Source organism: Xyrauchen texanus, chromosome 2 (genome assembly GCF_025860055.1).
Source record: "Xyrauchen texanus isolate HMW12.3.18 chromosome 2, RBS_HiC_50CHRs, whole genome shotgun sequence".
In the NCBI taxonomy this organism is placed as follows: Eukaryota; Metazoa; Chordata; class Actinopteri; order Cypriniformes; family Catostomidae; genus Xyrauchen; species Xyrauchen texanus.
In genome coordinates this window covers 16040255-16184433 of record NC_068277.1, presented here as the reverse complement: position 1 = coordinate 16184433, position 144179 = coordinate 16040255, and the positions used below count along the sequence as shown (strand labels likewise).

Sequence of the window (144179 nt, the reverse complement as noted above, 5' to 3'; positions counted from 1 at the left end):
TAATTGACAGGCGATGTTTTAAATAGCTTTGCTTACCTGCCCCTGATCCTCCCTGCTCCTAGCTGTAACTTCACATCATAGCCGATGCCATGTCATCATTTTGTTGTTCATGTCACAAAGTTATAATCCAACCAGTGGTGGAAAAATATTCAATAACTAGAAAAGCATGTGGTCCTATTCAAAACAAATTTTCCCAATTTGGGCCTTGATACAGCTTAGCAATGTGAGACTTTAAGCAGCCGTTTCAGCATCAGAACAGCTTCTGGGTGGAAAATATTGACCTAAAATGGTCAAATTAGTTTGGGTTTGGTATATCCATGTTCAGGAAAACAAATGGTTCCAATTATTTCGAATACAGTGTATAACACACCCAGAGCCCAAGTTGTGGCAAAATAGTTTTTGGAGAATCTGTAGTTACCGCCTTTTTCCTTGGTATGGTGCCACGTTTTTGGTAAGTAATACAAAGCAAGAATACAGTAACTGCAAAATAGGGGTAAAATATCAAATTAAATATGAGGATTGATATGTACAAAGAATAAGCTAATATAAAGTAACAAAACAGCCACATGTCCAATAATCTACCTACAACTACTTAGGCTGGATGACAGGATAACTTTAAAGTCATTTTTCTCAGTTCTGCACTCTGCGTAGTTACTGCCTTTTTGCTTTGTAGGGCAGTGCAGTAATGACAGTCGACATGTCAGCAAGATCTCGCTCTCTTCGCTTTCAAATTACACCACTTAAAGCATGATTGCGTCACTCAAGGCCAGCTAGAAGGCCTCGAACGGGACATATCCTAAAGATCACACCCACCAAGAACAAATAAATCAATCTGATTGGCTGATGAATCTGACAATTTGACTTTAGTTGCCCATTAATTTGCGCTGTTAAGAGATTCTGTTGAAATTCTGAAGGCCTGACAGAGTGGAGCTCAAACTCACGCGCTGCTTCAGGCGTGTGATTTGTGATACAGCTGTCACACTTTGCTTGTAAGCATCAAACAAGAGAAGGCTTTGCTGGCCCTGAGAATTCGCCACTGTATGTGTGCTATGCTACATACCGTTCAAGTCAGAAGTTTACATACACTTAGGGTGAAGTCCTTAAAACAAATTTTTTAACCTCTCCACAGATTTCATATTAAAAAAATTATAGTTTTGGCAAATTGTTTAGGACATCTACTTTGCTCAGGAATGAGACACTTCTAGAGAGGAATGTAGTTTGGTGTGAAAAGTGCAAATCAATCCCAGAACAACAGCAAAGGGCCTTGTGAAGATGCTGGAGGAAACAGGTAGACAAGTATCACTATCCACAGTAAAACGAGTCCTATATTGACATAAACTGATTGGCTGCTGAGCAAAGAGGAAAACCACCATAAAAAAAACAGACTATAGTTCGCAAGTGCAAATGGTGACAAAGATCTTTCTTGAGAAATGTCATCTGGTCTAATGAAACAAATTTAACTGTTTGGTCATAATGACCATCATTATACAGGTCCTTCTCAAAAAATTAGCATATTGTGATAAAGGTCAATATTTTCCATAATGTAATGATAAAAATTAAACTTTATATTTTAGATTCATTGCACACCAACTGAAATATTTCAGGTCTTTTATTGTTTTAATACTGATGATTTTGGCATACAGCTCATGAAAACCCAAAATTCCTATCTCAAAAAATTAGCATATTTCATCCGACCAATAAAAGAAGTGTTTTTAATACCCAAAAAAAAAGTCAACCTTCAAATAATTATGTTCAGTTATGCACTCAATACTTGGTCGGGAATCCTTTTGCAGAAATGACTGCTTCAATGCGGCGTGGCATGGAGGCAATCAGCCTGTGGCACTGCTGAAGTGTTATGGAGGCCCAGGATGCTTCGATAGCGGCCTTAAGCTCATCCAGAGTGTTGGGTCTTGCGTCTCTCAACTTTCTCTTCACAATATCCCACAGATTCTCTATGGGGTTCAGGTCAGGAGAGTTGGCAGGCCAATTGAGCACAGTAATACCATGGTCAGTAAACCATTTACCAGTGGTTTTGGCACTGTGAGCAGGTGCCAGGTCGTGCTGAAAAATGAAATCTTCATCTCCATAAAGCTTTTCAGCAGATGGAAGCATGAAGTGCTCCAAAATCTCCTGATAGCTAGCTGCATTGACCCTGCCCTTGATAAAACACAGTGGACCAACACCAGCAGCTGACATGGCACCCCAGACCATCACTGACTGTGGGTACTTGACACTGGACTTCAGGCATTTTGGCATTTCCTTCTCCCCAGTCTTCCTCCAGACTCTGGCACCTTGATTTCCGAATGACATGCAAAATTTGCTTTCATCCGAAAAAAGTACTTTGGACCACTGAGCAACAGTCCAGTGCTGCTTCTCTGTAGCCCAGGTCAGGCGCTTCTGCCGCTGTTTCTGGTTCAAAAGTGGCTTGACCTGGGGAATGCGGGGATGTTTCTACTCCAGACTCAGTCCACTGCTTCCGCAGGTCCCCAAGGTCTGGAATCGGTCCTTCTCCACAATCTTCCTCAGGGTCCGGTCACCTCTTCTCGTTGTGCAGCGTTTTTTGCCACACTTTTTCCTTCCCACAGACTTCCCACTGAGGTGCCTTGATACAGCACTCTGGGAACAGCCTATTTGTTCAGAAATTTCTTTCTGTGTCTTACCCTCTTGCTTGAGGGTGTCAATGATGGCCTTCTGGACAGCAGTCAGGTCGGCAGTCTTACCCATGATTGCGGTTTTGAGTAATGAAACAGGCTGGGAGTTTTTAAAAGCCTCAGGAATCTTTTGCAGGTGTTTAGAGTTAATTAGTTGATTCAGATGATTAGGTTAATAGCTCGTTTAGAGACCCTTTTCATGATATGCTAATTTTTTGAGATAGGAATTTTGGGTTTTCATGAGCTGTATGCCAAAATCATCAGTATTAAAACAATAAAAGACCTGAAATATTTCAGTTGGTGTGCAATGAATCTAAAATATATGAAAGTTTAATTTTTATCATTACATTATGGAAAATAATGTCCTTTATCACAATATGCTAATTTTTAGAGAAGGACCTGTATTTAGAGGAAAAAGGGTGAGGCATGCAAGCTGAAGATCACCATCCCAGCCGTGAAGCATGGGGGTGGCAGCATCATATTGTTGGGGTGCTTTGCTGCAGGAGGGACTGGTGCATTTCACAAAATAGATGGCATCATGAGGAAGGAAAATTATGTGGATATATTGAAGCAAAATTTCAAGACATCAGCCAGGAAGTTAAAACTTGGTAACAAATAGGACTTTCAAATGGACAATGACCCCAAGCATACCTCCAAATTTGTGTCAAAATAAGGACAACAAAGTCAAGGTATTGGAGTGGCCATCACAAAGCCCTGGCAGAACTGAAAAAGCATGTGTGAGCAAAGAGGCCCACAAACCTGACTTAGTTCCACCAGTTCTGTCTGGTGCAATGGGCCATAATTCCAGAAACATATAGTGAGAAGCTTGTGGAAGGCCACCCAAAATGTTAGACCCAAGTTAAACAATTTAAAGACAATGCTTCCACATACTAACAAAGTGGATGTAAACTTCTGACACTGGGAATGTGATTTAAGTAATTAAAGCTGAAATAAATAATTCTCTACTATTATTCTGCCATTTCACATTCTTAAAATAAAGTAGTGATCTTAACTTACCAAAGACAGGAATGTTTTCTAAATTTAAAAATGAGGAATTGTGAAAAACTGAGTTTAAATGTATTTGGCTAAGGTGTATGTAAACTTCTGACTTCAGCTATAAATTAGTGTGTTATCTAATGAGGGTTGTGATGGGCTAGTATACAGTATGTCCTGTATCTTCCTTCAGGGCATCAACATTGAATTAGGGAGACACAACAGATACAATATGAAACAAGTGGGGGATTGGATAAGCCGTAAATAGAGACATCAGTGTGCTTCTGCAGTTCCTTTAGCTTTACTTTATGATATTGTCTTCTAACTGGCAGTGAGGTAAGTGTTATATCATACTGAGATTATGTCAAGCTTATCATGTATTACAGTTGTAGGTAACATTGTATTTTTTATGGATATTCAATTTTTTTTTTTATTCAGTAGTGCTTTGTGCCAGCCTCTAACTCCAACCTAAACATCTATGACAAGTGCCAATGTGGTTTTTAGTTCAAATAGAAAATAGGCAAATACTTTCATATAAATTATTCACATGAATATTTCCATATGCTCTAAATTTGCATCGGCTCATGTAATTTAGTGTGGGAATGACTTGCTGACAGTGTCACTGCTAATTCCCCTCTGCAAAGAGCACAAAATAAATTATGTCATTTATTATTTGCATAATATGCTAACACATGCCATCTTCATGGCTTAAGCTGAGAGCCACAGCTTTCCATTAAGAAATTAGCCTAAGGAAAGTGGCCTTTTATTTGAGTAATGTATTTAAATTATATTTGCTTGGTCAATTTAAATCAACTCAATTTGTTGAGATTAAGGAATCATACATGTATCTGACACAGTCCTCTAAGTAGTTTAATACACAATTATGCTTAACTTTATAGACTTCATGCCGGACAATGAGGAAAGGAGGTCTGATGATGCTGAAAATGTTTTTACAAAAACATTGTGCAGATGTTTTTTTTTAGGTTTTGGACACAATAATCTGATAAATCATAAGACGTGTCCAGATTTTTCCAAGTATAGGACTACATAAAGGCTATTAATAAGAGAGATATATCTTTGCCTTGCATTATGTAGTACATTGATTATTTAATGCTTTTATAATCTGGACTACAATACTGTTTGTGAATCTGGACTGATCTATGGTTTGCTAGCCAGAGGTTCTAAAGGAGGAGGAGGTTCTATCGCCCAAGGCTCGTTCAAGATGTCAGCCATCTATCGGCTATTTCCATCTACAACCATCTATGGTATATAAAATGTCACACTATCTAGGATCCTTTTTACCATAAAGGGCCTGATATACTTCCTTGTTCGTCCTTGTTCTTGGTCCAGAGTCAAAAACAGCTGAATAGATAAGCACCAGTATACTGTTTGCAAACATTCAGTCTCCCGCCACACCTCTGTGGGATCGTTTAGAGAAGTATTTAAATACAGAGTATGCTACATGTAAAAACATTCAAATGTGTTATCAATGACTTTATACTTTGTTCTATGAGTAGAATTCACATGAGGTCAGTAAAAGAAGCTGTTTTAACCACTTGATGAATTGAAGTAATATACAAGCATTAGAACACTTTTAATTTGTCTTGTTTACATTCTGAATTCATAGAGCTACTGCACAAATACACTATGTGCGGCCTTTATAATACAACCTATTAACACTGTTATTGAAATTTATGAAAACACTGTTATTATTGCAAAGATGGATGTATAAAAGAGTGTTAATATGCAGAATACAGACAAAAGAATGATGATATTCTTACTATGTTGCATAACTTACTATGAGCAGATGTGTGTCCACAAAGGGGACAAAAGCAATCCATTGGAATCGGGCAGAGGGAGGAAACAGGACCAACCAGACCACACTGGAACAGGCAGGTGACATTTTACATTTACATTTATGCATTTGGCAGACGCTTTTATCCAAAGCGACTTACAGTGCACTTATTACAGGGACAATCCCCCCGGAGTAACCTGGAGTTAAGTGCCTTGCTCAAGGGCCCAACAGTGGCATCTTGGTGGTGCTGGGGCTTGAACCCCCAACCTTCTGGTCAGTAACCCTGAGCCTCAACCACTGAGCCACCACTGCCCCACGTGACGGGATGACTGAAACACAGAGGAACAATAAACTGGTCTGCACAGAGAACATTACAAGACGAACTGGCACTGGACAGCAAACACGAGGAGACTAAAATAGGGAGAGAAATCAAGAGGGTTAATCCAGGGCAGGTGTTAACAATGAAACAGTAATGAGCAAACAAGGAGGCGGGATGTGACGTCAGACCGAGAAGCACGTGGCATTACAGAAACAATACAGAAATTCTCTCACAAGCAGGCACAACAACCAATTAGCATGAGCGCACATTGCCGAGATAATGAGGTGATATACACTCATGCCAATCCACAAACAAGACACTTGTGTGAGAGTTCAGCCACACGCACACCCTACACCTTACCGAAGTGACTGAACTTCAGGACAAACGTGAAGACAGCTTGCGACCCGGGCGCGTGGCGCAAATGAGAGCAACGCGCGTCCATGGACTTGAGAGACAAGGAGTATGAATGTCTGGGTCCCGACAAAAAAACGGAACTGAACTAGACAGGAAGTCAGGATCCAGTCACCATACTCAAGACATAAAACACAACAGACAGAAGACCACGCAGCAAGGAATAAAACAGAAAATATGCTCTCACACGAGACAGACAGAAGAGTGCGCAGCCAGGAATAAAGCAGGGACCGCACACTCACACAAAGAACAGCATTCTTCCATCTCAGAAATATTGCTAAGATACAACACATCCTCTCTGTTTCTAATGCCGAAAATCTAATTTATGCATTCATGACCTCAAGACTAGATTATTGTAATGCATTACTGGGAGGAAGTCCTGCAGGTTCCATAAATAACCTTCAGTAAGTTAAAAATGCTGCAGCTAGAGTGCTGGCTAGAACCTAGAATCTTAGCCCAATCTTAGCATCGCTACATTGGCTACCTGTTAAATTTTGTATTCATTTTAAAATAATTTTAACTACTTACAAAGCCTTGAATGATCTAGCTCCACAGTACTTATGTGACATTCTATCATGCTATAGTCCATCACGTTCACTAAGATTGCAAAATTCTGGCCTGTCAATAATACCTAGAATATCAAAATCCACAAAAGGTGTTAGATATTTTTCCTATTTGGCCCCTACATTTTGGAATAGACTTCCGATGATGGTTCGGGACTCAGACACACACTCTCAGTTTAAATCTAGACTAAAGACTCATCTTTTCATCCAGGCATACACCTAATTCATCTATCAACTCATAGTTATGCTGCATTAGTTAGGTCTGCCGGAACCAGAAACACATCTCAAAAGTCATAATCCTGTTTTAAATTGAATGGAATCTATGCTAATATTATTCTATTTGTTTCCCTGTCTTCAGTATCCTGTGTCTTATGTATCCTGAGGTTACCAGAGCCTGACACCTTACTGACCTCTGCCTGCATCACCTTGGTCAAAGGATTGACTACAATCATAAAATGGAAAACATAGATAATAAATTAATTGCAACCTTCATCAGCCAAATAACAATAGACATTGCATCTGTTTGCACTTCCACAGTTAATGAAGAATGGAAATTCTAAGACTTTAGTCATTCATCTTACAGTTAATACAAAATATTTTTGTTCAAACGTTGGCCCCTAACACTTACTTAGTTTACTCATTTTAAATATTGACATGTACTACACATAAATAACTAATATTTGCATTATATTCATGCTGTTTAGCAAGAGGGGAACTGGCCCCCACAGTGAGTTTGGTTTCCCCCAAGGTTATTTTTCTCCTTTTAACCATGGAATTTTGTGTTCCTTTCCACTGCCACCTTAAGCGTGCTCACTGAGGGTCTGAATATAAATATATAATTATTTTCTATTATTTATTTTAAGGCACAATTTACAATAAATTAATTGTATTAATATTATATCACAGCTTTTTCTGTTGAAGCATAATTTTCTGTAAAGCTGCTTTGAAATTATGTGTGTTGTGAAAACCTCTGTACAAATAAAAATGACTTGACTCTAAATATATTTACCCAGCACTGTTTATGCTTCTTGAAGGATACTTCAAATTATATGGATTGTAAGGGAGAGGTGTGCTATTATTTTTCAAAGTGATCAGACTTACAATTTTGCCTGGAGGACAATAAAACTGGACAGACATACAGTACATTAAAGGAGGGATTTAAGCCATTTCTAAAACCGGAATTTCCTAGAGGCTTGGGGTGGACTATTCTAACAACCACCTATTAAAGGAATGGTTCACCCAAAATGTAAAATTGTCTCATTTACTCACCCTCAAGCCATTCCAGATGTGTATGACCTTCATTCTTCTTCAGAACACAAACAAAGATTTTTAGAAGAATATCTCAGCTCTTTAGGTCAATACAATGCAAGTGAAATGGCTCTAAAAAGCACATAAAGGCAGCATTAAAATAATCCATAAGACTCCAATTGTTTAATTCATGTCTTCTGAAGTGATCCAATCAGTTTTGGGTTAGAACAGACCAAAAAGTTACTCATTTTTCACTGTAAATCTTGAATCAGCAGTCTCCTTGGCTATCATGATTTCAAGCTCGATTACACATCCTAGTGCCATGAAGAGATCTGTGCATATGTTGTAATCGAGCTTGAAATCATGATAGTGCCTAGAGGTGAGGCAAGGTGTACAGTAAAATTGTAGCATTTTGGTCTGTTCTCACCCAAAACTTATTGGATCACTTCAGAAGACCTGGATTAAACCACTAGAATCTTTTGGATTACTTTTACTCTGCCTTTATGTGCTTTTCAGAGCTTCAAAGTTTTTGTCACCATTCACTTGCATTGTATGGACCTACAGAGCTGAGATATTCTTCTGAAATCTTTGTGTTCTGCAGAAGAAATAAATTCATACACATCTGGTACGACATGAGGGTGAGTAAATGATGAGTGGTATTATTATTATTATTTATTTTATTTTTGTGAACTTTTCCTTTAACCACCAAGAACACTGTATTGTAATGCGCTTAAATCATTTAGAAGACCGTATCAACACCTAGCAACCGCAGAACAATACCCTAGCATTCTTTAGATAATGTAAAATTCGTGTCAAATTTAACTATTATTTAAATATAGTAACTTTATGCTTTATTAGCTGATTACTGAGAAATACATCTGGGCTAAACCTGGTAATATTTCGTATCTTGTTTAGATTTTTCACAATGTAATGTTTACTGTGGCCTCTGCTATGATTACAAGTCCTCTGGAATATTTGGCATTGACAAACGGCAAGCAACAGCAGTCACTTCTGCGTGTCATCTTGCGACGTGGCGTGCACGCCCATCTCGAGTTACAAACAACCCATTGGCCAATAGCAGAGCTTCTAACAATAGCCGATATTTATTAGCGACGACGTGATTGGCTGTGCGTCAAAACACATGCATTCGGGGTTTGGTTGTAGCCTTTGGTGATCCGCCGGGTATGTTTGAAACGAAATCGAAAAGAACTGACTTGTATTCTGATGTCTTGTAATTGTTTCACTTTTAGTTGATACATTGTACAAATTTGTAACGCTTCTCCATGACAACGGAATCGCCTGCAATTGTAACGCGTGATTCTAGCGGTGTTCTACAAAGGAATAAGCTGGATCAAACAGTTCTTTAACTTTATGCCAGTTTAAAACTCTCTCTGCGTTGGGATTGCTTTTCTCTAGGCATGGACGTGTCGGTGTATGTATGTATTGTGTCGCTGTATACGTGTATTGTGTATGGAAAACCCACTATTAGAAAAGAAAGGGTTCACCATGAACCTATATTGAGCAGACAAACACACGAAGATAACCAGAGCTTTCAGTACGATCATGAGGCCTTTCTGGGCAAAGAGGAGGCTACCACATTTGACCAACTCACCCCAGAGGAAAGCAAAGCCAGATTAGGGTAAGATTTGTGTTTGGTTTTATCAAAATACAGGGTTCCAACATTCATGGAATTACTGGAAATATCGAGAATTGTTTGAATGTGATTTTCCGGCCGGAAGGGGCATACAAATCACAAAACGTCACAGAAAAGCCATGCAAATCTCCATGTAAACAAATATTTTTCGAGTTAAACTGCTATCTAATACTACATTTTAGTGACTAGAAATGGCTCAATTTGTACAAAATTATTAATATTATTATTATTGCTACTACTATTATTATAAAAAAAAATAAACTAAATAGTATGCAATCTTGTGCAAAAGTATGCGACCTAATGGCTTTGAAAAAAAAGAGTGAAGTATATTAGGACATTTCTTTCCCAAACCTGCTTTTACAGTTTTAAAGTGAGCCTCTTATTATTGAATGTGTTAATTGCTTATGTACGTGTTCCAGGGTCATTTTTTAACTTTTACAGCAGGTAAAAGTGTCAAGGCTGTGTAGTTTAACGGCGCATTAGATGGAGGGTGTGTGATTGCCTCTTTTTGCTAATGAAGCATGTTTCCAAGCAAATTACAATATAATGAATGCCATGGGTGGCGGATCAGAAGCCTGACTGTCGGTAGTCCTGAATAGATTATGAAAGAGAGCATATACGTGTCAGCTACAGTATATTTAGTTTCTGGAGATCGGATCTTGTCTTGTTTCTGGGCGTAGGCATGAGGCTTGGTGCTTACCCCACATAACTGCGTTTAGAGTGCTCTGAATGGGAGGGCTCACATCACAACGTGGCATCAGGGATACAAATAAGTTTGCTGCTCTCAATTCTCTGGTTTGATTGGTGGGTGAATCTTATGAAACGTGAAAAAAATGGTCAATAACTTGTCCAGGTCATATTTCACACCCACAGGATTATGTTTATTTTTTGTTTGTTTTTATGACAATTAAGCACTCCCTTTATTCCCTCATTTTCTTTACTGTTATGGGGGGGGGGGGGGTTAAATGGAGGGACTATTTACACCCCAAAATTTGCACATTATTGTAGCATTTGTCTGACTTAAATGTTTGATTACATTAAAAGTCATTGCAGTACATACATTTTTATTGTAATAAAATAATGTTTTACAGTGGTAAAAATCATATTAGATTCAGAATTTGGAATAATGATAATTACACATTTTATTATAGGGATGCAGTGATGTAATATGGCCGGTACCGATATTAACATAAAATATTGGCCGATAATTCTGCCACTTCACATTATTTTGTCATCAGTTGACTGTTTTACTTAAGAATGTTTAAAAAATGTATAAAGAGGTACACAAAAGTTTTTACTGTTCTAACAATAAATAATTTCCAATATATATAATTTCCTATATCTCAGAAGTCAAAGTCTGCTGGTTTCAAAGCATTTTGGATTGTTTCCCTCATCATGTAGCTTATAGGTAAGTGCTGTTTTCATAACTTCACGTCCGTTTACGGTGGGGTTTTTCCGCATTAATGTGAGAACAAGAAAGTGTACAAATGAAATATTTCTTGGTCCTAGGAGTGCCAACCCTTCTACATATTGTAATTTCTGATTTGTGCATTTTAATTCAGAGTGTGTTACTAATTAAATATAAATAAATCATAGTTTTTCATATCACCGTTTTCATGCTAATTACCAATATGAAGATGGTTTTCATCTGGTCAATAATTGGCAGATACATATCAGAAGCCAATACAATGATGCATCCCTAATTTTATACAAGGGTGAAATATGTCCTGGATATGTTTGCATGAAATGCACCCTGGTAGGGCTGAAAAGCTAGAAATGTGTTGAGAAGGCTCATTAAGTTTTTCCACTGTCTGCACTTTGAGATCTAGGCTTTAGTTGGCTGTGAAAAGAGGAGCATTTTAAAAACAATTAATGGCTACTAAAACCTACTCTTTCTTTCTATACACTTTGACATTTTTAGGAAAATAGTTGATCGTATTGACAGCAATGGTGATGGATATATCTCTATGGATGAACTCAAGGCCTGGATCAAGAGAGTACAGAAGCGTTACGTCTATGAGAACGTTGCAAAGGTCTGGTCTGACTATGACCTGAACAAAGACAACAAGATCTCATGGGAAGAATATAAGCAAGCAACCTACGGTTACTATCTAGGTGAGTCACAGAACTGTTCCGGACCCATCAGAAGTTTCAATATTGATTAAATATTTGTGAAGGACTTGATCTTGTGTGTTCTAATTGAGATTAAGATTTAACTTTATTGTCATTGTGCAGAGTACAGGTACAGAGCCTTTTACATGTACACGGCTTTTCGCATATCCCAATTAAGCTGGGGTCAGCCATGAAACTGCGCCTCTGGAGCAGATAGGGTCAAGGGCCTTGCTCAAGGGCCCAACAGTGGTATCTTGACGGTTCTGGGGCTTGAACCCCCAACCTTGCCTTAACCGCTGAGCCACCACTGGCCCTTATAAGGACTAACAAGCTTATCAATACATGAGAAGCAACTCAAATTAACTGACTTTGGTACAATGAGACAGACTTCAGCTGTATGACTCAATCTACTGAGTTCTGCAGAAGATTTGCACATTACAAATCATCATTACGTTCTGTGTTCAAGTGTTCTGATGTGACCTCACCTCTTTTCACAGCCAATCCAGAAGAATTTGAAGATACAACTGACCAATTCAGCTTTAAGAAGATGCTTCCACGAGATGAGCGCAGGTTTAAGGCTGCAGATCTAAATGACGACATAGCCGCAGAGCGAGAGGAGTTTACTGCTTTCCTCCACCCAGAGGAGTTTGATCACATGAAGGATATTGTGGTCCTTGTAAGTTTGCTTGTATTTGTACAGAAAATTTCATTTAAACAATAATCTTATCCATCATTTGTGTGTAGAATATTTCACGGCTCTCTGCAATAATTTATTCTGATTGTCAACTGCGCCATCTAGCGGTCTGATTTTTCGAAATGATGAATGCACATCCAGGTATAAGATTTAACCGGTCATCCGGGTATTGCGAGTCATCTCTCTTTTTTCTGTATCATTCAGTGATCTTTACAAGCAAACTAGTGAAATAATTTCAACTCAAATTAATATTTCGTGTCCAGTTAATTATTTATTTATCTGGCAAGTACTGTAGTCATTTAATAAGAAAGATAAAGAGCAGTTATTGCAGTCATTTTCACAATATAAGCACAGAACTGACAAAAACTAGAGGTGGAATTCAGCTTTTTCTGTATACTCCGGTCCGTTTCTTCTCGCATACAGTGTTCATTTTTGCATAGTTTTTTGTTTTGGTCATAGTTTATTTTTTGATGAAAATGTCCTTTAAAATTAGTCAATTATTCGTCATATTTAATTTAATTATTTTTTTTTTTTTTTCAGTTTTTTTTTCAGTTTTTCTCTGATTAATTGGCATAACATTTTTGTCAACGAAAATATCTTTTAACTGATTATGATGTGCAAATTGACAAAAACGTGTGTCAAACTGTAACAGACCAAACTTTAATATTAAAAATTTTCTTAATTTAAACGTATCAATTTAAAACAGATGCTACATGCAAAATACTGTACAACTGCATATAATTACTGTATTGATTTGTAAGCTACTCTTTAAAAGTTAGCCTACTGTATTCTGAATTCTTCATGCTTTAGAGACTGTTATTAATGTTCTGTGTTTATTCAGTTTAGGATATTGCATTACACAAAGTGTTTTTTTTTTTTTTTTACAGAAGCAGCATGTTCACAACGCAAGTTACGTAATTATTACTAGCTCGTAAATTAGTTCAGGTTCACCTGTTCATTGTGTAATGATGTAATATTACATATATGTTGTGGATATAGGAATTAATCTCATATATATTTAGTGTACGTTTAAGTGAGGTAATTAACAGTTTTAAAGTGGTTCATTTTTCCTGTGTTCAGCACGTTCTAATCTAATATCTAATCTTATTCTATAAACCGACATTTCTCTTTTCTGTTTATTTCTTGCATTGCTAATATCTTGAAGTGCTATTTTTTTTCTCATATTTTAGTCAACACTGTGCTTTAATTAAATTGTTTAATTATCAGCATGATGTGCTTTTTTCGTCATCATTGACAAAATCAAAACTGATTTTATTGCCGAGATTAACACTGCTCACAAAGTAATTTCAACCACGATCTGTATTTTATATTAATTTAATTAGTTATTTGGTAAATAGCCATGCAATATGTTAGATGTACAACCTTTCACTATTGCAAAATAAACCCTTCTGCTCCACGTCAGTGTCCTGAACACCCTGTCTGACTGTAGATTACCCCTTGTTTAGAGTATTTCTTTTACAATATTATTTTAGAATATTTAGGCCCTGTAATTTACATAGCATGAATGGGAGATTATATCAACCATAGTAACACTGCTTATTAAGACTAATTAAAGAATTTGAATCTAGAAAATGTGCATGTGTTCTCAAAAAAAAAAAGAAAAAAAAGATCATAGCATTTGTTTTTGTTGCAGTGAAAAGTGTTCTTCAATATTCAAATAGCATACAAAGTTATTACCTTAGCTAATTTAATTCAATTGCAGTTTAAGTTATACTCTTTGCCTTCTGCCAGGAAACCCTGGAGGACATTGACAAGAATGGAGATGGTCATGTAGATGAGGATGAATACATTGGTAGGTTCATCTGTTATTTGGACTATTGTGTATATATACGATAACTAACATGCTGGCATATTTTGAATGTATCTTTCCCAAACAAATGATTTTCCATGTTTCCATGTCCAAATTTGGAATGAGTAATTAGTTTTTTCTCTCTTGAGAAAAGACATATTTAGCTAGTAGACTGTTATTTTAATCCAAGAGGAAAAAGAAAAAGGAGTTCTTTTTGTCTGGCGTAGTCCGAATAGATTTCAAAGGTTTGCATTCATTACCAGAAATTTTCTTTTCTACAAAGCTTTTTAGATTTGATCCAGCAAACAGATATGATTTCCTCCAGAATAAAACTGAGAACACAAGATGCTGTCAGATTTGACTTTGATTGATGGACTTTGGAGGCTTTGTTGTTGATCAAATGAATAAAATAGTTAACCTAAAAAATTAATATTGTACTCTCCTCATGTTATTCCAAACCTGTTGTGGTGATGGGGGTGTGGCCTAGCAACGTCTGTGGAGAGTGATGCCATGAGAGGGGAGAATGGGAAGGATTGACACCTGTGGGAAATGTATCTCGACAGCTGTTTGTGTTTGCAGTGAGAGCTGAGAGGGATATAAATGAGTAGTCCAATCCACCGAGAGAGAGAGAGAGGGAGAGAGAGAGAGAGACACGCACACGCATGCATGCAGCAGAGTGTTCTGTGGGTTTTGTGTTAGCTTGTTGTGTTAGCCGAGAAAGTGTGTAAAATAAAAGACTTGTGTTGAACATTTTCCCGTGCCCTCACTTCCTCCTTGGGAAGAAAATTACAAACCTTACCACATCTATATATTGTGCAAAACTCAATAAAAATTGTTCTTGCTATTTTACAGCAGACATGTTTGCTCACGAAGATGGCGGTCCAGAACCAGACTGGGTAAGGACTGAGAGAGATCAGTTTTCAGATTTTCGAGATCTGAATAAAGATGGGAAGATGGACCTAGAGGAGATTCGCCACTGGATCCTCCCACAAGACTATGACCATGCACAGGCAGAGGCCAGGCATTTGGTGTATGAGTCAGACACAGACAAGGTGAGGACCGACTATCCAAGAACACACATGTACTTGGTATTTCAATAAATAACCTTATTTTGATCCAATCCAAATTATGTAGACAACAAATTTGTATTTTTGTCATATTTTATTCACCAGGACCAGATGCTTACCAAAGAAGAGATTCTTGAGAACTGGAACATGTTTGTAGGCAGCCAGGCCACAAACTATGGCGAAGACCTCACCAGGAACCATGATGAGCTATGAACCCAAGTAAAAGGTGTGGGACTCTACTGGACATTGTGGCCTAATTGGAGCACAGTCATCCTGACCTGAAACACTATGGCATCCATTCCCTCCTTTGGAAAAACAAAAACAGAAGGCATGATACTGATTCGCCTACTGACTGATCTGTTGCAGCTCTACCTCACAGAATGGACATAGAGGAATTATTGCCATTGAGAGTCTGAAATATAGATGGCCATGGTCCTAAGTGCAAACTTAGGATTTCTTCTGTACTCTATGATTCTTTTGTGGGTGGCCAAGAGACAATTCTTGTCTTGACTGAATGAGCTGCTACAGATTTCTTTAGCTTAAGCTGAGCCTTTTAACTTGTGCATTTTCACTTTTTTAAAACATTCATAGGTTGAAGCTTGTACAAGTTGTTCCTGTTTTTTTTTGTTTTTTTCTGGTGTCAATATATTGGAACAATCAAGATATACTAATTCTATTTATTTAGACATTTTATTGAATAACATGTTTTAATACTATAATGCTTTTATTACAGCAAGTCAGTGTTGTTATACAGTTATTAGATGTGTGTGTATATACATTTTCTGATGTTCCCAGTGCTGGACCGTAATGACTCTTATTTGTTTTCACTGTACATATTCTTGAAACACAGCTGCCTCAGATGCTTCTTTTAATTAACTTTTTTATGTCTTTTGGCTTGCATGTGTAGTTTCTTTTGGAGTTTTATCAGACATTAGACAAAAATAAAGGTTGTATTTGGTTGTTGTTTTATGTAAGATGTTTTACCACTCATTCAAGTAGTTTCATCACTTGGCTAATGGTGAGAAATCCTTCATCGTCTTCAAAATCTGTTCATTGCTGTACTTTTGTACATTGCCAAAATATGGATCTGTTTGTCTTCACAAGGGTTTTGATCTTAATCCTGGTGTCAATCCTTTATCTGAACCAATTCTAGTAGTGCCCCTTAAAGGTTCTTATGTAGTGTCATACTTGAGTAACCTAGTCACTTTAAAGATGTCTTTATTAAACGTTCCACTATAACGCAGATGATAAAAACCTTCCTAGTCAATTTTTATGTACTAATACAGTATAATGATAATTTATACTATACTTTTTCACTAAGGTCTTGTTTTTTTTATTTAATCTACAAAGGATTGCATGAATTAATTTATCTTTGTTGTTCATTGTAAGTCTTTTCAATTTCAAAATCCTTTTTTTTTATTATTGTTTTTCTTTTTTTTTTTTTTTTGCTTTGTTAAATGTACTGAATTAAATTCACCATCTTGTGATCAACCTGCTGGAGAAAGAGGAAGGAGGTAAATGTGGATGTTTGATTGTCTGCCAACATAACGCAATAAAACTTTTTAATTCGAGCCAAAATGTTCTTCTATGTGTTACTTTGTAAATAAATCATTCATGGAACTTGTGAAATTTTATAGAAATTTTATTTCTGATTATTTTAGACATTTTACTACAAATCAGTCAGATTTAAGTGTAATGAAGAAGTGAGTTCCCAATTTAAAAGCTGATTTCCAGGCATTTGTTGGTACTTTAGTGCACACTAGAGGTCCTGCATAATTGAGAATGGTGGTTTATGGAAACTACATTGACATTTCTAAACAGAAAATAAGCAGTCAGATCTCTACCAAATTTGTAGGTTCAATTGCCCCATCAGATTGTGTTCATTACAGCTGTTAATCATTGGATTCCATCTAATTAAGTCATTACCCTCTAAAGTTGACCAGACACTGAAGATGTGTGAATCTCGATATCTATTAGGGATTAGTTTGTGCTCCAAGTAACACCTTCTGATGATATGGACCAAGGGCAGTAAGGTGTTTAGAAGCTGGTGAGAAGTTTTCCTGAAAGTTCCCCCCGGCAAGCTGATACAAAACCACTGAAAAGAACACAAAAACACATTCGCTCATTGATTTCGTAGGAAGTGTGCTCTGATGTGTTTTTTTGAAAGGGCAATGTTACATACTTTACTGTTATGTCTATTTATACTCAATATTTCCAACATTGTCACTAAGAGGGTGTAGTTGTGTATGGTGTGTGCATAGCATTTAGTTAAGAAATGCATTGCTATATAATTGTTTTCTCTCACACTCTTGAAGGACTGAGGTGAGAGCATTTTGAGATTTGAAATCAATGTAGGTTGCAAAAGCATTTCTGCAACTATTTTGCCCTCGTTGTTTCTCTGTTTTTTCTATTTGGTGTTTTATTTCTTGCATTAAAGAGAACTGAATCCAACTGGGCACCTAGCACTCCAGGCATAACTGCAGCTCCATCTGTTTACCTCTGGTGAGACTGACTCTATTTGACTTGTTCTCAGGGCTGGAGATACTGTTATGTAAAGCATCCTTACACTGCAAGATAACAGAATGCATTAACAATTTGGTGGAGATACAGTATTTGTCAGAGCAAGTTGGCCAGTTAATATAAGGATTTCTGGTTGAACTGACAGTCATGTTGTTAACTGTGGTTTCTAACCCACTGCCTGAAGGGTAAGTAGATACCATTTACAAATTGCACTGTTTTTTCCCCCATGGCATATTGCAGTTGGCTCAGGTTTGAGCCCTGAGCAGAAATTACCTCTGTTTTCACATGTGACATTTTATGTACACTAAACTGATATTAACAGGGCATGAATCACAATTTAAATGAGTTGAGATTTTGATAATTTTACTTTCAACCTAACCATTCATTAGTTCCAATGTATTAAGATGTCTGTAAATGTTGGAGCTGTTGTGAAGTTGGCAATGCATTTTTCTCAGGATATATAAAAGCTGTGTATTCATGCTTAATGCTCCTTCTATAACACTTTCCTGTCTTTATAAACTGTCCTATTCTTAAAAGTTCATAAAAGACAGGTATATTATATACATATTTAAAATAATGCTAAAGATCAGCTCAAATTTTACATTACACATAACATGTTTTCTTTTTCCGTTTCTTTGATTTCTCTATGCTATTCTGAAATGTATTGCAGGGAATTAATTAAATTGCAGAATTTTTATGTCTATATTACATCTGTCACTTCGTAAAGTAGTGGCTGTCATCTTCTGATCCAATCTATCACATGATGTTAATACAGTAGCTCCAAAGAGTTTTTGGACTCTTAAGCACACTAATCAAATATATTAAATGTCATTGTAGATTATTGGCATTATTAGAAATAAAACGGCAAAAATACACCTTTAAAGGGATAGTTCACGCAAACATGAAAACTCTGTCATTTACTCACACTCATGCAATCTAAGATATGTATGACTTTCTTTCATGTGCTGAACTCAAATTAAGAATTTTAGAAGAATATTTCAGCTCTGTAGATCCATGCAATGCAAGTGAATGGGTACCAAAATATTGAGCTCAAAAAGCACATAAAGGCAGCATGAAGGTCTTCCATGAAGGTCTTCCATAAGACTCCAGTGTTTCAATCCATGCCTTTAGAAGCAATATGATAAATGTGGGTGAGAAACAGATCAATATTTAAGTTGATAATAATAGTTATAATAATATAGTTATTTATAATAATAACTTTTATATTTATATAAAAACATAAAAATCAATATTTTTACTATAAATCTCAATGTTCACTTTCACATTCTTTTGTTTTTGCAGATTCACATTATTCATGCATATCGCCACCTTCTAGGCAGTGAGGAGACTTTATAGGAAAAAAGGACATAAATATTGATCTTCTTCTCACCCACACCTATCATATCACTTTTGAAGATATGGATTTAGCCAGTGGAGCCTTATGGATTACTTTTATGCTGCCTTTATGTCCTTTTGAAGATGTAATGTTTTGGTCACCATTAACTTGCATTGTGAGGACCTACAGAGCTGAGATATTCTTCTAAAAATCTCTGTCTTTTTTTTCAGCAGATGAGAGAAAATGATACACGTCTGGCATGAGGGTGAGTAAATGATGAGGGAATTTTCTTTTTTGGGTGAACTATTCCTTTAAAAGAAAACATTTAGCAAAAAGTACAATGATATAACAATATTTGTTAAAAATTAAGAATTTATTTTTTACACTTTCTGGTTGTCATAAGTTTGTGGAATATGCCCAGAGTGAATGTGATGCAAGCCTACTAAACCTGTGGTTACTCTGCAAGGACACCTGTGTGAACTTGTGGGGAACTTGCATTATACATCCACTAAAAATCACCTTTAGACTGGTTGGTAAAACATAATTGGAAAATTGCCTGTGAAAAGTTAGTTCTGAGAAAAGGTCTTGAATCATTCATATGCAGAAGCTGCTGATCTTCAGATTGCAGCTGTCTTTTTAATATGTTTATATTATGAGCCAGTTATCTCCGGGGAATTCTCTTGCTTTTCCTCTTTGGCAGTTTCCTCTCGAGGTGTTTTACCTTCTCTTATCTCTCTCTGTCTTCTCCTCTGGCCCTTGTCCCTGAGTGACTGCTTTTACATGCCCCATCTGAGTATCTCTCTATACTCCAGCTGCCAGGGGCCCCAGTGTCCCTGTGCCCCCCAGGCATTAAGGCACACAGAAGGGGAGACATCTGAAATATCACAGCCTTTCAGGGCACCAGAGGGCACTGTCACACACACACACACACACACACACACACACACACACACACACACACACACACACACACACACACACACACACACACACACACACACACACACACACACACACATGTTGGGTTTCCATGTTTCCATAGACCCATAATGATTTTTATACTGTACAAACTATACTATATGGCCTATCCCCTAAACCTAATCCTCACAGAAAACTTTTTTATATTTAAAAAAAACAATTTAGTATGATTTATATGCTGTTTTCCTCATGGGTACCGACAAATTGTCCCTACAACGTCAAAAGTTTTGAGTTTTACTATCCTTATGGGTACATTTGGTCCCCACAAATTAATAAATACATGCACACACACACTAAGCCATCCTGTGTGTATTGAGGTATTCCTGCTGCTGTAGATGAAATGTAAAGAAGTTACCTTTGTAAATGACTCCCCATGTATTTGGGATATTAACACTAGACTTTAAATACATTGGATATTTTATAATCTGTATAGATCTAAGCTTCCTGATCTAAATGGAGTTCTTAAAGTTCGGGAGGAGCTTGCTCATCTAATATGAAAATCAACCTGCAGGCTGCAGATTTTATAATCTGCCGCTTACCTCACTCAAGCAACAGTCTTTTCGGCAACCCTCCTCCTACCCATCTCCATCATTAATCTTTTTAAGAGTGCCTGCCCTATAGATTTCTCCATATATTTAGAAGAATTTAGAGCTTAATTCAAGCCTCATCTTCAAGCCCCTTCTTTGCAGACAGCAAGCCACATCCGTTTACCCTTTATCATTCAAGGATTATACGGGCAGGCGAACCTGTGAAGATGACTTTAGTCTAACCCACCAAAGTTCCATGTTAGTTCTTTGACTGCATTAACCTTCCTTTTATAATAAAATTATACATATTTTTTTTTTTTTGCAAGTGAACCTGTATTAATGGACTCTTGGTTGGGTTTTAATGAAGTTTTGTTCATGGTTTTCATGGATGAGGGAATACAAACTGTCCATGTTGGCATCTGCCTCATTTTGCTGAATTTGCATCAAAATATTGTAGAGTTCTATTGAACCCACAAACTTTGGAGTCAACAATAAAAAATATGGGAAGCATTTTCTTCCACCCAGCCATCTACTATCCAACCATTCGCCTATCCATCCTATTCATCCATCCATTTATCCATCTTTCCATTTTCTATAGCTGGATCATCTGTAAGATTGAGGGAATATGATGGCACATGAAGCATTTTCTTCTCCCTTTTCAAATCTTAAAAAGCCTTTTGTGTTATCCTACCTGTGTATTGTATAATATGGTTAGTTGCATTTTAATATTTGCATTTAGTGTTATTTTTTTAATAATGAACCATGAATGTAGAGAATAACAAAACATATTTTCTGAGAGAAAAGTAAACAGTATCAAACCTGAAACAAAGCACTAGCCTGGCTAATTCACTTTTCTTCTTACAAAGGTCCTGTGAATATAAATAAAGAGACAACTAAAATTGGCCTTTTTTCCCCACTCAAATCATTTGTACCCAAAGACTTCTATTAATATTTTATTATTTTTAAAATATTTAAAATAATTTATTAACTATAAATACTTAGGCACATGGTTGGATAATTCACTTTCTTTTCAGTTTCACATTAACGAGCTTCAAGCCAGAATTAAATCTAGAATTGTCTTTTTATTCAGAAATAAAGCCTCCTTCACTTATGCTGCCAAACATACACTGGTAAAAATGACTTTACTACCAATATTGGATTTTGGCGATGTCATTTATAGATCTGCCTCTACCTCCCTTTTGAAAAGGTTGGATGTGGTCTACAACAGTGCCATCCGTTTTGTCACCAATCCCCCTTTTAATACTCACCATTGCGACCTATATGCATTAGTGGGCTGGCCCTCTTTACATACTCGACGACTGACCCACTGGTACCATTTTATATATAAAACAATATTACGCAAAACCCCTCTGTACTTGAACTCTCTCCTTGTTATTGCTCTACCTATCCGTAACCTGTGCTCTAGCAGGTACATCTCCTTAGTAACCCCAAAAGCAAATACTTCTTTCGGCCGTAACTCCTTCCAGTTTGCTGCTGCATCTGACTGGAATGAGTTACAAAAGACTATGAAACTTGACAATACCATCTCTCTCACTTCTTTTAAAAAACGACTATCAGAGTTTCTGCCGATCCATTGCACATGTTGACCTCTTTATTATAAATTAATATTTAATTTATCTCTGCTCTAGTTGCTTTTTTTTTTTTTCTCTCTAGATAACAACTTGATGCCTTTACTATAGATTATATTTCACTAATTGTTTATATACCGACACTGTCTATTTTATTGCCCAGAAAACTTGTATTTTACTTAAAATTTTGTTTCTTGTGTATTTACTGTTTAATTTGTATAATTTCATGTGTAACTATTTGTATGTCTTGCACCTTTGCTTTATCTTGGCCAGGTCGCCGTTTCAATTGAGAACGTGTTCTCTACGTGCTTACCTGGTTAAATAAAGGTAAAATAAAATAAAATAAAAATTCCACACTCTCTATTACATACCCTTCATTTTTAGGCTAAATGAGTGAAACAAGACCTCATCTATCCAGTACCTTTTCGTGCCAAAGCTTCGGGACAAATGTAAAAAAAAGAAAAAGAAAATGAGGGCACAGATGACATTAGGCTGATGAAGGGGTGTGAGGGGAACAAAGCATCTGTACGCTTCAGTGTCATTAAAGACACTGTTAAGAGCTCTGCATCCTGCTCTGCTGCTAATGATCTGTATGCTTTAATACATGCTTTTGCATGCTGCAGTAACTTTCATCATCAGGATTTCAAATGTGACAAAGAACCTCATCATACATGATATATTAGCCGAAATTTCTATGTTCCTCCCGTGTCAGTTTGGAGCACTTCTTGTCATTTTATACGATTGCATGATACAGAAATCTAAACTGATGTGCAGCCTTCATTCATGTATATAGACATGGGTTTTTGAACATGTTATATAAACATTTCAGTTCACACTTCTGTAAAGAAGATGCAGCGACATCAAAAACATTCACACAAGTGAAATACTCACTCTGAACTCAGTGGTGGCACCCTTGTGGTAGATTACAATATCTACTTGGTGAGAAAAGTGTAACTTGAAAGACCCAACTTTTATGTTTTAGTCATGTTTTAGACAGTACACAGTGAGCATGTTTCTATGTCATATATTTATGGTTGAATCCATTGAAATTATATTGGTGATAAATGTAGTCTTCCCCTACACAAAATTGTTAATGTTATTGATTCTCCCTCCTGTGTTTATTTGTAGTCCTGCAGTAACCTTACCCCTCATCCTACCCCTAATGCAACCTTGTCTCAAGGTAGCAGCAAATGATAACAATTTAAGAACTGGTCTCACCCCTCATATCACATCTGAAGATATGGATTTAACCACTGGAGTCATAGGGATTACTTTAATGTGGCCTTTATGTCCCTTTGAAGCTTTGACATGTTGGCACCTATTCACTTGCATTGTGAGGACCTACTGAGCTGAGATATTCTTCTAAAAATCTTTGTTAGTGTTCAGCAGATAAAGAAAGACCTACAAATCTGGGATTTTCATTTTTGGTTGAACTATCCCTTAAGGGCTAATAGGGCAAGAAAATGCAGGGTCCATTGTTTGCATTTATGCACAGGCTTACTTGTTTCTCCCCCGGCAGCATTCGCAGGAAAAGCACATGCAAAAGCATTCAGCTGGAGACATTATAAAAATATGGAGATGGTGCACAAAAGGGTGGTTGCTAGGACGTTGCTAGGGTGTATTGATTAGCAGACCTCTCCTCATCAAGCTGCATGATTTCAGGTTGCAGTCATAATCTTAGCACAAACTGTGCAGGACAAGTCCCGATCCAAAGTTGTATTCTTAAACACTTTAACAGATATTATTTAAAAAGTCTTTCATCTTCCCAAAATGTATAGTAGTGCCTGTGGTGTAGTTTATTAAATTGAATTTGTTGTGTTTGTGTGAGTGCTGGAAAAGAACACAGTACTGTCCTTCAGGAGACCTCTTTGATCTTACCCACTTATAATGAGAAGCAAAGACCAAAGGCTGGTGCTTTATAATTAAAGTGCATTGGATTATCTGTTTCTGAGGCACAGAACACATCACAGGAAAGTTCTGTCAAATATTAAATGGAGCGATCCAAGAACACTCCACTTCAAATGATTGGTCACTGGCCTGAAACTAAAGGGGTTAATCCAAATCCTCACTAAGTTTAACTGGTATCTATGTCCTGCAAGGAAATGTAAGTGGAATGAAAGTCAGGAGGCTTTGAGTAGAAGGCTGGCTTTATGTTCAGATAGTTGTCATGCGTGTGTCTCATTCTTCTTTCTATAGGGCATTAAGCAACTTAATATGGACATTGTAGCCTTGTTAAGCCACGCGTTCGATCATCAGCATAATGTCTGGTTCCCTTTGCGGGTTATTATCAATTAAGACAAGAAAAGTTTGTTTGAAGACCACGAGACCCCAAATCCACATCTAGTCCTCCATTTAGGATATGGCTGTACCACCTCAATGGGCATACTATCTGAGACTATGGACATTATATGTATATTATGTTGAATAGTTTGCACAGAATCAATGAAAGCAGTAGGGTAGCCCTTCTCTGCTTTGTACATTTAAGGGATACAGTTATCAGGTATACATCAATAAAACTGGTTGTCTGATTGTCAAATTCAATTAGATGTGCATTACTGTGAGTAGGACCGCAATGATCAGTCTGCCTCTGGCATAATACCTTAACTCCCACAATGCCCTGAAAAAGCCTTGTTCGTTACACACACACACACACTCTCTCTCTCTCTCCCCTCTCTTTCTTCTCTGTGTCTGGCCTAGATTCATTTGGCTTGCAGAAAGGAAGAGGAGAGGAAGGGAATGCTGTAGGTGTTTGGACTACCCTCTCTCCCATTGCCCTCCCCCTGCTCCTCAGGGAATGAAGCCCCATCTGCTGCTCAGTGTGTCTTGTGAGGAAACAGGAGAAAGGAGGCTGTTTCAGGGCTCTTTGGGGCCGCGATGGAAGTCTCCACTTAAGCAGACAGGAGATGGAACCTTTCCCTAGTTTGTTATAATTTCAGTTCCTATACTTGACTTATCAGGCTTGGGAGACAAATAGTAAGAAAACCCCTTTGCTTCACTTTCTCTCGCTTTGCAATCCACACATACCTTCACCCCTCACATTCTTAGCTAGAATGGTTTAGTGGACAGTGAGGTCTGCAGAATGTAAATGTGGACACATAATAATTTGTTCTGTCAATGTATTGTTTTAATGTACTGCAAGCATGATAGACACTGTTGCTCCTAACACCATTATAACTAATAATAAGAGGAAAATGTGGGCAAGTCTGTCAAAGCTTTTGCTGTTCCTGGCAGTGTATCGCCTCTGCTGCTGTGCATATCTTTCTGAAAGATTACAACAAAGAGTAGATGAAGTTTATTTTTAAGAAGGTCCCTGATCATTTCAGTCTGATTGTAACAGATCAGCGGGACATTTAAGCATGGATTGTTTTATAAATCTGTAAAATAAAATGCAGACATTGTAAAGAGGCTGTTATTAATGGACTGGGTAGTTAAAAAGTTATTGCATTCAACAGCAAAATTGCAGCCTCTGTGTATGAGCATCTAATCGCTGTCACACATGTTTCATGTGAAGAGGGCATTTAAATATTAGTATCAGGAGCAAAAAATGACCATTGAAATTTTATTGGGTTAACCACTGAAAGTGGAAAATGGTCCAAAAAAAAAAAATAAAAAATCCTTTACTAACATTACAAGTGGACCTGAGGGGGAAAAATGAATATAAAATGTTTCATGACAATTTATTTAGGTTCTCTATCAGAAGTGTTTTTAGAGAATGGTGGAAATTCAGCATTCAGACTAAAAATATAAATACTTTTACTTGTGGTGAGAAAAATGGTCTGAGAATATTTTAAAAGTGACACTGGACGTGGTGTGTATAATCCAAAACTTTTTTGATTAACCCTTGGGTGGTCTTAATGATCAAGTTCCTACTTTGAACCTGCTGGGTCAAATTGACCCATTTCTTGAGTTTCAAAAGCATGTAATGAAGGATTTGTTTGTTCTATCTCTCTACATTTGGTCTTAAATCATTCCTCTAGGCAGAAGCAAACAATAGGAAAAATATTTTTTTCTCCATAACCATTATTGCAACGTGAATGAATGAGGAGTTTGAGTGTATATTTTTACTTTTCTACTATGTTACAGTTTTCTCGTAAGCTTTTACGTATATGATCCGGGTGAAATTGTTATTTATTAGGTACTTTTTGTAGCTTTGTTTATAAATATAAAGCAGGGGTCAGCAACCTATCACACGCATGCCAGCATTGGCACACGGAGGGGTAATCACTAGCACGCCAGCAACGGCGAGAGAGGAGTAGAGGATTTTATTTATATAAATTCTGCATCTGTATTCCAGTCTACACCTTGATGTAATCCTTTCTCATGATCACGCAGTGTGTTATCATGAGCGTAATGGGAGGCTAAACGAAAAGTTAAAATGTAACGAGACTGCAGTATACTCAACAGACTCATGCAGCGCGTGCAAACCATTTGCGCATCACAAGCCGGCAGCGCTTCACTTTCGGTTAATTATGTGAGTAATTACGCCCGCATTGCTTCGGTCAAGCTGCGTGGATGATTTCAGTCTTTCTTTTTGCTTTCAGAACACCACTATTAATCCTTTAGATTTCCAACCCAGCATACATACAGGTACACCCTGTTTAAACCATGGTCACGCTCAAAATTACATTAAATGATAAAGAGAAAATACATAAATCCACATCGTGGTGTTCAAAATCTGAGTCTTTTCAAAATGTAAATTAAACCTGGAAATATTGGAAAGACTAGAAAGTTTTAGGATTTTGTAGGTGCGATAACCGAAAAGGGCTAAATAGTTGATCGGCTTGTGATGCATGAATGGCTTGTATGCTTAGCGTGAATCTCATCACACCTTAATAGTGTTTGTCTCCCATTCAGCTGATGAAAACACACTGCGGGATCATGAGGAAGGATTACATCAAGATGTAGATTGGAATGCAGGTGCGAAAAACTTCATATAAATAAAATAGCCTGCTCCTCTCTTGCTGTTGCTTGCATGCTAGTGATTTCCCCTTTGCTGACTTTGAAAAATGTTTGACATAACATAAGAAATATTTAAGATTACACACAATTCCAAGCAAATTTGTGACTTTAACTGTGTTAATTCATTTTGTACAAAAGGACAGGATTTCTTTCAAGACACTTTGTGAAAATACACATGCAGGGTCATGATTATATAATAATCATCATGTTTTGCACAAAATTCTCACTCAAACTGTTATGCTGATAATATAATTTGTAATGAAAAATAAACGATAAATTAGAAAAATGCAAAACAGAAACATTTTCACAAGTTGACTCAAACCAGGAAAGTAAAAAATGGCACTCCATGTCAAAAAGGTTGCTGACCCCTGAATTATACAGTATGAAATTTAACAAAATTACATTGCCAGGTTCAGATCACCTCTGTGGATGATGTCATGAAGTTTCAGAAAGAAAACTTAAAGTTAAGTTGATGTAAATCAGTGTTAATTCTTTAAACGGGTCAAATTGACCCGTATGTCCATCCAAGGGTTAAAGCTTATTATGAGAAAAACAAACTGAAGGTCAACTTACTCTCTATACAAAACGTTATGCTATATCACATTTAGATCAGAATAATCATGGGCAATAAGATTTTTAATGAGTGTAACTATTGACCTCCAGCCTGTCCAGAGTTGCTGCCCCTCACGCGATAGTGATGTTTCAGACAACTGTCTTGGCAATGACTTTGACATTTCTAATTCTGTGCTCTTGGTGATCCAAAGGGCCATGGCTTTGACCAGACATCATTAATCTTTCACAGGGGGGGCTATTTATGGGTCGTATTTAAAAAAAATTATGTGTATTTGATTGGCCAGTTGGTCAGGATGATGATGACGAGATATGCTGTTCATCTCTGCTGTGTAGGGAAGGATGCTGCCCAGTGAGCACTGCTGTAGTATACTGTCAATGATGTGACACTCTTTGTGTGTGTGTGTTCAAATTACATTAAAAAATTATTTCATACATATTGTACAATGACACACTTTTTCTGTGATTAACATGTTTTCACTTTCTGAATTAAAATATTTTTTATATATTTTTTTTGTGGGGATTAAATAAAAAAAATTATAGGTTGTGTGTGTGTGTGTATATATATATATATATATATATATATATATATATATATATATATATATATATATATATATAATATATAATGTGATTCTGTCAAAGTCAGTGTGGATAAGAAAACCATTGCCAACAAAAAATTACACCACAGAGAGGACCCCTGTAGACCCAAATGACTGCATGTCAAGGTCAGTTATTGACCTTTTGATGACATGGCAAGGTTAGTTCACGTTGTCAAAAAATCTAATGTTACAATCCCAAGAAAACATTGTGATATTCAAGATAAATACATGCTTAAACTCTTTTTGAAAATTATTTAGATGTGTTTTGTCACATGTATTCAAGGTGTAAGGGAAATATATTATCACCAGACAGACCTCCACACAGAATCTGCGCACACAGAAATCTCAGCAGTGTTCCAGAGAATTGGAACTTTGCTCCTTACATTTACTTTTATCCAAAGGGACTTACAAATGAGGAACGTGTCCTTTTGTGTTCAATATTATATATTTTGACTAATTTGATTATGCTTTCAGCAACTAATAAGAGTGAAAGTACTCTCTGATCCATTTAACACAATTTAACATTTAAATAGTTTAAATCTCTTTCCCTGAATTTGCAGATTTTTCCCCCAAAACAATTGCAGACAATGTGAAATAAAGTCAGCAAATTCTATCTGGGCCTGGTTATTAACATTTAAGTCATTAAATCAACTTTTAAAAACCAACATGAACACAAAGATTATATTTTGTATTTTTCTATTTTACTTTTATTTCTTTTTTTAAACAACAGATTTTTAAAAGATCTTTTTCCATTATCTCAGATATTATTTTGGTGTGTACATGTGTGTGTCATGGTGAAGCATCTTGTAACATGCCAACAATTTGTACTGAGTTAATGTTTTGCTCTATGTTCGTTTTTTAAGCGATCATCAGGTTCCACATACAGTAGATTTGAATACATTATGTTTTAAGTAGGTAAATTCAAATTTCTTAAAACTGCAACCACAGAAGCTTGTCAGTCTGGTCTAACTCTTGTCTAAGACTTTGTCCTGTTTAGACCAGAAACTAATTTGCACATGACGTGTGAGAATAAAGGAAAGACTAGTTCAGACTCTTTGCCTCACAACTCTGTCTGAAGTAGAAAAACCCTCTCATTAACCAAATAGGTGGGAGTGTTTTAAACACAAAATAGTTCTAAGACATTCCAGTTACCTGATGTAATGTCAGCCAGTTAGCACACACTATAATATATTACTCTAAGGGGTGAAAGAACTACATTTAGGTTTGAACCCCTTGTATTTGATTGCTCGATAAGGAGTTTTGGCTTATTCACAATATCAGGAAGAAAATTAATAAAAATGTTAAAATAAGTGTGTTGAGATGCAGTGCTGTCTAATTATTTCAACTTTAAACAAGCTCTGGAGATGCATTTTAAATGCGTCTTGAACATCTAGCTAAAGTATGCTGGGATGATAGCTGTCACGACGTCCAAGAGGTTGTGGTCAGTTCTTGTGACTTTATCCATAGACTTGGGGGACATTGAATGGGGACCAACATATCACACTCAAAAAAAGGATTTTTGTTGCTTGTTCAGTGTACTTAATTAAAATGAACTAAAGCAATACAGTTCTTTACCATTTTGTTACAACTTGATTTTATTTTGTTATATCTATTTCAATGTGTAAAATGGAAGTTTACTTAATCCGTTTAAATTGGGACTACATTTATACTTTTTGTGGTATTTATGTAATATTGATGAAACTGGGCAGGGTATTTCCATTTCCTAGCATGCTTTGGGGACTGGATAGGGAGCACAAGTTTTGAAATTAATGGTTATTTATGCATATTAAAACAAGATGAGAACAGAAGGAGATTTGTTCATGTTTAATGCTGTTGTATTGGTATTTAAAAAGAGTGTCTTTTATGCTGGAGTTTTGGAGGTTACCATTGTGGTAAAGCAGGGTGCTTGTGTTTAGTTTGAGGATGGACTTTTCTTTTAAGCGTTGTTATTTTTTAGTGAGCCGTAGCTCTATAAGCAGTTGCTATAAAATTGATACTGCAACTGTTTTACAGTCCATACACTTGCTTACCTTTCCGGCAAATACTAATGATTAATTAAAAAACGTTAAAAAAACAGCATAAAAAACATAATTCAATAAACCCCAGTAAACCTAATAAAGTGGAGTTAAAACTGCTATAGTACTAAAGGTGCACTCAGTAACTTTTTTGTTGATGCCATCTTGGTCTTACACTGACACCTACACTCTTAAAAATACAGGTTATTGAATAGTTCTTTGTCAGGGTGTATGGTTCCATGAAGAACCTTTAACATCTGTGGAAACTTCCCATTCCACAAAAGGTTCTTCGTAGTGCCAAAAGGTTTTTTAGACCATAAAAAGGATCTTCACACTAATCTCATATAATGTGAATATTTTTTTGAAACTGGTAGAAAGTTAGTTCACTGCAAATTAATGGTGTTCTTTCAATGAGATGTCTTTGATGAACATTCTTATAATGTTATCAACATTATTCATTAGTGAAACATTATTTAAATATTGCTACATTATATACTACTATATATATATGTTCTTGATTTATCAGTTTTTAACAATTTGTGTTTCTGTTGAATAAATGAACGACACAATTTTAATGCACTGAGATTTATAATATATTTTATTGGTTAGAATATTTTTTAAACGCTTTAATCGTATTTCTTCCAGTCTGACCAAAGTGCCCCTGCTCCAGTACTGCAGACGGATCATGTTCCACTCAAGCACTGGTTCAAAAACTTCACGAAACAGAAGCTGCACTTACTTCTCAGCTTCATGCTAAAAGGCAGTTTCTTGCACCATTTTCCAGCAGTGGTGCTCCCCAACTGCAGAATCTACAGCCCCGCGGCTAAAGAAAACCTATTTTCCCTGAGTTGTGAATGTCTGTTTGCAATCTAAATTGAATGTTGGTGACATAAAAAGACTTTATTCTGAAAAAATGTCAAGTACGTCTTTCAAACGAGTTTGACAACAACACAACAACATCCAGCACGTGTATTCCGATTCACAAACAAGTGCCTCTATGAACCGATTCTCTTTAGTGAATCATAAAAGATGCATCCAGTGTAGTCGAAAATTACTTATGAAGTGGTTCTTTTAATAACTAGTTTAAAAAGACTCACAAACTGACAGACTCCTTTTCCTTATGCCAAGCCGTATTTAAAGATACATATTTGCAACAAGATGTTTATTGTAATATTATTTTATGAAAAAGCAATAATCCAAGTATTGGCAAGAAACATGTAAACGGGATTGAAGAGTTTTGCAATAATCAGAGTAATAGTGTGTATTTACTGTCTTTTATTTTAAACAGAAATACTTGGTTTCACTGGATTAGACATTTATAAATTTGTTTATAAAACATTTCTTAACTAATTTAAGGAAAATACATTATTAAGACAATATGAAAGGTATTGCCCTTTGTCTGCATTGTTCCTTACAATCAAATCAATCTAATATATTTACAGCTCACATGAACAAATGTATCTGGACTATTTTGAGGACAAAAGCAACAATAATCTTCCATTCATCCATATGCTGATGGGGAGCACACTTGATTTTTGGTGACAGGAAGTGCTCACAACTTTTGAAGACCAATGTGAAGAGCATGGCCTGTTATATTTCTGTGAAGCTGACTCACTCTCTGTCTTCAAAAAATTACTTAACACGCATCTTTTCCATGAGCACTGATGCTAGTGGAACTTTGTAGTATGGCACTTTTCATACCACTGTCTCCTTAAGATGATTCACTTAGGTTTTCCTCTTTTGTAAGTTGCTTAAAAGCGTCTGCCAAATGAATAAATGTAAAATGTAAATGTAATATTTATGTAGAGAACAGTTAGTATTCTTTGCTATTTGCTTTACTATTGCCTTGCAGAATGAAAGGTGGTTTTTGAAACCCCTGATCTAAAAACATAAATTGGCATCCCTGTCTATGTCTCACACTACAGTGGAAGAGAGCAAATTCAGTGCCAAGCAAAAAGATAGCTAACATTTTGATTTATGGAAAAACTTGTTGGCTCAAAACTATTAAAATGGCTGAAAGCACGAGTGAGTATTAACAAATCAAAGAACAGATCATATTTTGTCTGTGGTGATTGACCTGATATTGTTATTTATTCTGATTTACAAGGCAACGGGTAACGTAATTTTATAACATATGTGTTTTAGAAGTTTAACATGTTAGCATAGGATGACATGAATATATTTAAGAAATTCACAACTTTCTGCTTTTATTTTTTTCAGCCGTGGCAGCACAGAACATGTTATGTCAATGAACTCTCCAGTACCGCTGAAAGGTACCCTCAATTTCAGATGAGTGCGGACCCACAGCTGAAGCCTTCTACTAAAAAAATGCAAAACTCATTAATTCAAGCCCCATGCACCACCTCAGCCAGATTGTTATACCTTTACAAAAACACCACTGATGTATTTGTAGATTTCCTTTTCCTAAATTAATTTCTGCTTCATTCTTAGTTACTTTTCCCAGGCTGAAAGAGAGGTACTCCTATCTTTACCACACTTTCCAGTATTCACAGATCGGCTGCAAGATTTCATAGCTGAATTAACTAATGAAGATGTGATTGTATTTCTGCAAGGTTTCAGACAGCGTTGATGGTGAAGTTGAGCACAGCATTGCCCAACACATTGGAAGCATTGGCAGGTAGAGTCAAGGAAACTCATTACATTTGTCAACATACAACAAAGTATGTTTTGTCAGTTCCCTTGTCACTGTTGACAGTCTTTGTATGTGGTCTTGGTTTTTAAAAGACACACTTACATTTTTAAGGTTTAAGACGTTTATTGACATGGTATTGTGTTACACCAGATAAAACAAGAAGATATTTTGCCTGAGTGTAAAAATGCTGACCTTTCATCCGTGTTATGATTGTACAATTAACATTCCTAACCATTGCATTGTAAAGAATAATTAGCACCCTCCCCCCCCAAAAAGTTTGACACTTCCATCCCCTTTGAAATTGTTTTACAAATCGACCACTGACGTTAGCCCTCTTTGGCTGATTGAAGACCAGACACGCTGCTGCGTTTTAGTGGTTCTGAATCTCCACTTTTCTCATGTTCATTTTTTTATTATCTTCTAGAGGAAATTAACAGCACCTCCTAGCTAGCATGACTAAAGACAAATGCATACTTTGCTTTTGCACGTTCTGGATAGGACATCGCCCGGCTGACTGCGTTGCCTTTGAGTATACTTTTCTGACCATAAACGAATAGGAACGCGTTCGACGCATGCGAACTATATCGGTTTTGTGACTTTTAGTTCAATCAATGGGCAGCGCATGCGCAGACGATACGCATAGACGACGGCTGTCGGCTGGTCAAGAAAATGTGGTTGGTACGCAAAATTTGCAATTCGCATACTATGCAGTGTAGTTCAGCAAGTATACTACACTGCAGATGGTCTAAAACGCAGCAGCGTGTCTGGTCTTCAATCAGCCAAAGAGGGCTCATGTCAGTGGTCGATTTGTAAAACAATTTCCAAGGGGATGGAAGTGTCAAACCTTTTTTTTTTTTGGGAGGGTGCTAATGCTTATGCGTAGGGATAATTCACAAATAATGCTGTCTGAGAAGAAATATTAGTATATTAGAAATGTTACCTTTGCGTTCAATCTGGTCTCATACATTTTATAAAAAAAAAATTTTATATACATGAAAAAATTTTTATACATGAGGATATAACAACTTAATCTTTAATTTTAAAAAACGTTTCAAACTAATTTTTCTAGGTTTCATTTAATATATATATATATATATATATATATATATATATATATATATATATATATATATAAACTAGTTATGGTTATATATATATATATAAACCATAACTACACTTTCTCAGGGTTACATGACCAGAACAAAATGTGCCGTTTAATAAATTAAATTGTTTTTTTAACTTAAGGTGTCCACTCTTATTTTTATAGTCAACATAAACAACAAATACATGTTGGTCACACCTCATGACTTACATTTTTTGGACAAAAGTATTTTTAAAAATTAATCATATTTTAAAACAATTGTTTCACAGCTTTTTTTAAAATAAAAGATTATTCTGCAGTAGTCGTGCTAACATTTATTATTTAAAAAATGTCAGCTTTTAAGGAGCCTTTTCTCTGTTTCTGGAGACCACATGACATTTTACTTTAAGCCCCAGAAAAAATATCAATATGACTTTGAATTAAAAAAATAAGCTCAAGAGGTTTTCAAGCAAATGTTTAGGATGAATTAAATTATGTATTTTTAGTTTAATAGATCTGGAAATGAGCGTACCGTCATTGACCCTTAAACATGGCCATAATATACACACCTCTTCTTTTATTGTAGTCTATTTTATGATTAATTTTGAGAATAAAATCCATGTTATGATCATGAAAGAAACAGACACATGCATTTGTTTCTACTTCAATAACCGAACTATAATAGAAGTTTGGCCTGTTTCTATTAAGGATGCTTAAACAGTGGTGCAAAAAGTTGTTCTACACACAAATGTTTAATGGGCGAAACCCTGAAAATTGTTTTAATTCAAAAATGTTCATGACCTTCAATTCCCTTCCATTTAAAGAAAGACAAAAGATTTCCAGCCTGGCTCACGTCACCCCACTCTTTCACTCGAATGGTTACCTTTTGTAAAATTGGTGGAACTTCAACCAATAGGGGATGCTGATTGGGAGCTAGTTCACTACAGATATGCGATCAGAGACATGAAGAAACAGCTCGAAATTCCTTTGTGGAATTTATGGTGGTGAAAATAAAGGGTCAGTGTTTCACTAGGGCTTTGTGCACATAGGTGAATATTTGTGTGTGGTCTGAAAAGGGGCATATCAATAAAACTAACTAACAATAATAAAACAACACAAGATTAGAATAAACTAAATTGATACACATGGCACATATAGCATGAGCACTTCCATAAACAATAATCAGCATTCACAGATAAATGCACAAACACAATCCAAATGCACAACTCATTTCCTCCTATAAAGCATCCTTTAACAAACTAATCTAACATGTCAAACATGATATCAATTCAGAACGCCCATACATCAGTTGATCATCAATATATTGAACAACAACAAAGAAACATGCACATAATGTCTATACTGGTATACCTAATTTCTTAACCAGCAGCTGAAATAAGCTTTTAAGTGTATAAATCCATTTACTTGGTTTATATGCATGCACACAAACACAATAAAGTGAAATAAAGAACCAAGTCTGTTTGGTTTGCACTCACTCCATTCTGAGCCATACTCTGCAAAAAACGGATTAATGCCACCTGCAGGAATTGGGTGGAGCTGAGCATCTTTTATCCTACAGCTCTAACAGCATGCTCAAACACTGGGTGACTGCCAGTACAAGCCTCTTATCAGTACAAGTCAATTCATTATTAGCCTTTTTAACAGCTGCCCCCAGATTTCTAATAATTCGGGAGGAAATCTGTACAACAAAAAAGGCCAAAGTCTGCAATTCAATCTGGTATGGCAGGTAACTGTATAATCTTTGCCACTGGTGATATATAGAACTTGTCTCTGACTTTCACTTCAACAGTCCTGATTCGATTCTCCATCCCAGGGAACACTGAGAGAGAGATCTGATCAATGGGTCATAGGGCTCTGGGAAATTGATGGTCAACAATCATAACTGTAGTTCCAAATTTGATGTCTGGTGACTCTAATTGCCATTTGCTGCGAGTCTGAAGACCAGGTAAGTAGAACTTGATGAATCGCCTCCAGAAGTGATCTGCAAAGATTTGGCTGTGACGCCAACGACGTTGACTTAGTAGTTCACTTTGAGGAAGGGATGAATCAGGCCGCCCCATAAGGAGTGAATTAGGGGTAATAGGATCCAGATCAGAAGCATTAGAGGATGTATACCTCAGGGATTTAGAATTGAGGATTCCTTCAATTTCAACAAGTAGAGTGTGGAGATTTTCTTGTATAGGCTGGGTTCCTCAAGTTACCTGTCAGGCATGCTTCAGGGATCGAATTTCTCTCAACATCCACCGAAATGTGGTGCATGAGATGGGTTGAAGTGAAATATGATCTGTTGGCTAGCGAGATGTTCCTGCAATTCTGGATCTCGCGCAGCAAAAGTCTGTTTCAATTCCTTCTCCCCTCCTTTTAAAATTGGTATCCTGATCCGACAAAACCTCAAATGGTTTTCCACATTGTTCTATAAAATGTCTGAGGGCCATAAGGAAGGAGTCTGTATACAGACTTGGTAGAAGGTCAATATACACAGCACAGGTAGTCATGCACTTGAACAAAATACCCCAGCAATTCTCACTTCTTCGACTGATTCTCACTACGTATGGCCCAAAGCAGTCAAAACCAGTTGAATAGATTGAGGGTTTGTAGAGTCGTAGTCTTGCTGGAGGCACATCTGCCATTTTAGGTACCTCTGGGTTCTTACGCAGTCTCTGACATACTGAACAGTCTTTGCACTGATAACGTTGTATTGCTTCCCTACCCTTGGAGTATCCAGTATTTCCTGCAGATTTCTGCTAGCACTCTCTCAGGTGCTGGGTGGAGCAATCTGGTGTCGTAATCCTTAATTAGAAGTGTAGTTACTGGATGGTAGGAATCAAGAAGTGCTCAATGCTAAGAATTTTTTCTACTGGCCCGATTGGGCCACTGCTTCAGATTTTCACTGGTTTCAATACAAAAACTATGACAAATAGCTGTTTTAACATCATGGCTTTAAAAAATATATATCCGAAGATAAATATTTTTTACATATCTTATGTTTTTAATGCAACGTCCCCCAGGGGCCTGGGTATCTCAGCGAGTACAGATGCTGACTTCCATCCCTGGAGGTCTCCTAAGCAACCAAATTGGCCTGGTTGCTAGGGAGGGGAGAGAATAACATGGGGTAACCTATATGGTGCTGGTCTTGTACTGATTGAGTACATGTTCTTTCATCCTTCCAAGGAAGTACCTCCAGTTGCCAGAGTCTTTCAACTTATTTATGCGGGAAAGCAGAGGGTGACAAGATTGTAGTGAACAGGCATTGTTGCTCTGTAAGGCTATGTTGCAGTCCTTGAACCAGTCTGTGCAAAGTCCATCCAAGGACAGGCCTAATCGCCACAGGACCTCCTAGTGGACCCAGGCGAACTGGCTCGATTGGGGTAATTAAGTGAAGGCATTCTGATCCAATGAGCAAAACTGGATGAGCTGCTTCAATTTCTTGGAGGGAAAGTCCCTTAAAGGGTAACTAAACCCTAAACCAACTTTTTTTAGTTAATGATCTGTAAGCATGGGGCTTTATTAGTACTGGTCATTGATTCAAGTAATTTTTTTGACATTTGTGTATAAAGTGTTTTAATTCTACAATATATGGTGTAAAAACGTCTGAGTGCTGTCCTCTTCAGGTTGAACGGTGGCTACTGCAGTTGAATTTTCCTATTGGCTGTTGCGGTACTTCGTGACGTAAGCGGTGACAGCTGACGTAAGCAGGTTCCAGCTCACCATGCCAGATTCATGTACATGTCGTCTTGCGACCATGTGAGGAATAATAATAACATAGAGTCTGACAGCAGCTGTCAATTGATCCGTCACTACGAGTCTCAGGTGCCCCCCCGCTCAGCCCCGCACTCGGTTCGTTCCCTCTATCCCCGCCAGGGTCTGCCCACTTTTCCAGCATTTTCAAATATTTCTAGTGGGTGGAGTCAGACTCTGAGCAGGTGTTTAGTTACCCTTTAAGGTGACGATACCTTTTCCGTAAAGCCTTTACAGGATGACAGAGTACTCCAAGCCCCGACTCTGATGCAGTGAAGTTTCCATTGATTGGATACGCCTTGTTTGGCTGGCAGGCTGGTGAAAGGTTGAAGGAAACAGCCACCCTATGCAGGACCTTTAACTCTTGTCTGACTGTGTATAGGGGAAGGTCCTCTGGCTTACCTTTCAGTCTCAGCTGATTAGCAGCATTGCACAGAAAGATGGTCCTTTTGGAGCCATCATCAAGAATGGCATAAGCATTCATGGATTGATCTCCATTTTTTTAGAATAACTTGGCCTATTTTCAAAAGTACCTATCGACTTCCTAGGGGCTTGTCAGTGAATAGTGTACATCATGAAGTACAAATAATTGATGAATATTACAAGCTTTGCAGCTGATCTTGAGATTGCATTCTTATGATCTATGTCCCCATCCACAGCATCAGCATCTGTTGTGATCCTTAATCCAATTCTCTTTCTGAGAATCTTCTTGCACTTCGATTTCATACTCTAACCAGTCGGAGAAGTCAAGGAGTTTAGGAACATTCAAGGGATAGATAAATCTTCTAAAACTGCTTTGCAGATCATGTGGCAATTTACTAAGAAGCCTTGACACATGAGATCCACATCTTAATTCCACTATACCAGGCTTACCTAGCTGTCTCAACATACCTACCAGGGATCTCACTCTTAATGGATACATTCTGAAGGTTTAAATACCTCCAGTGGTAATGTTTGGTCCATCCATTAATTCCACTATGCGCTGCAATGCTAATTGATGTGGCTGGCCATACTGTTGAGGGCATCCATGGTGCTGGTATAAGGATGACGTAAACTTCTGTATGATTCAGCAATTAGCTGCGCCTCTTCAAGCTTGAGATGTTCAAGCAGGATATGGAATTTAAAGCGTTCTGTAGAAAATGTTTTCTAAAGCAATCTTTAGCCGTGCAAACTCTCTGGGATTTGGATGAATCAGGTTGGGGATGGTAAGAGTAGGTCCATGATATACTCTTTCCTGTTCAGTGGATGGACTTGGTGAGTGGTGGTGCCTTCTACTTCTAGATGACATGTTGTGGCTTTGCTTGGAGGAAGGTTGCCGAGAAGGAGTTCGGATATGGCTTTTCACTACCATTTTGGCCTAATGACTTCCAACACTTCTCCCAGCTGTCGGTCTATCAATCAATGAGCTAGAAGTAACCCTTTGGTGTCTTCCTTGGAGGAAGGGCTTGGAGGACGTAGCTGGGATAAGGCACAGGTTTCTCATGCCATCATCAATAGAAGAAAAAAATACTTTCTTGACTGCCTGAACACTCTGAGCTCTCCAAACTTTCCGATGAGCTACCATCTTGAGATGGATCATGTGGTGCATGGTCAGCATCTGGATTTGAGACAGATTCTGGTGGTCTTGACCTCTGTGGGACTGGTAATGGTTTAGGGCGGTCTAGGGTATTTGATACCAGAAGTGAAGATGGTAACTGATGAACTGCTGATTTTGCCAACTTAGCCATTGCTCTACCTCTGCTATTTTTTTCCCTCCTTTAGCAGCTGAACCATCGTAATCAGGTCTTTGAGGATTTTCATTAAATTAGCATTTTCTTTATGCAGGGCTTCCATATGCTGGTCCCATCTCTCTGTTATATACCACTGTTGTGGACTGTGATAATCACTATGATATACTGCTGCCTGTGTGGTATCCCTCCTGACATCCTCTTCAGCTGATGCAGTACAAGGGGATTTATGGGAATAGCTGGGTGGTGATAAGGGTCTAGGTAGGTTATAACCAGTCAAATCATAATCCTGCAAGTGTGCTGGAAGATAAGATTTCCTCTCGGGATGCACAACAGGAACTTCATCTGATGGCTACATCTCCATAACTACAGAAAACTCTGTTTCCGGCTCAAAGGATCGATGTAAAATTGGTTAAACTTCAACCAATAGGGGATGCTGATTGGGAACTAGTTCACTACAGATGTCAGATCAGAGACATGAAGAAACAGCTTGAAATTCCTTTGGCCCTTTATTTTCACCTCCACGGTATTTCACTAGGGTTTGTGCGTTTCGTTATTAGCCTTTTAACACCTGTAGCTGCCCACATCAAATTCAAGGCTTTGACTCTGACCTTCAGGACAGCCTGAGGAACAGCACCCTCTTCAAGTCACTCCTCCAGGTCTATGTCCTAACTCACTTTCTGTTGTCAATGAACGAGCAGTGCCTGGTAGTCCCGTCGCATAGAGGCACAAAGTCTATGTCACGATAATTCACTTTCTCTGTTTCTCTGTGGTGGAATGAGCTTCCAACCTCCACACGATCTACTGAAACCGTCACAACATTCAAGAACCATCTGAAAACACATCCGTTCCGAGAGCACTTAACCAATCGACACCAAATGAACTTAATATTTAACTAATATATATAATTCTTTCTTCATAGCTTCTATACTAGGCCTCTCAAACCACTTTGAGAACTTGGCAGCACGATACTGCAGATATTAACTTTTGAACGACAAATTGATATGTTCCTCATCTGTAAGTCGCTTTGGATAAAAGCGTCTGCTTAATGACTAAATGTAAATGAGAGATCCTTAGTTTAAGACAGCATTTTAATTATGAGCTGTAGCCCCATCATCATCAGAAATTAGTCAATGTTTTATTTAGAAACATGTGGCTGAATAGTTTAGAAATGTATTTAGCACCCACAGTCTCATTCAAATCATGCATTCACTAAAATAAAATAATTAATAAAAAGTACTCTGGTACTACCATTTGTTTGAAGTATCTTACAGTACCATGATTTTACCATCTGGTACCATCACTAAATGATGGTACTGCTACAGTACTTTTTGTAAGGGCATTTTAACAGAGGACTACTCCGATGTGAAGAATACAAAAATGATTTTGCTGTTTCCCAAAGCTGAACTCTCAATGGTAGACTGAATAACTGCAGAATGGGGTCCCATAGAAGGAAAACACTGCCACTATGTGGCTGAATATTCTCAAAGCACCTAATATGCTACTTTGGAATGTTGGAATCATTGATTCCACATTCTGTATTGCATACATTCCATTGAAATCCTAAGACATATATACGTAGCACTGATTGTGCTTTATCTGTTAGAAGATCTTATGTGAAATAAACACCAAAGCATCTCTGTCAACAAATAGAAAAGATGTTTACTGCAAAATTATCATGATTGCATGTTTGCATTGTGCAGATTGAACACAATATCAACAAGAAACTTCTCAGTCTCTACTTACAGTACAATATCCATCTAATAAAGAGATTTGGAACACTGGAAAATACTAATTAAAAAAGTACAATGTGCATTTTCTCTTTTCTACAATTACCACCCTTGAGTTATAAAACTATGTATCTATAACCTTGTATTGCACAAAAAAGATCAACTGTAAAAGGAGTGTAGTTGGAAATAAGTATAATTAACCAAATGTTTGTCAAAGGCACTTTTCACCAACTGATGACAAAATAAAAAGGAGTGTGAAAACTAAACCACATATAAATATCGTATGTTACACTATGAGTGCAATTTTGTATTCATATGCATTCAACAAAAATAAGTGGCTCCCATTAAATGAGACTGTACAAACTGGTATTATCCTTGAAAAAACAATTTTACAAGTAAAAATAATAAAACATTGAGAAAAAATAAAAGGAATGCATAAAGAGATATCTAAAATAGTAAAGCACTACTGTATTGCACTCTTACATGTGACATTCAGGCACTGCCAATATATACAGTAGATGAATGTTTAAGGCCCAGTGTATGACAACTCTATTCCAAGATGGCTTTAACAATTCCATTTATCTTAGTCACATTTCTTCATCCCTGAATGCAAAAGGCTGACCAGAGATACCTCTGTATAGAGTGTTTATAATATGTAATTATGTCAGGTGCACCTTCCTCAAGCAAGGCCCAGTGGTAATGCCAGAACCATCTCATGATATCTGAACCACCAGCAGGGATGAAATCTATTCACTCAAACAGAATATAATTTGCACTAAAATAAGCAGATCAGCTGCAATCCAATTTTTATAAAGTTCTGAACAATCCCGACGTGTTCCTCGAATGCAACTCCAAAGGTTTTTTTTACACAGAATGTTCTCAGGAGACCAGCCGTTCTCATTCTAATGTCTAGGGAGATGCCCTTCTTCTCCTGGAAGGATTGTGTACACTACAGCTGCTCAGCTCTGTGAACTGTGCCTGAATGAAGAAGATTCAATGATAATATGTAATATAAATTACTAAAATTACAAAGGCAAAGCCTTGATTTCATGATGTGAGAATTGTTTTAAAAGCTGCATTATGTAATTATGTATTGTATGTTTCATCATTTGTCTACCTAAACATACCAACTGACATGACAGCATTTGAGGTCAGTTCAAATGAAGTTTGCATTAAATCATTGAAAGAATTTAAAGCCATGACTAGTCATGTGATCACAACATGGTTGTCACCTTGAGGGGGTGACCCACCTTATTGTAGAAAAACAAAAACAGTTTTTTTTAGGCCACTGGAGTCTCCATCTAATGTTCAACTGAGTGTAAATCTTTTAAAACATATTTGTCAAAAGTGTTACACAGTCAAAAAACTAAATTAAAATAAATTGTAAAAAAAATTGGAACCCTTTGGAATTACCTGCATTTATGTATACATTTGTCAAAATCTGGTTTGATCTTCATCTAATTTAAAATAATGAACAAACACAATCTGTTTAAACTAATAACACAAGTCATTGTATTGTCTTGTACATACTGAATACATCATTCAAACATTCACAGTATAGGTTAGTAAAAGTATGTGAACCCCTGAGCTAATTAAGTCAACAAAAGCTAATTAGAGTCAGGAGTTGGCAAACCTAGCATCCAATTAAATGAAACCAGATTGGAGGTGTGGGTTAGGGCTACTTTGACATAAAAAATTATAATTATATAGTTTTTTTTTATAGATTGATATTCACAAGAATCAACTGCTGACATGGACCATGCCACGAAAAAAAAAGATCTAAGAAGACATATGATCAAGAATTGTTGCTTTGCATGAAGCTGGGATGGGTTACAAAGTTATGTTGAAGAGTTTAAATATTCATCCGTTCACAGTTTGACAAATTGTCTATAAATGAAGACGATTTAGTACTGTGGCTACTCTCCCTAGAAGTTGACTCGAAGGGCACACCGCAGAATGCTCAATAAGGTAAAAAAAAAAGAACCCTAGAGTGACAGCTAAAGACTGAAAGAATCATTGGGACTGGTTAACATCTCTGTTCATGAGTCTACTATAAGGAAAACTCTGAAGAGGCATGGTGTCCATGACAAGACACCACGAAGGAAGCCGCTGCTTTCCAACAAAAAAACATTGCTGCACGCCTCATGTTTGCAAAAGACCACCTGGACACTCCACAAAACTACTGGGAAAGTGTTTTGTGGCCTGATAAAACTAAGTTTGAAATGTTTGAGAAAACATGCAGCAATATGTATGACGAAAAAGGGCACCGCATACCAACATGAAAACATCATCCCAATGGTGAAGTACGGTGGAGGGAGCATCATGATTTGGGGCTGATTCGGGGCCACTACAGAATGGCTTTAAAAAAAGAAAATCCACCTTTTGGAGTTGCCCAGTCAGGGCCCAGACTTTAACCCAAAAGAGATGCTGTGGAATGACCTCAAGAGAGCCGCTCACACCAGAGAGCAGTTCTGTAAGAAAGAATGGTGCAAAATTCCTTCCGAATATCTACCAGAAATGCTTGATTGAGATTATTGCTGTCAAAGCAGGATCGACCAGTTATTAAATCCAAGGGTTCACTTATATTATCCTCAGCACTGTGAATGTTTAAAAGGATGTGTTCAATAAAGACATGAAAGATTATAATTTGTGTTTTGTTAGCTTAAGCACAATGTGTTTGTCTATATACTTGTGACTTTAATGAAGGTGAGATCACATTTTATGGCCAATTAATGCAGAAAGCAGCTAATTCCAAAGGGTTCACATACTTTTTCTTGCCACTGTATAGAAACATCCTTAAGACAAGATTCAGTAAATTTACTAGAGAAGCAAAATGACAAGATATTATAAAACCTGTATTCAGAAGTCTAACATCATTTAGTGAGAACAATCAATTTGACAAAATCTAATTGAAATTGAAAACTTTGTTGTTGTATTTTTACCCCATTGACAAATCGTTTTTTCTTGTTTTAAACATAAAACTCACTATATTTTGTTGAAATATTTCTCTGAAAATCAAGTCTTAATATCTTATGGTAAATGTAAATTGTTTTAGGGATGTTTAGATATTTTACCCGATAAGATCAATTATTTTGATAGAAAAATGTATTTTTTAAGTGGACATCACATAGCCCTCCTTTCTATTATACCACTATGCTCAATTCACAGTAAAGAAAATAGCCCAATGGTCACATCCATACAGAAAACATTACATGATGAGATTTTAGAATCACCCCTGAATTTCGTCCATAAAAACTTTTAGTAAATTATGTAGTTGTTACCATTTGAACATCTGAAGGCACTCTGGAGAGGAAGTCCATAACCTCACTGTTATCAATGGCGTATGGATTCCGTAGTTTCTTTGTGAATTTATGTATACCTAAAAAACAAACATAAAAAAAGACCAAGCACGGATCAATCTCAAACCAATAACACCTTCACTGCACTTGTGTACTACAACATTAAAACCGATGTAAAGTTTCTTCAACTGTGTAATGTTTAACTCATAATTTCAGGAAACAAATACATTTGAAAAGGTAACACAGTTGTTGTGATCTTACCCCATAGTAAAATAATGTAGCGTATTGGAATGAAGTACGTAATGACTGTGGCCATGATGAGAACCAGGAAGGCCAGATTTGTCAGGAAAGGCACTGACCAGTTAAATGTACTGGAGGGTAAAGACAGAGATATTACAGCTTCAACTTTAAAATGAGTTTAAAATGAGCACCCTTGAATGATAGTCTATTTGAGGACATCACCTTGCCAAGAGAGTTCATTCAGTCAAAACACAGGCAAAAAATCTAAGTCTAAATATTCTGACGCTAGCTTTTGGACCAATGGTAATGTGCTAATTTCACGGATAGATGGCACTTCAAAATGACAATACATCCTTTCATTCTTGTCAGTGTCTGAACTCTATCTACTGACTCATGGATTAAAAGGTTCTACTCATGCATGAACCTGGGTTAAATGCTTGCAACAATTATGCAATTTTTACTCAATCTAAAGTTGTTCCAAACCCATATGAGTTTATTCTGTGGAATGTATGTGAAGAGTATGTGGACACCCCATCTAATGAACCGATTTGGCTATTCCAGTAAATTCTGTAAGGACAAATATAAATGTTAAATTAGAAGAGGGTGTCCACATACATTTTGTCATAGTGTAAATCAAGGACCAATGAGGTTTAATCTTATCAATTTCACCACCATATTGGATTCAGCACTGTTTACATAGTTTAGCAATTATTTGATTTGAAGTGAGAGTGAAAAACAACTTAAAGAAGCACTCTTTATTTTTTTTATATGTCGTCTTGGGTTTACACTGACACCTAGGAGCATAGATGAAGCATAATTCAAACCCATTAGTTTTCAGTTACTAATGCCATTCACTACTGACAGTTAGTCATAATTAATTTAAATGCAGTAACTATTGTGTAATAACACCTACCACACAGCGCGGCTATTTGTACCCCATTAGTCTTATTTGAAACAGAAATTTACGACAAACTGCATTGTGAAAGACGCTTCAGTGGCATAGGGCGTAACACTGTGAGATTGTGCCTTTTATGACACTTTTGGGTGCTTAATTAAGCTCCAAAATGAGTCACAGTCTAATGACATTGTATTGAATTCAGCCAACAGGACTATTTAATTATAAATAAATTTGGTTTGGAATGATACAAGGGTGCATAATTGATGACAGAATTTTCATTTATAAGGGGGCACTATTCCTTTAAAGATGACTGTGTATGTAGCTTACAGTAATGGGAGAGGTGAAAATAATAAGCATACTTCTTTATTCTTTCACCGAAGCATGCAATCTGTTCCAGAAGGTTCTGAACCGCAATGACAATATCCTGAACCATGTGGATTTTCTCCATCAGACCTTTCCTTTCAGATTCCTACAACAAGAGATGGTTTAAATCAGAAGGAAAGACCTTGCATATAGAATGTCATACTCATTTTCAGAGATGAAAGAAACTGGTGAGATTTGAAAATAGTACAGGCATGGGATGATTAAGAAAAGAGTATTACACCTTTTCATCCTCATCTTCATCTTCATATAGCTCCATGGTGTCCTGCCAAGGAAAGGTTTTATTTCAGGTTTTAATATCCTTAAATAAACATTATCCACCTTATCTTGTATTTAAAATACCTGTTAGAATTCTGAATACACCACATTCTAGATTATTACAATTTTCAAAAAATTGTAATAACTGTAAAGTCATCAAAACCTAGAATTAATACAAATTAAAGTATGATAATTCTGTTATGACCAAAACACGATGACAGCTCTGCAAACTCTGGTCATTCTCTCAACCAATATTATGAGGTGCCATCTAGTTTAATTTTAAACAGTATTGAAGGAGTTCTTGTGTATGTTGTACACCATTTGGCTTCTTGTCCATCACTCTCCGGTCCAACTCATCACCAACTCAAAAATCTAAATTTTTGTGAGGAATATCCCTTTAAGCATATGCATTTGAATAAAACAAAAGTAGATTTTAAGATCATAAGATACAAAGTCAACGGTCTCAACTTTTGGCTGCTAGTATTTATTAGAATAATGCAAACTATGGCCTGTTCATGCAGTCACGCTTACAGACTTCATCAAACCACTTAAACAATAACCAAATTCCCAACTGTAGCGGTCCACTCTTGTTTTATTCTATTTACTACTATGCAACAAGTTGCTTATCTAAGCTGCTATCAAAATGTGATTTTAACACTAAAGTCACCCACTAGATCTTTGCTGACTCTGTCAGAGGCGATTTGCAGATAATTCCATGCGATGAGCAGAACCATGTAGAGAGGCAGCATGTAGAACTCCCAGTACCACACTGTAATTACAAAGACCTACAGGAAAACACATGGACTTGGGTTTATAAACACTATGAATTTTGGTCTAATGCAGGCTGACAGATCATAGTTAAATAGTCATATAGTATTCTGGTGTATTTGTTGATGAAACAGGATATAAAAGAGAAAATTGGGAATTCATAGGATCATGAAAAGTGGCCATCATATACAGTAACAGAATGGAGCCAGGTGATTGGATGAGAGGGGTTGAAAAAGGAATGTAGATTCATGACATAAGCCAAAAAGGGAAGTTGTTTTAGAGGCAGTGCATGTTATTACATTTTGATAAAAGATTATGAAGACAATTATTTACAATTGTAATAAACATGCAGTTGTGCAGAATAAGACAAAGAATATGCATTAAAAAAGTAAACGGGGCAATTTTTTATTTTGTGTTTCAAGAGTCCAGAAATGAAAATTTTAGGTAAGTTGACACTTATAATGTTTCTATAAAATATCTTTGTTATATGGGGGATGAAACTTCTATGGAACAACTGAATGTAATGAACTTGGCACACATTTGATATTTTTCAAAGTCATATAGTAGTAGTAGTGGCAGCAAGATAACGCTTACCAGAAATGCTATGATACTCCTCTGCACACTTTCCCACTGGAAACAGCTTTTGATAAACTGGTTAACGTGGCACACAGCACGATAAAGGTTCCTCACACGAAGAACGTTCCTGGCAAGAACCTGTTGGTATCACGCTTAGTTAGCAGCAATTACCAGTAAACAACAGCTATTTATTTATGCATTCATTGAAAGTTTTCAGTGCTTAGATTTTATTAAAGATACAGTCAATTGCAGTAGTCATACTATACCATAGGTAAGTGAGTCTTATGGATTACTTTTATGCTGCCTTTATGTGATTTTTGGAGCTTCAAAAGATCTGGCCACCATTTACTTGAATTGTGAGGACCTACAGAGCTAAGATATTCTTCTAAAAACTTCATATGTGTTCAGCAGAAAAAAAAAGGAAGTCATACACATCTGGGATGGCATAAGGGTGAGTAAATTATGAGAAATCTTTTATTTTTGTGTCAACTATCACTTTAATATTCAGATATGTGGCTAGATGGTGCCATTGACCAATCAGAATAGAGTATTCCAGAGAGCCGTGTAATAATATACTATACCACACTATAGCATACTATACTATACTAACACAATCATGGTCTTAAGCTATAACACAACTGAATGTTGTACCTTCTTAGAAAATTTGGCATTGTCCTCAAGAAACTTCTGTTCTCTAGGCGTGAAGGTCCTGATACTTGCTTTGACCTAAAGAGGACATTGTTAATAGAAACCCACAAAACATTTAAGTGTGGATTTGCGACATAAACAACGTATCAAATATTTTACAGATACAAATATTTGATAGGTTTAGATTTTTTTTAGATAGTACATACAATGATGAGCCAAAAACATTATGACCACCTGTTGTAACATGCTGTTGGCCCTCCGTGTTCTGCAAAAACAGCGCGTGTCCTCGCTGCAGACTGTCGTGGATGACGTAGTGGTTTTGGTTTTATGCATCATATTGAGTACATTAATACTTACAGGTGCATCTCAGAAAATTTTAATAATGTGGACAAGTTCATTTTATTCTGTAGTTTCATTCAAAGTGGAATGAAAACTGAAATATTTTGAGCCTTTTATTTTATTTATTTTTTTATCTGATTACGGCTTACAGCTCATGGAAATCAAAGATCCAGTATCTCAAAATATTAAAATAAAGAATTTATAATACAAAAATGTCGACCTTCTGAAAAGTATGATAATTTATACACTAAATACTTGGTCGGGGCTCATTTTGTACGAATTACTGCATCAATGCGCCGTGGCATGGAGGCAATCAGCCTGTGGCACTGCTGAGATGTTATGGAAGCTCAGGTTGCTTTGATAGCGGCCTTCAGCTCGTCTGTATTGTTGGGTCTGGTGTCTCTCATTTTCCTCTTCACAATACCCCATAGATTCTCTTCCTTCAGAAGGTCAACATTTCTGTTTTATAAATTCTTTAATATTTTGAGATACTGGAATTTTGATTTCCATGAGCTTTAAGCCGTAATCATCAAGATTACAACAAAAAAAGGCTTGAAATATTTCACTTTCTGTGTAATGAATCTAGAATATATGAAATGTATCCACAATATTCTAATTTTTTGAGATGCACCTGTAGTATTTAAGACATTTGTTTAATAAAGCTTAGCTTTTAAAAATGGTCATAACCATGGATTTCCTAAATAACCTTGTTTTCCTCTTCACCCACAGAACAAATATATAAATTAAGCAATATACTCCTCACTATAATGTGCTCCTCATATTAACATCTCCTCCACTGTACATAAATGCCATGGGGTGAATTATTTGCATTTGTATATTAACATGTAGTGGTCAAACATACTTGGAAGTATGCAACAGTGAAATTAAAGTGAATCTGGAGCACTTTAAAAATGACAAACTCAGCGCACAGAACCGAATGGAGCACATCTGTTACTCTGAGCATGAGATGGAGTTGTTGAGCACAGAACAGCTTTGAATACACTATAATAATACTTATACACAATACAGACAGGACAGAGCAGTGTACATTAACTTTGATCCGAACAGATTGATTTATCTATTAATTTAATTCAATCGTCATAGCCCTTTGTGGTTAAATAAATCGCACAATGTCATACAGTGATTTTAATTGAATTAATTGTGCAGCCCTAATTTATAAGTGTGTGTGTGTCATATGAATATATACTGTATTAATGAGGATTAAGTACACTACAGTAATAAAACAAAATATTAAAATGTGAATACTCATGCGCATTAAAACATCCACTACGTCACTAAAATCCAATACACACAGGATTAGATCCAATACCTCATCGCGCTACAGTCTGCAGCGAGGAGTACTTGAAAACAGCACCGACCTGCAGAGGCATGGACTCTACAAGACCCCTGAAGGTGTCCTTGTGTATCTGACACCAAGACATTTGCAGAAGATCCTTCAAATCCTGTAAATTGCGAGGTGGAGCTGCCATAGATCGAACTTGTTGATCTAGCACATCCCAAAGATGCTCAATCGTATCTGTGGAATTTGGAGGCCAGTGCAACTCTTCATCATCATATTCCTCAAACCACTCCCAAACAATGTGTGCAGTGGGGCAGGGCGCATTAACCCGCTGAAAGAGGCCACGGCGATCAGGGAATACCATTGGCATGAAGGTGTGCACCTGGTCAGCAACGATGTTTAGGTATGTGGCACAAGCCTTGCCTTTCAGAGATGCTCTGACACAGTGGTCTGGCCATAACAATTTGATTAAGAGAACTGTATCTAATCTATCCAGACCTTTAAAAGTGGCCTTGTAAGGAGATGATCAAACATTATTCTCTTCCCCTGTGAGTGGTCATAATGTTTTGGCTTATTGGTGTATATAGAAAAGACAATTCATCAAGTTATGCTTGATTGGACAAAGTTTTAAGAGTCTGTACTGATCTATATAAGACTTACAGAATTGAAGATAACTTCAAGCTCCAGTAATATGGTTCCTTTAGATAGTCCTCCCAAATTCTCTTTCCTCAGAGGACAAGCAACCTGCTGCCCATTATGTATCTGACGCAGAGAGAAATATATAACAAATAGAAAATACTATGTACATGCCAATTGTACTATGTACAATGTCAATTAAAACATTCTCACATTATTGCTCTCCATTATAAGACTAAAGCAGTGCAATGTAAATGTTCTATACTTACAGAGAGTAAAGGAATGGCCACCTTCCCCAAGAAGTCTGGAGGTTTGTCTCCATCCTCATCAAACACAGTCACTTCCAGAACTTCATGAATGTCCTTTACTGGTCTGTTAATAACAAGACACAGAATAGAAGTCAGCACTATTAATCTTAATATACGGTAAATGTTGATTACGTTGATATTAATGGTAAAAATGTGGTGGTTGTTATGGTGTTACTGACAACGTAAATACTTTATTCCACTCAGGGTTGAGGGTTTTGTATACTGTGTGGGTCTGCAGCCTGTTGTTTCCCAATTCCAAGATGCAAAATGGATCGCTCTTTCCTAATAACACAAAGAAAACCAAGTGAATATGAATGATGACAGACACTCATGGCTGCAATTATTGAAGGGTCTACAGTCTATGTGTAAATAACAAATAAAATCACCATTCAGATCAGCAGCCATGAGGTCAGTGGCCTTGATCACTTTAACCTGAAGAAGACCAACATCTCTCATGTCTTTCAAGGAGTTCTTGAAACCCTGCCAAGATAAAAAGAATATAATTTAAGGAACTATGATATTTAGAAGCACACTTCGTAATGGTATACTACCATACTTGGAATGGTATACTGCTCAAACTAGAAATAAAATTACTGTTCATAGTATACACATTTTCTGCATTCAGAATACCTGACTGACCTACTATGTTTACCAAAATGTGCAGTATACAAACGAAGCACACTACATGGGAACTGTATAACACAATGTATGAATGACGAATATAACAGAAGAGCAATATTGCAATCTAAACATTTACTTTGTAAATTTAATACATTTGCCTAAAGTCAGGAAATAAGAATAAAATAAAAATATATTTAATAATGAAACTATTCTATGTATGTTATAAATGTTCTATAGCATAGTACTGTATATAGCAGTAAAATAGTAGAAGTATGTTAGCATTCCATTCCCTGTTATTGTTTATAGGCAATGGAAGTGAGAGGGGTGTAAACATACGTATTTAACCAACATGTTGTCTCTCTCGTGAGGCTCTTCCAGTGGCGGCACAACGAGATCTGTGATAGAAACTCCATTGCAAGGAGTTGGAGTAACGAGGAACACCACTTTGCCTCGGCTCAGGTCCAGCTCAGGCGTAAACAGAGTGGCCTTGTTCAATGGCAACCCTGACAAGTCCACCTCACACCTGTAACCAGCAAGATATTTGAACAAAGAAACACTTGTTTTGAGTTGACCTTTGGAGTCATTAACAAAACTTTCAAACTCACTGTCCATAACAGTCCTCATATCTTCGTCCCTCTTTCCCCACGACTTCAATCTCCAGAAGACTTGATCCATCAGGGAACTGGTTGAAGTCAAACTTTTCTCTCCACTGTGTGTTGACCTTCTTAACCTGGCTCTGTTAAGATGAAGGCAGAGTTTCAGCCTTAATGTCGTTACTCAATTTTTCACCATTAAAATGCATCATTAGTGGTGTTTGCTAAGGCAATCATCACTATTACTATTGCTCAGCCTTGGGGTTGGGATTTAAATTAATCCTGTATACAACCCTCACTGTTTGAACTATTAATAATAGTTCAAATTGTGTTGCTTGTTGAAAAGAGGTGTTCTATTACTTTTGTAAGGAATCAGACTAAAAATATATTTCAACTTGCAGATGATAAAGTGGGTGAAAAAATAGTTTAATCTTACATTGAAGGAGGATCCTGAATACTATATAGGGATTAGAATATCTTGACTTGGGGGGTGGACTCTTTTGACTTGGGCCAGTATGCAACTCTAGAAAAAACACCTAGACCAGAACATCCTACCAACCACCTGGCAACACCCTAGAAATGTGGCCATGACTTTTGCATGGGCAAGTATCATTCACATTTTCTTTAGAAAATGTACAAAATTTACATCTAGAATGAAGTGAATTCCAAACCAGGTCAGTTGTTAGTTACTACATTGCTAAAGACTTGAACAAATCATACTGATGGTCCTCAGAAAGTACTGCACCTTGCTTTTATATTTCTGATCACCAAGTCTGAAGCGAACAAACACGTCTCCCTGTCCGTCCACTGGTAAATCCCGCCCCTCAACCAGGGTGATGGTGAAGACACCAGTCCACAGCTGACTTTTCTTCAGAGACTCTGCAAGACGTCTGTTATGCTCTGTTGTACTTCCCTGAGAAACAATAAAGAACATCAACATGCAATATCAAGGATAGACAGTCTTGACACTATATTTAATGAAAAAAAAAAAAAAGTGAATTTTCTTCATTCTCTTATTTACATTAATGCACACTGTGCTGTATAGCAATGGAAAAAATGTAATCTGTATTTTGTAATCCAACTACAAAAACAAGAATTTAAATTAGATTACATTATTGGTACATTACGTAAATTGGCACCTCATAATATACACAATGCAATAATCCAAAAGTAATCAGATTATATTACCTTTAGTGTAATATAAAATATTACGTTAAATATACATACAGTATATTCACTCACTTAGTACTTTATTAGGAACACCTGTGCACCTACTTATTTATGTGATTATCCAATCAGCCAATCATTTGGCAGCAGTGCAATGAATAAAATCATATAGATATGGTCAGGAGCTTTAGTTATTGTTCATATCAACACATCAAAAAATCTATCTCAGTGATTTCGACAGTGCCGTGATTGTTGGTGCTGGATGGGTTGGTTTGAATATTTCTGTAACTGCTGATCTCCTGGGATTTTCTGGCACAACAGTCTCAAGAGTTTACACAGAATGGTCCAAAAAAAAAAAAACACTTCCAGATGAAAGAGGTCAACGAAGAATGGCCAGACTGGTACGAGCTGTCAGAAAGGCTACGGTAGCTCAGATAACCACTCTGTACAAATTTTAATGAGCAGAATAACATCTCAGAATGCCCAACATGTCGAACCTTGTGGCAGGCGGGCTACAACAGCAGAAGACCATGTCAGGTTCCACTTCTGTCAGCCAAGAACAGAAAGCGGAGTCTGCAGTGGGCCTACCATCTGTGTACCTCAGCAGAAATCCAGATTCATCAGACCATGCTAGGTTTTCCAGTTGTTAACTGTCCAGTTTTGGTGAGCCTGTGCCTTCTGCAGCCTCAGGTTTCTGTTTTTGGCTGACATAAATGGAAACCAACATGGTCTTCTACTGTTGTAGCCCATTTGCCTCAAGGTTTGACATGTTGTGCATTCTGAGATTCTATTCTGCACACTACACTTGTACAGAGTGGTAATCCAAGTTACCGTAGCCTTTCCATCATCTTCAACCAGACTGGCCATTCTCTGTTGACCTCTCTCATTAATGTCAGCAGTACTGCAATGTCTGGATGTTTTTTGTTTCTGGCACTTCACTTCACCTTTAAAATACAGATTGTGCCCAGATGAACACAAACAGGAAAACAGAAGCAGTCGGTCTCCTTGTTTATGGATTAGTCTGCACTTCATTTATTACAGGAAGTACTTTGATAAATTTGTGAGTGAGCTCTGACATAACTACACAAGAATGAACAAATAATTGGTAAGAGATTAGATGTATAATTGATCTAATCCTTCTCACCGTAAAGCTTTTTCTTTTCTTCTGCAGCAACCTCTTCTCAATGGTAACATAAAATGAAAACATACAGTAAGCAGCATGACATTTATTTAGTAGAGTTAGTATTTGTTAGCTTGCCACAGAAAGTCATTAATTTCTTCAACTTTCTCACATGTTTTTTGTTTATGCCATCTCTCACAGATAAACAGATATCAATTACAATGACACCCATATCATCCTCTAAGCTGTTGGGGTCATCAAGTGGTAGTACCATCTCACTGCTCCTATAGAATAGAAATAATAAAAGCATCAGAAACTGCACTCTTGATTTGATAGAACACAACGATTTCAAATTGACCTACTTTTCAAGTTCTAGTTTACCGAGGACAATTCCGCAGGACCCCATGAAGTCATCCGTTGTCAGATCTCGATCGTAAACCTGAATGAATGGACATGATTGTTTATGTATCAACATCTAGATTAATCATTAGAAGTATTGCATCATATATCATACACTGACCAGCAACAACATTAAATCCACCTGCCTAATATTGTGCAGGTCCCCCTCGTGCTGCCAAAACAGCACCAACACGCATCATGCATTCTGAGATGAAATTCTTCTCACCACAATTGTACAGAGTGGTTATCGGAGTTACCGTAGACTCCGTCAGTTTGAACCAGTCTGGCCATTCTCTGTTGACCTCTCTCATCAACATGGCATTTCCTTCTGCAGAACAGCCACTCACTGGATGTTTGTTTTTGGCACCATTCAGAGTAAATTCTAGAGACTGTTGTTTGTGAAAATCCCAAGAGGTCAGCAGTTACAGAAATACTCAAACCAGCCTGACTGGTCAAAGCTATTCTGAGATGCGGGTTGGCGCCATTTTGGTGGCACGAGGGGGACCCACACAATATTAGGCAGGTGGTTTTAATGTTGTGGCTGGTATAAAGGGTATCACATCACATGTGAAATCTAATACATACAGTATCTAAACTATAAAAAAAATTGTACCTTGATGAAGAGTTTCTGGTCAAGGTTGCGGATTGGGAAAGAGAAGGACTCATTCCATGTAGGGTTGAGATTCTTATAAACCACTTTGCTTTTATATAAAGTCTTCCCATCCAGTTTGAATTTCACATATGGATCACTTGTGCCTAGGGAGATAATGGTTTCTTTAAAGAAATACTTCACATTCAATACAAGTAAATATCTATTGTCAGCATTAGTGGAAAAAATTTTGATTACGACAGAAATGTATTTAAACTCATCCATACACTTACAATTGAAGTAAACATTGCCATGCACTTTGACTGTTTAAAAGCAGAAATGTGAAGCCCTTGCATTAACTCTTTCTTAATTAAAACAATGTGCATTATTTCAGCAGTTGTCTAAATTAAGTCATCTTCTTTATATTATACATGCATTTTTTATGAGCTAATATTATTTGAAAGACTAAACTGAATATATCAACTTTTAGAAATTCGCTTGAAACATTTAAAATGAGAGTAAATTTGTGGTAATCAACATTATACAACAAAATGATAATCGAATGATCTGAACCCAACATTTCTTTTTAATTTAACACCTGCAAATATTTCTGAGCTTCAGTATAGTATAGTCCATGCAGGCATAAATGTGCAAAATAAAGAAATATTCAGATTTGAGATGATTTGAAAATAAAGTACAGTGGACAAAACTGATAGCCCCTTAAGTGAACTCTGAAAACCCTTTATTTAGATGCAAAAGATGTGCTGTAGAGTCAGTCAGTTTAGTCATGTTTGTGGGTTTATCCCTGATGCGGATGTGGTTGGTATTTCAGTGCAGCACCAATGCATGGTGGCAAACCAGCACGCTTCCTGAAAGCGCTTTTATATAAAAAAAAAAAATTAAAAAAAAACTGTTTATATTGGTTTTAACAGATTATGGATTCAAATAAAGGGACTTCAATTAAGATGTATTATTGGGAATATTGGGCCTTACTCATGAAACATGAGCAGAACGAATTTCAGTGTAAATCATTGATGCATCAATTAAATTGTTTTAAGTAAAGAATGTTTTTATACATAAAACATTTTTTAAATGGCTTAGATTTGAAAACTAACCCCATTGCACCAGTAGAGTGCAGCATTTAGTTTTAATTCAAGTCAGAGCAAGTCCTGTCCTCAATTGTTTCCTCATTTGACCATTTGTCAAACAAATATTAAAATGCCACTATAATATTTGAATGATCAACAATAAAACGCGTGTGTGCAAACACTGTCTGTATTACACAAATGTTTAAATGTAAAACCACAAGATGCTTTATTACGTAGAAGACACGCCTATGAAAACAAGCAATAAACAAATGAAAGAGATCTGTAACAGTAACCTCATTCAGTATTTATAACTGTTTCTATTTCTTTTTAAAATCTAAAAACACAAAGATCATTTGACATCAGAGCATGTGGAAGGATTAATTTGAACCAGCTTCCAAACAGGCCAACAATGTGACTGTAGCAGGCCACAAATCATGAAGTACAGTAACAGCAAAATGCTCAGACTCATCAGCAGAAAAAGAGGATGTTCAATGGACAACGTAGCAATGATGCAATACAGACAAAATAAACAGAAAAAACTTTGGACAATTACATTTACCAATGCACAACCTAGTTCCCATCTGCTTATTTCCTGTCTGTCTATTTTAACATGTCTTAAATTAGTCTCTCAAGATTTACGTAAAAGTAAATAGTGCACATTAGAGGATCTAGGTGTGTTTTGCTCTTGTACAGGTGTGGCCACAGACAGGTTTGAATGTGCTGGGAGGAATGTTGGCAAAAGTATGAAAACAATGCACACATTCTGCTGTTACTGCAGTGTTAACTAACACAAGAGTGATCATAGAGTGATAAAGTTAATTTATAGGATAGAAACTCTGGCTTAAGATTGATTTTACAAAAATGTTGTAATTTTATGAAGAAAATGTTTGATGCGTGCCTGTACTAAACTCACCGCAACAATGCTGGGAGGTTCCCAGTCATTTCTAGGGTGTTGATTTGCGGTTACTAAAGCCGGTACAACACCAGCAGACTCTGAATAACTTGATTTGGGTAGGGAGTGCCACACTTAGCAAGTGTTGTTGCTGATCTTGCTTTGGTCGGTGGGCCTGTCACACGCACCAATTAAGAACGGAGGATTCATATCAAATGACTGACTTAGACTTTTCTCAATGCTTAACTATCATGCCCCATTTTCGCAGCCAACCAACCTGAAGCTCGCCGAAATAAGAATAAGAGCACCGTGCAAACACAGACTAATGAACAATCAGTATTTCACGGCAGCGGATGCAGAAGAGGTAGAGGTGAAAGGTTTGGACGAGACCGAATTTAAGGGGTTGCAAACAATATGGCTTGGCAATTCTTGAGCGGTAATCTTAGGGTAAGAACGCACTCATAACCGTTACTTATTACTTGTGTAAACATTTATAAATCTATATTAATAGACAGTTATGTAAGGCACAATGGACAATCACCTTGGACGGGTTTATTTTGCAATAATGACTGGCTGTAAAGGAATATAAGGGAAAGGAGGTGAGAACCGGCTTGACAAAATAAATAATATTTGAATGAAAAACGTATACAAAAGACACAAACATCAAAACACGACGGTCAGCTGCCCGTAAACGATCTCTCTCTGTCGTACCACCACCGCAGTCGGCCTTTATCCCTCTCGGAGGCTTAATTAGCCTGATAAGGGACCGGACCGGGTGTGCAGAATCACCACCCAGCCCCGCCCTCCGCACAGTCACATTGGCTAACTAAACTTCTTACAAAACTACGTATGAAATAACGTAGTAAATATTAGACCTGCCTAATATGCAGTTGGTCATCTGCGTGCCACCAAAACCGCGCTGACCTGCAGAATCATGAACTCTACAAGACCCCTGAAGGTGTCCTGTGGTATCTGGCACCAAGATATTAGCAGCAGATTCTTCAATCCTGTAAATTGCGAGGTGGAACCGCTGTGGATCGAACTTGTTAATCTATCACATCCCATGATGAAGAGCTCAAGGTGTTGACCTGGCGAAACCAAGTGTGAGAGTGTTTACTGAGATTCACAGGGTTTACATTTACATTTATGCATTTGGCAGACGCTTTTATCCAGTTTATCCAGTCCCACAGGTTTACACAGTGGGATCAATGGAACAGGTGATATCTCAGAAGAGAAGCTTCACAAACTTATTTATGCAGACAGTGATGAGCGAGTGAATTGAGTGCAGGTGTGGTCAGTTAGAATAGAGTGATGAGGAGCAGAGCGCTGAGGGAGGTGTGACAATGACAAAGTTTTCACACACACACAAGTTCACTGGAAAAACCGCACGGGCATATCTGATTAATTCAGATAGCAACCTTTAGTTTCTTTCGATGTTCTGAAATCCTCAGGGGTAAAAAGTTCACTGCATACCCTCCAATATTTGAAAGAATGTAGAGGTGTACTGATATCCAGGTTCAGCGTGATAGGCCAGAGCTTCTATCACTCATGATAATGTATAGGGAATCGATGAAAAGTTTATATTTTTCCTGGCATGCATTTTCTTTGGGGTTTCTGAAGGTTGAAGCATCCAGGATACACACATCAAACTATTATTTTGAACAATACACTTCTAAAATACAAATACAACTCTACAACAAAGACAATTAAACCTTTGTACAGCGCTGCTCCTCTTGTAAACAATGACGCACTTCCTACCTCCTCCTTCAGGTGACGCGTGACCTTACCAACGAGCTTACGTAATCCCTCTCATGAGCGTACGTCACAGACATGTACGGAAGCGAACATTTGTAATTAAAACGTATTAAAAGTATTGTTTTCTTTCTAAAAAATAATAAATCGTTTGGGTTCAGAAGAACTTTATTTGTCGACTGGAGTCATGTGAATTATTTTGATGCACCATAAATATGCACTTTGGACAGTCAAAAAATTCACTTGCATTGTCTAAAAAAAATCCTAAAAAAACTTAAATTCTGTTTTAAAACTCGGATACATCTTGGATGGCCTGAGGATGAGTAAATTATCAGCAAAATTAGTGTCTTCACGTTTCCACTGACCCTGGAAGTGTGCACCTTGGCTTGGCGAATACTGAACATTCTAAACGTAATAGATCATTCTGCACAAATTAATGTTTATTTACAGTATGTAGATAATTAGGATGACTACTTAAGAAAAAAAACTTCAAGACTACCACCCCTGGAGTTCGTTAGTTCGAAGCCCTATGCAACCAAATTGGCCCGGTTGCTGGGGGGGTTAGAGTCACATGGGGTAACCTCCTCTTGGTCGCTATAATGTGATTTGCTCTCGGCGGGGCACATGGTGAGTTGTGCCTGGATGCCACGGTGGATGGCGTGAAGCATTGTTACGTGCCATGTTTCCGCAGTAACACTCTCAATGTGATAAGATGGGTTTGGCGGTCTTAGACACGGAGGCAACTGAGATTTGTCCTCTGCCACCCAGATTGAGTCACTACGCCACCACAAGGACTTAAGAGTGCATTGGGAATTGGGTATTCCAAATTGGGGAGACAATAATAAAATGTAATATAAATAAATCACTTTAAATATTTAATTAGCAAGGTCAATTCCAAGTACTTATATTTATGCAAAAAAACTATAAGGAAGTTACAATGGCGAGCGATTGTAGGTGACAATTTAGCACTTCACAAACGTAATGTACCTATAGAAAACGCTATAAAAAGTGAAGATCCATTTTTGTCTAGAAACAAAGGCCAGAACAATGATATGAACATGCTTTCCAGGATGTCAACCTACTAATGTCCTACTTATACAGAGTTGTCTGATTATACTGGTATATTGAGTAAGTATAACAGAGAAATATACACCCTTAACCATGACTCATCTGTGCTATAATCACATGTTTTGGCTGGGCTACAATAGCATCAGCTCAATATTTACCTTAGGAGTTTACATTGATAAATAAGCACCAATATAATGACTATTGATTGTAAATATAATTTTACGATGAGTGTAGATCTTCAGGGTGTGGTGCGTTTATATACAAACATTGACACCTACCACAGCGGTCTCTAATGACCAGTCCACGTCCCTCTTTTAGACATATAGTGAGCAGGTACATTTTCGGAGCTTCCCTCTGATTCTCACTCACTCCAGGTATCTCTGACCCCATATCCACAATCTGATAAAAAATATAATAATAATAATAATTAGGGAACATTTTTCTGCCTTCTTTCTCACAATACAATTCAGATGAGCTTTCGATTGTGCCATTTTAAGACTACATCTGAAAGAAGATGGTGTGAAATTTCAAGCAATGACAGTAGTGTGACATGCTATTCTTAATCTATTTCCAAAAACTTTTATTTATTATACATGAAAATTTTAGGACCTCATATTAACCAAAAGATCACATGAACACACATAGATTGTATATTGTAATATTTATACTATGCATTATAAATTCTGCACGTCTTTGTATTTATTGTAACTTTGTTCATCTTTAAGCAGATGGCAAATGCAACCAAGGTAAGTTCCAGTACCTCACATGTTACTGGTGAATAAAAAGAGATCTTTATTTAGACTATCTGAACTTTTACAAATTCATCGGTCACACCAAGCAGGACAATTTTAAAGGGATAGTTCACCCAAAAATGAAAATTCTCTCATCATTTACTCACCCTCATGATATCCCAGATGTGTATGACTTTCTTTCAATAGCAGAACATAAACAAATATTTTTAGAACAATATTTTAGATTTGTAGGTCCATGCAATTAAAGTAAATGGTGGTCAGAACTTTGAAGGTCCAAAGAAAACACAAAGGCAGCATAAAAGTAATCCATAAGACTCCAGTGGTTAAATCCATATCTTCAGAAGTGAGATTATAGGTGTGGGTGAGAAACAGATCAATATTTAAGTCAATTTTTGCTAGAAATTCTTCTCCCTGCCCAGTAAGTGGCGTATGCATGAAGAATGTGAATCACCAAAAACACAAGAAGAATCTGAAAGTGAAAGTGGAGAGAGACTGAGCAGGGAGGAGAATTTATTGTAAAAATGTACAAAAATATTTATCTGCTTCTCACCCACACCTAAAAAAAAAAAGCTTCTGAAGGTATGTATTTAACCCCTAGTCTTACGGATAACTTTTATGATGCCTTTATGCGCTTTTAGGAGTGTAAAAATGTTGGCACCCATTTGCTTGCATTTTAAGGACCTACAGAGCTTGAGATATTCTTCTAAAAATTATCATTTGTGTTCTGCAGAACAAAGTCAGTCATACACATCTGGAATGGCATGAGGTTGAGTAAATTAGAAATTTAAACACTTTTCATGCTGCAAAAAGGTGATAAAAATATGACACAAAAAAGTGGTGATGATATATAGGACCTGAAATATAAAATGTTGTGTATATATTCAGTGGGGTCTTAAAGTTCACTACTGAAAATGCTTCTTTTTTGCATTTCTACAAATGTACTGTACGTTTTCAGTGATAATTATACAATCAGTATAACAACTGCAGTGAAAAGTTTAATTTAAATCCAGCATGATTTAAAAATTTTGTAGTCTGTATAAAGGAGTTAACATGGTCAGTGAAGCATAATTTAAAAATGTTGTAATCTGTACAAAGGAGTTAACATGGTCAGTGACACAAATTTGCTAATTTGATTCGAGACATAAAATAGTGCACTATCTAAACTCTTGTTTATTTCCAGATTTAAATAAAATATATCTGATTTTCAATGTGGTTTTTGACTACCTACTGTATATCATTTTAAATATACATTTGTAACTGAAGGATGAATAAAATATTAATAAATATGTTATTACCCATCTACCATTGTACTTCATCAAATAGTACGGAGCACCATAAACCATGGAAGAAACTTTCTGTAAGTAACGAAAAATTTTGAAAATTCTGATCTCTGTTCGACAGTGGCATGTCCTGGAAGCAAACCTTGAGCCGTCAATGTCAGATAAGGCAAAAAATGCCATAGAGAACAAAGTGGTCCATTTCAGGGGCATTTGAAGTACTACATCACCTTCATGTGTCCTTCTAAACAGCCCATGATCACATTTAATAGTACACTTGAACGCACACACATCTACAGTATACACAAACACATTTAACGTGTTAAAACTTACATTATTATGCTCACTGTCATGTATGGCAGACGTTTTTGAACCATTTCTGTCGAAGTGCGGCTTCTGCAGTCCAAAAACAATCACAACAAAGATAAGCGTGAATTTATCATTTAGATATGATCAGAGAAGCCAGTAATTCACAAACAATGAGACTGGCACATTTTCTCATGTATCCACATTTTGTCACTTGCAACTGATATGGCCAATAAGCTTTGAACGGTTTATTACACTGGATGGCTGTACTTTGCCATTATTACTTTTAATTTTATGTTACATATTTCTAGAATAGCACTGAAGATCACTGGCCTTAATATCTTTATTAAAAAATTCCTTAGCTTCAGGAAAGAACAAAAAGCCACATGACTAATTACAAAGAACCTGAGGAATTTGACTTTCCACTGCTATGAAACCACAAAATACAAAAACAGCCCTGGTTTTACGTGACTATTCACCTAAGGTGTGGCTAAAAACTTAGTATACAGTTTAACACCCGTTAAGCCTTTAACTAATATAAGTGTTTGCTGTGTACTGTACTCTTTAGTGTAAAATCCTTTTAAGGATACATTTCTTTGACAATTAAAACGTAAGCGGAGAGGTATACAGCTTTCTCTTCTTTCCTGCAAACCCAAAGTTAATCTTCCAATGTGATAAAACTGTTTGAATCACTTTAAATTCTTAGTAGTTTACTCACCCCATAAAGTATATTCAAATATTCACGCACAGCATCCACAAGCAGTACACATTTGACACATCGTAAAATACTCTTCTAAAATAAAAGAGGAAGATCACCAAAGCTAAAGGAAGCAACCTAACATAACAGGTCCTCTAACAAAACTTCCACCTCCACCCAAGTGTGAAAGATCCATATTTGCTTGTTTATTTTTGTGTGATATTTACAGTACTGTACAGGTAGCCCAAGCAATCATTTGCAGTTTAAGCAAATGGAGGAGCACCAGCTTGCTCTAAACATGGACTACCTAATTCTATGGTTTTAGAAATGTCATGACAAGTTTCTGACAAGTTGCTCATGTTCAGAGGAACTGTATTACACAATAGGAGTGATGCTTTGCTATCTTCCCTGGAGGCAAGCAGGCGAAATAGAAGAAAAAAGTGCAAAAATGCAGGCACTATCTACCTAATTTGCATTGTTTGAGTCTAACTTCACATGAATTATTTATTTATTCACATTACAATGCATTAATGTTGAAACTAAGCATGCAGTTGTGACAAATGTGACATTTCTTTCAACTTATGAAATTAAGACATTTGACAACACACAAATGTAAGAATTCAACATAACGGAGGAACTACAATACCTTGCAATACCAAAAGAAAAAGAAATTCAATGCAATACAAAACAGGTTTGTGTAACGCAATCTTCAGAGAAAGTGGCCATAAAAACAACAGAACATATCACTTCCTCTTCAACGGCTTTGATGATTAACCCAACTAAAACCTCAACACAGCACACATTACCTCTGTCAAGCTCTCTGATGGTGGGTCCCTCATCTGCAGCACCTGCTCCGTCTCTTCTGTAGCCTCTGAGAAGTTCTGCTTCTCATACAGGCCATCTGTGACTGAGTCCTGCGACGGCCAACCTGTTGAATCCACCAGCATGGTCAGCGAATCAGCGAGCCCAGTACCGCCCCCTCTCTTAGTCAGTGACAGGTTGAGGGGGGTGGGTGGGCTGCTGTAGCAGGCAGAGGAAGGCCGGACATCAGCTTGCTGCTTGTTGGAGGGACTTTTGAGGGTGGATGTCCGAGTGCACTGCAGGACGTCCAATACAGAATCGCCCATTCGCTGGTCCAGCAAGCGCTCCTCCCTCACGTCTGGCTTGTTGGGGTTTTTGTCACTGCCCACCCTCGAGTATCGAAAGAGTTTGACTTTTTGTCGCAGGGTGCCAATCATCGATTTTTTGTCTTCCATGAGAAGTGCGTATGAGTGTGCGTTTAGGAGAATTTCAAAAGTCGCTCATAAAAGCCTCTCTCTAGAGCTGGCTTGTGGCCAAGGCCTGCAAGGACATTAAGACAGTAAATGAAATACAAAACTTTTGAACACAAAAATGGCAATGGTAAGATGAAAGCAGGCTAAAATCAGCTTAAGTCAACAATTTACTTTCTTAATACATGTTCCTAGTCATGTATTTCCAATAATGATTGTAATGGTCATGTAAATGATTCATCAGTGCACACTACTTTGAAAGAAAAACACAGTGGGGGGAATTCACTAAGAATGAACTCCACCTGGTGAAAGCGCTGTTTATTTACATGTGCTCTTAGTGCTGGATTAGCACCAGATTCATTAAAGGAAATATGCTGATCAGGCAATGGCACAAATGTGCCCACAAAATCAGTGCTGAAGAACTGATAACAAGAACAGGGCTAGTTTAAAGCACTACATAGCAGAGAATGCAGCAGATATTCTGACATTGTACAGCATCACTTTGTTCTCCAGTAAAATGCCAAGAGTTTGCTTGCCAGGTTATAATGATCTTCTACATTATTTGATCATTATTTGATCCATTACTACAGCCATGATTGATAGATAATGTACATTAACTTTTAAAAAAATATTTAAGTTTACTGCCTGCTTTCTTCGGAATAGCACAATGTTTAGCACACTGGGTAAATGGCACGGAATTTTGTAGATGAAGTGCAATCTATGACAAGACTAATTTACATAGAATGGAGGCACTAGTAAATACTATACGCAAAAGTGCCACAACTGTTTAGTAAATTCGCCCCTTTTAAACTTTGTAATCAAAATATTACTTGGTCCGCCTCTGAAAGAACATCATAGCTGATGTCTGAAATTACTTTTTTTTTAGCTGATGTCACCAAGCCCTTATTTATTCCCCCAAATCTCTTCCCTCCAACCACCATTTCGAGACTGCTTTTCACAATCCAATCAAAAAAAGGAGTGGTGGTGGTGTAGTGGGCTATAGCACATGACTGAGAATCAGAAGGTCAGTGGTTTGATCCCCACAGTCACCACCATTGTGTCCTTGAGCAAGGCACTTAACTCCAGGTTGCTCCGGGGGGGATTGTCCCTGTAATAAGTGCACTGAAAGTCGCTTTGGATAAAAGTGTCTGCCAAATGCATAAATGTAAATGTAAATGTAGTCGTGGATTAGGACTTGAGAAAATGTAAACATCCATACCAGCAAAGCACCATTATCATCGGCATTGCATCACATTGTACACTTGTGGAATCAGCTAAAAGGGTTGCTGACACAACCTGTTAATATTTTCACCAGAATGTTTGAATTTGTTTGATGTTAAGACAAATTTAATGGTTAAAAAAAAAAAATATATATAAATTACTGGCTAATTGAAACCTTATTGTGAATCCCATTTCATATTGACTTTAAGGTGGTAGGTGTGTTTTGGAATTTAATACTGGTTTCAAGCTAAGATTGTTTAGGCTGATGCCAAACTGAACTTCTGGGGAACTGGCAATGCTGGTAGACCATCTTAGACCAGCAACAAACCAGCTTCCACATTCCCAAAACCAGCTTGAACACCTTAAGTTGCTATGACTTTTGTCTTTCCAGCAGGGCCTTTGACCAAGATGGCAAACCAGCTCAGTCAGGGCTCTACCAGCTCTGGTAGACTTAACCATCTAAACCAGCCTGGACAAGCTATTTACAGCTTGGGTAAGCATGTTCCAAAACTTTTTTTTTGTACTGTACATATGAAAATCAGTTTATGCGAAACAAGAAGGAACATTTTTCCAGGCTTACATGCACTGGTGTGCAAGTGTAAACAGGTTCAAGTCAATTGAGGCAAGTCTCTTAAAGGGTTAGTTCACCCAAAAATTATCCCACAATCCCATTTACTCACCCTCCAGCCATCCTTGGAGTATATGACTTTCGTATTTCAGACAAACACAATCAGAGTTTATAAAAAAAAAAGATCCTGCCTCTTCCAAGCTTTATAATGGGAGTCTATGATACCTGAAGCCCAAAAAAGCACATCCACCAAAATGTAATCAATACTGCTCCAGGGGGATAATAAATGCCTTCTGAAGCAAAGCGATGCATTTTTGTAAGAAACATATCCATATTTATAACTTTATAAACTATAATCACTGGCATCCAGTAACAGCCGTCCGCGTGTTCACAATATTACTCTGTGTTTGGCTGAAATACGAAAGTCATATACAACTAGGATGGCTTGAGGGTGAGTAAATTATGGGATAATAAATTTTTTTGGGTGAACTAACCTTTTAAGTGTGTTATGACTAGAAGAAAATGTAATGTATACTTTGACATCACCAGACTTCTTTGCATAAATACAGCACAATAAACTGCCTTAAGATACAGTACGTCGGTAGTTGGAGTATTCTAAAACAATGGCCCAGAAACAGAATCATAAATCAGTGGCAAAACATTGGCTGTGCTTAAGTTGATGTATTGAATTTGTGTATTGATTTAAAGAACAAACAAGTTGAGACCCTTTTAAATCTGCAGCATAGCCCCAGGTCTACAATGTCATCTAAGGACTGAACTCTCTCCAAATTCGTGTTTTAATTTGTTTTAAACAGGCCTAAGATATCGTGGGTGTAAATCATAGGTGCTCCTCAAATGTCTTCTGGGTGACTACGTTTATCCCCTTTCTTTGTTTGGCCGAAAAGCCTGGCTTAACAGCTACACACCAAGGCTTTTTTACACACCAGTGCTGATTTGCAAAACACAGACACAAGGATTCAGCTCAGATTATTTTATGGTGTTTGTGAAGGCAAGCATCAATGCTCATTAGGGTTAGGGACTTGAACAAACCCAACCATAGTATTAAACTTTGACATGTAAATCATGCCACACTGTTCTTAAAGAAATTAATGATATGAAGAAAATGTTTGCAATTACTTTTCTAAACAACTGAACATTAAATTTTTACCTGACGAAAGATAAAATACACTGAAAAAGAAAATGTGTTGGTTTAACTTAATTAAATTGTGGACACTGATTGTCACACAATGAAAATATGTTTCTTAGATATGAAATGAACATGTAGGGTCTACTTTGTTTAGCAGAAACCTAAATTAATTGAGTTAAGCTAACTTAAATTTGGTCTGTTCCAATAATTCTATTGAACCTTGCAGTTTGTTGCTAGCTAGCAACAAACACATTAGCATATTATATATATACTTTTTTACTGTAAAACAAGTATGGTGCTGCCGAGAGTTTACAGATCCACAATCAGTCATTTTACTGATGATCCCTCAGTATTTTCTTAATGACAAAAGCAATGCACACACATTCATTTTTCAATTGTAATGTACCCAACCTCGACCTAACCATTAGCTGCAGTCTTGTCCACAATAGTATCCTCCAAAAAAATTAACATGACAGAAACTCCTCTAAATCCCAACATAACAGAACATTAAACACTGAAGGCCCCGATATACATCCGGAGGAGTTCTTCTTCATTCTTCGTTCAGGGGTAAAATAGAAGTTCTAAACATGCAAACATTCAGTATGAGTGTTTTGATTTAGAGTTTTTGGAGACAACTGCGATTTCCAACTGCAGCCAATGGAGTCAATGAAATCAGGATTGTGTCAAAATTCAGGGATGTCCCCAGGGGTGGCCATTAGTGGGCAGTTGGCAGTGCCTTTCCAACTGACAATCAATGGAATTATATAAATCGTCATTCATTTTCCCTCGTAAATAGCTCACTTAATCCACTTCTTACTGCATCTGTTTACTGCTCCATAGTAAATTAAAATTTTTCTACAACAACTGGTCAGTGTCTCCTATCCAAATCATAACCCTAACTTTTAGTGGGACGGGAAAAGCTGACTCTACATTGCTACCATACAGATGATTTAACAAATTGTGCATATATTCGTGCCCGATTCACTTCAATAATTATCTATAAGCCTAGTATGGGGATGTAATAAAATAAAAGAATTCTTAATTTGGACCATTACAGTATGTACTGTACAGTATGATACATGAAATTGTTTTTTATGGAATGTGGTGAAAATTTAAAAACGGAAGCGTTTTGAACTCTATAGTCTCGACCTCAACAGATTTACTAGCAGTGCGTTTAATTAAGATATGTTGGTGTAGTTATTGCTTTGAAAAATATCACTTGTTTACCCGTTCATTTAAGATAATAGAGTTTCTTATTCCATATGTTCTGGCGATGGCCCTGTGAAGAGTGCAGTCTTTATCACACACTAAATGTAGTTTTTGGTTTCACTTTAAGAGTTTTTAAAATATATGACACGAAGACAAAAACTCTAAACTCAATTTTTTTTTTTTTTACATTATTCTAATTTAGAGACATAGTGTAACTTTACCTTAAAATGACTGCTAACAGTGTCATTACCTACTGCTGCTCATATCCAATTTTAAGAGGGAAAATAAAAATAAACAGGCTGGGTCATTTATTTCTTTGTCAAATAGAAACTAGACAAATTGGAATAATCCACATGTCCAAACACTGTCCATTGCATTGATGTAATACTACACAAAACACAGAAAGTTTTCAAATCTGTCACACACCTTTCTCTTTGAGTTTCTTTCTTCATCAAAACTGAATTTAAGATTTTTAGGATTTCATTTCAGGCCTCCTCCTTTAAACAATGGAAGTAAATATAATCAATTTTTTGACGGTCCAAAATGCATATGTAGGGTGCATCAAAATAATCCACACGACTCCAGTCGACAAATAAAGTTCTTCTGAACCCAAACAATACTTATATACTTTTTAACTACAAATGTTCACTTCAGTACATCTATGTACAGAGCATGCTCATGAGAGGGATGATGTAAGCTCTTCGGTAAGATCACTTGTCACCTGGAGGAGGAGGAAACTTTGTCATTGTCACACCTTCCTCAGCACTCCGTTCCTCATCACCCGATTTCGAATTCACTCCACCTGCACTCAATTCACTCGCTCACTGTCTGCATAAATAAGTTTGTGAAGATATCACCTGTACCATTGATCCCACTGTGTAAACCCTGTAAATCCTGTGAATCTCAGTAAACTCTCTCACACTTGGTTTCACTAACTACAAATTGTGTGGCTTGAATTCCTGACAGTCATATAGCCTATATATTTCTGCTAAAGAATAAGTAGATAACGCAACGGCATTGCTCTGAAAAAAAGGATGGTTATTTACTGCAGTATTGTTTTATTATTTGGAAATAATTTATATATTGTTTTGAAAAAGTTTTGAACTGTTTTGGTTTGTGGACGGTACTTGGTCGGTGTAAATTTATCTTGTGAACAATGACACGCTTCCTGCCTCCTCCACATGTGTGACCTAACCAACGAGTTTATCATGAGAGCATGTGACAGAGGTACGGAAGCGAATATTTGTAGTTAAAAAGTATTGTTTTGTTTCTCAAAATAATCAATAGTTTGGGTTCAGAAGAACTTGATTTGTCGATAAAGAACTAAAGAATAGATTCCTGTATTATAGTCAACACAGATTCTAGGATTCTATGAGTCAGTGTTGAGGAATCAACTCTTTTGGAGTCGACTCCCCATCCCTAAAATTCAGAGACCAGTCAAACTGCTGTGGGAGGCATTTAAAGGAGCATTTACATATGAGGACGCTACATGCAAAACCTTACAAAAGTGTTATCAATGACTTTATGCCTCATTCTACGAGTGGAATTCACAAGAGGTCAGTAAAAGCTGTTTTAACCACTCAATGTGATTTAAAGTAATATATATGCAGTACAAAATATTTAATTTGTCTTGCGAACATTTTGAATTCATGGTGCTATTGCGATAACATGTTATACGAGCCATAATATGTGCCGGTTACACTCAGAGTTTTTTTTTTTTTTCTCCCGAATTTGGAATGCCCAATTCCCAATTCGCTCGAAGTCCTCATGGTGTCGTAGTGAATCACCTCATTTCGGGTGGTGGAGGACGAATCCCAGTTGCCTCCGCATCTGAGACAGTCAATCTACACATCTTATCACGTTACCACGAGACATAGCACAAGTGGAGGCTTCACGCTATTCTCCGCAGCATCCACGCACAGGTCACCACGTGCCCCACCCAGAGCGAGAACCACATTTTAGTGAACACAAGGAGGTTACCCCATGTGACTCTACCCTCTCTAGCAACCGGGCTAATTTGGTTGCTTAGGAGACCTGGTTGAAGTCACTCAGCACACCCTGGATTCGATCTCGCGACTCCAGGGGTGGTAGTCAGTGACAATATTCGCTGAGCTACCCAGGCCCTCGCAAAGACAGGTTTATGGCTTTCCCTGCAGATGGCACATCAGTGAATATGCGCTTGAGAGTATTGGAGTAGATTTTATTCCTTTGGTAGACAAATAATAATACAATTCAAAATAGCATGACATGGACTTGTACGCCAGTGTGATCATGTTGAATACTGATTGAAAAACGTAAACAAAGTAAAAGGTGGAACTTCAGGTCACACCTACTGATAATGTGGACCAATTGCAGCAAGGTGTTTAGCAACCAGTTAGAAGTTTTTCTAAAAGTTTGCTCAGACAAGCTGTTAATAACACCGCAAAAAACACCTTTTTGGCCAGATTTGGTTCTAAATTACATCACACCATTCTTTGATTTCATATCAAGTATATCTGGGCCTTAAAACATACCCGTTTCATTTTGCATACAAATACATTAAAATATCACTTAATTTAAAAAATTTACTCTCCCAATCCAGTCCCATGCAAAGCATTGTGGGAACTGGAAATCACCTGTCCCATACATTGATGACACATATTACTCACATAGTCCCAACACAATTGGATTAAGTGAACATAGATATATGGAATGATATTCCGGACATTATTCAAAAGGAATTGCAAATTGTATTTGCAATTGCGTTTTCAATTTGTGGACGCATAAAATGTGACATAATCCAAACGCAATTGCAAATCGCGCATTACCGTTTGCATTTTCATTTAAGCGAACGCACAGTGACTGCCAAATTTCAAATGGAAAAGCAAAGTCCGTTTGCAACTGTGTTTCCCATATCTTACGAGTTTTGGCCCTGTCATATTTAAATAGCAATTTCAATTACCACGTCTGCTTTTTCACTTTCTCAGCGTCGCGTATGTAGCCAGCCAAAACTCAAATGGAATACTATTTTTTTTTTTTATTTTATTGCAATATTAACAAACAGAACAAGACGATACATACAAGAAATATAAACAATCTTTCAAAACAAAAGAGAAATTATGGTTCAGAATACATTAAGAGAGGAAACGTGAAATTTAAATATATTCAACAATAGTCTAAAAAGAAAAGAGAGTAAGAGAAGAAAGAAAAAAAAAGAAGAAGAGGGCACAAAAGAAAAAAACATTAAGAGAGAATATTAAACATGGCACTAATTCTGGATGTTTTCATTGCTTTCTTATTAACAGAAGTTGAAACTGTATTTAAATACATCTTCAATTCTTCTTTGAAAAAGTGGGGTTTACTTTTCATATATTTACATTCATGGATATGAAACTTTCCAATATATAAAAGAAGGTTTATACAAAAACATGCATTAATTAGATTCTTGTCTTTAACATAAAATCCAAAAAGAATGTGTCTATATGATAAAGAAAAGTTACATAAAACCTTTTGGACAATCAGACCATCAATATTGTTCCAGAAAGACCGAGTAAGAAGACATTCCCAAAACAAATGATCAACAGTTTCAGAGGAGGCTTCACAAAAAGAGCAGGAAGTATCAATATCATTTCTAAATTTCTTTAAAAAGTATTTAACTGGATAAAATCTATGAATAATTTTATAGGATATTTCTTTAACTTTATTAGTTAGAAAGAATTTCTGAGGAAGTGACCAAACATATGACCATTTAATATCATCAAAAAGGTTATTCCAATAAGAAATGGAGGAAGGAATTGAAGTAACAGGGTCCAAAAATAATGACCTAATTTTATAATTGGATTTATGTATTGAAAAACAAATAGAACCAACCACAGTAGATTCAGGGCTAGGGGAGAAACAGAAGTCACTGTAGCACTATTATTGTTTCTAAACAGCATACAGATTTCCAAAGAGATGGCCTTGAAAACTATATTAAATTCTTTACTAGATACTGGGAATTGGTATCCTGAAACAAAATCGGAATAATTAAATAAATTACCTTCACTATCAAAGAGCTGGTTTACTAATATCACCCCAATATTGAACCAGTTTTCAAGAAATAAAGATTTCCTCTTATGAAGAATATTACAGTTGTTCCAAATTAAAAAATTGTGTGGCGAGAAATTATGCTTGTAAATAAGTTTCCAAGCCATAAGCATCTGCTGATGATAATTGGAAAGTTTGACAGGAAGTTTACTAATTGAATAATTGCACATTAAAAGAAAATGTATACCTCCTAATTGAGAAAAAATATATCTTGGGATTATACTCCAAACAGAAGATTGATTGTGAAGGAAACGTTTAAGCCAATTAATTTTCAAGGGATTGTTAAGAGAATCAAAATTAATGAAATTTAAGCCACCTTTATTATAAGAATTCAAAATAACTGATTTTCTAATACTCAAATGGAATACTAATTCCCTTAGTATTTCCATTTCCGATGCCTTACACAGAAACCTGTCAATCAGGGACAAGGGTGGGATTATGCTATGGGGCGTGTTTGTCTTGGGAAGTGACGTCACTCACAGTCGACGGTCAAGAGGTGATGCCCTGAACAGACGCCGGTTTATCAAATCAAATCAAATCAAATCAAATCACTTTATTGTCACAGTACCATGTACGCAAGTGCAACAGTGGGTGAAATTCTTGTGTGCAGTTCCGAGCAACATAGCAGTCATGACAGTGACGAGACATATACCAATTACAGTAAACAACATACTTACACAAAACAATTTACAAATCAAATGTACACATACTTACACAACACAATAATTATATACAATGTACAGTAAACAATACACACAATTTACAATACACAATACAATAAGTAGGAGTATATGAAATATATATATATATCTATGAAGTAGTATATTGAGGAGAATATGTTGACAGTCCAGTGTGAGATTATAGATGAATAAAGTGCAGTGCTAATTATTGATCCTGAAAGACTGTGAGTGATGTCACTTCCCAAGACAAACACGCCCCATAGCATAATCCCACCCTTGACCCTGATTGACAGGTTTCCGTGTAAGGCATCGGAAATGGAAATACTAAGGGAATTAGTATTCCATTTGAGTTTTGGCTGGCTACATACGCGACGCTGAGAAAGTGAAAAAGCAGACGTGGTAATTGAAATTGCTATTTAAATATGACAGGGCCAAAACTCGTAAGATATGGGAAACACAGTTGCAAACGGACTTTGCTTTTCCATTTGAAATTTGGCAGTCACTGTGCGTTCGCTTAAACGAAAATGCAAACCGTAATGCGCGATTTGCAATTCCTTTTGAATAATGTCCGGAATATCATTCCATATAGATGGATTTGTCATTATGAAATACATTTGAGACTAATTGCTTAAGAATTGTATTTTTAATAAATTAAATGAGCAAACTAAATTCAAGTTGAGTGAACACCATCCGTTAGAAGACTGAATCCACTTCATAGCAATGCGATCATATCACTTTTGTTGAATATCACTTGGACTTTACACAATGTAATTATGTTCTCAAACATAAATGTATTGAGTTGAATTTAAGTGAACTGGTTTAGTGAACTATTTTCAATAGAGCTGCTGTCCCTTTTTTTTTTCAATGTGGCAGGGAAAATAATCCATTGACATATATTGAAGGCGGGGCCCAAGCCTTATCCAGCAAACAGAATATTATAGACTTGGGGATAGGCTATTTTGACTTGGGCCAGTAAACAATCACTTACCAACCAACCACAACACTCTAACATCCTGGTGGTGAATGTGCAAGTACCAATTTAGCACATTTTCTTATGTCATGTCCACAAAACATACACCACTTTCACACTCAAAACAATTGTGTAAAGGCTTGTGAGTTTTTAGGGAAACCAAATGTCATGAATATGACATCCATGTCATATTCATAAAACAGCCATGACGTTTGTAGTCCAAGAACCAAATATAGAACATGTTTAATGCACAAATGCAGGGAGAAACTATAGAGAGTGTTGAAAAGTAATCCTTTAAGCTGTGTGTGTGTGTGTGTGTGTGCTTTATGGAGAGGAAAAGCTCTGCCAACCACGAACAACAATCTCTGGCAATCTTGCAAATTCTGTTTGCAATTTTTCTTATTTGTTTCTTATTACTTTTAATAACAATAACAATATGTTTTTATTACTATTATTAGTATCATCGTATTTAATAACATTATTATAAAAAAAAATAAAAGTAAATAATTTTTTATATTATTAAATAATTTAGTTTAAAATATGTTTTAATTATTTATTTAAAATTACAATAACAATTGTAATAAAAATAACAATAATAAAAGTTATTGTTGCTATTATTGTTATTTATTTATGATTTAATTATTCATCTTATAAAAATAATAATCATTATTATTATTATTTCAGAAAGGCAATAGCTGCATAATCCTCTTCTGGGTTTTAAAACTGAGAACATGACCTCAAGCTTTTTAGAGGTTTAAAGCTACTGAGTATGAGTTCACATGTCAAAAACTATGCCATGATGGCTTTGCAGCAGAATTTAAAGGGATAGATCACCCCCAAAATGATCTACAACTTGTTTTCAGATTTAACCACTGGAGTCTTATTGATTACATTTATGTTTCCTTAATGGGATTTTTGGGGCTTCAAATCTCTGGCCACCATTCACTTGCATTGTATGGACCTACAGAGCTGAGATATTTTTCAAAATATCTGTGTTTGTGTTCAGCAGAAGAAAGAAAGGCTTACACATCTGGGATGGCATGTGGGTGAGTAAATCATGAGAGAATTATCATTTTTGGGTGTCCTATTCCTTTAAAATTAATTTACACCAAATAACATTTGAAATCAGGATCTTGAAAACAGCATCTCTTGGGGACTACACCAATAACTAACACAATAGCCACATCTACATTAGCTAAATTAAGCGATAGATACAACCACTTACTAAAACTGCATTTAATCATTAACTTTAAAGCAAATAAAGCTGGCAGTAAAGTTAAGGTTAGCACTAACCATTAAGGTGGAGCGGTCCAAATGGCATCCAAGTAGCTTCAATAACACTCTTCCACACTTCCTTCTTCAGCCTTTCCCCCCCCCCTCAAACTATGGCTATAAGTCTTGTTGCAACTTCATTCATTTCGAGTCAGAGTCCATCCCATCAGTACAGGAAGTCCAGAGCCAGATGCAGCTGTCAATACAAAGATGTACAATATATACAAACCCACCAATACATAGACCAGTTTACACCTGAGAATGTTTGGTTTCCTATCCAAGTGTGTTAGACAATTTGTAAATACAAAGAATAACAGTAAAAAAATGCTGCTGACTTTTTGCAAACAAGGCCAGAACCCACAGCCATTTCTCTCATTTACAAATGTTCTGGGTACATATGGTGTACAATTAAAACAAATATTTGTGGAACAGATTGTGGATTCAGTATGCATATTGTGTACATGGTGTATTTTGCAAATAGTATATACACATTCACTTTCAATCAATCAATCTATCTATCTATCTAGCTATCTATCTGTCTGGTTCCCACACATTTTGACCAATGAATTTCCATGATTTTTCCATGGCCATGGGAACCTTGTTCTATTGCTATGTGAAAGGATCAATGACATTACAAAGGGCAAGAAATATTTTTAACCTTTATTATTATTATTATTGATGGTTACTGAGCAACATTCCAGCATCATCTGACTTACTGGTGACACTTGAACAATTGTCAAACATTGTCCCTCCCAATATACAATGGATTGAAACTACATTCACTTTCACAAAGAAGTATGTGTTACTGTCTACAAAGTGACAACCAAAAATACATTGAATGCAACAGTTCTGAAAAATAAAAACCTTCAAGCACATGTATGTGATTTGGTATCTGTCTGTCATATGAAATGCTGTGATGTAGATTATGGAGAGATTAAGGGTAAAACAAAGACTAATTTCCCACCCATTTTCTGTGTCATAAAAGTTAATAAAAATATCGACGCCATGCACATTTTCTTGTGGGACTGACCCAACAGGTAGCTAATCAAACAGTCAATTCATTTGAAAGACACTATTTTAAATAAATCACTTTATCAGGAATTACCAGAAACATTCCTACCTGACGTCCAGTGTTTAAATCATTTTCAAAAAGTACTTTGTGGCGCTCACGTTTTGGACCGAAGAGAAAACACCTCATGTGTACACAGCAGTCTTGCTTGCAATGTACTTCCTACTCCACGAGTGATATGAGTAATGCCGAAAGACCTTAGTGATGAATTATAGCAGAGACTATTCAGTCACTGAAATAGAGCATGTGGGTAGAATGGAATTACTATGAGATAGTAATGTTCATATGGGCGGAACTTAGTGGCCAGGAAGTTATTTTTAATTGGTCTGATAGGATGGGTATGAATAATAATTCTCCTGTTCTCTGTTCTCTGTTCTCTGTTTTTGTTTTGTTTGTTTTTTTTTTTTGTTTGTTTTTGTTTTTTTTGTTTCTTTCTCTAGTTTAGTGACTTTTAAAGTTTATCTGTGTCACTATTCAGGTGTAAAGTATTTTTGAAGCAGCTCATTGGCGGCGTGCAATGATGTGTTACTTTAATACTTTCTGGTCAGGATGGACCAATCACAGTCGTTTGTGATTATTGGGCAGGGTATTTTTAAAGAATAATAATAGAGAGAGAGAGAGAGAGAGAGAGAGAGAGAGAGATTTTAAACCAATTTTAATTTTGATTGTATGTACTAATTAAAAGAGTAAAATAATATTATATAAGTGAATAGACCTCACACATTACACAAAAACGTCCTGATTTTGAATGCGATTCAGTGGAGGATTAGGCTTTCTGAGTCGCTACGAGCCCCCTGGAGGACGACAGTTGTGTCTCATTCTAAATAGTTGTTAGATGGCAATAGCCTATATGCCGCCCAATTATGCGAGGTCGCTTTTTGGCCCACATTAGACAAGGCTGCTGCAATATGGATCAGATAGCAATCCATTATGAGTTTCACATAACAGGCGGCCGCTTTTCATTCTTTTCCATTTGTCAGTTCAGGTTAGCTCATTAACCGACTCTTCATGTTTTCTCTCTGCTGAGCATAAGCCCTGTGTGTCTTGTTCCACAGGAAATAGGAAAAATCTGTTCAAATAAAAAATCAGCACACTGAAGTGGTCTCCAGTAAGAAACTAAATCACTTTATTTGTATTGTTCTTTTATTATTTGATAGTTTGGTAATGGGCTCAACATTAGGCCTACATATTTTACCTTTTTGTAAGACGACAATCTATTTATGACCCCTGGTGGTTGAATGGCAAATATAGTGGTGGTAAATATCTAGTGTAGTAACTTTAAGGTTGCAGGTAGGAATCCTGCAAGGTGCAAATCTTGAATGATCGCTATTGTGCATTGAGCATGTCACATAACCATAGGCTGCTCCAGGGGATTTGCACTTTCAATAAGTACAACGATCAGCCACAACATTAAAACCACCTGCCTAATATCATGCAGGTCCCCCTCGAGCCACCAATACAGCTCTGACCCGTCGAGGCATGGACTCCACAAGACCTCTGAAGGTATTCTGTGGTATCTGGCATCAACACGTAATCAACACGTAAGTAGCGACGTGGGGCCTCCATGAATCTGACTTGTTGGGCCAGCACATCCCATAGATGCTCAATTGGATTGAAATCTGGGGAACTTGAAGGCCATGTCAACACTTGTCATGTTCCTCAAACCATTCCTGAACAATTTTTGCAGTGTGGCAGGGTGCATTATCCTGCTGAAAGAGGCCACTGCAATCAGGGAATACCGTTGCCATGAAAGGATGTATGTGGTCTGCAACAATCATTAGGTAGTTGGTGTGTGTCAAAGTAACATCCACATGAATGCCAGGACCCAAGGTTTCCCAGCTGAACATTGCCCAGAGCATCACACTGCCTCTGCCAGCCAGCCTTCTTCCCATGGTGCATCCTGCTGCCGTCTCTTCCCAAGGTAAACACAGCACATACACCCGGTCGGCCACATGATCTAAAAGAAAATTGTGATGCTCACATACCCATTGTAGGTGCTTTAGGCAGTGGACAGGGGTCAGCATGGGCACTCTGACTGGTCTGCGGCTATGCAGCCCCATACGCATCAAGCTGTGATGCACTGTGTGTTCTGACACCTTTCTATCATGGCCAGCATTACGTTTTTCAAAAATGTTTGCTACAGTAGGTCTTATGTGGGATCGGACCAGACTGGCTAGCCTTCGCTCCCCCCACGCATCAATGAGTCTTGGGCGCCCATGACCCTGTCGCCGGTTCACTGGTTGTCCTTCTTTGAACCATTTTTGGAAGGCACTAACCACTGCAAACTGGGAACACCCCTCTAGACCTGCCATTTTGGAGATGCACAGTGTTATCAATGACTTTATGCCTCATTCTACGAGTGGAATTCACATGAGGTCAGTAAAAGCTGTTTTAACCACTCAATGGTGATTTAAAGTAATATATATGCAGTACAAAATGTTTAATTTGTCTTGCGAACATTTTGAATTCATGGTGCTATTGCGATAACATGTTATACGAGCCATAATAGCCACCCCTTGACAGGTGCCATTGTAACAAGATAATAAATGTTATTCACTTCACCTGTCAGTGGTTTTAATGTTATGGCTGATCAGTGTATATTATTGTATATGTAGCTAATAAAGCATCAGCTTGTAACCTGCACAAGAAGAGACAGTCACAATGTAAGTCAAAAAACTGCTTTTATTAAATAAAGAGCAGGCGAAGGTACAGTAGGGATATTCCAGAGGGAGAAAGGTCGAGGTAAGCGTAGGGTCGAGAGCCGGGGAATCAAAGTGGAGTAAAGGGGGCAAATCCGGGAGAGAGTGGTCAACGAGAGTGGGGAGGTCGAAGCCAGGAAACAGGATCAGAGTAACGGGACTAGTGGGAGCAAAAGACAGGGGAACAAGGGGAGCTGGCAAGCTAAGGGGTAAACGAGATGAGTACTAAACTAGACGAGACTAGCGGGGGGCAAAGAGACGGGAAACTAAATACAATAACCAACCCCCGTGAAACGGATGTGCTGTGGTATTTATAGGGGAAGGTGCAGGTGTAAACAATGAAAGGTGATGAGACGAGTGCAGGTGAAACGAATAAAGGGGTGATTGAGACGAGTGCAGGTGGTCATAATGTTCTGGCCATAGGAGCGTGCATGAGAGCCCGAGGGTGGAGATAGCATACGAGCAGGAGAGCTCGAGGGAGCAAAACGAGCGTGAGAGCTCGGGGGAAGAGATAGCGTATGAGCATGTGAGCTCGAGGGAGCAAAACGAGCGTGAGAGCTCGGGGGAAGAGATAGCGTATGAGCATGTGAGCTCGAGGGAGCAAAACGAGTGTGCGAGCTCGAGGGAGCAAAACGAGGCGGAACGAGCGTGTGAGCTCGAGGGAGCAGAATGAGCGTGTGAGCTCGAGGGAGGGAAGCGAGCGTGTAAGCTCGTGGAGGGAGTGTGTGCGTGCGACGAAAGCGGGGATGGGGCAGAGGAGCGGGGTTCGTGACACAGCTAAAATGACAAATTATTCTATTTGATCTGTTTTCTAAATGTATAAAATGCAATATTGAAAATGTGTTTTTATGTGCTCAAAACTAGATAGGCAGCAGACTTGACTTACACTGGAGGCCAAAAGTTTGGAATAATGTACAGATTTTGCTCTTATGGAAAGAAATTGGTACTTTTATTCACCAAAATGGCATTCAGTTGATCACAATGTATAGTCAGGACATTAATAACGTGAAAATGTCCTATTGCAATTTGATATTTAATATTCAGGTGACATTTCATCTCACGCTTCCTGCAGCATAGATGTGGCTGTCTTGTCGGACACTTCTCACGCACCTTACATTCTAGCTGATCTAACAAAACCTCAATGGGGTTAAGATCCATAACACTCTTTTCCAAATATCTGTTGTCCAATGTCTGTGTTTCTTTGCCCACTCTAACCTTTTCATTTTGTTTTTCGGTTTCAAAAGTGGCTTTTTCTTTGAAATTCTTCCCATAAGGCCTGCACCCCTGAGTCTTCTCTTTACTGTTTTACATGAAACTGGTATTGAGCGGGGAGAATTCAATGAAGCTGTCAGCTGAAGAGTGATTTTCGAGTACCAAATTAGCAATTTATCATGATTACTCAAGGATAAGGTGTTGGAGTGATGGCTGCTGGAAATGGGGCCGGTCTAGGTTTGATCAAATATGTTTTTTTTCAAATAGTGATGGTGCTGTTTACATCAATAAACTATACTTTGTGATCAGTTGAATGCCACGTTGTTGAATTTAGTACTAATTTCCTTCTGAAAGAGTAAAATCTGTTCCAAACTTTTGGCCGCCAATGTATATACTGCATTTTGACAGAAATGGATTAAAAATTATTATGCAAAACATTTCTTGGGGTACATTTACAATATCCATTGATTATTGCAATTAAATTCAGATTTGTCTTTTGCTAAACTTACAAATATTATTATTGTGACATCATATTAACCATAAAAACAGCATAGAAATTCCCTTTGAAAAAGTTTCAAACAATTGAATAATAGAAACCAAAATACTGTTAAAACATTTCCTGTAATGTTTACCAGACTGAAACGAATGAGAAAATGGGGGAACTATGTCAGCTCTACATAATTCTGTGGTTATGAGGGAAAGACCTCAAGCTGTATTCTTTCAGCATCAAACAATTCACATCCTGTTTAATACCCATAAACATTTTTCAACAGAAATGAGTGACCTAGATAATTGTTGCATTAAATAAATAACTCCAAAGCAACTAAACGACAAAGACCATCACAGAGGTTAGTAATATTGTGTTTATTTTCACTCATTATGGCATACAAACAATAAAGGGCTTTGACAATAAGCATCATATAATATGTGCTTCTCAAGTTGCAAAGATTGTACTGGCATCGGTGAAAACAGATTTTATCTGGCATGAGAAAACTTTGAGAACGTTGGCATTAGAAACAGAGCTGCAAAAAAAAAACTGGAATTAGCAGGAAAAAAAAAAATATATATATATATATATATATATATATATATATATAGTACTGAAAAACATCTAATTGGATACATTGGGCTCAATGTTTGCTCTTCATGATCGCATAGCAACCAGTGAATATACAGCCAGTGTTTAAACCCAATTGTACACTATGGTGTGAACACTGTTCCTTTGCAATATTGGGGATATCCCCATCACATTCAGTCTGAATAAAAGATAAAAACACTATAAAACATTTAAATAAGCTAGGTATATTTTAAATGCTTGTGTAACAACAGAACGACAGTATTTACAATATTAACATTGTTTAAATTATACCAGGCATCTAATTCACAAATTAATTTTGATCAAGGAGAAGTGACATTTTTATAGTCTGTTTTTATAAAGGGATTGTGGGATTTAAAGTCAACATAAAGTGAAAACTGACCCTATCATTTCCCCTTATTGTACACATTCCAGATGTTATAATGCATGATTCATAATTTGCATTATTCCATGGAGGAAAAAAAAAATTGTCTTCATAATCTTTCAACAAAATGTAATGACTTGCTCCTAAAACAATGTTCCTTTTGTGGAAGAAGAGAACACAAAAAATGACTTTTTCTGCTTGTTCAATGTAATTAATTAAAACTAAAGCAACACAATTTTAGAACATTTTGTCACAACTTGACGTCATTGAGTTCCATCCATTTAAATTTGTAAAATGTATCAGAAGTGTTTTCTGTACAATGTTGATGGAATAAACCGTGATCACTGGAGCATTAACACTCTTACACTGAATTGCAGAGGATATAGCGAGTCTCACTTAAAATGTATATGGCTTTGATTGAGAAATCTCACAAGATAAAGACAAAAAAATATAAAAAAAATAACACATTTGACTTGCAAAACCTATTATACTGCAAAAAATGCAGCTAAGATATCACCTCCTCCAAAAGTCTCAGACACTTCATTATATAGACTTTTAACCCTATAAAAATGTGAATAATAAAACAATGAGCAAATTAATAGCTCCACACATTCTTTATACTTCATATTTCCTTTTCACGGACACCACTGTGATGTGCCTTCATATTGTTTCCTGCAAAAAGCATCATTCAACTGCAGTGTCTGTATCTGTAACACATGCTGACAGAAACTTGACTTTTTGAGATTTCCTTTGAGCCAGTCATGATCCTAAGTTACACAGCTGTCTGTTCGCATGCGTTTGACTGACGGATTGTCCTGGTCCACAGTCCCTGGTGATGTTTTACTACCTTGTCCTGGGGTAGCGGTGACCGACTGAGAGTCCAACCGTTGGTCTTCTCGGTCGCTACACTCATATGAACTACCAGAAGAGCTGAAGCTCTCTGCAGGAGAATGACCCACTTCATGTTTGGAGTTTGGCGCAGACATGGTGTGGATGGGGGGGTAAATAGACTGAGCAGCATGTTCTCTGGGTGGGGAGATGGGTTCTGATTTGATGCTGATGGAGCTACAGGAGGGGTCATATGCCTGTGTGGCTCTGGAAAGAGAGGTGGCCATCACAACCATGTAATTTGTGTCTTCAAGGGATAGTTCACCCAAAAATGAAAATTCTCTAATCATTTACTCACTCTTAAGCCTTATAAATTCTCCTCCCAGCCCAGTAGGTGTCAATATGCACAAAGAATGCGAAACACCAAAAACAAAAGAAGAAGAATGTCGAATTGAATGTGAAAGTGTAGATTTATAGTGAAAAAGGACTTACACATCGATCTATTCTCATCCACACTTATATAGCTTCTGAATATATGGATTTAACCACTGAAGTCATATGGATTACTTTCACCAAATCAAAATCATGACTTAAGAATTATCATTTTTGGGTGAAATATTCCTTTAAAAGAATATAACATTTCAAAATAAAAATTCTGAGATAATTTACCCACCTCATGGCCATCGGAAACCTATATATTTTTTGTTTCTCCGTGGAACAAAAATGGAGATGTTTAGCAGAATGTCCTGGTTAGAATGTGCTTTGAAAAACCAATTTTTTGGTCTCAAAACGTTTGTATGGTTTTAAATTTGTATTGGAATATAGTGCACAAGTCATATGGACAACTTCTATGGTGCATTTCTGTCCTTTTGGAGCTTGAAAGCATATACCACCATCCACTATGCAAAAGAGCAGCCTGGACATTCTGCTAAATAGCTCGATTTGTGTTTCATGGCAAAAACTTGCAATTTTCGAATGACATGAGGGTGAGTAAGTCGCTTTGGATAAAAGTGTCTGCCAAATGAATAAATGTAAAATGAGTAAACTGATATAAATTTCATTTTAAGGGTGAAATATTCCTCTAATTCTTTAATAATGTAAATGTATAAATATAGAAGGAAATGCATGCTCATTACAGATCATAATATGACATCACTCCTCTATATCTCCTAATTGTCTCACCTCTGATTACTGAACCCTGGCTGACCATGCTTACGATGTTGCCATGAAGGCCCTGATGTGATACCCTCTGGTGAACTAAAGCTGTGTAAGGGACTGCCTGGACTGTTCAATTCATAATCTGTAAGAAATAAAAAAAATAATTATGTTGCCGGCTGAAAAATTGTCAAGTCTATGTGCTGTGTATGTGTGTGTGGTGGGCTACATACCTGTACTGAATGATGAGGTCATTGCTGAGTACACAAGGCCCTGGGGAGGCAGACTGGGGGTTGCTATGGACACCACCGGTGTGGTCAGTGATTGACAGGACTGGGAGTTGTTTATTCTCTGATGTGTAGAAAAATTAAAGAATAAAGGTGAAGTTAGTTTGGTCTGGCATCAAAAGGTCTATCATAATTTGCATAGCCTACACATGCTACTTGGTTTGATATTTTGTTATCCAGTGCAATGACATTAATATATTTTTAAGTGTGACTTGGTCCAAATACTTTTGTTGCCACTGTAGATTTTTAGTTAAATATAGATGTTAAACTGAGCAGTTTATAAAAGCTTTTAGTTTTTGCTTTGGTTGTAATGTGTCATTGAACCACTAGAGGGCCTCACAACATGTGGATGAGATAATTCAGTTATAAATTCAACCTGCATGTTGATCTTTAATAGTTGTACATGTAGAGACTAGGAAACTGAAATAAAAATTATATTCTTAAATTATTTATGACTTAGCTAATGAGTCATTTTTGAAAAGATTTTTGAATAAAACATTATCGAAGTCCCTTACCAAATGCTCCTCTCCTTCCTCTGGCTGCTTGCAAGAAAAAGTTTCAAAACTTAAGTCAGGTATAGCTGCAGGCCGGAGATCTCCAAATGGGGGTAGAATCTTGTAATGAGGGCGGGGTTACTTCAGAAGGGGCGGAGTTACTCCAAAAGCGGCTTGCGCCAACTCCAAAAATGGGCATTACTTCCATTCACGGGTAGGATCAGGGAAAGTGTTAGGTTAGGGGGCCCCTATATCTTTGCTGGCAGTTTGGCGCTCCTGCCCCCTTTTTGGAGCTCTGCCTGCAGCTATATCCTTCTCACTGAAGTGGGTAATTTGTACAACATATTTGTGTAACTATAATTAAGCTATATATATATATATATATATATATATATATATATATATATATATATATATATATATATATATATATATAGTGCATCCAGAAAGTATTCACAGCACTTCACTTTTTCCACATTTTGTTACGTTACAGCCTTATTCCAAAATGGATTAAATTCATTATTTTCCTCATAATTCTACAAACAATAACCCATAATGGCAATGTAAAAGAAGTTTGTTGGAAATCTTTGCAAATGTATTCAAAATTAAAAAAATCACATGTACATAAGTATTCACAGCCTTTGCCATGACACTCAAAATTGAGCTCGTGTGCATCCTGTTTCCACTGAACATCCTTGAGATGTTTCTACAACTTGATTGGAGTCCACCTGTGGTAAATTGAGTTGATTGGACATGATTTGGAAAAGCACACACCTGTCTATATAAGTTCCCACAGTTAACAGTGCATGTCAGAGCACAAACCAAGCCATGAAGTACAAGGAATTGTCTGTAGACATCCAAGACAGGATTGTATCGAGGCACAGATATGGGGAAGGGTACAGAAACATTTCTGCAGCATTGAAGGTCCCAACGAGCACAGTGGCCTCCATAATCCGTGGAGGAAGAAGTTTGGAAGCACCAGGACTCTTCCTAGAGCTGAGTGATTGGGGGAGAAGGGCCTTAGTCAGGAAGGTGACCAAGAACCTGATGGTCACTCTGACAGAGCTCCAGCGTTTCTCTGTGGAGAGACGTGAAACTTCCAGAAGAACAACCATCTCTGCAGCACTCCACCAATCAGGCCTGTATGGTAGAGTGGCCAGACGGAAGCCTCTCCCCAGTAAAAGGAACATGACAACCTGCCTGGAGTTTGCCAAAAGTCACCTGAAGGACTCTCAGACTATGAGAAACATAATTTTCTGGTCTGATGAAACAAAGATTGAAGTCTTTGGCCTGAAGGGCAAGCGTCATGTCTGGAGGAAACCAGGCACCGCTCATCACCTGGCTAATACCGTCCCTACAGTGAAGCATGTTGGTGGCAGCATCATGCTGTGGGGATGTTTTTCAGTGGCAGGAACTGGGAGACTAGTCAGGATCGAGGGAAAGATGAATGCAGCACTGTACAGAGACATCCTTGATGAAATCCTGATCCAGAGCGCTCTGGACCTCAGACTGGGGCGAAGGTTCATCTTCCAACAGGACAATGACCCTAAGCACACAGCCAAGATAACAAAGGAGTGGCTACGGGACAACTCTGTGAATGTCCTTGAGTGGCCCAGCCAGAGCCCAGACTTGAACCCTATTGAACATCTCTGGAGAGATCTGAAAATGACTGTGCACTGACGATCCCCATCCAACCTGATGGAGCTTGAGAGGTCCTGCAACGAAGACTGTGAGAAACTGACCAAAAATAAGTAATTGGTGCCAAAGGTGCTTCAACAAAGTATTAAGCAAAGGCTGTGAATACTTGTGTACATGTGATTTTTTTTGTTTTGTTTTGTTTAAAAATTTTTATAAATTTGCAAAGATTTCAAACAAACTTCTTTCACGTTGTCATTATGGGGTATTGTTTGTAGAATTTTGAGGAAAATAATTAATTGAATCCATTTTGGAATAAGGCTGTAACATAAAACAATGTGGAAAAAGTGAAGCACTGTGAATACTTTCCGGATGCACTATATATATATATTATTATTATTATTATTATATATATATTTTTTTTTTTGCAATACATGTCACTCTTCAACAAAGGACTGTTGCAGACAGGTCAATACTCATTGTCATTGTCTCAGGACTACAGAATGTTTTATTGAAATTGGAGCTCTGTTGGTAATGGTAGACCAGGGAAGCTCTCACCAGTGAAGAAACAATGTCCTGGCATACAGGAGGAATGAGCACTGTCAGATCGGGTTTGCGGCCCACCGTGGACAACGCTTGAGATTTCACAGAAATGACTCTTCCCATTCTGCTTCCTTCAGAACCACCGATAATACCATTGGCTGAATGAGGCACAATAAAGTAGAGATTACCACATGTTTGGAGCTATGAGGGTTTACACTGTGAGCTGTAGTCAAAAAATTCAAACTTTTTGTAACACTAATGATTTTCAAAGAATGAATATTTTTCTTGTGATGTATTTCATTTTAAACAATCTCTTAATGGCACTGTTTACATGGAGCAAACTCGCGATCTGTGCATGTACACTTGCCGTATACAGCCAGGTCTAATGAACATTACATGAGTGTGGTGCCAACATTTTTGCAAAATTAAATTACATGCCTTATTACATGTTTAAAGGTGAATATTAAATGGAGATCTAAATTGGTAAAACGTTCCTCCCTAACATAAAACTTTAACCTAAACCTAACCAATAGTGATCTAAAATTAAATGAGAGGTAGACACAAAACATACATCCTTTCTCTTAACCAAAACCTAAACCTAACCAATAGTGTACAAAAACAAAATGAGAAATGAAAAGCAAATTTTCTGAAGCATCCACGTCATTTCGTGTCACAATTATGACACTGTCATCTCACTTGTCTGCTTGTGTGCTTGACTGGTAGCTAATAACATTATAATACGTGCGTAAATGTAGGTGAGTCTGTAATACAAGTGTTAAAATGTATCGTTTTTTTTAAATGATGCGTAAGAGTAAAAGTGTTTCAATGTCATATCATAGCAGCGTGTGAGTAATAGTGTGAAAAATAAGTGTTTATAAAGTCATTATCAGCCGTTGCAGTCGTGTTTTGTGTGAAAGTAAATAAAACAGTTTATCATTATAGGCATTCCCACCAGGATTTTGCGGCACTTTTGCCAGAATATTTCTGCCCAAAATGACTGAATTTGCTGCAGATTTTCTAAAATTATGCGATGCAATTTGCAGCATTTTTTGGGGTTGTTTTGCCGTGAAAACTCACAAATCGTCATTATATACCTTTGTAATTTTGTTACTTACTTTATAAATGCAATTACATGTAATATATTAGCGCACAATAACTAAATATGCAGTTAACAAGGAAACCTGTAGGTATTGGAAGACGCTTAATTATAATAATTTGTTTTTTGGTAATTAACATTTTTTATTAAATCTTATAATAACAAGAAAAGCAAAACAAACACACAAAAATAAAATAAATATATATATATACACTAAACATTTAAACCCGCCTCCCAAAAAACAATCCTGTGATCACACATAAGTAAATATATACATAAACATACACACACATACATATATATATATATATATATATATACATACATACACATACATATACACACATAATAATCATACTCACTTAAAACTATACCACAGTACTCTCTCCACACCCCACCGAGATGCCCCCAAAATACCATATACCTGCCTGTGATGTATGTGTGCAGCCTGCGGTCTCATGAAAGTTTAGACAAGCATTTTGATAGTGAACACAAAATGTGGAGGAGATGCTTACATTGTTACTATGGAGATCATACAATGACAGATGTGGATTTGGACATGTTGCCTGACTGCTTCAGGCTTTTCAAGCTTTTGTTTTGCCGCTGTCAAACATGAAGGACGGGATTCCCTCCTTCATGTTTAAAATTGTAAATTATATTATTGGTTGAATTTGCAAGAATTCTTGCAATCACAAAATCCTGGTGGGACTGTATAGTCTGTTTTATTGTATAAGTTAACCCGCTATCTTCACAGTAAGTACCTACCCACATGACTGGAATTGACACCATTTGGAAGTGTGACATCTGAGGAACTTGGCAAACCATCTGATCATGAAAAAAATATGAAATCATGAGATTAGAGATTACTCATATCAACAACAACTTCATACTGCAAGGATTGATATGAATTATATAAATGGATAAAACTGAATAATAAGCTGTATAGTACTAAATCAGTTGAGCCAAGACATAAACACTATGAGGGAAATTCACCAAGAATAAACTCTCTGGTTGGTTTTAGCACAATAAGGAATTATGCAAATTAGAAGAAGTAAAACTCAAAAGTACTGTGGTTTACTATGGTGTATGGTAACAAATAGTGGTTCTTTGTACTTTGAACCAGTATATACTGTATAATGATGACTACCAAATTCATATAAGAATTCACATGGTAATGTATGTATATTCTACTCCAAGGTAATTCATATAATCCTATAGTAATACCATGGTAATTTTTGGTACATTTTGTTTGTAAGGATACTAACCCATGACCCCAGTGCAATCAGAGCTTTGGAGGGACAGTATGCTCGCCCCACTGAGGCATGCTGGGATGTCCAGCAAACTGTCCGTACTGTAGGAGAGAGGAGTGGGGTTGGTGACGGGCAAAGTCAAAGGCATAGAGGAACTCTGCTGACCCAAAGCAACCGGCTGGTGGCAAAAGTGAAGTGAGTGAAAGAGAGGAAGAAAAGAGAGATAGTCAAGAAATAGAGATTAAACAGGAGCATCATTTCAAATGTTGCAGAAAAATAAAACTAGACCTTTACATTTAATGAAGAAAATGCAAGTGTTGCTTTCCCATACAAAACTCGCTACTATGATGCTAAGGTGTTCTGGGTGATTTCTAGGATCTTCTGGGTGATTGCTAGCTGGTTGCTTACTGGCCCAAGTCAAAAGAGCTCACCCCTAAGTCAAGATATGGCTTGGATATAATTCTTCAGTAAATGTACATTTATGTTTGTTTGTTTTGGGGGTTTTTGCCCCCCTTTTAATATCTATAAGTTTAAATTAATTTATCTTATTGTTTAGAATTAATAGCACACCTCTGCTCAACAAGCCACCCAATTCCATTGTAAATTAACATTGTGCCACACTATGGCAATGGAACATGAAAACATTTGAGTAATAGGGTTTTAAGGTGAAAAATTTATGCCCAGAAGAAAAGGATGCCTTGCACTTTGTTTACAATTTTATGATTTCTCATCATATTGTCGAACTCTTCGTTAATCTTCTGATATTTCTCCTCTGTGTGAGGGGTGAGGATGTAAGATGTCTCTGGATCTGAACTGTCACAGCCTCTTTGCTCCTTCTTATTCAACACCTGTAGGAAGCAACAAAGAATGAGGGTATGAAAATACAACATTCTTCAGGAATTACATTTCTATAAGCACAGCAAATATAAGGGTAGTCTCCTAGCACTAAAATTAAATGGTGGTTGACACTTTTTTGTTTATTTTTTTTTGTAAAAAGTTATTTGAATGTGTAAGGCAAAGTTTGTAGCTTGGGTACTATAACTGGTCAACACTGCAGAAAACAATTACATTTGATTTTTCTTTCAAATAGTTTGGGACATTGGTACTGTATATAAGCACAGTGTGCCCCCAAAACCTCTCAATAGATTGAAGTAGATTCAATTTTGGCATCAAGACAACTACAAGACACTTTTATACACACTATTGCAAGTCAATTACATTCCTATAATGCAGTTACTATTTGCACTAGGAGTAAAATGCCCCCAGCATTGGCTTGGAGTGTAACGAAGGTATGGATGTGCTTTTCGTGCAGACTAACCGGGTCCGATTCTGCCTTTTGTCCCACTTTTTCCCATCCTGTTTCCTGTCTCCACTATTAATATTTTCTTTTGATACTATTATAAAAATGTATATAAAGGTTGATTTGCTTGCAGCGATTTGGTCACGGTGAAGTTTGGGGAGTTGAGACAAAGGTTTGATCTGGCTATAATTAACCATGGTTTTATTACAATATTATTGCAATAACCGTTGTTTTTTGTTTTTTCGCGGAAGTCCTGTTTAATGAAATTAACCATGGTAGTACTACAGTAATATGGTTTTAATATAGTTAGTATGTTTAGTTTTATGGTTACTATTATTTTACCACAAAATACCATGGTGATGGTTACTGTAGTAAAACCATATTGCATTTTTCTAAGAGAAGGTTAGGTTTAGGGGTAGGGTTTGGTGAAGGGTTTCTATGGGAGGGTTAGGTAAACACTAAATAAATTAACACAATTAGCACACCACAGTGATGCAACTAAAATGTATAAATGGATAAAAGGTGTATAAATAGTATCTGCCACTTTTTGCACCAGGGTGCAAATAGCATCTAATACTGTTTGCACTTAGTACAAAGAAGATGCTTGTAGTTACTATATACACTTCCTCTGCCATCTAGTGATTCTAGTACCCATTACTTTCCAAGACATATCTGATGCCACACCCAAACAATCTCAAAATAACCCCTATGAAGGTATGCATAATGCAGGATATCATAATCAAAATGGTAATAATAGAATATTGTAGAACAGAATATAAGATTCATGTGATATGGTCATGTAATATATTAATGTAATTCTGTAATATGAAGGTATGTTAGCCTGCCACCAGAGCATAAAATATTTAATTCAAAAATGAGTTCTTTATGCACATAAGCGATTTTCATTCATATAAGCAAATGGAAGCAGTGTTCGCCAAGACTGATTTTTGGGGCAAAACCCCAAAAAATCGAATTGCGATTATTTTTTTTAATATATTGTGATTTGAACTGAGATATGATCATTAACATAAAAAAAATTATAATAATTAAGTTACGAGCAAAGATGCACTACTGCCAATAGAAATACTGTTCAAGAAAGGGGGTTCATAAACAAACTAAGCTAGGTGTTAGCGCAGGTGTTGAGGTCACAAATACAATGGTCCGCTTTGGTCCTTTAAAATAGTAAAGGCTCTGAATGCAATCCTTTTCTGAATAAAGGCTTTAAATGCAATAAAGGCCCAAAATTTGATCATTGTTGGTTTTGAAAGATAAATGTTTTTAAGTTCACACAGTACAAGACAAACACTGTGTCTGCATTGCTAGCACTTTGTCTGTTTCAGTCCTCTTTCTTTTTTTTTTTTTTTTTTTGTGCTGTCTCAAAGAAAAGACGAATAGATTTTGAATTACTTTTCATCATTGATGCATCTGTAAAATGACATGACTGTGTCAGCTGGTTAGCAAAAATTAATTACATACAATTATTTACTACCCACCTCAAGTTGAACATCCCTCATTGTGTTTTTATACCAGTTAAATCTTAACACTATCTTTTCTTCAAGAACCCTAACACTGCTCTTTTCCATACAGAAAAATCATTATTAAAATACCATAAAATTATTCCACACAACAAAAAGCTAAAAATCTTGGAATATAGTACACTTGTCATATGGACTACTGTTATGATGTCTTTATGCTGAATCTTTTATAGTGCTTTATAGTATTTGTCCTTTATGAAGCTTGACAGCTCTTGCTAACTTTAAACTGTTATTCTATGGTATAGAGCTTCTTAAAATATCTATTTTTATGTTCCAAGAAAAGGTAATAGTATATGGGTTTTGGACAGCATAAGGGTGATTAAATTAGTGAGTAAAAGTACATTTTCCATTTTTAGGTGAACTACTTTAACCGGCGGCTCATTTTATGAGCACAGACCTGACAAGGATAATATAAAAAAAAAAACTTGTCTATTTTAAAAGAAGACACTTAGGAGATGATGTTTAAATTCATAATTAAAGAAATAAAGAAATCATTTAGATTGATTTTAAATTATTACCCAATAATATTTGCATAAGAATATATGACACTGTCTGCAAAGATTTCAAACAAACTTCTTTCACGTTTTCATTATGGGGTATTGTTTGTAGAATTTTGAGGAAAATAATGAATTTAATCCATTTTGGAATAAGGCTGTAACATAACAAAATGTGGGAAAAGTGAAGTGCTGTGAATACTTTCTGGATGCACTGTATATCGGACAATATTTGGTATCTTTAAATTATCAGTACTGGCCGATAAATGTTACCATTTGATCGACAGCGCAGAGAATCGCCTGCTTGCATGTGAAGGAGCTGTTTGAGATATGTAAATGACCAATCACAATTAGTTTTGTTGTTATGTCCCATTTTAATACAACAATAATTGACAAATTGTGCAACAGTGTCATTTAAATGGTCCAGCATAACTGCTGTAAAGTGCTCATGAGTTTCATTCTCCCTTTCTCATCAACAGTTCCCTGTACTTGGTCTTGTCCAAAGATAAAATCAAATAATGTATCAATAAAACTTCTATCATCTACCATCTGAAAATATGTGGATATCTTGTTTAAAACTATTTAATTCACAATCCTCTTAAAACTTGCACAAATCCAGCCTTGTCTTCCTATAAAATGCTCATATATCTTCCTTTCAAGTGCCTATTATAATAGCCTGGATCAAAACTGTGTTCTTCTGACCCACGAATGTTGCATGATGGTCAGTCTGTGAAATTTCAAGGAGGCGATATAGGTAGTGTGAACATCTTGGTAAGATACGAAACCTTGGTTCCCTGAAAAAAAGGGAATGAGACATTGCATATGAGGAGTACCTTCTCATATGACCTAGTTGAAATCTCTCTACAATAATGGCAATATTCTAATACTGGCTATGGTGTTTGAGCCCCGCCTGTTTTGGTGCGAAGCTGCCTGTTAAAAAAGCAGGTGCACAAAAAGCATTTCCTCAGAATTTCTGACTAAGAACAAGGAGTGCGTCATTAGAACCTCAAGAACTACAAGTCTTGTAGTGCGGCTAGTGTTCGCAATGTCTCGATCACTTCGTCTCAGGGAACAGAGGTTACGTACATAGCCAAGTATATAAATTTGGCCAATGAATAGCAAGCGCTCTCAACAGAGAAGACTTGTGAAGAAAGAGATTTTATGTCTAGGTTGTAAAACCTTGCAAATGTGTTTTGAGAAGACCATCCTACTGCAAAACATATATCTTATAAGGACACACCATTTGTCCATGCCCATGAGTGCCCATGCCTCTAGTTGAGTGTGCTTTAACACCAATTAGGCAAGTCTTACCCTGTGACTCATAAGCCAGGGCAATTGCATCGACAATCCGGTGAGAGAGCCTTTGCTTGGAGATGGACATTCCTTTTGTGTGTCCTCCATAGCATACAAAGAGCTGATCAGACCGTCTGAAATGGCGAGTACGCTCAATGTAGTGCCCACACAGAGCATAACAGATACAATGATTGGTCCTCATCCAAATTAAATGGAAGAGGGAAGAAGGCCTAAAGGTGAAACACCTGCGCTTTGAAGGGTGTGGTTAGGATCTTAGGCACACAGCATTTTCTTGGTTTGACAGTGGCTCTTGACAGTCCGGGGCCAAACACCAGACATGAATTGTCAACTTTTAGTGCATGGAGGTCACCTACCCGTTTTACTGAGGCCAAAGCCACCAGTAGTGCGGTCTTAACAGAGATCATGCTCAAATCATCAAAAGGCTCGAAGGGGGGGTCCTGCATTTAGGACTAAAATTATGTGTCAAGTCGGGACTGTAGCTGGCCGAGGTGGGTTTAATTGTCTTGCTCCCTTAAGGAACTTTATGATTAAATCATGCTTACCAATTGAGGTGCTGGCTTCATGTCTGTGATACACTTATAGATGCCACATACACTTTGAGCATTGACTGGGAGAGTCCTGCATCTAATCACTCTTGAAGAAATATGATAATTTTGTGTATTGGGCAGCGTACTGGGTCTTTGCCCAGGGGCCACACATGCAGATTCCACAGCTCGGGCTGGGGATGACAGATTGTACTTTGCGCCAGATAGAGGAGATCCCTCCTCAGCAGTATTTTCCATGGCGAGCTGTACAGCATCTCTATCATTTCCGGAAACCATGGCTGGTTGGTCCATTGCAGTGCAACTAATAGAAATATGTCCTTGTCCTCTTAGACTCTGCATATTACAGATTGAATCAGGCATACCAGTGGAAATGCATATTTGCATTTCGCAGGCAATTTGTGTGCCATTGCATCTGCTCCCAGCAGGGCTTGGGACTTCGAGTCCCAGAGGGGTATTCTCCACCGAGGCAAATAGATAGATATTTCCCAAATCCTCAGTACAGTTTGAGAATGAAGTCTCCATTCACCCTTTACCCCACAGCCAGCACTGAAGAGGTCTCATGTGTAAGAGACCTAATGGAATGACAGATGCCACCACCATATATCCCAATATGACAATAGAATGGCCTGTACGCGCTCGCACGTGAGGTGCAAGTGCCTGCTCGTGGAGTCTCAAAAAGGAGATTTGTCGCCTAGTTTACATTGAGGCATGGTTTGGGAGGATTTATGGGGCATGATTTCCCTGCCCCATTACTCGCTGGGCAGAGGTGTGCAGCAACCGCCTCCTCCACAGGGGGTAGTTGGGCATAACCGTTTTTTTCCTTGTGATCCACATTAGAGAGTATGGTGTCACGGCACGAGCATGCATAGAGGGATTTAGGCAGTTCGTTATGAACTTCGGGGAAGTATGGGGCAGATTTGTGGGATGTTGCTGCTCTTTCAGAAGACCAGCGCTCATCTCGCACATAGCATATTGGAAAACATGTGGTTCGGAGAGATAGAGGGAGAGGGCTTCTAGAAAAGAGATGATCACTGTCTTGATGGAGGAAATGTTGTTTGTGCACCTGCTTTTATAGCAGGCAGCTTTGCGCCAAAACGGGTGGGCTCAAACGCCATAGCAATATAAGAATATTGGAATTATTGTAGTGAGGTTTCAACTAGATCGTATAAAAAGGTACTCCCCATATGCAATGTCAAGTGTACTAAGTCGTAAGGGAACTAAAAACAAAAAACTGATAGAGCACCTTCAATTTAAAAGAGCTTCATGTGCTTTGTAATAACTGTCATATTCACTGTGCACTGATAGTGTTTCAGTATATGTACAAAATAGTATGTCTTTTTATGAGAATATGCCATTACTGGACTACTGTCTGCACTGTTGTTATATGTTGCCTTCTTCCTAATGTATTACAATTTCTTTATGTGCATCAATCATTTACTAAAATGGGAGGACTAAACACAAACCAGGAGAAATTTAAAACACACACAATTTCAAAGTTCAAGTTTTGTGTGAAACATTTTAGTAAATATAATGCTAAATAAAAGTAAATTCATATTTTAGCCAATCTGTAAATGTATATGTTATTTACTATTATGTTAAATTGTGGGATATTTTAGCACTGTATTGGGCACCCTGCTCTCATTTAGGTATCAAATGGATAGCCACACTGGATATCAGCATCAGCCATTAAAAAACCCATATTGGTCAATCTCTAGTCATTATTTTTGCAATTCCATTTGGTGCCGCAAGTGGCACCAAAATTGTGCACTTCATGTACAATGAAGGGTGGCTGTGGCTCAGGTGGTAGAGTGGGTCGGCTGCTAATTGGAGGGTTGGCGGTTCCCAGCCCACATGACTCCACATGCCGAAGTGTTCTTGGGCAAGACACTGAACCCCAAGTTGCTCCCAATGTCAGGCTAGTGCCTTGCATGTGTATGAGTGTGGGTGTGGGTGTGAATGTGAATGGGTGATTGGGACACAGTATAAAATGCTTTGGTAACCTATAAGTTTAAAGTGCAGACCATTTTACCATTCATCTTTAGATCAGACTGAAAATTTGCTGTAATAAAACATTGTTAGAAGCATAATCCATTATTCTGCTTTTGAACTTTACAACCTGCCTGAATGTGCAGCCACTTACTTCCACTATGTCGGAGTTGGTTCTACTCTCGTGAGGCTCGTTGTATTCTGTGTACTTGAGTAAGACCTTGTCCATGTCCGTGCTGGCATACTGGAAAAGCTTATTAGAGCTGCTGAAGATTATCAGGGCTATTTCACAGTCACACAGAACACTAAGCTCATACGCCTTCTTCATCAGACCAAACTTCCTCTTTGTGAATGTTACCTAAGATACCAAAAAATGGGAAAATATCAGAATGTTTCAAAAAATCTTTCTGATTTTTCAGTATGCAGAGACAACTGTTATTAAGGCATTCATAGGTAAATTTTCTTTAAAACTGTATTAAGTGTTTTGACCAGTAGGGGGTCTGCCATTGGTAAAACTAAGAGATAGTCTGTCTAATGGATTTATTTTCATAGCGCCACAGAAAAACTGCTTACATTTTTCGAGCAAATTAACCTATGAATGCTTTACTAATAGTAGTCTCTGGATAGTAAGCTGAAATAAGGCAAAGCATTTAAGCTATAAGTGCCAATGATGCTAAGTATTGGGTGGGAGGGGCTGAACTCGCACCCTCACTCACAACTCACTCACACACTGCTGACACTAAACAATCTATCCAACCGACTTAACTGAATTATACATGCAGATACTCAAAGGAGACATTTTTTTTTTTTTATATGAAAAAATTACCGACATCCGGACCTCGGTGAATTCATAACTGGTTACGGCCATGGTTACCACATGAAACACGTTTTAGGTTAAAAAAATATTTATTGTATATATAATACAATTTGATGACAATTTTATTTACTCAAAATTCACTAAAATATTTGAAAACAGAAAATGTGCAGTATACATTTAACAAGCTGAATCGACGCAAGAGGAAACTACAACCTCTGTTAATTCAGTCAAGTGGGCACATTTATATTCCATATTTATATAACGTCGTATTTACATGGCACTCCAAGACACTTCAAAGAATACCATGGTATTACTATGGTAGATTTTCAAATATAAGTTTCTGTTCATAAATGTATCAGAAGAACTGATTTTCCACTTTAAAGAATGATACACTTTAGATTTTCCACTGTGTGGCTGGGCCCAGCTGTTAGGGTTGCCAGATCTTCTCATGTTTCCTGCCAATTATCACCCCTCCCTGAGGAATCCCAAGCCTCTATGCACTTCACTGAGGGCCAGGTTCTTACAGCAGTGCATGTAACACTAACTGAGAACAAGCTCTTTTGGTGTTTGTTGTCAATGTCACAGTTTTAAATCAAAGTTTTAAAAGCCTAAACATAGGTTTCAGACTCTTCATTGGGCTGTTGAGGAACGATAAGTGCTTCTTGATAATTGAATAAGAAAATAAGACAGGACAACATAACAATTCATTCAACCATACTGCAGGCAAGTGATTCATGATGTGGACTGAGTTGCTCAAGGCCAAAAGAATGAAAAATGTAAATGGATGAACATTAGGATCCATTAAAACCAGCTCCCCAGAGAAGCCTGCACTACAAAAGTACCCCAAAAAAGTTGCATGGTAATTGAATACCATGTTTTTATTTTTTTACATTGTGTCATGATAATACCATGTTTGTTTAGACATGGTAACATGGTAAGACCTTTAAATATCATGTAAAGACCATGATTTATGAATATAAATCAAATATGATATACATGTATACTGAACTCTCACTGAGCACTTTTTTGGGAACACCTGTACACCTACTTATTCTTGCGATTATTTAATCAGCCAATCGTGTGGCAGCAGTGCAATGCATAAAATCATGCAGATACGGGTCAGGAGCTTCAGTTAATGTTCACATCAACCATCAGAAAAGGGAAAAAATTTGATCTCAGTGATTTAGACCGTGGCATGATTGCATACCTGTCAACATTTGGGTAACAAAATCCGGGAGACCTCTGAGTGGGGGGAGGGGTGGGGGTTGCCGGATGGCAGAGGCAGGCTAAATACATACAAATTGTGCCGTTGTGATTTCATGTGCTGAGTAACATCTTTTTATCAGTTGTGATTTAATGTGCTGAGTAACGTCATTTTATCAGTTGTGATTTAATGTGCAGTGTAACGTCATTTTATCCATTGTGATTTAATGTGCAGTGTAACGTCATTTTATCAGTTGTGATTTAATGTGCAGTGTAACGTCATTTTATCCATTGTGATTTAATGTGCTGAGTAACGTCATTTTATCAGTTGTGATTTAATGTGCTGTGTAACGTCATTTTATCAGTTGTGATTTAATGTGCAGTGTAACGTCATTTTATCCATTGTGATTTAATGTGCTGAGTAACGTCATTTTATCAGTTGTGATTTAATGTGCAGTGTAACGTCATTTTATCCGTTGTGATTTAATGTGCTGAGTAACGTCATTTTATCAGTTGTGATTTAATGTGCAGTGTAACGTCATTTTATCCGTTGTGATTTAATGTGCTGAGTAACGTCATTTTATCAGTTGTGATTTAATGTGCAGTGTAACGTCATTTTATCCATTGTGATTTAATGTGCTGAGTAACGTCATTTTATCAGTTGTGATTTAATGTGCTGTGTAACATCATTTTATCAGTTGTGATTTAATGTGCTGTGTAACGTCATTTTATCCATTGTGATTTAATGTGCTGTGTAACGTCATTTTATCCATTGTGATTTAATGTGCTGAGTAACGTCATTTTATCAGTTGTGATTTAATGTGCTGAGTAACGTCATTTTATCAGTTGTGATTTAATGTGCTGAGTAACGTCATTTTATCAGTTGTGATTTAATGTGCTGAGTAACGTCATTTTATCCATTGTGATTTAATGTGCTGAGTAACGTCATTTTATCAGTTGTGATTTAATGTGCTGTGTAACGTCATTTTATCCGTTGTGATTTAATGTGCTGAGTAACGTCATTTTATCAGATGTGTTTTAATGTGCTGAGTAACGTCATTTTATCAGTTGTGATTTAATGTGCTGAGTAATGTCATTTTATCAGTTGTGATTTAATGTGCAGTGTAACGTCATTTTATCAGTTGTGATTTAATGTGCTGAGTAACGTCATTTTATCAGATGTGTTTTAATGTGCTGAGTAACGTCATTTTATCAGTTGTGATTTAATGTGCTGAGTAACGTCATTTTATCCGTTGTGATTTAATGTGCTGAGTAACGTCATTTTATCAGTTGTGATTTAATGTGCTGAGTATTGTCATTTTATCAGTTGAGATTTAATGTGCTGAGTATTGTCATTTTATCAGTTGTGATTTAATGTGCTGAGTAACGTCATTTTATCTGTTGTGATTTAATGTGCTGAGTAACGTCATTTTATCCGTTGTGATTTAATGTGCTGAGTAACGTCATTTTATCAGTTGTGATTTAATGTGCTGAGTAACGTCATTTTTAAAATCAGTGCGACACACTTGAATGGTATTCATTGTCGGTATTTCTTTGAGATATTAAATTAAATCCTTTAAATTATAAAAATTAAATACCTGCACAGATATCAACAACTCCCATACCTCCCAAACATTGTTATATGAATAATCACATCAATATATTATTCCTCTTGCTGTGCGCTGGGTTGTAGGTTGCCAGATTGAGGTCACAAATGGGTTAAAATTTGTATGATGTGTCGATTGTGTGAGTGGGATGAGTTTCATACAAGATCTGGCAATTGGACAACCTTGGAATAATATATTGATGTGATTATTCATATAACAATGTTTGGGAGGTATGGGAGTTTCCCGGGAGAAATAACAAAACAGGAGGGGAGTGGGAGATGGGTGTGAAATACGGGAGACTCCCGGGGAAAAAGGGAGTGTTGACAGGTATGCATGATTGTTGGTGCCAGATGGCCTGGTTTGAGTATTTCTGTAACTGCTGATTTCCTCGGATTTTCATGCACAACAGTCTCTAGAGTTTACTCAGAATGGTGACAAAAACAAAAAACATCCAGTGAGAGAGGTCAATGGAGAATGGCCAGACTGGTTCGAGCTGACAAATAACTCAGATAACCACTCAGAAAATTGTAGTGAGCAGAATAGCATCTCAACACATCGAACTTTGAGGCGAATGGGCTACAACAGCAGAAGACCATGTCAGGCACTTTATTAGGACCATAGTGTTTCTAATAAAGTGCTCAATAATTGCACATTATAGTACCATGTTACTGTATTACCTTTGAAACTATCCCTATCCTTAAGGCAAAGAAGAAATTCTATACATGTGGCTCGATTTGACCAAGAGGCTTGGCCGGCATTCAAATACAGTAGGAATATGATTCGCCAACAACATCACAGCTACACAAGAACTCCTCATTTTTCCAGAAATATACATATGGTTATCAATGACCATAAACACCATCAAAGTAGATCACTGATTAAAAAAACACTGTGTATTCCAAAAATAATCTGCCAAACAAGAGTCCCAGACAAGATAGGGTTTATGGCCCTGGTTGGTGTTTTAAATTTAGAGCCCAGGACAGACTGGGTAAATTCATGCTTGCCTCTGTGGTTTTGCTTTGAGTGATGGGCAGAGAGAGAGACTGTACAGGCCCTCATACTGACCAAGTCGACTAATGAGAGATGTGGAGCCCTGAGCTGCTCTAATTACTGCGACCACACCACAGAGACTGTAGTCCAGAGAGAGCCCCAAACAACAGCTCCTATGTGCAGCCACATGAGGTGGGTCAGTCTAGTCCCACTACTACAGACCCAGAGTCTGCCCTGTACACTCATTAAACTAGTTTAAGAAAACGGGGAACTCCTGAGAGACCATTTGAACAGGTCAATTATGTTAGGAACGAAGATATAGGGTGTTCCCACTGCTCCAACAGTCTACAAAGCTGAGAGAATCTTTGAAAAGGTCTCTTATACTAGTACAGTTAAATTTTATACGCAAAAGCATTTAAGTGAACATTTTGTACACACAAATTCATTGGTACCATACTGCAAAAAACTACACTAATAGTAATTCATTAGGTGGTAGCCAAAGGCAAACCGATATGGGTTTTTGATGGTCATTAGTGATAGGAATTGTGAGGAATTTATTGATTCTGATTCCTCATAACAATTTCGTTAGCTGAAGCATTCTGAAAGTAATGACTTGTGGTTCATTTATGGTCAAGAACCACTCCAACCAATTCAGTGAGAGAGTAAGTTGCTTCAATTGTGACAAACCAATTCAACTGAGAGTGAAACTAATAACTCATGAGTTCAAGACTGATTTGAGAATCTCATAATTCATAAAAAAAAAAAGATTACCCCAGTAATTCGTTCATCAATCACACTTCACTGGTCATATGCTTGTTTTTGTATGCAACCAGCAAGGACAATGAAATAGAAAGATGTGTTGTCTATTTATTGTATTTGTGTTATCTTGCTTGCCGTATTCAGTTCAGACTGTAAACTCAGATACAACATAACTTATTTTGCAATGGCACTGTAGATTCAGTAGAGCCACTGAATACTGTCAAGTATTTTAGTATGACGTTTTGCCCATATATGCGTAAGACGTTCAAAAACTGCTAATGGAATCAAACATCATGAAATTTGTTTACAGGATTAAATGGTAATAAATGGCTTCATGATTCATGATGTAGGAAAGTGGATAGCTACAGCCTACTGGCAGATTAATATTGTGAAGAACGAGAGTTTAAGAGATTTAATGACTATTGCAATGAAAATGCAACCTATGGGGAGTTCTTTCAATTTGTTAACCTCCCAGTAAGACTTTGAGAAACGTTTAATGTTTCATGAATTGGTACTACATTGTGACTATTTCAATCTTTAAACTGTGGAATCATTGTTAATTTTTTCACAGTTTTTTGTTTTAGTCATATTTTATGTCTTTTGATGAAAATGTCTGAAAATATCTTTTAGTTGACGACGATGTGCAAAATGGACGAAAAAAAGTGTGTCAAAATTTAACAGACCAAACTTTCATCAAATATTCAAACATTTAGGGAAATAATGGATAAACAATTTCTAATTTAAAAATGTATCAAACTGTGATAGGGCGGAGGGCGGTGCCGGGTAGTGATTATACACACCTGGTCCCTTATCAGGCCAATTAAGCCTCCGAGAGGGATAACGGCAGAGGTGCGACGAGTGAGAGATCGTTTATGGACATGTCCGTCGTGTGTGTTTGTCTTTTGTTTAAGTTTATCATTAAAATATTATTTATATTGCCAAGCCGGTTCTCGCCTCCTCCTTTCCATTGAACTGCTTTACACAAACTATACATACCTGTAGCCTACTGTCCTTGTAGTGAAAAACTAAGATCCGAACTTAATAATGAACAGACTGAAGTATTAGCTACTTTATAGAAGTTAGCCTACTGTACTCTGAATTCTTCATGCTTTAGAGACTTATTAATTTTCCGTGAAAGGATATTGCATTGCATGTAGCGTATTTCTTACGAAATTGTATTTACAATGCAAGTTATGCAATGGAAATTATGCATATTCTGACTAGCGCGTCATTTAGTTCAAGTTGATCTGTTCATTTGCTTCACTGTGCAGATGTAAGTAATTACATTACATATATGCTGTGGATATAGGCTACTATAGTGATTAAAATCATGTATTACAAGATGCATTTGAAAGAGGTATTCACTCCGTTTTGAAACAGTTCATTTTGCCTGTTCAACTCACGCATCTCAAGCTGAGAAATTCCAAATTATTAATGGGTTAGAGAATCTATATCTAATATCTTCTTCTATATACAGATTCTATAGCTGTTTCTTCTCCTTTTCATGCCTTGCACTGTTAATATCTTGCAGTATAATTTTTTATCTCTTAATATTTTCGTCAATAGTATCCTTTAATAAAATCTATTAATTATCGTCATGATGCACATTTTTCGTCTCGTCTTCGTTATTGTTGACGAAATCAAAACACCCTTCATCAACGAGCGTTTTCGTCAGTGATTTCATTGAAGAGATTAACACTGTGTGGATCACTGTGGTTGGAAAATGTTAATAAAGCATAATATTTTTACATTGTTTTCTTTCCTAAAATGGAAATAAATGCATTTTGAAATATATCTAATGTAAAATTTCTGCACTTTCGAAATCTGCGATTAATCGCGATTAAATAATTTAATCGACTAACAGCACTAGATGAAATACTGATCTGATGAGTCTGTGCTGGATGGCACAATTGACTGATTCGAATCAAGTATTCCTGAGAGCTGTGTAATAAAATTAAATACTAGTTAATGGGATTTTTAATATTATTGATTTAACATGATATTTGCTCCTCACTTTTAAAAAGAAGTGCTTTATTGTTTGACGAGATTGTCAGTAGATTTTGGCACAGACACACTTTTGTTAATTGGCCAAGCATGCATGATTATTTCCTAAAACCAATAATCTCACAATGGCCAAATATCTGATGATTAATTGGTCTGTCTGATATATCATCTACAACTAGTGGTAGACGACCTGTTCATAGGCCGATATTTGGGTATTGTGAGATTGTCACAAGGTCTTTCGTCTACTTAAATATAGTTAAGCAGATGCCCTTATCTCACCTGTCTGTTTCTCTCATCCATTATGCGGGTTATCTGGATCTTCTTTCGCCCCATTGTCACTTCCTTTTGTTTCTCTGACAAACAAATCCTCTTGATTCTTTAGTGGTTGCAGGAGATTTCGTTTTGGTTTTATTGCAATGTAACAAAACACTCTCTCTTTATTCTTCACCACACCATAACCTGCAAGAGATGTAAGGAGTTGTTGAGCAAGACTCCTTATGAAAATGTATGAAATTTACATAAATATTTGTTTAAATATAATATTATAAACAGACTAGATGGAACAAAAATAAGAGTAAGTGAGGACACAACAACAGCATAATCAAACAAAGATTTTTCAACACATCCATTTTAGAGAGGTCTCTTGTAATCTCATTTTCTGTCTGGTGTACACAGTAGCAGCATTATCCTAAAGCCACTGGATTATAGGGGCAGGAAAAGTCACTGTGTGAATTTCCCAAGTAACACTATTTCTCATTATCATGGATTAAAGCCATCTTATTTCCCATTACAAAATGATACAGCTTCTATTGAATGTAATCCATCTAAATTGTGGAAATTCTACATAAACACATATGTGTGCTATACATTAACTAAAAATCAGGTATTGACATTGAGCTGTAAAATGCCCCAAAAAAACTCTATTTAAGCTCCAACATAATGCCAAAAAAATAAAATAAAACATGCCATGAAATGATAATATCCTTCAAAAATCCATCCAATGGCAGGCCAGACCTTACTTCAATATATACCTGTATCACAGGCTGTCATTTCCTTTCAGAGCAGAACCATACAGATCCAAGAGAAAATCCAAAAATTAAATTGTCTTCCTTTGATTGCAGTTATTCTTGGCTTGGAATGCTTCCCAGATAAAGTAAGACTATAACCAACTATATTTGGAGCTACTTCTAAAGAATTAACATAAAAGTCTATACATGGACCTTAAACGCAGAACTAAAGAAAAGTGTCCCAGAATTCTTGTCTGGTGTCCCCAGTGAAGAAGCAGGTCTTGATGTCTGCCTGTGATAGAAGACAAAGGAACAACACCCTCATTCCTGCACTTTCACACCTTCCTGCTAATCTTCACAGTTACCAGGGCAACCAAGGAGATGCCTTTACATATGATCTATCAACTCTGTCTAAGTATAAAGAAAAGCCTGTTTAAAGAGAGGGCCCAATCTGCCAAGTATGAGATAATTCAGCAACATTTAAACCACTTTTACAATCCTATATGTAGCCTACAACTACTACATACAAACTAACACACTGTATTTCATAGCTCTCTGAAATACTTGATTCTGCAGTAAAATCTGTGATATGTGGTATGTATGTATGACCACAAAAACATATTTGACCGATGTTCCAGGTAACCAATTTTTTACTTAGCTGTACAACATGCTCTCATGGGAAATCGACATGTTGCTTACCAAAGCTCATGTTTCCTGAATCGACCCCATTCTGACGAATTACTGCCAAGGCCATCCCCCATCAGACATTTATGCTTCATTTCAATTGTGATCACCTTTCCCTCATGGACAGCTGATTGCACATTGCACGAACAACCTCCAAGACACAGGTTTTAGTCCCATGGAAACGAGGAAGTACTTAAATTCACTTTAACAATGTTAATCATGATCCAGAGCCTACATTGTCATACTAAATTTACATTTTCAATCCTCTGAGAGTTAGGTTTTGGGTTGGGGTTTGGGGGAAGCATTTCTGTTGACTGTAGTATGTCATTTATTTCAAAATATAACTGGTCACACTTTATAGATGGCCTTATCTACTATGTACTAACATTAAATACATACAAGCCTATGTATTGACTGTGTAACTACATGTTGTTCTGCAAAATTCCCACATTTGCTGCTATTGAGGTTGAGGTATGGGTCGGTTTAGGAGTAAGGGTAGGGTTAGGGTTAGAATTAGAATTAGGGGTTAGAGTTAGGTTTTGGGGTAAGGGTTGGGTTAGGAGTAAAGTTAACAGTGTAACTATACATGTAATTAAATGCAAGTACTTCAAATGTAATAACAATGCAACAACATATATTTACACAATAAGTAAATTATATCAAATGGTTATGTACATAATAGTTAAGCCACCTAATAGAAAGTGGGTCCCTATAACTCGCTTTTGGCACTACTCTGTGGACATTTCACCCGGAAACTGGAGCTCAAATGTTCCCATATGTTTAACAACACTTCCAACTTTGGCCACTGGGGGCTTTTTTAGAATTTCAATCAGTACAGACCGATTTCAGCTGAAGAACTTTCAAACTACTGTTGCTGGATACTAAGTTTACAGTCAGATCAGTTTGTAGCAGTACTAGTTGAATGTCTCTTGAAACAATCTGCAGCCTCTATCTTTCATATAAATATATATTTGAACTCAAATCAATATTATGTGTCCATTTACTTATTTATCAGGTGAGTAGCCTTGTAATAAGCAGGGTAATGTACAGTCAGCCATTTATTAATGCAAAATAATAAATAAAATAAAAATAAACCCTTTCAGGGTGATACCTGTCCTCATCACACTTATTTAGTTTTTTTTTTACGATAACAACCTACTGACTGTACATTTTGCATTATTTTCAATTATCATCCTTGTAGTGTAAAAAATTACATACCATTCAAAAACAAGGGATTCATTTTGCAAATATATGATTTATAGCAACTGTGACGCACAAAAACTATTGCCTACCAGGTTTTGCATCCTTGTAGTTCATATAGTGTCACATTAGTTGTTAAGGAGGGTTTGCATCTAAGGTTAATAAAGCACAAATTGTCTTCAAAACCTGTAATTTTCAGTACATGCTTGCTGTTTTCATATTCAACCTGAAAAATGGTTTAAACCATCTGACAAATAGTCACTGTCCAATGAAAAACAAATATCTCCATGTTTGGAAATGTTCACTTTGTATCATAGATGGAATGCGCCGAATGACCTCTTCCTATTGTTTGAATCGAAATGACCAATAAAAATGTTTAATCAGGCTGTCTGTTTAACAAGTATTATGTAAGATTCTTTATGAGGAAAAATAGTTTTTCCATGTTCTTGAAAAATGTTTTTTTTTGGAGATACACGTTTTTTTATCAGACAGCAATATTTAATATCCTATGAATATCATCCAATTTTTACTGTTTTCTGCCACAGATGTTATCTGTTTGAGGGTTCCAGTAGCTCAACTGGTAGAGAGCAATGCTAGCAAAACCTAGGTCATGGGTTTAATTGTCAGGGAATACACTGACAAACATCCGCTCACTGAGCACTTCATTAGCAACAGTATCCTAATGAATGTCCCGGTCCTAATAAAGTGACCTTCTGCTATTGTAGCCCATCCGCCTCAAAGTTTGACATTTTGTGCATTCTGAGATGCTATTCTGCTCACTACAGTTGTACAGAGTGGGTATCTCAGTTACTGTAGGTCACTGACATTTACATTTATGCATTTGGCAGACGCTTTTATCCAAAGCAACTTACCGTGCACAGGGACAATCCCCCCCGGAGCAACCTGGAGTTAAGTGCCTTGCTCAAGGACACAATGGTGGTGGCTGTGGGGTTCAAACCAACAACCTTCTGATTACCAGTTACGTGGTTTAGACCACTACACTGCACACTTTGGATAAAAGTGTCTGCCAGATGCAAAAATGTAAAGATTTTTGGTGTATGACTGGGAACTATTCCGTTGAAGCTGTAGAGCTGCAATTGAATTAGCATTGAGAATTCTGATTCAATTTAGTTAATCATTCTGTTCAGATGGTTCGTTTCAATATTCCATTCATAGATTAATTTATCTCTCAAGTTTCTCAAGTGTCCCATGTGCAGCATTTCACATCTACTTTTTTAAAATTGAAGTAAAATTATTTCTAAGAGATTTCCATAATTTGCAAATCGGTTTACAGGCATTATTAGAAAGAAGATAAAAAAAAAAAACAACAACAACAAATGGGAAATCACTGAATTGAGCTGAACTGTGTTTGACCCATTTAAATTCTCATAATAAATCTACAAGATGCAGAAGTTCCATGCACTGAACAAAAAACGAATGTTATTTCCAATGAGTTATCCAAATGGATGAATGTTTCCAACACATGGACAGACAGACCAATACAATTCACTCAGAAACACAACTGGCATTGTTGCATAGCGCATAAACATGACATAATTTTGATTATAGCCATGCTCTGGAGCTGAGTGCATGTCTGGCCCACTTACATAAATTATTTAAAAAATATATAATAATAATAATAAAAAAACATGACAATGACACTGTACTCTGTGGTCTTGAGTCTGACTGCCTCTAACCTAGGTTTGTCTGGTAATTAAGTGCTGTGTGATTTTTTTCCACAATAAATGCAGACTGACACAATCAAGTCCATTTTCTGTAAGACTGTTTTGGAAAACATCTGACTTCAGGGGCCTCATATATCTTATTCCTTTGTTGTTATTTAATTTTATTATACACATGTTTTTCCTGTTCAAACAGAGACCTGTATATGTAATACGTTTTTTATTATGATGTAACTGAACTAGATTGTTTCATGCTATTACTGTCAGAAGTACTTATTTTGATTTACAAAATATCAATATATTGAATCTATAATCAAGATTTCATTGTACAATATCCTGGACTGGTTTATTCATTACTCTTGACAACTGCCTGAAAAACATCTGTGAACAATCAGATTTGAGTGGTCAACCACACAAATGAAATACATTTTCAGATGAAATTGCAACCCAACAAACTATTTATTAAATTCATTTATTTGTAACATGGAAATCATTTATTTGTAACATTGAAGAACTTTTTTCTTATTTTACATATGGAAGCAATGTGAGTGGTGACTGCCCAAGCAGAACTTACCAACACAATGCTAGGGTGTTGTGGGTGGTTGCCAGGGCTTTGCTATGCTATACGGATGCTAGGGTGATCTGGGTGGTTGTTTAGGCAGTGCTAGGTGGTTCTTAGGGTGTTCTGACTGGTTGCTAGGTCACAGCCTTTTCCAGAATATTACCTACAAACTCCAGTTTAGAGGTCATGTGTAAACATGACCCTTTTGAAAATACTGGTCAATTTTGCTCTAGCAATTTTCCTTAATGTGAAGTTGTATCATTACCTAAAAATGTCCTTATTGATGTTATGTGTGAGCAGCACATTTGGTACATTTACCAAATGTACAACCTGGTTGCATTTGTGAACAGGGCTAATGTAATTTTGGTTTAGGTCCCTCCTTCAAAGTAAATCAATGGGATATTTTTGCTTGATTTATCCTCTTTTACAAATGGTAAGTATGAATGCTTAGAAAGCATCATTAATAAGATCTTAAGCTTCCCCCACATAAAGTATTTCTACAACTATATCTATTTTTTAGAATAAAAATATTTCTGCCCAAGTCATGCATTCAGCGAATGCATGACTTCCTATTTATGTTACGACTAAAGCACACACAACCAAAGAGCTCCTGCTGAGATCCAGACTTAAGAGCTACTGATGGCTCCCATTGACTCCATCCTGCTGTGTTTGATTCTTATGATATCATAGAGCTCACGCTGAGAACTAATGCACTATAATCTCATGTTTTCTTTGAATTAGTTATAATCAACTTGAAACCACTGTATATTATGGACCTTTTATCAATTCACTGTTTGCATAGAAAACAATTAATGAATCAGCATTGAACAAGCAACATTTTAGGCAAAGACAAATGTAATTAGATGAACCACATTCACATAAGTAAGGCTACATACAAAATAACCTGAACCCACTAAATAAAACAACAGTGAAGACAACAAACCCCCAAACCTCTATAAGACTAATTAATTCTCCTATAAAATATTAAATATCCTATACACAAACCTATTTTTCTTGCACAAATACCAATAATGCTTTTCTTATACCTGCATAAACCTACACAAGCAAATATGTGATCATTTATGTAATTCTACCATTACAGGGTCAAAAGTTACACCAAAGACCCTTAACAAGTCTAGAAGAGGATTGGCTTGATGAATAGGATTAGCAGAAGACTTAGGTAAATGCAATTAGGTCAGGATTCCTCCAGTGATCCTCATTATGGACAAGGTCAAAAGAGTGATCTCCCAGTAAAAAGAACAGCTGTTTTTAAGTCACATATGTGGAGTGAAAGTTCTGTATGAAAGGAACTATGGCTTTCACACTGAAGTGAACCACATTCTAAGATTATCAATCTGACAGTTCTTTATTCAGAAGTTTCAGAAGTTCTAAATTAAAAAAATGTTGGAATTGAATTCCCAGAGCAGTTACAGTAATGAAACAATATGGAGGAATAGAGTTCGTTCGACATGGTCACTATTGTAGAGGTTGAAAAAAAATGTATAAGAGAAAATTATGCTGCTACTCTAATGGTTTATTCTTCAAAAAATCCCAGAATAACAATCCCAGACTTGATTTTATCCCTGGGGAATTGATTGTATGGTCAAATGTAGCCATTCAATGCCAGAGTGAAATACACCACCTCGACATATCCCAGTGGTAATGCTTCATTTTCAAAACTAGTGTTATAGGTATATTACTGCTGAAACCTTTAGTAATGCTGACTGGTGTCATGAAGAATTGATTAACCCCTCTGTCCCCTTAGGTCCCTGAATCAATTTGACTGGCTAAAAGAAGTTGTTTTGGGTATTCTATTCACTGATAGTAAATATTAAAATATAGTTACTACTAATATGTAGTTAATGGCAAATTTTAAGCAAACATGCCGCAAATTCGCCACTGATTAGATTCACATGCCAAAAAAAAAAAAAAGAGGAGAGAGAAAGGGCTAGGTGGAGCGACAGCAAAAGAGAGTAGAGAGAGAAAAAATTGCTCGCCGGTCCCCAGACACATCGTCGCCTAGTCAGCTGCTCCTCCCCGGGCGGACAGGAGTGAGTCCTCCGACCCCTGGCGTATTTAACACCCCTCCGCGTTTTGGCGGCCAGTAGCGAGCCCCTCCACCCCTAGCAGCGGCTCCACCACTCCAGGTGGCCAGCAGCAACTCCTCCGTCCCCCGGCCGCAGCTACTCCTTTGAGCGTATGGCAATGGCGAGGACTCTACGACGGCGCATCCCTCCTCCTTCCCGGCACCAAAGTAACAGGGATAAAATGGGCAAGGAGGAGGCAGAAACCGTCTGAACGGTCAAAGTAATATTTAATTTAAACAAAGAGAGCATGTGGCTCTCTCTCTCTCTCTTGAACTGCTGCATCTGACTGCATTTAATCCGTCTCCTTGGATGATTAGCCTGATTGGCCTCAAATCAATGTAATGAATTGACTGACTGGGTTCTAATATTCAGTATTGCCATGATTTATTAATTTGTAGAGGACTTTATTTGCAGTTTGCTACAAAAAAAAAAAACTGTTTTAGAAGTGAAGCAAGGATTATTTTATTATCTCAAATATTGCCCAATGTTTATGGAAAATCAGATAATCTGAAAGTTGGCTGGATAAGACAATTTGTGCTGACCGTATCTGTCAATTTACATTAATGTGTGATGGACGGCACTGACCTACCCAATATGGCGAATGCACCAACATATCGTGGACCATAGAAAATAAAAATGTTATCTGAATTGTATAGATCTAAAACAGACATCTCAGAGATGTATATGTGCTATCTGGTGGGTAAATGGATATGCTAATACAAAATGTATCCCTGATAGCACACATACATCACCCTGGTGTCTATATAATGTGTGTTTACATCTGGAGGGCATATTTTTTTACATTGTTTGCTCAGAAATGGCTAAATAGCTATTTGGGAATTGGTTAACATTAACCAATAATAGCCCACACGACCTTGGTAACTTAAGCTGAAAAGATAAGTGGTTTTAGAGGTGGAACATTTATTACATTTTGATTGAAGATTATGGGAACAAATGTTTTCTTCTTCTTTGGAATCATGTTCTGTGATTAGTCATGCACAGTTAAACCAGGAGCATGTAGTAAAATTAATAATGCCAATCTTGATTTCCTGTTGACTCTTGGATCGGCTTGTAAACCAAATACTCACAAATGACTGTTAAGAATTATGTTTATTACTTAATTTTAATGCATCAAATTCATGAATTAATGCAACGTATTACTTGTAATTCTAAACTATACTGTATCTTGTTCAGCATGTTAACATAATACGTATAAAGAAGTTCACAAGAGAATTATGTCAAAGTCAATCCTGCACTATACTGAACTGTATTAACTATTGCCAGACAGGCTACTCTCATAAGTAATAAGGCGGAGAGCCATTTGCTGTCAAGTGCTAGAGGCAGAGCGCCAGCCCTCAAGCCCTCAGGTCTGGCCGTGATCACTGAATCTTAACAGAGAGTCTAATAAACCACACTCATGCTCCTTCCTCAAATCTAATGTACAGTTTGATTTGGCAAAGTGTAGACGTTTCCATTTACAGTCCACAAGAGCAAGCTTAATGTGTCTGAAGGAGGGCAAACTGGGAAGGTAATATTTAGAAACAATTATATTTGATTTCTTCATTTATCAAGTATAATTTTTGAAAGATGGTAAATCTACAGTTTCAAACGTGCGAGAGCGGTGGTCAGACAGAAGGCAGCCAGGGGTTTATGGTTCTGTTGTTAGAGCTGATGGCTAGTGGACCCCCACAGCAGTGTGCAATTAATTCCTCTGAAGCAGGGGAACTTAAAAATCCCATAGAGGCCATTTATGAAAGAACTACAGTATGTAAACATGCAGTGGATACTTAAGGTTAAATGTAGAGTTTAAGAAATTTAATGGATTGTTAATGGGTTGTTTAATGGGTTTTAGCTCTATGTGGGTATTTTGCCAATATGTACAGTAAACAGAAAAAACCCCAGAAACATCATGCATTAGTTTGCAATTTACAGTATTGCTACAAGACTATTGAGAGGAAATTTGAATCACAAGAAGTTGGTCTTTTAAAGCTCATGAGACTTAAGTTTTATGTATGCAGTAATGTCTCAGATATTTTTCCTAAAATTCCTTAAGAGACATAAAAAGAGACACAAATGAGACAATTGTTGACATCCAGTAAGAGTGTAGAGCTGTAAAATGTATGTGTATATCATAGCTCAGATAATTTCATCTTGGAAGAATTTGATAAGAAATTTAGTTCATATTGAAACTCTGACTTTTGATTGCCGAGTGGTGTATCATGGCAAATATGAGCACAGATTAGCCACAGACAAAACAGTTTGTTGAGAATTTGTCTTCTGAAACTCTAGAGAAGGTACATGTAAGATTACGGGGGTCTGAAAATCCGAGAAGCATGAGATGCAAGCAAAAGTCTCAATTTGATCTCATTACTGTCTAAGTTAATTTGGCATGTTTCATAACTTTGAGGAACTTGAATAATCTTTGGTTAGGGGTTTAAACATATACAAGAGAACATGGCCAAACTTTAGCTGGACAACATGCTTATGAAAGCAGTGGACTGCTCTCTTCTGACAAATTGTGAATGTTCTGGTGCGCTCCAATGTTATATTTATTATTTCTTCTTATATTCAAAGGTTTATGACTATAAAATATGCACTAAATTGTGAAAGAAGGCCAAGATTGGTACTGTCATCTTTTGACTCACTGTATGAACCCTTATTACTGTGAAATGTGACATCTGAGTGCAGACCACAGTGGGCTATTATGGTCAACTTAACAGGTAAACAAACTGTCATCCAGGAACACGAAAACAGGACTGGTTTAAAAATAATCACAGGATCATGGCAGAGCATGCAATTTATTAAACAAGCCAGACACATCTTTTTGAGGAGCACTTTATGAAATCTAATTAAAAAGTAGATCAAGTCCCAAATATAAATATCAAGAAACAGCAAAAATAGTTCAACCTTAAAGTTGAGTATTGTATAGTTATTCCTCAAATAAAAACTTAAAAGCAACATGTATACTTGTTCAACTTGTGTATGTTTTCTTTTTTTTTTTTTCTTTTGTGATTGTATAGGTTATATAGTTCAATATAATCGTGTACTATTTATGTAACATATAAGTGACAAAACACTTAGATAAACAACAGGACTTAAATAATTATTCCATGTTCAAGACAAGTTAAGCTCAATTAACAGCATTTGTGACATAATGTTGATTACCATAAAAAGTTACAGTGAGGCACTTTTTTTGGAGGGTTTAAAAGCAGAAATGTGAAGCTTATAATTTTATTAAAGCACTTACATTAATTCTTCTTTTAAAACTCATGTATATACCAATTCTTTGGCAACGTCACCACTTAAGTCACACACGGAAGTGGTGGCAGAAAGCGATCGCAAACAGTAAACTTTTAGCGGATTCCATTGTTGAAAAATTATTTTGAGGGTTCTTGTGGGAGGGCTGTGGCTTCAAGCCATCAACAGAGCTGACTGGACTGAAGAGATCATTTCAACTCAATTCTTTGCAGCAAACATATAAAGCGAACATTATTACAGATATTTTATTAACTCATATCATTATAATAATTGTATAGCTAAGAATATTTGTGTATTCATGATGGTTTTGTGTCATACTTTCTTTTAATCATCTAATCTGTCAAATCTAACACAACAGTCTATCTGCTTTCTGCCGCCACTTACTGCGCATGCACTGAATTTTTGTATACAATAGGATTGGTCTATATCTGTGTCCCATATGACACACTATACACTATGCACTTACAAAATGTACTATGCACTCAGCCATGTAGTGTATGTATTTTCAAATTGTAATATCTTCCCAATTGGAATACTTTTTTTTTTTTTTTTACACGGAAGTGTTCGCCGTTTTACAGCTGAGAGAATTGGTGTATCAAACCCAAGCAATGCAAACCTAAGCTAGCAGCACAAGCATTGTGCTGCTAGCTTAAAGCATTATTTACCTTCAGTTCAACACTAATATGTCAATAATATACATATTCACACAGCATGGTAAAGGATTTAACTCAATTTTGTCAATTTTGCAAGGTGCTGTCTTCACAGAATTTTCACTAGTTGTCATATTCTCCAATATTTAAAATTGTTTTGCCAGATCGCTGCTGGTAACTCCTTCTGCTATGCATGCGAATTCCACTCTCCATTTTGATGGTTGAAAAAGTGCATCATCCAGGTACTCGTAGTACACTTCTTTTTGGCACATTTTCAGTGTAAAAATACTACTCGCACTACTTACACTATAAAATTACGTAAAGTAGTGCAGAAGTGTACGGTTTGGGACGCAACTTATTATTTGAGCTGTAAAGTCGTTTGAATAGTCATTTTTACAGACTTTTTAGGGTTTGTTGACATGACATCATCATGGCAATGAAGTTGTAACATTTGCTATAACTTTACACAGAAAAGGTTAGTAAGCGATTTGATCACATTAAAATCATGTTAACAGGCATATAATTTACGTCTTATGACTATACTTTTGAAATAGTATTTTAATGTTTACAGATTGGCTCCATTCCCTAGGTTTTTTCTTTTCTTCTTCATCTTTTTTATTTTAACAAAAGGAGGGGCAAGTTAAAATGTGTTTATGTGATAATTAACATTATGCTACAATAGCTTAACTTGTATTGAACCAGGAATATTCCTTTAAACAAAATACAGCATAAATAAGTGTAGCCATCTGTTTAAAAACCAGTCAAAGTAGACAACTGGCCTGTGATATTGTCAATAATCAGAAAATCCAGCTCACTGACAGAGAAAGATATAAAGAATATTTAGGCTACTTGTTTATTTGTGTCACTGAATATAATACCTAAAGGATATATTATTCGAACTAAAAAATGTAAACAACATTCAATGTTGTGATTTCAAAATAGGGATTACATCACTGACAGAAATAATTAACTAGGCATTTAACGCTGTATCTTTATGACGTCAAACTATTGCGCGTAACTTAAGTGATATTATCAACACTCTAGAAAATATTAACAACAAGTCCAGAAAGAATATAATTCTCGTAAAAGCGTATCACTGTTCAATTAAATGTATTAACACATTGTATTGGAGCAGACCAATTCATCACTTACCTTGATACTTTTCTTTCCGAGTAAATGAAAAACAGAAACGCATATAGCAACGTAAACCTGAAGGAATAGATTTAAAATAACGGGAATGACGTGTTTTCCCGTGTCATTTCTGGGCTCTTAAGTGCGCGCGGCTGAGATATGAGGAGGATCATCCAGCCAGCGCTCACAGCTCCTCCCTCTCATACATCAGTGTCCTTCAAAGACCTTCCAGCCCACTTCACAAATAAACTTATCGATTCTGTCTCTTGTGTCAAGGAGCCACCTGATAGCATGCCATTTTATACAGGCTTAATGCATTCGAGTGTATTCATAATAATAACATAATTATAATAGAAAGATGGTGTTATCATTTAGTTTTATGAGCATGTGAGGAGCCTTTTCAGCAGTATCTGAAATATGGAGGAATTAAATATGGAAAAACTTCCAAATGAAAAATGTAATCTAAAACAGTTCCAGTCCTCTAATCTGATCGGAGAAGCAAGTTCCAAGTGAGGAATATGTGTAATTCCACAGTATGTAAGAAGCAGATTACACACTGCATCTGCTGGGATTCTGAAATGTGCCACTTGTGGACACTTTCCTAACCTTTAAGGCCATGGAATCTAAGAAATAAGTAATCAAATATGAAATGTTAGGAGCATAACAACATTTTTCAAGTGTTAAAAAACATATGCAGGCACAGATGGAATCTGTGTGTGTAGAACCCTCCAGACAACTCAGTAGATTTAAGCAGAATTCTTTAATGAATAATTCTCAGAATTAAGCAGTTTCTTGATTATTATTATTAATTTATTTATTGGCTAATTTGATCATGCATTTAGCTAACAAATGAGTGTAGTAGTTTGCACTCATCTCTGTTTAACATATTTTAGCATGTTTATATATATTCAGCAGAATTCCACAAATTATGCCCAAAAATCAGCAGAGAAGATACTAAATTAGTCTACAGATTTCATCTGGGCATAACTATCAGAACTGTACCAATTGTGTTGTTAGGTCAGAGAACAAACAGCTCAAAGGGCAATGCCAACATGGCGGATGTAGTATTTATATTATATGCCTGCACACCTGCAGAAAGTACCTTATCAAAGGTTGAGAAATAGGTTCTTCATCTGATTCAGTACATATTTTGACAGAATGGGAATTCGGATGCAGCCAATATTTTCACTGGTGGAGCAATAATAGACAAAACAACTTGTTATATTGTGTTTAAAATGAAAGTTACCTGATATTAACTTCTTGATCATAGAACTGTTTTATATCAGCAATATCAAACTAGAAATATAATTTGCTGCTGGGCTGAATATGTGATTCAGTCGTAGATACAAGGCCACACAACCATGCTGATATTCAGTATAACAGCACTCTTGTTTGTTTATATATAATGCTTAAATAAATCCATGCATAACCAAATAAATATAACACATTCAGAAAAAAATGCAGAATTTAATGAAAATTAATGTAGCCACTCAATCAAAAGTAATAAAATATATGAATAAATGGTTGTGAAAAAAAATCAAATGCAACATCGATCTTTGAATTTGATTCTATATTTCTCCATTTATTTATGTATTTGCAGGTCTCAAAGTGCTGTACAAATAATTCAAGGGTTATGAGTACACTGCAAAAATAACAATTAAAAATTGAGTGGTGGTGGTGTAGTGGTCTAAGCACATAACTGGTAATCTGGTAATCAGAAGGACACTGGTTCAAACCCCACAGCCACCACCATTGTGTCCTTGAGCAAGGCACTTAACTCCAGGTTGCTCTGGGGGGATTGTCCCTGTAATAAGGGCTCTGTAAGTCGCTTTGGATAAAAGCGTCTGCCAAATGCATAAATGTAAAATGTAAATGTAAAAAATACATTAAAGTATTCTGTTACATACATACTGTATGATTATGACAATTCACAGTCATATTGTTTGTTGTTTCTATTTTGAAATTGGAAGGATATGAGTGATGAACAAATCTGTTTTATTCATGTGTGGATACAAAATTACCATCAACTAATTACTGTACAAAAGGTACGATTACCTTATAATCGAATGGATCATTTATTACTGATGTTGTAACGTGTTGTATTTCATTAAAAATCCACTCTTTCTGTTTAGTTTTATACAACTATATCTCTTTGTTGTTTAGAAATATTTGGTGAGATGATGAAAAGCAGACAGGAGAGACATCTGTTGGCCTGCCACAGGGAATACTGTGTCTGAGACAGGAACATGTATTACAATAAATGTTTCATTCATGTGATTTATGATATGTCTGAGGACAGTGGCCTGGATGTTTCATTCTCAGTGAATTCAGAGAAGCTTTTCTGCAGACCGCAGAACAAAGGGGAATTATATATATATATAAATTACGTGTATAAAACAATCACACAGACTACTAATGAAATCACAATTTTCAATGATTGTGGTAATAAGTCATGTACAGGCCCCATTTTCCAGCAGCTTAAAGTTTCTAAGGTTCAAATGGTATTTGGCTGACTTAAATTTTGTAGATGATATAAAAGGCACCAAGACAGATGAGTTGCTCTTGAGATGGGTTGCAAAAACAAATATTTGAAGGAAGAGGATATCTGCTTGATTTAAATCAGCACTGCCAATTTATACAAAGTTTATACAAAATGTATACCCTCTCACACTCAAACTTTTCTATTGTAGTTTCGAATTGGTTTTATTTTATGTTGATATGTGTTATGTAAAGCCAATTATCTCACATGGTGTAAGCTGATAGGTCCTTTGACATGTAATCAGGTAGCCAATCAACTTGTGTACTCTCTCTTTTCCTAACATTTAAATCTGTTTTGAGTATTTATTTTTTCTCTCCAATACCCCTTTGCTCTATGTCCTCATGGTGGTGTAGTGACTCGCTTCAATCTGGGTGGTGGAGGATGAATCTCAGTTTCCTCCGCGTCTGAGACATCAATCTGCGCATCTTATCACGTGGCTTGTTGAGCACGTTACAGCGGAGACATAGGGCGTTTGGAGGCTCCACGTTATTCTCCGAAGCATCCATGCACAACTCACCATGCACTCCATGGAGAGGTTACCCCATGTGACTCTACCCTCCCTAGCAACTGGGCCAATTTAGTTGCTTAGAAGCAACTAATGGCTGATCTACCTAGGCCTTGGGGTAAACAATTGTTTACAGTTTGAATAGGCCATTGAAAGAAATAATTCAATAATTGTTTTAATAAAAACAGGTTTATGCCAACTTCTTGCTTTGTAATTAAAAGACTCAACACATTGATGTGTGGAATGAGGACATCCTTTTAAATGCTGTCTTAAAAACTGCCAAATGTTTATTGTGTAGTGAGACATGATGTATCTTGCAGTATTCAACACATCCTCCGTGATGATGAAAGCACCATGTGCAGTGATGTGTGGTCTGATGAGAGATGTCAGCCTTGCAGATCACACATCCTCAGACACTGGCTTGAGCAGCAGTATGCTACAAAACTTACAGTGGTTCTGTTTGCACAAAAGTAAAAAGAGGGCGAGTGAGATCAAATATAAGTATGCTTATAATGATAGACTTCATAAGGGAAAAAAAAACCCACAAAGTAATACAAATGACTGATTATCAAAAACACAGAGGTGGAGAGCAACCTACTGAATAACTTTTTGATGGTTAACTCAAGTAAACCACTAATACCCCTTTTCAGCTACCTTACAGTGAATGAGAGGATGTTTTGAAAAGGTTTGGAATGCCAACCCCTATTAAAAGAATCTTAATGAGCTTTCATATCTGTTGAGATCTCAAAATATGAACATTAACGTTTGTACATGTAAGAGACGTCGCTTTACTTCCACATAAATTAGCATTTTTGAAGCTGTTAGATGCATGGACATTGAAAGAGTGTGGGTTTTCTGGTAAGCTTTCACCAATACACACACAATGGCTAACTTGTTAACCCCAAGAGTGAAAAAGGAAAAATATAAGCGAAGGAAAACAAGGCAGATGTAACAGAATTCCCAAAAAATGTATTTCTTGAATTTTAAACATATGGCAGTTGTTATTTTTGCGAGATTCGGATGAATTCATGAGTGTATGCTGTGATTTCAGGGACAGAATGAGCCACTTTAATATTTTCTTGTTGTCTTTCCTCTCTTTACCTCACATACTCCTCCAACACACACATTCAAACAGCAGGCGAACACTCAGGGTCAGAGGTAATTGGCGGGTCCATTAGATCTCTTAATGCATGTGAAGTAGCTGAGAGCTGCAGTTGAGCAGGCTGATTGGGTTATGTTGGGAGATGCTGATACAAAAGCACAGTGTTGCGTTACAGATGGAACATGTCAGGCAGTGAAGTAAGCACAGCTCAGAGCCGCATGCATGACATTTCAACCAATCAAACAAGCAGGAAGATGAGCAGATGGAGGAAGTGAGGGGGATTAGAGAAAACAGGCATGTGAAAGAGAGAGTGAGTGTGTAAATGAAGGAATAAACAAATTAATGAATGAGTGAATGAATGAAAAAGGGAGTGAGTGAATGAACAAGTGAATAAATGAGTGAGAAAAAGTGAATGAATGAATAAATATGGGATTGAATGAATGATGTGAATAGTGAAAGAGTGAAAATGAGTTTGAGTGAATAAATGTGTGAGTGAGTGAATAGTGAGAGAAAAAGTGAATGAGTGAATGAATAAGAGAAAGCAAATGAATGAGTGAGAGAGTGAATGAATAAGCGAGAAAGTGAATAAATCAGTTAGAGTGAAGGATTGAATGAGTGAGAGTGACTAAATGAGTGAGGGAATGAATGAATGAATTAATTAATAAGTGAGTGAATGAATTAGGGGATGAATAAGTGAATAGGAGACAAAGTGAACTAATGAGTGAGGGAATGATTGAATGAATGGATGAGGAGTGAATAAATGAACAAGTGAGAGAGTGAATTAATTGGGGAATTAATGAATGATTGAATACATGAGAGTGAAGGAATGAATAAGTGAAAGTGAATGAGTAGATGAAAAGTGAATAAATGTGTGAGATAATGAATGAATGAGGAATTTAATACATTAATACGTATTCAATATGAGTGAGAGAATGTATGAGGGAATTAATAAATTACAGTGAATGATTGAATGAATGAATGAAGGGGAAATTATTGAGGGAATGCATTTATTGAATGAGTGAGAGAGAAAGTGAATGAATGAGGGAGGGAATAAATTATTAACAGTGATTGTATGAATGAGTCTGAGTGAATAATGAGGAAATTAATGAATGTGAGAGAAAGTGAATGAATGAGTGAGAGAGTGAATGAATGAGTGAATGAATGTATGGGTGAGAGAAAGTGAATGGATAAGGGAGTAAATCAATTAATTAGTTAGAGAAAGAGAATGAATCAGTGGGGGAGTGATTGAATGAGGGAGTGAATAAGTGAGAAAGTGAATTAGTGAGTGAGAGAGAATGAGACGAGAGATGAGCTGAGACTATGGGGCAGATTCACAAAACAGCTGCGCCACTTTTGCTCATGGAATTTAAGCACAAATACCTGTGTCTTTTTCACTAACCACGCGCAATTCCGTTTAGCGGGCGCAATCAGCACTGAAATATCTTCAATATTTAAATGAAGTCACTGTCATTCCTTTCTGTGCAACACCTCCTTTTTATGTAAATTAGGCTCATTAAAGATTGTGCTTCATATACAAAACTCAGTGCAATTTCCCCTGCACAATTTACTTAGCGCTATTACTGCCAAATGAAAGTAGGCGGTAAAATTAATTTTATTTAAAAGAGATGATAATTTCAGCAATAATTAATCAAATACTTATCAAATGATGTTGAAGTGCATTATAACCTGCCATATATCCAGATTGGCGGTGCCGTCAAGCTTATGTTCTGCATGTTTAAGGGTGTGTTCAATTAAAACGAACTCTGGTGCGATTGCTCTGTTAGTGCGAACAAGTGTGAACGCTGTCACAAGGGTTGATCCATGAGCAATTACCATTGGCACTTAACCTTAGGCAAATATGTTTACTGCAAGTCTATTTGGACAACAACATCATCTAAATCATAAAATAGTAATTTACTAATCTGTTTATTACCTCTGTTTATCTCAGAAACCTAGTGAACTTTAGAGTATTGAATGAATAACTTCTAATTAACATTTACCTTGACTCCATTCAACATCTTGGATGATTTTTTTTTTTAATAAAGCAAGTCAATGCATTTTGGGAAGTAAACAAGCAATGCTGCTTTAAAATCTAGCTAAAACAAGATATCTTAGAAAGCACAATAATTGTTCGCAACAGCCTTTGAATGTGGGAGTGGGCCTAATGCTCTTAAGGCCGCTCACTAGCTTTTGTAACAGAGCCTAAATCAGCCCGATGCATTGTTGTAGGTTTTTTGAGACTCTTACCCGTACTGATCTGGTTGTGGGCCGCATGCAGGACTCTGCATGCCAACTCTTCCAGAGGTAACACTAGGTCAGTCTAGGAGCCAATGTCCTTCACTTCAGAAGGGAGAGGAATGGTCACATCTCCCTGAGTCAAAGAGTGTTGGTTTACATCAGAGATCTGAGCAGCAAGACCGCACCTGTGCACAACCATGAACTCACAGCTCATATCTTATATGAACACCGGCTCGACGTACTGACAATCTAATGCATAATGGTAAGAGCTGGCAAAAATCACGAGTTCCAATGTTATTGGCTGGCTGCTATGCAACTTTAAAAATATGTGTTTGCAAGTTACTAGACTGTTACAAAGAGGGCTCTTGAGGATGAACCAGTCACTGGATTTGACAGTTTATGAGGTTAGTGTCATCAAATATATTGTAAAATACTCATCAACTAGATATCCTTGAGCAAAACCATATATTCTGCCTTGTTTTCAGTGTTATATATGTGAATTAACTATTAAGTTTTATTTTTAGATGGAGGAAAATTCTGACCACAAAGTCTACATGCACATTGTGTGCACTGTTTGAATTAGCTACCGGCTGTCACCCAGCTGGGTCTATTATTCTGTATTGTCAAATTTTAGATCTACTTACCCCTGGAAACTAAATTGTGGTTGGTCTCTTTACATGTAAGCTAGACAACTCCTTCTTTAAGGTTCTTGAGCAAGATAAAAGGCCAATTTTCAAATGTGTGAGTTTGCGAGACAACGTGTTAACAATTAATGGTGTCATTAACATAACACCTCAAATAACTAATGTAAACAAAACCAATTGCGGTGAACCTGTTTATGTTTTATGTTTTCATTTTTAAAACATTGTATTCTGGAGTCTGATAGCACATTGTAGCAGAAGAAACGAACTCACCCACTGAAGCCAATGATTTGTTATAAAGAAATGATGGGAAACCTTTAAGGGGAGCTCTGTTGCACACCTGATCTGACAGAAACAAATGATCAGTATATGTGCTCATGATTTAAGGTGCCCCATGTCCAGGTCTGGACCTCCTTATTTAGTGAGATCAATCAGTGGGCTGATAATGTCTGAATAATTATGCACAAACCTTCGATAATAGCCAGCCAGCCCCAGGAACTAGCTCACCTCCTTTTTGGTCTTGCGTCTCTGGCTGGTCAAAATCGCTCGGTATTATACATTTGTGGCCACACCTGAACATGACCCAAGTGAAACCCCAGATACCGTACCTCCAGCCGCCCAATTGCGAACTTCTTCAGGTTTGCTGTGAGCCCCACTTGTTGCAGCGAGCTCAGAACAGCCACCAGATGCTGCATGTGCCACTGCCAATCATTCCTATAAATAATGATGTCATCCAATTAGGCAGCAGCATACACAGCAAGCATTCTGAGGACCCTGTCCATAAGATGCTGAAATGTAGCCGGGGCCCAAAACAAACCGAACAGAAGGGTCACAAATTGGTGTAAACCAAACTGTGTGGAGGAGGCCATTTTATTAATGGGACATCAGTGTTAAGGGTATGTGCCAATATCTTTTTGTCAAATCGAAATTGTGCCGAATAAATGCTGCACCCAACAAATCGAGCAGTTCTTCAATACGAGACATTGGAAAATCCTAAAATTTCGCCATCGTGTTAAATGACCTATAATCCACACAGAACCAGACAAAGCCATCACTCTTAGGTACCAGAACAACCAGGCTGGCCCAATTACAGTGTGATTCTTCTATTACCCCATATCAAGCATGGTCTTTAATTCTTCCCATACTACCTGTTTATTGTGTTCGGGTATGCGGAAGGGAGAGGCGAGGCCACGTCAGAGAAATTATTTTGCAACCTGGTAACCTCCATACGTTGGTGAGAAATGGTCTCCACAAGTGACCGGGGTAAAGTGATTGGCTTTTAGATTCACCACCGGTCCAAGCTCCTCCCTCTCCGGAACCACCTTCACCAACGACATGGGGACCGCCTCTTTCCATAGGTTTAGGAGGTTGAGGTGGTTAATGTGATGTGCCCTGCCCCTATCCGTACAGACCACCTCATAGTCAACTACTTCCCCAACTCGCTGTGTGACATCTCATACCTAATCACGAATATCCCCATGCACACACATCACCCTCACCAGATTATTTGCCTCCAATACCCTGGTTTGAACCAAGCATTGATAAATGGAGGTTTGATTACAACCTGAATCCACCAAGGCTTGGTATGTACCCCCCTTAATATTCATGTCCCTGCTCAGTTGGAGGTTGTCTGTGGTGTGTCGGGCGTCTGGATCAAGGCCCCCACCTCCATTATAGGGCACTGCTCTCAGACATGACCCGGCTCCCCGTGACTCCAGCAGACCTGCCCAAACCTCCCATCCACACTTGTGGCAGTGGACTCCTTAACTTGGGATGAAGAGATGGGAGAGACAGGGTTGTTGGAGCAGGGAACCCCCATGACCAGGGAGCAGGTCTTGGGGAAATTGTCCCCTGTTTGTGGGGAAACTGAACAGGATGGAAAGAGGAGGGGGGGGGGTGGGGAGGAGACATAAGTGTGAGAAAGTGCATTGCACGCCAGCTCCCAGATATGCTGTCAGATGGTTTTTCACCAGCTGAACCGCTTTGACCAGAGATGCTGGTCGGTGGCACTGGACCCACTCTGCTGTCCCCTTCGGTAACCGGGAGACAAACTGCTCCAGCACCACCAGGATGATGACGTCATCGGCATCGCTGTCCTCCTAAGCCAGCACCCACCACCAGCAAGCGTCACGGAGCTGCTCAAGGTATGCCTCCGGATCATCTTGAGGACCCATCATAGTGAGCAACACGTGAGGATGCGCTGCTGCCAGGGACAATCATAAAATTTTTTGTTTAGACCAACTAAATAATTAAACACTTTATCATTATTGCAATTAGCCTATTCAACTTCCAGCTTTTGCATAAAGAAAAGCACAAAAGTGTAAATTAGGTTGGTTGTCATGATTTATAATAATATTAATCAGTCATCAATTACATGAATCATGTTTTGGTGCATGAACCGATCAGTTCTATGTATGCGCAACGTATCCTTCCTTCCATCCATCTTCTGCCGATTACCCAGGACCGGGTCACCATGGCAGTAGCTAAGCAAAGCAGCCCATACGTACTTTTCCCCAGCCACATCCTCCAGCTCATCCTGTGGTATCCCAATGCGTTCCCAAGCAGGCCAAGAAATATATATTTCCTTCCAGCATGTTCTGTGTCTTCTCTGGGGATTCCTGCCAGTTGGGCATGCCTGAACCACCTCTGCAGGGAGGGTCTTCTTTGGCAAATTGGTACAATGGAAGAGGCCAGATGAAGATCAATATAAAATTCCCCTATGATGTGCCAGCAGGAAATACAGCAACCTTGCCTGGGACATGGAAACAGAGGCCCTCTCTTGGAGCCAGGCATGGGACAGGGGTTCGTAGGCGAGCGCGTGGTGGCTGGTCTTTGATCCATGGGGCACAGCCTGAAGACACAATATGGGGCTGCCTCCTTGTGGGCCCAACACCTGCAAGGAGAGAAATATGGGACTGTTGCGATGCCCAACGGTGACAGGCTCAATCACCTGTAGGGAGAGAAATAGCAGATCGGTGCAATACCCAATGGGTGGCAGGTGAAGGTGGCACTGTGCGGACTGGGCGGGCAAAGTAGCCTATGAAACCTATATATATATATATATATATATATATAATTCCCAGGAATTGTGGGAATTGTGGTTTATCACACGGACAGTGAGACTCAGGGCGGACAACAGGGAAAACGTGACATGGAACGGGATCGGTGACGGGTGAAACGGAAAACACGGACCAGACAACACGGAAACATGACATAAACGTGATGGGTGAAACAGAGAACATAGGCCAGACAAGACAGGAACGTGACAAACACACGACTGTTTTCAAATGCTCAAATGCTTATTTGAGCTTGTGTTCCTGTCAAAATAAAAGACATATTAAAAATAAGCTAGATGCCTGACATTGGATGAATTGCAAAATAAATATATTACAGCTGTATAGTCACATTTAATATTCACCATAATAATATTAATAATAAATAAAAATTAAAATTAAGCAATATATCGCTAGCATGTAAGAGTGCTGAATATGTTTGTTAAAATGCAACGGTGTGTTGAAAAGTAATTGTTCTATTTTTACTTGTTAAAAGTTTTAAGAATTTATTTTATTAGGCACAAATTAAATGATGAAATTAAACTTTAAAACATAAAATTATAGAAAATTATAAAAAATAAATAAAGGAAAAATGGTTTGAAGAAACAAATTAAACAGATTACAGAACGGCCCTACTTAAAATCACTTAAGCAATGCATACTTAATTGAGGTACACATGCTTTCTTTTGATTTATTATTTACATTGAAATAAAGGATCGAGTTCAACAGCACATTACCATATTAGCATACTTTTGCAGTGGTATCAAAATCGGTATTGAGAACTGTGAAATTTCACTGGTATTAGTCAAGGCTGTAACCACGTCTTGAACATTGGGGGGACCAAACCATTTTGGGTGGAGGGGGTCACAGGTGTTGTGGTAACAACTATAATGGTCCTCTTTGGTCCTTTAATAAAGTAAAGGCGCTGAATGCAATAATTTTCTGAATAAAGGCTTGAAATGAAGGCCCAAAATTGTATAATTTTTGGTTTTAAAAAATACATGCATTTCTAAAGTTCACACAGTACAAGACAAACACTGTGTCTGCATTGCTAGCAATTTGCCTGTTTCAATCATCTTTTCTTTCTTTTTTTGTGCTGCCTCGAAGAAAAGACGAATATAATTTGAATTTATTTTCATCACTGATGTATCTGTAAAATGACATGACAGTGTCAGCTGGCTAGCAAAAAGAAAATACACTGGCCTCAAATTGTCCCTAATTGATTTTGCCTCCCAGTACAATCTTAACACAATCATTTCTTTAAGAATCATAATGCAGCTCTTTTCCATACAAAAACAGTTCATATTGACCACTGCTGTCAAGGTCCAAAGAGAAAATAAATCATTATAAAATACCATAAAAGTAGTCCATACAACACATTAAACACATTGTATAGCCCCAGAAATCTTGGAATATATTGCACTTGTCGTATAGACAACTGTTATGAGGTCTTTATACTGAGCCTTTAATAGTGCTTTATAGTATTTGTCCTTCTAGAAGCTTGACAGCTCCTGCACACTATAAACTGTTATTATATGGAATAGAGCTGCTTAAAATATCTATTTTTATGTTCCAAGAAAAAAAAAAGCATATGGGTTTTGAACAGCATAAGGGTGAGTAAATGAGTGAGTAAAAGCATGCATGTGTATACTACATTGTGTGGCCTATGTCCACACAAGGATAGTAAAACCTGAGATCACCTACCTTGTGGGACCCAGCCAGCGGTCCCCAAGAGGAAAATGGCTTATTAAACATACTAAACAATGTTGTTTTTTTTTTATTGTAAAAATGCAAAAAGGTTTCTGTGAGGGTTAGGTTTAGGGGTAGGGTTAGGGTTAGAAATTATCATTAGATCTGTATAAAATCTATAAAATGCATGGAAGTCTGTGGAGAGTCCCCACAATGATATAAAAACAAGTTTGTGTATACTGCTTTCTATGTTATATTTACCACCATAAAATTACTCTTTCTTGAAGCAGCTGAAGAATGTGTGTGTGTGCTCACCCAGAGACAGCGAGGTGATGCAGTTGGCGGCCATGGAGAGCTCATTGAGGTCAGGCAGGAGGCAGAGCTGGTGAGGAAGGCAGTGCAGTTAGTTGTGGTCTGCTATCAGGCACTGCAGGGACAGACACTGGTGCAGACGCTCCGGCAGAGTCTTCAGGAGGTTCATGGGCACATTGAAAGTCTCCAGCTCTCTCAGATCACCCAGCTCTACCAGCACAAGCACATATACATTTTTGTTGTGGTTTCAATGAAGTAATTTTGAAAAATGAATCAAGATAACATATGTGACATATGTACTGTATGTGTCAGGCTTTGAAACACAATACAAAATCTATGATAGTTAAATCATGTTAGAATGTGCTTAAACAATGCATTGTAAAACACTTTCACAACATGTTTTGGTCACTTTCTGTGTGATAAATTAAAGCCATGAACAGTCTCAGCTTCAGATGAAACTTTAACCAATTACCATGGAAAGAGCAATAAAAAAGATATAAGATGACTTTGCTCGAGTATTTTGGAACAAAGTGTTTAAAGAGAGTGTCAAAGAGCTTAGTCATGTTCCCACAATCTGTTTATGGCAAAACAGAAGAAAACTCCTTCAAACTATTTAATCATCATGTTGCTGTGCCTTATTTCAACTTCACAATTCACTATTTCATTTGCTAATCCCTTATTCTCTTTCCATTTCTGATCAATATTCCTTCATGGTTAGAAGGATTTAAAGTTTCAGAGTGAAGAGGGCAGAGATATCTCCTTTTTGGGATTATTTCACCAAAAACTTTGACACTACTCGCTTGCTTACTTGCAAGAAATGGAAGCGCAGCATAGTTCTAGCGGGAAGACTAGCAGCTGTACATCATCACATCATTAGGTGGGTAATTCCCAGCAAATCGCATGTAAGCCATTGCTTTATAAGTCTGCTCACAATCTATCACATTGCTGTTTCAGTGTGCTAACACTGCAACCTCCACCACCCCACCACCACCAGTTGAGCCCTGTCCCGCACGGGGGTAGGCTCCTCGCCCCTGCCTCCTATCTCCGTCAGGACATGACGGTACAACTCCCTCGGACTGCCGGACGGGGCCTACGCCAAAGAGAGAGATATTAATTTATGTTTTACATTTATCAAATAAATGGCATCTTAAACTTCACTCAAGCCTTCCCGATAGAACTAGTACTTCAGTTGGAAATTAAAATCTAGAAAGATTCTATGAGTTGCAAGCTGTTCATAAAGATAAGAGGAAAAAAAACTATAGGCTTGTGTTCTTATTTACAAGCCAGGCTTAAAAAAAACAATCTTCACAAAATGACGTTCACCCATTTTATTGTCTACTGACGTTTAAAAGCTCCTGGAAATGTATTTTCCTCATACTTAGCTGGCAAGCGAAGAAATAATTGCAGTCAAAACTTGAAAGGGAATGCAATGTACCAGGAACTTAAGAAAATGTGTCCATTAAACTAAAATGACTCTTTAGTAACATTTGCATGGAAGAAAAGCGCTTTATCAGAGCATTTGGAAAAATAATAAAATTCCTTTTAAAGTGTCCAAATGCAATTAATCTCTGGACATGTATTGCTGGAAATCTATTACACATTATAAAAAAATATTTAGAATGAGGAACAATTAAATATGTTCCCTTATTTTCTATTAAAGGAATAGTTCATCCAAAATAACTATCTCATGATTTACTCACCTTTATGCCATTTTCAACTCATATGACTTTCTTTCTTTTGCAGAACACAAATGAAGATAATTTCAAGAATATTGTATGATGTGTTTATATCCATACAATGAGAGAAGCTCATAAACATGCCAATGAGAGTGCTGATGTTAAAATTTATTGTGGGAAAAAAAGGTATATTTCTCAATCAAAACTGATTGTATTACCTCAAAAGACATGGATTAAACCACTCGAGTGGTATGCTGCATTTATGTCCTTTTTGGAGCTTGAAATTTTTGGATCCCATCTTGCATTGTATGGATAAAAACACATCATATTTCTCCAACTTCAAAATATCTTCATTTTTGGGTTCCGCTGAGGGTTATACGAGTTTGAGATGGCATAAGGGTGAGTAAATCATGAGAGATGTATCATTTTTAAAAAGGTTAGGTGATCAAGCCATTTCGAAGACTGCAAGACAACATAAGTTATTTTTTTAACAAATTGCACTTACAGTGGAAGTCAGAGAAGCACTGGTGGATCAATACATAACATGATTTAGTTATATATACAGTATATATATATATATATATATATATATATATATATATATAGATATATATATAATTTAATGTTGAGCAATGTTAGATGAGAGGTTTAAACATACTGTATGCATGATTCACCTTGTGGGAGAAATATTTGCTGCTTGTTGGGTAATCGCTGGTGTTGTAATGAGCACAGTTGGGTCAATATAAAATTGAGGGAGTTTTCATGTCCATGAGATTTATCTCGCAAACATGCTTATTAAAATACAATTTTAAAAGTCTTCAGTGTTCTTCATGATCTTGTCTTTACAAATTCCATAGTTAATTATTATGGAAATAATCATTTATTTATAAAAATTTACTAGATATCCCTAAAATGTCAACTAAATAACCATCCGAAATGAATTACAACCACAATCTCATTACCTAAAAAAACATTTTAAAAACTTATTCAAAAACAGTTTTAATTATATTATTTACATTAAGTTGAGGTAATTGTGAACAATGTGTCTTTTTGGGCAATATGTCACATTTTCAATAGAAATTGACAAATTGAATATGTGTCCGAGAAGTCGCTGTCATCTAAGTTACCCATAGCAAATACACCCCTCAAGGAAGAGTGTGTTTTCCAAATCACATGACCTGCTCCACATGATGTCATTTCCTCCTGAAGAGAAAACTAGCAAGACTCCAAGGTATGTTCTCCCTCCACATTTTCAGTTATTTCACCTAAAGTAGTGCTTGGGGCAAATGTGTACTTATCATATGTCAACAATGTTACTACAATGAATTCATAAATAACTTTGAATTTCAATTTTACTCAGTTGTACATATAATATTCAGAAGAACCTCTCCGTAAAATGCCATGTGGTGTCGGGTGCTAGGCAACCATTTTGATTTTATCCCTAAAAACAGCAAAAATGTCAACTAGGTTACCAGTCACCTATGTTACTCTGCAAAGGTAACTTAGTTGACCAAGAGTAACATAGTTGACATTCATGACATGTTCGAGAGGATGCGCTCTGGTATCCATTCGAGGATATGCTCAGGTTGATTCCTGCCCCACAGCACGTGATGTTGAAATAAAAAGAGATGTGTGGGAAGATATTGCCAAATCATATCTTCATGGCTAAGGACATGCGCATACACACACACACACACGCGCGCTAACAAACACGTGGCACAAGCACACTGTCAAGCACACACACATATAGACACCAGACGTGTATAGTCTAGGTGTCAGAAAGTAAAAATCCTGCCATGTTTTTGGATCTGCCTCTACATCTAGAACAGGTGTTTTCACTAACGAGCTCATCTACCTGGTAGAGGAGCTGGTTTAGTGATGATTGGAACAGCTGCTGGACAGGATTTCTACTTTCTGGCACCTGGACTATACACCTCTGATATACACACACGCACTGATAAAGACACACACACACACTCAAAGATTACTTGATTGAGCTTGACAAAGTCATTGAAAAACAAACCATAATTGGCCATGTTCTTGGGTTAGAAAATGGGGAGTGTGTTCTGTCTCCGCGGTTTCATGGGTGCCTGGAAGTTGGAGGGTATGCCAATGTTTTACTTGGGTTCTGACATATGAATGTTTTTGAGATACAACTGTTTGCACTATTAAATTTTTGATCCAATGCAGCACACTTATTCTGTTAACCAACAGAATAAAACACTATTTGGTTATTGTTACTTATTGCAGTGCACTATTATTTTTTGTTCAATACAATGCACTACTGTATTTCATTCCACAAACAAGATTTTCAAAATGTTTACATGGTGGAATTTTTGTGTAAGTGCTGTTTTTGATACTTTTGTTGTTGTTGTTTTCTATGTTAGGATCTCTTGCTTATGATATATGTGCTTGTTAATAAAGTTGTGATTGATCCTTGTAAACTGATGTGTGTCTGTATTTCTCCTTTATGTCATGAAATATTCAACAGGTCTTGATTAAATGCAATAAAAGATTAGCTAACATATAATAATTGATATAGTTTAGGATTGTTTTTGTTAAATACATCATCCTACTTTGTCATGTCCAGTCAACTATGTTACTTTTGTCAACTATGATACTGGGCTGTCAATTAAGTTACCATTATGTTTTTAAAAAATATATGTATTTCAATGGTTCCCTAATCTCCAAGTAAATATATAGAAACCGAGTAGCTGTCAAATATATACCACAGCATAATTTCATCAAGAAAATTATCATGAATCAAGCAGTTTGGAAACAAAATATACAGACCGTTTACTTCAGTACTTGAAATTTGGGGTTTCAATTGAACAAAATGTGTATTTTCTTAATTAATTGGGTATTTTAATTGAAAAGGTAGGTAAATAGACACATATTCTTCCAAGAATAATGATTTTTTTAAATGTCTGCCATTTACTTAAAGTTAAAACTTACAGGTTTTGTCTGTAACATAGTTGACCAAATAATGAGTAAACATCTTGTTTTTAAAACTAAATATCTGAAATCAATTATGCCTGAGCTTGGCAATGACTAAAAACAAAATATTTCAGGGATGATTTATCAGGGAAGATAATAATATTTTGTAAATAAATATATTTTTTCCCAGAATTATTCAAACTCAAAATCTCCCACAATTATATATTGACCCAGTTGGCCAATCTCTGGGCAGATGACTTGCAGAGCATTGTCACTCAGGTCCAAGAACTGCAGCTTCACCAGGTTGCCAATGCATTAAGATGAAGAATCTCATCCTTCTAAATTGTAACTTATGTGTTACAATTACCTTGGAATAATAGCAATATTGTTTGAGTGCAGGTATCTGAATGAAAAGGAAAGATTGTGGGATAAAGTTTCATGATGGTGTTTTCATCAGAACTTGAAAAAAACAAACAAAAACAAAACAAAAAGTTATTCTATTAAACTGAGTCCTTTCAGTCAAATGTATAGTAGCTCCAAAAAGTATTTGGACACTTAAGCCACACTTAAAAATGTGTGAATGCCCATGGAAGCTGGGGCTGTGTCGATATCTTCAAATATCGATATATCACGATAATTTTTCTGACGATATTTTATTTATACTTAGATCAATGTAACGTGATATATTGTGATGTTTTCATTACAGTGTGAGATGCTTCTGTGAGGCACAAAAGAGACTGAGACTGAAACTGATCCAGCAGGATTCACAGTTTGTCTCACAGACATACTTGATCTTTCTCACGTGCTTGGTTCTAGGGCCGGGCAAAAATATAGATTTTCAACTTAATCTCCATTTGTACAATCCCAATGACGATTCTTAAAATGCCAAGATCACACTTTCATTCTATTTGCAATCCCTTACAATCATATGAGCATAAATTCTTTCTGTGTAATGTGAGTCCCAAGACTAGATTCAAGCAAACCATTTGTTGTTTAATAATGTGTCTTTTAATATCCTTTCTGTTCTCTACAGTCAGTATTTTATATAAAAAAATTTTTTTTAATAATCACACATAGCACATGTAGCATGGATGTTGTAAATAAGCCATTTGACTAAACAAACACTACTGTCAAAATCCCTGCCACAGACCTTAAAGAGACAGTTCCATTTTAGCACTTGTTAAACATATCTAAGTAAATACTTGTTAATAGCACAACGTAGGCATGTAAACAACAAACATGTAACAATATACTGTATATATGTGTAACATAGTTAAAAAGGTTCAGGTTAAATCCTACTAATGGGATTATGGTGCCACCTGCTGTCAGAAAATTGTACCTGCAGCGAATGCTAGTAATGACGAAGGATTATGGCTAATCCTCAAAGCAACGGAGGATTTTCCTTGAGGTAACGTCTCTGTGAATGTCCGTGTACTAAACAGTGCTAACTCTCTTGAAAAGCATGTGAAAGTTAAGCTAGATTTCTTTGGTTGAATAATATGTGTTGTTGATTAATTTCGCCATGTTTTTATAAAGTCAACCATCTCGTTATGTGTTTTATAGCTGATAGAAAGTCTCTCCAATATAGCTAGCTAACTTTAACATGATGCCGTCTTTCCAGAGCATGCGCTGTTTGTCCACATATCCAGATGTCTATTCAACACTGTTGTCCTTTGTCATGAATGCAGGTATGTTACCGTATATTGTTATAAAGTGTTGTAATGTTTGAACATAAGATTGAGGTATTTTCTGCTGTTTGTGTGCCTCCTGTATGTTGAATTGTAACGAAGTTACATAATTGTTTATACATAACTGTTAACGTAAAATGAAAGGTAACTGTAGGAAATCTGTGTAATTACATTATTTTATGTTATTTCCTCCTTGCAAGATTAAGAGGGACAAATTGGTGTGTTTTAATTATTTAGTTTATATGAGTTTAAATCCACTATACGATCAATGTGTCAAATTGTACTTTACTTTTGTGTAGAGCTTTAACAGTAGTACATCCAATAATTAAAAAAGCAACGGAGGATTTTCCTTGAGAGCATGCGCTGTTTGTCCACATATCCAGATGTCTATTCAACACTGTTGTCCTTTGTCATGAATGCAGATGTGGAATAAACCTGCTGTTACCACAAACCTGACGGGCTCCGAGAGATTATATCTGACAGAATAACACAGAGGTCACATTGGTGCCGTGACCCGTCCATGACTACGCTGGACCGGGACTGATGTCTTTGTGGAGCTGCATCGTTGTGGAGCTGCACTTCTTCCATCAGTGTATTTGACTGTCAGGTTTAATTAGTTATTAACAGCCATATTTACTTCAAACTGTCATTTTGTTTAAATAAGGCTTCCAGTATGAGTTTCAGTAAATTTACTACCTCTGAAATGACTCCTCTAGGTATTGGTAGAGGTAGAGGGCTACATAGCACGCCCGTTCCATTCTCACTGGGTGACCATCTAGGGGGATAAAACATATTTTGGTGAGGATGCTGTTCACAGTCCTTTTAGACATAGGGATGTAGTGAGCCCCAAAGTCAGCCTATGATTGAGTTACAGCCACCACAGTGCACTAGTACATCAGTTCCTAACCCTCCCCTGATGATGTGAGACTGGTTGACCAAATGAGCACCATTGTGCAGCAGATAGGGAAGCAGCTAGCTGATAGCATTATGTCACAACTCAACACGTCTAGTCCTACTGCTACTGTGCATGCAAGTCATGAAGAAACATGCAATACAAAAGCCTCTTTCCCGTTAACACGCTAGATCTCTCCCAAGTCCAGTTGGTCACTCGGAGAGGAGTCAAAGACCCACCCGTTTTCCGAGGAGAGAGTTCAGATGCACTGGCTGTCGATGAATGGGAGGAATTAATGAAGAATTACGTAAGAAAAGCGATGTTCAGCTGGAAAATCAAGCTGAAGAAATAATTGTCCACCTGAGAGGCAGAGCAAAGGATGTTGTGAGATTTGGGATAAGAAATGGTGAAATTGATGTCCAGAATAAGCCAGAGGCCATCTACGGGCTCCTCGCTAAACATTTTGGCTCAAGCCATTGCTCCTCAATGCCCCTAGCTGACTTTTATTCTACCCTGCCAAACGACCAAGAGGACCCCTATGAGTACTGGCTTAGACTTAACAGAGCTGCTGATGATGCTGCAAGCTGCCTTAGAGAGCAGGGTAAAACGTTTGACAACCCCAGTGTTGAAGTCGCACGTATGTTCATCAGACACTGCCCCAGTAGAGATTTAGCTCTTACCTTTAGGTCCAAGACGATTGATAAGTGGTCAGCTCGTGAGGTTCAGGAAGTGCTAGATGAATACCACCTGGAGAAGGGACTCAGGTCTTCTACCGGGGAGTAGACAAATCAGCATGAACAAAGTCGAGATTAGCCCTAACACTACATTAGTTTCAGACATCCCAGAACAGAAACCAGCTATAAATCAGGACACCTCCACTCTAGAGAGGTTGATTGGAATGCTAGAGAAAGTGTTGCTTCAGGGCCCAGGTTATGCTCAAGCCAATAAAAAGCCAAATACCAACAGCAGACTTCCACAGATTGAGGGCTTAAGAGACATGCCATGTTCCATATGTAATGAGAGCTCACACTCTGCCCTCACACACTGTCGGGAGAACAGACTGTGTTTCTTGTGTCACTTACCTGGCCATCCAAGACGCAACTGCCCGGAGGGGAGACGTCCTTCTCCACATTTTCAGCAGGGAAACTGAATGATCTGCGCACAGGGGAGGACAGCGCAGATCAAGTGAGTGAGCCTCCCACCTTGGATTTGACAGACATTAATGACTATGAAACATTGTGTCACGCCTACAGCAGCGTTGTGCCATCACAAAAAACACTGATTGTGCAGGGCCTGCAAAGACTTTCAAAGACTGATAGCCTATTCTACACAGAGGTGTCTACTGATAGTGGTCATGTTCTTAGAGCGCTGGTGGATAGTGGCTCTATGGCGTGCACTCTAAGTGAAACCGCCAACACAAAACTTTCACAGTCTATTCCTAACACTGAAAAGAAAACAGCTGAGGACTTTGTTATTGTTGGTTGTGGGGGTCATCTGGTCACACCTTCCACCATGTATGACCTCACTGCATCAGTTTATGGCTATAAGGTGATAATTCCTGTTCTAGTGGTGCCAGGCCAAACCGATGACATGATCCTTGGCAGTAATGCCATCAAGTGGCTCATTTCACAGATGAAAGACACTGTTGGGAGCAAAAATATCACGTCCCCAGTAAGTAATGCCCAGGCTGATAACTTGCCCCATTTGATATCTCTGTTGTCCTGCTCAGACAGATGTGGAGCAATGCCGCTTAAAATTGGCACGGCAAAGCTCAAGAGATGTGTCACTCTACAACCGATGTCTGAACATTTGGTGTGGGCTAGACTCCCTGAATCTGATGTTTCTGTAGTGGGAAGTACAGTCATCATCGAACCCACTCAGTCCAAAGCCAGACCTGCTCAAATTCTAGTGGGGAGAGTTGTCACCTCATTATGGGGAGATGGCTGGGTTCCAGTCAAAATAGTAAATGCTACTGAAAAGCCACTCACCCTTAAAAAGAATGCAAAAGTTGCAGATGTGTTACCCTGTCTTTCGGTGCAGGACTTACCTAAGCCAGATCGCATTCAATCCAGTGCACAGTTCACACAGAGCTCATCAGCTGCACCTAGGTCAGAGGATGAAATAGCACAAATTTTGACTGACTTGGGCTTGCAGGATTTGGACCTCTCTTCTTGTGAAGTCTCCCTGAGTGGAAGGATAAATTGCTGCAGATCATTGAGCAGTATGAGTCCATCTTTTCCAGGCACAAAATGGACTGCGGTGAGGCAACAGATTTTGTACACAGAATCCGCTTAGTGGATGACAAGCCCTTCAGACTTCCATACAGGCGGGTTCCACCATGCCATTATGATAAACTTCGGACTGCTCTAAATGAAATGGAGGAATTGGGGATAATCCGTAAGTCTCAGAGCGAGTATTCTTCTCCTCTCGTCCTGGTTGTCAAGCCAAGTGGTGACCTTCGCATCTGTAATGACTTCAGGTGGTTGAATGCAAGAACAGTGAAAGACGCACATCCCTTGCCTCATCAGACAGATGCCCTCTCTGCACTTGGTGGCAATGTGTTCTTTTCAACAATGGACCTCACGTCAGGGTTCTACAACATCAGAATGCATGAAGACGACAAAAGGTACACTGCGTTTTCCTCCCCATTTGGCCTCCATGAATATAATAGGATGCCCCAGGGCCTGACAAACAGTCCTGCGACCTTTATGCGAATGATGATGTCCATCTTTGGTGATGAGAACTTTACAAGCCTGTTATGTTATCTGGATGACCTTATGGTCTATGCGCCATCTGAACAGATTGCACTTGATCGTCTGCAGATGGTTTTCTCACGTCTCGCTGCCAACAACTTGAAGCTCTCACCTAAGAAGTGCTACTTCCTTAGCCGGTCTGTTAAGTTCTTGGGACACATCATATGTGGGGATGGTGTTAAGACAGACCCGAGTAAAGTGCAAGCTATTAATGATGTGCAGGAAGCAGATCTGATGGAATCTGATGGGGAAACACCAAGTGCTAAGAAAATCAGATCTTTCTTGGGAATGGTTCTTTACTACCACCATTTCATCGAGGGATGTTCTGCTAAAGCTAAGCCACTGTTCAGCCTTGTGGCTGAGCCTGCTACACCACACAAAAGAGGGAGAGGCCATAAACCGAAATTCAAGAGAGGTCATGTTAGACTGTCTCCAGCTGCCTGGACTGTTGAGTGCAGGGAAGCATTCAAAACTTTGAAACATGAGCTTGTGCGTAGTGTCACCTTGGCCCATCCAGATTTTAATGCACCATTCATTCTCGCTGTTGATGCCTCCTTTGATGGCCTAGGAGCCGTCCTCTCACAGTTGCCTTCTGATGGTGATGTTGCCAGACCAGTGGCGTTCAGCCAGCAAGACTCTATCGCACTCCCAGCTGAACTATCCAGCACATCGCCTGGAGTTTCTCGCTCTTAAATGGGCAGTCTGCGACAAGTTTAGCCACTGGCTGAAAGGACGACGTTTCATAGTCTGGACGGATAATAATCCGTTAACATACATCTTGACTAAGCCTAGGTTAGATGCATGTGAACAGAGATGGGTTTCGAAGCTTGCAGCATACAGTTTTGATCTGCGCTATGTCCCTGGCCCAAAGAATGTGATCGCAGACGCACTAAGTAGGGAGCCATTTGTCCAGTCATGCATAGGCCATCGTCTTGTAAATGAACCTTATGCCTCATTGCTGAACCAGGTGAGTGGAATGGTGGATGAGACAGTACAAGATGCATTTAGATATACTGCTGCTAACTGCCAGTTAGTTGTTGATCAGTCCACAGATGATGGTGTCATCACCTCGCCCTCCCCTCAAGGGTCCCTCTCCATGCAGGATGTCTCAGCGGTGCTAGAGGCGATGACTCTGGAGGTGTTAGCCGAGTGAGAGGCACGGGACCAGCTATTCCCCAGCTTGTCAGTGTCAACCAGAATGCCTCTCTACCAATGAGTGAACTGGTTAATCTTCAAGAACAGGATAACGTCTTGGGTAGGGTTCTCTTTACATCCAGCGTCACAGGAGGCCCACAAGACGTGAACGTGCCAGTGAGTCTCGTGGAGTGATGAAAATGTTGAGACACTGGGCCAAGCTCTCCATCAAAAACGGCATGTTGTACAAGGTAAAGAAAGACAGGCAAATGAACATGGCAATTCACCAGTTTGTTGTTCCAGACTCCTCAAGGCCCAGGTCCTTTCTGGCCTCCACGATTCAGCTGGCCATCAGGGACAGGCTCGTACACTCTCTCTCGCCAGGCAGAGGTTCTTTTGGATAGGGATGGAACATGACATCATCAGTCATGTGAGGAACTGCTTTCGCTGTGTGGTTGGGAAAACCCCAGAGCCCAATGACCGTGCTCCTCTTGAAAGCATTCGCACCTCTGAACCGATGGAACTTGTGTGTATCGACTTTTGGACTGCTGAACAGTCAGATAAAAAGTGTGTGGATGTTTTGGTTGTTACGGATCACTTTTCGAAGCTGTCACATGCATTCCCCTGTAAGAATCAGTCAGCAAAGCAGGTGGCCCGTCGTCTGTGGAATGACTTCTTTTGCATATATGGTTTCCCAAAACGCATCCATTCGGACCAGGGAGCCAACTTTGAGAGCCGACTCATTAAAGAGCTCCTGGAGATGGCTGGTATCCAGAAATCGCATACCACCCCGTACCATCCTATGGGAAATGGAGTTGTCGAGCGATACAACAGGACTCTTGGAAACATGATAAGGGCCCTGTCAGCCTCATTCCAAAGCCAGGTGGCCGCAAATGCTTCAGATGCTGACATTCTGCTACAATTGCACTGAGCATGAGACAACAGGTTTTATGCTCTTCTTTCTCATGTTTGGGAGGATTCCACGTCTGCCTGTTGATATTTTGTTCCAGCACACCCTCCCCAGCAATGCTGTTGTTAGCCACCGTGAGTTCGTCTCTAACTTGAAGCGTGACCTGTTTGAAGCTGCACGCATTGCCTGTGAAAACAGTCGGACAGAGCAGGCTCGACAGGCAAAGAACTACAACCGCAAAGCAAAAGGATCTCCCTCACTGTAGGTGACAGAGTCTTGCTTGCAAATCGTGGTGAGAGAGGGAAGAGGAAAATTGCAGACAAGTGGGAATCCACAGTTTATGAAGTTAAGTCGGTGAAACCTGGAATCAATGTGTACTGTATCTGTGACCCAGTGACATCCAGAGAAAAAGTTGTTCACAGAAACCTCCTACTCCCGGTGAATTTCCTCCCAGCAGGAGGTCACGACATTTTGGAGTCAAGCTGCCCATCAGATAATGGAAGTGGACGAAGTGACCCCGTGGTTCCTGTTGGCGTGCAGGACAGTGAGACAAAGACACTTGAGTGGTTACTGCAAATGGATGAGGCCAATGATGAGGATGCTACAGTCAGCCATCCCAATTGCTCACCTGTTGTGGCTGTGAGTGCCTCTCTCTCAGAGACTGGAGTGAATGTGGTTTCACATGCTGTGAGTGAGATTTTGCAAACCCCGGTTTCATCAATATCTGCTGAGCAATCACTTCCCCCTGGACCCTCTGCAGAATGTGTGGTGTCTGAGGTAGGACCCTCCCAGCCCTCAGTGGATAGAGCTCATTGTGTCCCCTCCCTAAACATGCAAGTGACGCACAGCCAGGTGCATTCACACAGGACCATGTAGTTTGCAAACAGCCACCCCCACTCTGCACTAGGGCAGGTAGACCTGTTAAGCCCCCAGCTCGACTCATTTGTGAAATGAACGAACAGGTTGTAGATGACTCAGCTTCAACAGTTGATTCTTTGTTTTCTTTTGTGAGGAACATGTTTTCTGGATAGATTGCTTGTATATGTCTTAAGAGTTTTAGTTTATCTAGTTATCTGAGTTATTTGACAAGAATCTGTTATTGAGCAATGTTTACAATATGAGAGGTGTATATGGCATCTTTTGTGTCTTTGTTGGTATGGGGCTTAGCTACCCCTTACTGACTTAATTCCTGGTGGAAAGTTTCTAACTGACTTGAAACACATTATGCTCTTAGTATGAAACAATTATTTGGAAATTTTTAATTTAAAAATAATATATATATATATTATTGTGCCCCAATTTAGCAGGATTTAAGGGGTGTATGTAACATAGTTAAAAAGGTTCAGGTTAAATCCTACTAATGGGATTATGGTGCCACCTGCTGTCAGAAAATTGTACCTGCAGCGAATGCTAGTAATGACGAAGGATTATGGGTAATCCTCAAAGCAACGGAGGATTTTCCTTGAGGTAACGTGTCTGTGAATGTCCGTGTACTAAACAGTGCTAACTCTCTTGAAAAGCATGTGAAAGTTAAGCTAGATTTCTTTGGTTGAATAATATGTGTTGTTGATTAATTTCGCCATGTTTTTATAAAGTCAACCATCTCGTTATGTGTTTTATAGCTGATAGAAAGTCTCTCCAATATAGCTAGCTAACTTTAACATGATGCCGTCTTTCCAGAGCATGCGCTGTTTGTCCACATATCCAGATGTCTATTCAACACTGTTGTCCTTTGTCATGAATGCAGGTATGTTACCGTATATTGTTATAAAGTGTTGTAATGTTTGAACATAAGATTGAGGTATTTTCTGCTGTTTGTGTGCCTCCTGTATGTTGAATTGTAACGAAGTTACATAATTGTTTATACATAACTGTTAACGTAAAATGAAAGGTAACTGTAGGAAATCTGTGTAATTACATTATTTTATGTTATTTCCTCCTTGCAAGATTAAGAGGGACAAATTGGTGTGTTTTAATTATTTAGTTTATATGAGTTTAAATCCACTATACGATCAATGTGTCAAATTGTACTTTACTTTTGTGTAGAGCTTTAACAGTAGTACATCCAATAATTAAAAAAGCAACGGAGGATTTTCCTTGAGAGCATGCGCTGTTTGTCCACATATCCAGATGTCTATTCAACACTGTTGTCCTTTGTCATGAATGCAGATGTGGAATAAACCTGCTGTTACCACAAACCTGACGGGCTCCGAGAGATTATATCTGACAGAATAACACAGAGGTCACATATGCAATATAATATATGTCATTTTAATACATAATGTTTATTGATGTAATATATGGGCAATATAAAAAAAAGCTAAAATGTCACCAAAATGATGAAAATCAGCATTAATGAATAACAGCATTAGCTGAAACAGAATTTATTTCATACTGCATGTAAGCAAAATGGACATTTTAACTGAAATATAAACAAATTAATTGAAATTAAAAGTGAAATTGAATCATGATATCGCAATGTATATCGCACGTACCATTATATCAAATCATCGTATGTGTCTCGCAATATGTATCGTATCGTGAGGTGGATGGTGATACCTATCCTAATGCATGTATTAGACAACAAAATATCAAACTAACTGGCCGATCTGCAAACAAATGATGCTAGGCCTTTTCTCAGAACTAACTTGACTTTTGCCATTTTAATTGCTTTGCTTAACTGACTTTAAGCAACTGGTCTCAATTTGATGTGTGAAGTCAGTTCCTTTTTCGAACCGACAACCTTCTGCTTAACAGTTAAGTGCTTTAGCCCACTACACCACCACCTTTTTAAGTGTGGCCAAAAATCTTTTGCCACTGTACGTAAAAGGTTGCTCATTTCAATTTGGGACAGGTTGGTTAAGAAAACATCACAACAAATATCATTTAGGGACCTCTACTGGACAACAGCAATATTACAATACAAACTGTAAAATACCCAGAACTTCTCTACACACAGACATCATGAATAATTAAATGATTAAAGTTATTCTACACAATATACACTTTCAAACTTAAATTATTAAATTATTAAAAAAGAGTGTAACAAAGATAAACACTCACAATTCAGTCAGGTTTCTGGGCAAGATTCTCAGACTGTCAAGAAGTGAACATAATTATAGAGCAAGGAAATTATTAAAGGAATATTCCAGGGTCAGTACAAGTTAAGCTCAATCGATAGCATTTCTGACATAATGACAATTACAACAAACATTATTTCAAATCGTCCATCCTTAAAAAGAGCATAAATCAAGGTAAGAGTGAGGCACTTACAATGGAAGTGAATGGGGCATTTTTAGAGGGTTTAAAGGTATAAATGTGAAACTTATAATTTTATAAAAGCACTAACATTAATTATTTTGTTAAAACGTGAGAATTATTTGAGCTGTAAAGTTGTTTAAATCATTTTGGGGTATGTTGACATTACATCGTCATGGCAATGAAGTTGTAAAATTGTCTATAACCTTACACAGAAAAGATTAGCCATATTATCACAAAAACATACATATTGTTTACATCTTGTGGCAATACTTTTGAAATATTGAGTATTGTAAAGTTTATGTATTGGCCCCATTTACTTCCATTGTAAGTGCCTCACTGTAACCCTGGTTTTAGCTTTTTTTTTTAAGAAAAGGAAAGGGCAAGTCAAAATTCATTTTTGTGGAAACCAGTATTATGACACAAAGGCTGTCATTTAGCTTAACTTCTATTGAACCCGGAATATTCCTTTAACTGGTCCTTTCCAGAGACTAAGCACAGGTGAAGACCACCACCATCTCACCAGTGTTTTGAGGGAGTTTCTCTTCATGTAGAGTCTCTCTAGGAACTG

The 144179-nt window shown here is 37.3% G+C and overlaps 3 protein-coding genes, 1 long non-coding RNA gene and 1 pseudogene across 9 annotated transcripts in view; 1 reads left to right on the top strand and 4 right to left on the bottom strand.

Moving 5' to 3' along the window:
* The window catches only part of LOC127662566 (uncharacterized), a 22151-nt gene extending 16658 nt beyond the window's left edge, over window positions 1–5493 (bottom strand). The window contains exon 1 of the long non-coding RNA XR_007972902.1: window positions 5443–5493. This is a non-coding gene — a long non-coding RNA (uncharacterized LOC127662566). The remainder of the gene's footprint in view (window positions 1–5442) is intronic.
* Window positions 5494–9132: 3639 nt separating this feature from the next.
* Window positions 9133–16883, top strand: rcn1 (reticulocalbin 1, EF-hand calcium binding domain). Of its 2 annotated transcripts, none has more exons than XM_052148721.1 (6): window positions 9133–9619; window positions 11556–11749; window positions 12244–12422; window positions 14193–14253; window positions 15106–15302; window positions 15423–16883. In XM_052148721.1, the coding sequence occupies exons 1-6, from the start codon at window positions 9399–9401 to the stop codon at window positions 15528–15530; spliced, it is 960 nt and encodes a 319-aa protein (XP_052004681.1). In that variant the 5' UTR covers window positions 9133–9398; the 3' UTR covers window positions 15531–16883. The 2 variants fall into 2 exon arrangements, with proteins under 2 accessions (XP_052004681.1, XP_052004672.1); XM_052148712.1 differs by having other exon boundaries at window positions 15103–15302.
* A 24371-nt stretch (window positions 16884–41254) lies between these two features.
* On the bottom strand, window positions 41255–76986 carry mctp2b (multiple C2 domains, transmembrane 2b). Of its 4 annotated transcripts, XM_052149736.1 has the most exons (24): window positions 76859–76986; window positions 75760–75934; window positions 64142–64676; window positions 62666–62728; window positions 60582–60702; window positions 55528–55670; window positions 54878–54954; window positions 54688–54799; window positions 54540–54572; window positions 52974–53141; window positions 52241–52371; window positions 51972–52158; window positions 51401–51494; window positions 51194–51296; window positions 50976–51078; window positions 50731–50832; window positions 48435–48509; window positions 47802–47921; window positions 47111–47224; window positions 46405–46446; window positions 46160–46269; window positions 44924–45033; window positions 44645–44742; window positions 41255–42341 (listed from the first exon to the last, which is right to left on the bottom strand). In XM_052149736.1, exons 3-24 carry the CDS (start codon window positions 64589–64591, stop codon window positions 42273–42275), a joined length of 2625 nt encoding a protein of 874 aa, XP_052005696.1. In that variant the 5' UTR covers window positions 64592–64676; window positions 75760–75934; window positions 76859–76986; the 3' UTR covers window positions 41255–42272. The 4 variants fall into 4 exon arrangements, with proteins under 4 accessions (XP_052005696.1, XP_052005702.1, XP_052005707.1 ...); XM_052149742.1 differs by lacking the exon at window positions 64142–64676; XM_052149747.1 differs by lacking the exons at window positions 62666–62728; window positions 64142–64676.
* A 4590-nt stretch (window positions 76987–81576) lies between these two features.
* On the bottom strand, window positions 81577–116438 carry mef2ab (myocyte enhancer factor 2ab). Of its 2 annotated transcripts, XM_052152045.1 has the most exons (10): window positions 116303–116438; window positions 104300–104479; window positions 96795–96998; window positions 90180–90314; window positions 89482–89644; window positions 88982–89041; window positions 87136–87278; window positions 84395–84512; window positions 84189–84306; window positions 81577–83273 (listed from the first exon to the last, which is right to left on the bottom strand). In XM_052152045.1, the coding sequence occupies exons 2-10, from the start codon at window positions 104351–104353 to the stop codon at window positions 82946–82948; spliced, it is 1323 nt and encodes a 440-aa protein (XP_052008005.1). In that variant the 5' UTR covers window positions 104354–104479; window positions 116303–116438; the 3' UTR covers window positions 81577–82945. The 2 variants fall into 2 exon arrangements, with proteins under 2 accessions (XP_052008005.1, XP_052008014.1); XM_052152054.1 differs by lacking the exon at window positions 96795–96998.
* Window positions 116439–122747: 6309 nt separating this feature from the next.
* LOC127652929 (leucine-rich repeat-containing protein 28-like) lies at window positions 122748–133285 on the bottom strand (annotated as a pseudogene).
* Between the last annotated feature and the right edge of the window lie 10894 nt (window positions 133286–144179).

Bases quoted from the DNA above. Each gene is read 5' to 3' on its own strand.
- rcn1 (XM_052148712.1), top strand. From the start codon at position 9,399: ATGGACGTGTCGGTGTATGTATGTATTGTGTCGCTGTATACGTGTATT. The intron at 9,620-11,555 runs GTAAGATTTGTG...TGACATTTTTAG, and splicing joins GAAAGCAAAGCCAGATTAGG to GAAAATAGTTGATCGTATTG. The intron at 15,303-15,422 runs GTGAGGACCGAC...TTTATTCACCAG, and splicing joins ATGAGTCAGACACAGACAAG to GACCAGATGCTTACCAAAGA.
- mctp2b (XM_052149736.1), bottom strand. From the start codon at position 64,591: ATGGAAGACAAAAAATCGATGATTGGCACCCTGCGACAAAAAGTCAAA. The intron at 54,955-55,527 runs GTACAATTTTTT...CCATTCATTCAG, and splicing joins ACCAGAAACTCTTCATCAAG to GTTTACGATCGAGATCTGAC. The intron at 54,573-54,687 runs GTGAGAAAGTTG...ACCATTGAGAAG, and splicing joins ATGGCATAAACAAAAAACAT to AGGTTGCTGCAGAAGAAAAG.
- mef2ab (XM_052152045.1), bottom strand. From the start codon at position 104,353: ATGGGGCGAAAGAAGATCCAGATAACCCGCATAATGGATGAGAGAAAC. The intron at 87,279-88,981 runs GTAGGTACTTAC...TGCCTCATTCAG, and splicing joins TGTCAATTCCAGTCATGTGG to CCAATGGTATTATCGGTGGT. The intron at 84,307-84,394 runs GTATGTAGCCCA...TATTTCTTACAG, and splicing joins GACCTCATCATTCAGTACAG to ATTATGAATTGAACAGTCCA.